Source organism: Semicossyphus pulcher, unplaced genomic scaffold (genome assembly GCF_022749685.1).
Source record: "Semicossyphus pulcher isolate SPU_LCO1_2020_fin unplaced genomic scaffold, fSemPul1.0.p SCAF_5, whole genome shotgun sequence".
Taxonomy (NCBI): domain Eukaryota; kingdom Metazoa; phylum Chordata; class Actinopteri; order Labriformes; family Labridae; genus Semicossyphus; species Semicossyphus pulcher.
Genome location: NW_027211726.1, coordinates 29,714,109 through 29,822,337, shown reverse-complemented (window position 1 = coordinate 29,822,337; position 108,229 = coordinate 29,714,109). Strand labels below are relative to the sequence as shown.

Here is a 108,229-nt window from a genome sequence, read left to right as displayed (position 1 = left end):
TATGGTTAATCAATTTAGAAATAAATACACAAATAAAACAATGATATGCTGTACTAATTATATTAACTACCAAGGTTTACACTATGTCCTCCTCATTTATACAGATATGACTTTGCTGGTTAATTGCCCACAATAATTGCACAGATAATGGAAATACACACAAGGTGTTACGCTTTGCTTCGATAAAATGATAAATTATTGATTATAACTAATTTTGTAAATCATTTTTTAAACTTATTTATTTATCTTTTATTCATATTACCGTTCGATATCTTTTTATCTCTTTTCACTAATGTGATGTCGTCTTTTTAGTTCTTGCCATTTGTTGAATTTTCTAAACTCCTCTCTGTTTGCTCTTTGGTCATTGGTCATTGTTGAATGTTCTTCTGTTTTGTATTCTGTAATCTTCCTGAGTTCCTGCCCTTGTTTTGTCTGTCAAAGCACTTTGTAAACATCTGTTTTTAAAGGTGCTATATAAATAAAGTTATTATTATTATTAAATTTATAATTTGTACTCAAAGTAGCCAACCTTGTCTTAACAATTAATTATTGTGTTGCTACATACAGATCTGTACAAAGTCAATGTACAATGTACAAATCTGTTTTATTTTTTATTTTTGTTTTTCCACAAAATAACTCATTATTTTACACCCTGACAGTTTTAACTCTTTTCATCTAACGTGTTATGCGTTTACGTTTAGGCAGAGATGTAAGTTCCGATTGCTTCTTTTGTTTTCCGCAGCTTGACAAATCAGACCGCCTCCGTGCGCGCTCCCACGCGAGTCCGCGCAAACTGTGTGCTCTCTGAGGCATTATGGCAGGCTTTGATGGTACTGTAGACTACAAAGGAAGTGGAAAAGAGAGGAATACAGTGGGGGCTTACAATATATCTTGTTTGAAAAGTGTGCAATAGAATTTCAGAAACAATTTCCAAGAAGTTATTGATACACAGTCCGGGTGCTCCAATGCACAGAGCCCCGTTACAGCAGTGGAGTTATTGATATCTGTGCTTTTGGGAACTGCTACTAAGCGCAAGGGCCGGATGCTGACTAATAAACCATTATTCAATTAATCTAAAACATTAAGGCTACTTCATGTAGTTGAAATGGTCAGTAGATTTAAGTCATATCAGATGAACTCCTTAACTTTTGATGTGCTACAAAAATAACCAAATAACGCCAACTTTTAAAAACTAAATAAAGCGACCCTTTCCTCCAAACTATGAATCTGCCTCATATTTCTCTTGCAAGATAATTTACTTAGATTATAGAGGCACTGTTGTCAGTGGTTCGTATTTATTAATTTATTTTCAAGTCAACGATGCGGAACCTTTGACTTACTCGATGTTTCTCTACGCCGAGAACAGTGGCGGACGTTAGCTCCTTAACATGCGCCATTGAAAACAAACGTAGCCGATACGGCGGGTACCGCTTCAGTTTTAAGCTAAGTTGTTAGAAGCCGTATCTTATCTTAAGTAAACGTACGTATTTCTGTAAACAATGGAGACTATTTTAGAGCAACAGCGTCGCTATCATGAAGAGAAAGAGCGGCTAATGGATGCTAAAACAAAAGAAATGCTACACAAGAAATCAACGGTAAGCTGTTCGTTTTATGCTATCATTAGCATTAAAGCTAACCAGAACTGCAAACAAGGTACATCGGCAAGTTTACTCATATTATTCTGGTTTTCTTTTTCTGACAGCTGCGGGAACAGATCAACTCTGACCATCGAACAAGAGCGATGTTAGACGTAAGCAAGAGTTTCGATTTGTTATACACAGCTTGCACCGGCTGGCTAACGTCAGTTTTGGCTATAAGTTAACGTCACATAGGTGAACATTACAAAGGTTACTCTTCCTTAAACAGTTTACTTGTTAACTCATTTTATATTTTCTTTTTCTTTTTTTACCTAAAGTTAATACTGAAAAGATCATGTATTTGCATAATTATGAAGTATTGTACAGAGGGAAGTGTCTCACAAAGAAATTCCACTTTAAATATAATAATTGTAGTTGTTATTATAGATGAATAATTCTCCCTGAATTAACTTTCCTTAAAGCGTTATGCATATTGTTTAAGTTTGAACATTTCATTCACTCCTTTTTGCACATCAGTTAACAGGATATCTCCACAAAACATGTATTATAATCAAACTGCAGGTAAACAAAACAGTAATGTACTGTAAGATGTTGCAGGTTAAGGAACAGTGGTCAGAAATGAGTAAAATATTTTTTCTGTACAAAACAGGAATGTAGATGTGCGATAAATGCATTAGTTATAGAGCCATCTCACATGGTCAAAATGGAAACAGGGTCTAACAGTCTGTTTATCTTTCAACAGAGGTATATGGAAGTGAGTGCAAACCTCAGAGACTCCTATGAAGACAAAGATGGGTAAGTAGCTATACACAACTTATCTCAAGTTTTTTTCTGTGCTCATTGTATTGCATGCATAAAAGTCACTTCACCTGTTGCTGTTTTTCTTAATGACAGAATGAGGAGGGATGAACTTGCTGCCATCTCAGGACCAAATGAGTTTGCAGAGTTTTACAACAGACTGAAACACATAAAGGAGTTTCACAGAAAGCACCCAAACGAGGTAGTTAAGCCCTATATATACAAATGGTTGCACTATGTAAACACTTTTAAACGGAATGATAACAAAATCAAACAAAAAATCTTGCGTTTCTTGCAGATTTCCATTCCCATGTCTGCAGAGTTTGAGGAGCTGATGAAGGCCAGAGACAACCCCAGCGAGGAGGCTCAGAGTAGGTCCTAATGCACTTCCAACATTTGACACAGTTCCATCTATAGACACATATAACCTCTGCCAATACAGACTCTTTTCAGCATTCCCAAATAAGCATATTATACTTTCAGTGATGCACAGCAGCAGAGGAAAGAGACAGGTTTCAGCCTAGGCTAGCCTTTTCTCAGTGTTTCTGAGACATTCTGGGTTTGACTCTGCAAAATGGCACCCAGAAACCAGCTGGAGAATTCAAGTCATAAGAAAAATATCATAGTCTGCAACTAACAGATAGATGAACTATCGTACAATTTAATATTATTTTTAAACTTGCAATAAGACAAGTTGTGTCCAGCTCTTTTTGGTCTCTACCAACACTCAAGGGGGATATCTTGGTTTGTGAGACGCAGATCTTTGATGGATAATTGAATGAAATCCGTTATATTCCACAGACCTGGTAGAGTTCACTGATGAGGAAGGATACGGCCGCTACCTTGACCTCCACGACTGCTACCTGAAGTACATCAACCTGAAGGGAGCTGAGGTAATAAAACTTTTAAAGTCTGCATAATTTCTGCTGCACCTCCTAAATGAAAATGATATATTTTTTAACCATTATTTCTACTCTTTACCCTCAGAAACTCGAGTACATCACTTACCTGTCTTCATTCGACCAGCTGTTTGACATCCCCAAAGATAGGAAGAATGCAGAATACAAAAAGTAGGTCCTTCAAGCTTATCATGACTGTGAAAGAACTTAAAGTAGAACATATATATAACGAAAAGGAAAATACCTTGTTTCAGCCAAGAAGTGTGATGGATGTTTTCAGTAATATATAGATGATGCCTATAAATGTGCAGGTTGTGCATGCACAGTGCTGTTGGACTAACGTGATGTGATGGCTGTGTGTGCAGGTATTTGGAGATGCTGCTGGAGTATCTGCAGGACTACACAGACCGGGTCAAACCTCTGCTTGACCAGAACGAGCTGTACGGCAAAGTGCTGTTGGAATTTGAGAAAAAATGGGAGATTGGGAATTTTCCTGGCTGGCCGGTAAGTTTTCCTGACAGATCCGTATATATGATGATATTTGGCATTTTGTTTGTTTTTTTTCTCATCTGACCTGTTTGTGTTTTTTCCTGTTTTAAACTGTAGAAAGAAACAAGCAGTGCTTTGACACATGCTGGAGCTCATCTGGATCTCTCTGCGTTTTCTTCTTGGGAGGTAAAACACTAAACATAGAGAATTATCATTTAATATTAATAAGATTATCCTTCATTCATTCATTCTGGTGTGTTTTTGTCTGATTCCTTTCCTCAGGAGTTGGCCTCTTTGGGTCTGGACAGGTTGAAGTCTGCCCTCATGGCGTTGGGACTGAAATGTGGAGGGTGAGTGTTTGTTTTTAAAAAGCTGAAAAAACATTAAAGACTTTTGCAGTGACCTGGGGGGGGCCTTTTGAGGTACTCTGTTACTTTATCTTGTTTCTATCACAGGAAGTCAGTTTTTAGTTTCATGTCAGCATTTCTTACCTGTCCAAAACAATGCAGACCCAGTGTCTGACATCACTTGTGTTATTCATTAAGTTATCTTTGCTTCTGAAGTAATCAGTAACTTCGGTGTTTAAATAACAGGATGTTTTGTTTCAAAATGTAGCCTGAGCTTATTTGGCCACATAGCTCTCCCATAGCTATCTTTACCGTTGTACAAAAAGACGTAAGCCAAGCTGTCTCTCTCTTCGTTCTTTTTGCCAGGTCAGGTCTTGGTCTTTGACTGTGTTGAGGATGTGTCAAGATATATGAGCATTTCTTTAAACTTTCTGTATATCAACATCTTTTTATTGTTCTTTTTACATTTCTTACGTCAAAAAAAGTACACCTTGTGTTACTATGACCACAGGCATATGTTAAAAAGTAAATGTAAAGATGCAGTTAATGTTCATCCCCTTTTTGACGCAGAGTAAGATGCTTTTTTAAACAGGTGAAACATCGCTGCCGTCAACACCAGCTGACTACGTTAACAAAATCAGTGATTTTAACCAATCACTGAACACAACAGTTGCTGGTCTGCAGCTGTCTTGATTGGTTAGTTTGTTTGCAGTTTGGACAACTCATTGACTGTGTGTGTGGTTGTGTGTGTTTATGCTGACAGCACTCTGGAGGAGAGAGCTCAGAGACTCTTCAGCACAAAAGGCAAATCCCTGGAATCACTGGACCCCTCTCTGTTTGCCAAGAATCCCAAAGCCAAAGGCCCTAAAAAGTAAGTGGGTGTTAAAAATTCAGACTAATGCTGACAGTGTCTTATGATAGGCTTCATTATATAATTCATAACTCTTTCACTCCATCACCTCTGCAGAGACACTGAGCGGAACAAGGAAATTGGCTTCCTGGAGGCGCAGGTCTATGAATATGTGGAGATCCTCGGGGTGAGTCAGTAAATCATCAGGTTTCTTCTGCTGCTGGATTCATAAAATGAAAGGTTAGCGTTTTGAAGAAAGCGTTACAGGTTTAATGACAGCTGTTGGTGCTGTCGGGTTACAGGAGCAGAGGCAGCTGACTCATGAGAACGTGCAGAGGAAACAGGCCCGGACAGGAGAGGAGCGCGAGGAAGAGGAGGAGGAGCAGCTCAGTGAGAGCGAGAGTGAAGACGAAGACAACGAGATCATCTACAACCCCAAGAACCTGCCGCTGGGCTGGGACGGCAAGGTGAGGAGACACTGCTGTATACAAAAACCCCACAGATAACATGTTGACTGTTAACTCTATGGAAAAGGACCTCCAGCAATAAATTACATGATCCTGTTTAAAATATTCCAAAATACAAACCATAACTGCATAACATTCATTGATTTTGTCAAAAGAAAGTTAAGGCTTCTTCCTTTCGCCTTATCGTGTTGCATGTTCATTGGGGCTGCATGAAATACCGCTTAACAATCCCAATTGTGACGTGCGCATGTGCAATAGTCACATCGCAGGATGAGCAAACACGGGAAGCTGCTACTTTATTGTTACTCGGTGCAAAACGAAAACACGCCAATTTCCCCTTTCCACGACTTCCCTGCAGGAAAAGTCCGTCTGATATCACATTAGTGCAGCTCTCCACCAGAGCAGAGTGAACTGACCGCTGTGCTGCAGAGTCTGTGTGTCACCTGCCTGCAAACTGTAAACAAACACCCGACGTGGCTGCTGTCACAGATCATGGCGGTTGGATGATCGAGGCAGACACTTACACGGAGGTGGCTTCTAAATGAGACTGTTCCTGTTATCAGCCGCACCTCGCCCTGGTGCTCGTTAATGCTGTGGCCACATTAACGGAGCGGCCGTGCTGCGTGTTTACTTTTAGCGGCTGCACCTGCAGCGGACACACGGTGTTAGGTTGTGTGTGCCGACAGGAAGTAGATGTGAGCTTCCGTTTCAGTAAGTTGCTGTCACCGGGCTGGTAAAGGGCACAGGGCTGATTAAACATATGTTAGAAATGGTAGAAGACAGAGTAAGTAAGGCAACTGCAGCCCACAAGTCTGTTTGTATGCATTTCATAAAGAAACGTGTCGCTCCACCAGAACTGTCTCTACTTTTTCATGTGGGCGTCAGAGTCTCTGCACCAAGCGTGGTAAAAGTAGGAGAGGGTTTGTTTGGTTAGAAGAAAATAGACTTAAAAGTCCCAAACACAATGTTACAATTTCATTTAGCAGACGCTTTTGTCCAAAGCGACGCACATCTGAGAGTTAATGATCCGTGCATTCACGGCTGGTTCAGTGTCTTGCCCAAGGACACTTAGACATGTGACTGTAGCAGTTGGGAATCAAACCCCCAACCTTCCAATTGAGGGACAACGACTCTACCACTGACCCACAGTGTTAGTTAGTAAACCGTTTATCTGGTACAATTCCCTGTATTTTTTTTTTTATATCACAATACATATCACAGAACAAAACAATATCGCCATGTGAGTTTTTTCCCAATATTGTGCAGCCCTAATGTTTGTTAATGACGTCATAATGTTGTGTGCAGTTTACAACTTGCTGTTGTAAGTGATGGGCAAATGGTTTGGCTGCAAACTCGGCACTGAGATCGTTTGTATAATCGGTTTTAATTGACCTCGATTTAAACATTAGAACCTTTAGGTTGTAAAGATTTTAGGAATATGATGATTTGAAAATACTTAATAATTATAACAAATGATATCACGATAAAGTGAGATGTAGACACTGTATTTCTAGTGCAGATGAAACACCTTTGTGCTCTGCTCTGAAAACACAATTGACACAATTTAAGTACTTTCTTCATTTATTATGTTTTGATAAGTAACATAACCCTTTAGTGTAGGTCGTAGCGATTCAATAGATATAAAGAATTGGAAAATAATCTAAACATTACATCACAATAAGCAAAAACATGGCACTGCAAAGAAACTGAGGGAACAGTCATGCATATTGAAGAACTGCCCAGTTTAGTGGCAGATGGTTGGCAGTGCTCTGATGATGATCAAGTGTTAAAACTCAGCACGTTTGACTCACAGAAACCAAAGCACAGGTGTTACTAATAACTTTAATTATGGCTTTCTGTTTAAGTGTCCCAGTGAGTCTGCATTAATAATAATAATACCAGGGCTGTGGACGGATAGGCCCTTTTTGCTTTGGAAGGTTTCAGCTGAGTGAAATGACCTGAAAGTATTTAAGTGGCAGAAAAGATGATGTCTACTCTAAAATCTCTTAATGCTAATGAAACAGCTTCAGTGCTTCCTTTATTATCTCCTTTAGTGAAGGAAACACTGGACTGTCCTTTACGACTATATTTCAGCCATGTTGCCTTTATTGGAAAGAAAAGCTGCAGAGAGTAGGGAATGACATGCAGCGGGGAATGACAGCAAAATACGAGTGCAGAGGAGAGTGAAAGTGTGCAACTATTGGGAAGTTTAGTTTTATATTTGGTAAACTGTATTCCTTTTATTGTTCTAAATTCAGCCTACACTGTTCTGTTCACATGCTGATATTTTTGTATTAGCTTGTCTGAAATGGGTTTTGTCTTTGCCAACATGTGATTTCTTTCCTGCAGCCGATTCCATACTGGCTCTATAAACTCCACGGGCTGAACATCAACTACAACTGTGAGATCTGTGGAAACTACACCTACAGGGGACCCAAAGCCTTCCAGAGACACTTTGCGGTATGTTGTTTTACCAAGGACTTGCCATTACCCTCAAATTCCACAGGAGCCGTCTCCGGCGCGTTCCATGTGCGCCGCGACCTCCGGAGTCGATAGCGCCCATTCAAGTCAATGCTCGCGCATTATAGAGGCCCTGTCTTTGCTTTCAGTTGACATTTTCCTTTGTCATCTTATCAAAAACAAATGACGTTATGGTTGTATTCCTGCAGCTGACATGTATTTTGTGTTGTTGTTTTGCAGGAGTGGAGGCACGCTCACGGTATGCGCTGCCTGGGAATCCCAAACACGGCTCATTTCGCCAACGTCACACAGATCGAGGACGCTGTCTCTTGTAAGAGTCTTTGTCAAAAGCTTAAACAAATGAATTTTGAAAAACTTAAGTTGCTATTTATAAGCTTTTTTTGCTTGTTTGTTTGTTCCTCCAGTGTGGGCCAAGCTGAAGTCCCAGAAGGCGTTGGAGCGGTGGCAGCCGGACACAGAGGTGAGTCCACATGGAGGGAATCAGGACAAACATGGGCACAATATTAGGGCTTTGAAGTAGGAATGTCATAACTGCAAAAATGAAGTATGGCAAGCCAACCACAGGCAATTTAAAGTAACCACAACAGCAGCGCAGTATTATTAGGGCTGTCACGCTCTGAGTTTCCAGTGATCATGACGACAATTCTACCTTTTGTATGACCAAAAACAATTAAAATGTCTGCAGATACAGTCTGTAAATAATATTTTTGTTATTATCAATATAATCTGGTCAGGATAATCAATGGGTCCGGGGCTGTCTGAGGCATATTTATATAACTGGATGAGCTGCTTTTGTGTGCTCGTAAAATGAAGCTGCGTTACAGACAGTTTACAGTAGACTAGTAAACACAGAATCTGGACTTTACAATAAACCGTTAAAAGAGCGGCCCCCTCCTCTCCCAGCTCATCATCGATCTGTGGATGGAGTTGAGATCCATTGGAGCTAGTGAAGGCATGAGAGCGCAGAAGAGAGCGGAGGTGCAGTGTGAATTGCCCCCTCAGAGTGATATCTTCCCTGCAGACTGTCCGTCGAGTATCAGCCGTTGTTTTTTAAAAAGAAACAATAATATATATATAGATATAGATATAGATATAGATATAGATATAGATATATAGATATATAGATATATAGATATAGATATAGATATAGATATATAGATATAGATATATAGATATATAAAAAAATAAAAAAATCAGGTTGGTTGCCGCTAATGGTCCATGTCGCCCGCTGTGAAGCTCTCCGGCAGTGTCCCGAGTCCACCTGGCTACCAGTGGCTGGAGCAGCACTCCCCCCCCCCCCCCCCTCTTTATTTTCTTTAATTATTTTTATCTATTTGTTTGATTATTTATTCATTTTATTTAATATGTAATCTCTGCCAGAGAGGTCCCTACCAAACTAGAAGTAAGACTGCCTTATAGCTGCTGTTACAACAAACAATGTACTGTAGCTTATTTGCATAGCACTGAAATAAGAATTAAGTAATTTGCAAAAAAAAAGACATTTCACGATCAAAGCAGGGGAAAGACCTTCATGGCGACAGCCCTTCTTCCTAATTATGATGTTATAAATGCTCATTGTATGTCTCGTTTGTTTTTCAGGAAGAGTATGAGGACTCGAGTGGAAATGTGGTCAACAAGAAGACCTACGAGGATCTGAAGAGACAGGGCCTGCTGTAGAGCGAGGAGACTCAGGCCGAGTCACGCAGAGGAAACAGAAATCGTCTAACGAGCGTCCTTTAAGATTTACTTTTTATCACCGTGTTTCTTTTTATTTGTATGTAGTGATGTTTTACATGTCCCGCTCCTCCATTCCTCCCTTTGATAACTTTGTAATGTGGCAACCATTGATCATATAATAAACTGAGTACTTTTATTTACTGTTTCATTTGACTCATGAGCATATATGAACTCTATTTATGGAGACTAGTTTACTGCTGTGATTTTAAACACACAGATTAAAACATGGATCGTTCAGCTGTATTGATTAGAAAACACACTGTTCCTCAACTGAATTCAAACTAAATGCAGAGCAAACATACATCTGGTCTGTACAAGTGGTGAAAGACAATGACAGAAATATTTCTTAGCCTCCATGAATACAACAGAAAACTGGAATCACTTGATAGCATTGTTTGCAGAGTTGACACCAAACATGAAGGTGCAGTGACCTTTTATCACAGCAGAACGGGTCTTAAATATTTATCAGGTTGCCTTTAAAACACAGCTAATGAATATTTCATGTTGCTTTTTAAACAAGATGTGTGAGGTGGACATAAAGGGGGGTGAGACCAGTCAGCTGTTGTCACTACTGGGTACAATTTCTCAGGAGCTCAGTGCTGACAGGAAAAACATTTAAGTATCATTTTTCTACACAATCCAGACTGTCGAGTTTTTCTTCCTTTTCTTTGGTCTTGACATGAAACACGTATATGACACATTTGCCATGAAAAAGATGGAAAGGGACACGATTTGTCAAAATAAATAAGTAATTTATTAGAATTGTAAATTTGTAATCTCGAAGATTTCCTTTTTGTTCTCTTTGGCAGCACTCATGACGATTAAAGGTAATTGCGGGAGCACACTTCTCAGATATCCAGACAGTGTGTGACGTCCACGGTTGGCTCCGGTTGTAACTCTTGATTTTCCTCGCTGACGGTCGCTTTCCTCTTTAGACTGTTTGCCTTCATCTGAGTGTCGAGTTTGTTTCTTTTTCTTTGGATTTTCACTTCTTGTTGAAGTTGTATCTGTAGTCATCCATCTTTTCTTTGTTTGTTCAGCCATAGTAGATTACTGTTTACTCACAACACTTGCAGAGACCGGAAAAGCAGCCGCTTAGCTCCGCCTACCCTCTCTGGCAGACCAACCACTGCTGGCTGATGGAAAACGCGTCACTAACTGGGCGCTGCTTGGGATTTTTTTACACAAGTCGCCACCCAGTCCATAATACTGCAAATGCAAAGGCTTTCATCAGTGGGCCATAGGCTCAGTCACCATTGTGTTACCTCATTCAGCGATAGTGACTTAAATGAAAATCTTCGAGATTATCACTTTAAAGTTAATAAACTTTAAACATAACGGTTATTGTGCGATGTGTGAAGTCAGTATCATCAGTAGTGTGCATGTGGGTGTGTGAGTATAGTGAGGTGAACTAACACAAAAGGCTAAGTCAAACTAAACGGGAGCAGACTTCTGGGCAGGAAGGGAGCGAGGAGTCCAGCAGGAAGCTGGGCTTTTATATCCTGTGGAGCAATGGGACCAGGTCCCAGATCTGGCACCTCAAAGAAAACATGCACATTAGTACCTATTTCTAAACCAAGCATACTGTTCTGGTGCACGATGCAGTAAATTGGTTAATCACATGGGCAGATTACAGTATTTTTATGTAAGAATACTTCATTTGAATACTTCTTTTTAAACCAGGACCCTTATTTTAACATATTTGGTGGTTTAACTGACTAATAGCTACAAAAAGTTTGGGTAATTGCTCCCATGGATAGATTCATCCTGCAGCTGTGAAACAGGCTGTAGTGACCAAAATATAATCGTTCAGGGTAAAACGTGCCCGAACAAAGCACCTCCATTAAAAGTGTTTTTGGTGCTATGAATGTTTTTCTAAGTGTTTGACAACATAACGGAAAAGATCCCTACAGAAAGAGACATTTTTGGTAAAGACGAAGGATGTTTTTCACCTCGAAACCACCTTTTCTCAGCTTTCACCAAAGCCGGTCCCAAACAAACTGTTAGAAACACCAAAGTCACACGATACAGCAGTACCAACATGCTACACACACAAAGGCCCCAAATACACAACAGAACTCTTTGGACATGCATTATTGGTGATGTGTCAGAGTGAGGGGGCTGCACATGGACATGCGCCCCAAGCAGTGGGGGATTTGGGGCCTTGCTCAAGGACACATCGACGGAGTCCAGGAAAGGAGCTGGCACCTCTCCAGCAACCGGCCCCCGCTGCCGTGCTCGGTCCATACTGGGACTTGAACCGGCCATCCGCTGGTTCCCAAGCCAAGTCCCTTCCATGTTCCCAAATTGAGTAGAAATACTTTGATTTGGACCTTAGGAGAAAGTTGTAGCCATTCCAGCCCATTTCAAGGCTGCTGTCTGAAACAAAATCCTGGAGCAATTACACTTTTTTTTGTACCTTTTTAATCATTTAGACCCAACAAAATATGTAAAAATTGAGCCAAGGTTTAGAAATCCTGGAATTCTCTTTTAATTTTCAAAAATATGCTTGAATGCGCACGATGATACTCTCAAAACAGGAACTATGAAGTTGAGGCTTGAGGTTTTTTAATAAGATAACGTGGCTGATAAATATTACAAGACATTTCAGAAATATCATCTAGAATTAATATTTATTTTTGGACAAAACATTGCAGACAGTTTCATATTTCATGGACTCTTCATCTCTGTTAATCACAGTCCTGTGAGCTCTCAGATGAAGCTCATTACCTGCTCTCACGGCTCCTCAGCTGCTCTGGTTCATTTTTAATTCATTTGCACATAAAAAAAAACAAAGCAATTGAAGCAAAATCTAAGAGACACCTTGATTGTCTGAGTTTCAGATTAGTCTGGAGTAGCATGACTGATTGGTTTCATTTCTAATTTTGATGCAGGAAAAAATGAGCTTCTTATCCTTGGAGGAGGATTGATTTCTTTATTCAACAATAATGACTGTTATACTTGTTAGCAGTCGGTGCAAACAATCATTAACATGATATGATTCTCCTGTTACAGAAGCACTGATGTGCGGTATTATTGATGTATTATTACTAGGTACCTCTGTAACATGATTTATACAGTAAATATAGTTTATGCACAGGATGATATTATGAGCAGGATCACGTCTATTTTTCATCAAGGCAGCCATGCTACTGGCTCTGTGCTGCTCCACTTAGGCTGAGCAGCTTAGTAAGCTAAATGCTAACATCTTTGTGCTAACATAAAGTTTCTGACCTCATGATGGAGCTAGAGGAAAAGTCAGAGGATCCACAAAGAAGAGAGCAGAACATGCATGTTTGCCCCACAATGCTGTAGCAATTTATGATGATGATTGAAGGCTGCAAAATCCAGCCGTGTCCGGCGATTTGAGTATTTATAGAACACAATTCAAAGAGCACTTATTCAGCAGAACCAAATACAAATTCAATCTGCACATGTTTGTTCAGATTCACAGTCCAAACCTCATTTAAACATGCTGCTAAAACATGATCATATCCAGGAGAGGTTATTTTTACATGCAGAATGACCCATTTAAAATAAATAGATATTACATCATTGGATTATTATTATTGATTCATTTATTTGCTGTCACTTTTATGTTGCAGCTTGTAAAGGTGGAGATTAAGTTGACAGTGCTGTAAAGCTTCGTGTGTATGCAAAAAGCTGTATTCGGGACTCTAATGAAGAAAAGATATACTGACCTCCTTTTCACCCAGCATGCATCTGTTTATTTCGGACAGGCTTTAAGGATTTGCAGTGTTTACAAGTCCCCTGTTTCTGTTTAAACTCCACCAGATGGGGCTCTTGTATCCAGGAGTGTTTGACTCTGCAGACTCATATTCTGTCTTCAGTGTGAAAAGGAAGGTCTTGTTAAAGAAATTAACCGCGTTATAGTAGCAAAGCTAATATGATATAAAACTGAGCATTTATACGCTTCTTAAAAGTAGAATAAAAAAAATGATAATATGGCTAGTCAGTAACGTGTGTTTGTGTGGATTTAAAAATTGCAATGTAGTTTTATAAAGCAAATGACCATTTAGATTTCAAACAGTTTCATGCTGACTGTTTGTTAAACGTATTTAGACTCATTTGTACTTAAACAACTGCAAAGGACGCACATAAGAGACTCCTATCTACTGGAAGTTAAGATTACTAGCTGATTTTTTTGATTTGTTTACACTACCATTGCACAACTCTTCACCACTCTCAGAAATAACCTCATAAGAGATGCTTTGCTTTGCTGTGTTGTGTTGTTGTATCATTGACCTTTCATACTTGTAGTACCCACTCTGGTAATCCTGGTTATGTAAGTGTAACAGGCTCTGGGCAAAGTGGTTGGGTGACCTTGAACATAAATGTGGATGTGGTCATTTCTCAGGCACATTATTTGTGTCATCACAGCCTCATAACTGCTCCTCAATACAAAATAATAAGCGCCCTATTTAATTAATATATAGAGCATGTCCTAAAGTACATTAAACACAGTCTGATTCCACTTTCACTGATTAAGCGGTGCATAATCTGACAGGACGATGGGGGCAAAGTGTATTTATTGTATCTTACTCGTGTGTTCAACAATAATTTCCTGTTTAAATACTACTTTTGCTATAACCTACTAAATTTTCACTAACCTGCAGAAGCTGCACATTTTTTAGAAGAAACAAGCTGTGTGTGTTTGATGTTTAGTAGCAGCATCATGCTGTGCTGTGTACTGTGAGGTTATGAGAAATAATTACAGACTGAAAGAAAAAAAGACACAATGCCCTGATCTCATCTGCCCGCTGGATTCTAACTGTGCTGCTGGGTTTCAGATTCATTTTGTAATGAGCCTCCTTTTTCATACAAACACCTCTACTTTTACAACTGTGTCCAGTCATAATGTCTGCTGTGAAAAGGGGGAAACACACAGGGTTTGGTCTCCATGTTAATGTACTCTAGAACATCTTGTTTGAATAGGATCTGAATTTATTATCTAAAGCTGTCTTTAAAATAATTTTACTTACAATAACAGTAGCAACCGGCATAAAATAAAACAAATCAGAGGAAGATTTTTTTGGTGAGAAAATAATATAAAATATTTCCAGAATAAAGTTGAAACACCATTTCAAAACTAAGCTCTTTTTAGGAATAAAATGCCATAAAAAGACAAAAAATACGTGCCCTCTGTTTTTTAGTTTATCGCCTCGCCTACCTGGCACGACATTTCGACTCGCCAAAACGCCAAATAAAAAAACGTCTCGTCTCTTTTTTAATTCCTTTACTAATCGTCCGTTTAATTAAAATCATGCGACTAAAGTTTCTCAAATTTGGATTTAAAAAAACATTTACTGCTAAATCAATAGCACTGCTTTTACAACTTCAGAAGTAAAGTAAAAACAGAATATTGGCCAAGAAAAATTTAAATGTAGTAGTCATAGTTTAAATATGATCTCTTATCCCTGACATTATTATTTTTTTAATTTTACTACTTATAAATATTTGTATTCAGTATACACGCAAATAATTTTCATGAGTAATTATATATCCGGTCATGTGTCCTTAACGTTACCATCGGTTTCCGTAGTGTAGTGGTTATCACGTTCGCCTCACACGCGAAAGGTCCCCGGTTCGAAACCGGGCGGAAACATTATTTATTGTTTAATTTTCAAACACTTTTAATCTGAAATGTAATTTTCACTCGTAATTTCACGCTTAGAGCTGCGGCAGGCAGCAATAATGTCACTACGCAGTGGATCACCGCCTCCCGTTATATTACTGTTTGTATCTATGCCTCGTCTACAGTGTATTTCTGAGCTCAGTGAGTTTCACTGTATCTCATTTCATCATCTCCATATTTATTGATAAATACTGAACTATACAGAACAAATAGATTTAGAAAATAGCACTTTTAATTGTTTAGATAAAATGATTTATTTGGTAACACTTTGTAGTAAAGTTTCATGAATAATCTTGTATCATACATAACCTCTTTCCCATCTATTTAAGAATTATGTATTTGAGAAAACTGCAAATACTGCAAAGTATATATAATAGCAATTTTGGACTCCTTTTTAATTATCAATTGTTTAATTAGTAGTAGAAAAATTTTAGGTTTCATGTGAGCATATACAACAAATTGTACATGTAATTTTACACCACCACCATTAACCATATGTTATTAATCAGTGTAAAACAACTTCAATTGAAGGGCCACCAACATAATCATTGTTCTTGCATTAAGTTATATATGAGACAGCCATTGTTAAATTTGAAATAAGTACAAATTGTACTTAAAAAAGTGTTATTATTTATTTAAAAAGCAGACATACATTTTTATGATAGTAATAGCAGGGCTGTGTACATTTGTGTACAAATAAACATACACACAAGCCTGGACTATAAAGCTGCCTGTTTCTAGGAGGATCGTGGGATCCTCTGATTAATGATCCGTCATGTAGCAGATGTTTAATTGGTGTTGGAGCGTCCTTACCTGCTGTCTGATAAAAAAGTGCATGTGTGACAGTTTTGTGGTACTCTTTTTCTCATATGCAAAGACCATTGTCAGACTTTATTGCCACTGTGTTTATATTGTGAATACAGCGTAGTGGTAGTGTAGTTTAGGGTATAGTAATATTATTTAGGTGTGTGGAGACCAAAAGCAAAGGAAATGTTTTGCACTATTGCTTAAAATTTGTTTATTTTGGGTTTATATTGCAATATATAATGTGTAATATAGCAATAAGCTAGATTGCAGTAGCTGCGTCGATTACAGTGAAGCTACCACTCACCAGAGGCAGGTGGACAGGCGCTCCACAGCTGAAACAGAAAGCCTGTAGTTGATTTCCATCCAAGAAATCCCCAGACTGAGCCAAACCGAACCTGGCCTAGCTAGCAGGTCATCAAACTGGGCACTGGTCTGCCTCAAGTCACTGGAAGCAGCAGTAAAGTTAATCCAAACAAAGTTCCAGAAGTAGGCAGTAAAACTAACTGAGATGTGTACAATGTGGGGAATGTTACAAACCCAGACATTACGGCGTTTGGTTTGCCTACATATCTGGGGTTTTGTTTAACCAACACAGATAAACACATATAACCATACTGACACACTTGTTTGAGTGGGCAAGGAGAAAACTTTCTTTGCTTTTTGCCTCAACACAGAATTAGGAATCATCCTCTGGGAAACATGAATGTCTGGACCAGTTTTCATTCATTTCAATGAGGCATTTTAGTCTCCTGCAAGGGCCAACAATATTTCAGGGGCTCTTTTAAGGAATATTTGCTGAGAGACGCACTTTTCAAATCCCAAACTGTAGATTAGCAATTATTAGCGAGCCAGCAGCTTGGTACCGACATGTCACTTTCATGGGTAAAGGCTTTGTGTGGGCAGAGCCAATAAAACAGGACATTAGAGCTGAGGGATCAGCTTTGCTCCAGTGATTTCTCATTCACATTAAGGCTGAATCCACACTGGTTTGCCCATGAGAATGCTTTTGGAGTTTAGAGACGACATCTACAACCAGATAGTAATCTGATGACGGCGGATTTTTACTAGATCAGCAACTAAGACGACAATGTAAAGCAAAATCCGGGTCATATTTCAAGTGAAAATATATTTTATAACTTATTAGCTACCAACAGCTGAGTCACAATTGCCAACTTTAGCATTAAACCATTTCCTAGCTAACAATGTTGTAGCTGCTGCAATACTGTTAGCTAGTTAGCAAGGAATTTACACCTTTCCTATTGTATCATATAACACTATAACACAGTACAAAAAGTGGTTGGAGGCTAACGCTAGCTGTTGTAGCTATAGGTGATGAAATGTGTTGAATAAACTTTAAATATGGCGTACTGTTACTCCAGATTTTCACTATCTATTATCTTCAAGAAACTTGAAGGACAATGTAGCCATGACAGGATAAAGATTTGTCAGATCCCCACAGTTTTTAGGATTTGTAAACCTGGAAGACTTTAGTACAACATTATAACAGCACTTTAGTCCGACAACTCACATCTGTCATAGTTTGAAATTTTCATTACAGCAGCAGAACATAGCTTGTGTTTGCCGTCTAGGCTCTGACCTCATCGCTCCTCGCAGATTTATTTTACATGCAGAAATTTGAGGAGTGATGAGACAATATCTTAAACCCTCCGAGCCAGAGCCTGCAGGTGGATGCTGGGGCTGAAAGTATGAGAGCAGGGCTGGTGCAGGGCAGCGATGGCAAGGCCAGAGCAGAGAGAGAGACCGGAAATCTTGCAGCTTAAATAGACCACCAAATTGGGAGGAAGTGTTTGTCAGAGTCTCTGCTTCAAGTGAAGGAGTTTAAGTATCTCGGGGTCTTGTTCACTAGTGAGGGTAAAATGGATCAGTGCAGCATCAGCAGTAATGCAGGCGTTGTACCGGACTGTCGTTTTGAAGAGGGAGCTGAGCCTGAAGGCAAAACCTTCGATTTACCAGTCGATCTACGTTCCAACCCTCACCTACGCTCATGAGCTTTGGGTAGTGACCAAAAGATACAAGCGGATACAAGCGGCCGAAAGGAGTTTCCTCCGAAGATTATCTGGGCTCAGCCTTAAGCCGCTTTCCCACTGGTCAAAAATCCCGCTAACACCCGGCTTTTTTGCTTAATGGGACAGGTTACAAATGGCATTCAGGCCCGGGTCAAATGACTCCACTTGCAATGGGAAACGAGACAATCGGCATTTATAAGCGGGTCTTCCTGGGTCTCAGCAGAGCTAATAGAGATAGGGTCATGAGCTCGGACATCCGGAGGGAACTCGGAGTAGAGCCGCTACTCCTTCGCATCGAAAGTGAGCCAGTTAAGGTGTTTCTGGCATCTGATTGGGATGCCTCCTTGGCGCCTCCCTTTAGAGGTTTTCTGTGCACCCCAGAGCAGACCCAGAGCACACTGGAGGGGATTATACATCCCGTCTGGCCAGGGAACGCCTCGGAATCCCCCAGGAGGAGATGGAAAACGTTGCTGGGGAGAGGGACGCCCGGGTCACCTTGTTGAGCCTGCTGCCACCGTGACCCGACCCCGGATAAGCAGAAGATGATGGATGGATGGATGGTGTTTGTCAGGTGATTGTGGAGAGTGACGCATGTCAAGTGAGAAATCAGTGCAGCTCGCGTTGCCTGCCTGAACACCATCGCTCCATTTATTATTGTGAAATCAGAGGAATTTGCCACCTTGTGAATATGGTCAATGTTGGCCAAACTATGTAAAAAAGGCCCAAGTTGCAATGACCCAGATGATCTCCTCTGATTGTGTATTTAGATTCCAAACTCTGTTCAATAAAGAACTTGAGTCTGTGTGACTTTGAATGGATCTGACTGGGTTCTAACTGTGCACTACAATGAACCCAATACAAAATGAAACAAAGGAACCTAACTCGCTGCGATTCAGAACTTCAATGCATCCATAATTTAGATGAGCTGTAGCAGCTTCTACTTCAGACTTATCTTTTATTTTCCCACTCACTATTTCACCATCTCCAAACAAATACAGCCTCGAGTCTACACTCTGAAGTACCACGTTTCTTTAACCCAAGGCTCTTTGCAGACTTCTTTGATCATTACTAACATTTCTTGGAAGTTTCTTTTGCAGTGACTCAATGAATTCACCAACATTTAACAGACACAAGTTTTAATTCGTCTTCAAAGAAATACAGGAAAGAACAGTCTTTCATCATAAGAAAGTAAGAAAAAAAACCCTCAGAGCAGAGTCACTGTACAAAGCTGCACTTTCTAAAGCTGTTATCAGGAAATGAGGATTAGATGTCCATCAGTGTGACCTCGCAGCTTCAACACATCAGAGTCATTATCAACCTGTACAAAAGAATGTTAGTGATTAAAAACAGGAAGGGGAGAGCGAACATTTAAAGAACATTTTATCACAAGAGATCAGAGTTGGAGAAAAACACCGAGGTGGATGAACATCAAGTCTTTTAAAGGTCGACTACCATGGAAGTAAAGCCATTTTCACATCAGCCACTTGTCCTTCTCTTTGTTAAAGTTCTCGGCCCATTGGCGCGTAAGCTCTAAGTAGTGGTCTGGTTGGTTGGGAAGGTAGTCCAGGTACAAACGGGTCACTGTTTTCTTGGGTACAGCCTTCTCTATCTGTGTGCCTTCGTGCCATTGGTTAAAGGAAGTGATGGTGACGATCTCTGGTCTGACAGACAGAGCTGCCTGCAGGGACGTCTCGTAGTACCGTCCGTTGACCCGATTCCTGGTGTTGTGGTTGTTCCATGGCCGAACAGCCGTGTCCACGTACCCCGGACCCACACTGGGAATGAAAAGCAGATTGTTTGAATCGCAGAAGGCCTTGATGGCTTTCCAGTTCTGGTGCGAAGAGCCAAAGGAGAAGCCGTTGGAGGCGAAGTAGGTGTAGATGCCATCGAAGCCGCTAGCTTGGATGTCATGTTTGTGGCGCTCCTCGACGATGAGGGCGACGAAAACACCGTCGTAGGGCGTGCCTCTGATGCTATGGGAACCTTTAGTCGTCAGGAGCTCCGCCCAGGACTCTGGAGGCGTCAGGTAGGAGTCATACACGTAAAACAGAGGCAAGACCCGCCCTGTGCTGGACCTGAATCTGTAGAAGGCGCCGTGCTTTCCATACCTGAGAGGAAGAAAGGAGAGGGGAAAGGAGGGAGAAATTCAAGCTCTTGCACTATGTGCGAAAAACATTTTTAAAGCCACTTTATATTGATTTTTGGTTCAGCCTGCATCAAATCCCTGGCACAGCAAGATTAAATGACAGAGATAAATGGTGGCTCGCTTTGCTTGGTGTGTTCTGCTACAGGTTCTTTTTACTCTTACGACCACCAGGAGCTGCCAAAGTCAGAATTCATTATACTTTCTCCTAACGGGATGAGATGGACCTAATAAATATGAAAACGAAGCATTATCTTTCAAAAGGAAGTCGTTTTTGAGGACCAGAAGATCTCATATGGGGATAATTGAATCATTTTACTGTAAAACACCATAAAATCACCAGTGTGTAACAAATTAAAAACTGATATTGCAATGCCTGAACTTCATCTATCCATTAACCATACTGCTTATCCTGTTCAGGGTCGCAGGGGTGCTGGAGCCTGTCCCAGCTGGCAAGAGGCGCAGTCACACCCTGGACTGATCAAGACAGACAACCTTTCACGCTCACACTCACGGGCAATTTAGAGCCACCAATGAACCTAACAAGCATGTCTTTGGACTGTGGGAGGAAGCCGGAGAACCCGGAGGGAACCCACGCATGCACAGGGAGAACATGCAGACTCCATACAGAAAGGCCCACTACATCTGAACCGGGGTGTGAACAGGGAACCTTCTAGCTGTGAGGCGACAAATGTATTACATAAGAATAAAAAATATTGTATTTAATTATGTGCAAAAATGTTTATTATCTGTTTTACTGCTGGTTCACACCAAATATTATGTAGCTCTGTTTAGTCATGTTTACACTTCATTTGCACAAGGAGATAATAAAGTCCTGATGTTCTCACAGGTTCTTCCTAATTAGCCACATTGTAGCTTGTTATTGATAAGATGAGTCAAATGTGTATGTCATATCAAACTACCCATCGAGTAAATAAAATAAGTTAAAGTAAATAAAATTAGAGGAGGTGTGGTGCCTTGTCCACTTTTTACTTGGGCTTGACTGTTGAACGACTTGGCAGAGATGGCTAGCATCTTGTTTTTACACTGATAGAGGTTTTGTGTTTTGCTACCATAGGGAGGCAGGGTCCTGTGAGGCTTTTAGTCAGTGTTTTTTTCATTTAAAGTTGTAATTTCTTTTTCGTTCACCTATGGCGATAAACACGCACAAGCACACCAGACAGTGCTGCATGTGTGACGTCCACGGTTGGCTCCGGTTGTAACTCTTGATTTTCCTGGCTGACGGTCGCTTTCCTTTTCAGACTGTTTGCTTCATCTGAGCGTCGAGTTTGTTTCTTCTTCTTTGGATTTTCACTTATTTTTGAAGTTGTATCTGTAGTCATCCATCTTTTCTTTGTTTGTTCAGCCATAGTAGATTACTGTTTACTCGCAACACTTGCAGAGAGTGGAAAAGCAGCCGCTTAGCTCCGCCTACCCTCTCTGGCAGACCAACCACTGCTGGATGATGGAAAACGCGTCACTAACTGGGCCACGCTTGGGATTTTTTCTGCGAAGGTCACCACAGACACCCAGTCTGTAATACTGACAATGCAAAGGCTTTCATCAGTGGGCCATAGGCTCAGTCAGCATTGTGTTACCTCATTTGACAGATAGAGACTTAACAGACATTTTTTTACATGAAAATCTTTAACTATAGTTTCAAAATGAATGGTGCTAAAATGCCACATATAGCACCTTTAATACAACTCGAGTTTTTGTCATTCAGAAAATATGTGTGCTTTGCTGAACTCTCTCCAATGACTGTTTCATTTCATACAGACGGTGAGCACAGTGTGTTCTGAAAATACTGGCAGCGGTATAAAATCCAGAAATGAGATTCACCTCTGTCTGCGCTTTGATTTCACTCGAGTCTTGTATCAGTATAAACACAGCATCACTGAGGCTCTTTCTTCTTGTTCCCGGTCACAGCGAGAGATCACGGGCGGCTTCTTTCCATTGAATATCGTATTAGATGAAACACTATCTGATTAGCCTCACAGCCTCTCACAGTCTCTCTCTTAGAGCTGATATATTTTATATGTTTTGCTTGAGCTGAACATCATCAGACGTTACAGGGTAGACGGAGAGTGAGGCTGTCTTTCACACATTCAGACCAAAAGCTACCTGCTGATCTCTTACAGCCGGATCACAGGGAGACATCTATATTTAACAACCACCATCCTCGTCTTCCCGTATCAGACTTCATGTTTCACCAGATCTCTGGGCTTCTCGCGTCAGCGCCACTGATACGCAGAGCAGAGCGTGACCTTTGAAAACAAACCCAGCAGAGGAAAGTGTAGCAGAAAAACAGCTTACTTGTCAATAATGTATTTGATGTTGTCATGCATGCTCTGGTCCGTCCGTCCTTTGTATGGCTGGATGTGAAAGGCCACCTGTGCAGAACACATTGAACACGGACGTTAAGAAAATGATTCTCACAGCATCAAATGCACAAAACCCTGAAAAACAAGCTGTTATGCAGTGAATTTCAAACTCAGCGTGTTCATTATTCAGTGTGTTATTTGTGTTGATGGACAGGCAGCATGAAGGGAGGATTTAATTAGTAGTCTGTGGACCTCGCTAATTATTCAGCCTCCCTGTCTGTGAAGCACAGAGCTTATTGGAAGTCAGTGTGTGCTCACTCTGGAGGTCCTTGTTTCACAGTGGTGTCATGTTTTTCATGTGAATGTTCAGATATGAAACTGCTCGATATCCTGAAACGATTGGGTTCATTTTATGGCTAAATGCAAGCACATCTAATGACAGTCACAGGAAAATATTAGGGAGCAGTTCTCCCCTGGAAAAAGCTCCTGTCAGTCAAAGCTGGTGTTCTCTGTAATCGATAGAAGCAATAATATGTGAAATTGGCGCCATAGCTGTGGAGAAAGTCGTAGAAACAGCTCGTGGTTTCGCCCATTCTACATTCCTACAACACCCAGCATGCATTGCGCTCCTCCCTCTGAAAGACGCTGGAATGTAATACTACCTTTTTCCAGTCAAGGACATTGATCGCTGCAGGGCTCAGAGCGGTACAGAATCAGACATACGACGAGAATATACCGGTGGATCGTCTAAAAAATCTTCAGGTCTGCAGTCTACATTTCAAACTTGACGATTTTGAACGAGACATGACATCGGAGGCGGGCGTCCTAGATTAAGGAAGTGTAGTTTAGCTCCCTGGCCAGATGACGTGTGTCATGTAGTCGGGCGAAGGTTATCTAGGGCCCATTGGAGAACCGGATAGCGTCCTCCAAAGGCACAGAGCCAAATTTCATTTTTTTCCTACCATAATGGCATTAGCCCCCCATGATAGCATGGTAGGACTGAGGTTGAAAATAGGCAAACTGGCCCTTTAAAGCCTCTACAAAAATAAAAATACATTGATATCAAGTCTCGTTTATCATCCACAAAATAAACATTCATACATAAAAACTCCAGTTCAACGTACAGTGTTGTGCTGTCCTAAACAGAGTTTGAGTCCCTACGTCTGGACAGTATTCATTTCAAATGATCACTGAATGGTGAGTTACAAAGTGTTGTTATCTATATGATAATGGATAGCAACGCTGGATGTCAACAGTAACATAGCTACCATATGAGTTCATCCTGTGATAGGTTTTTATGAATAATTCTGTAATATCTGTAAAAAATATCCAAGCCTCACCAGGCCCAGTTCAAAGCCAACATCAGAAGAGCTTAGAGAAACTTAAATAAGAATATTTCAGTTTTGGATTGAAACTAATTTCTTACTTACTTTTTAGAAGCTTACCCTCATGTACATGAACCCTAAATAACATAAGAAGAAGGTGATCGTGTAATTGGATTTTCAGTGGCTTTAAAGTTCAAGATTTCATGAAGCTTCTGCCAAAAATTAAAGCTCCTGTGAGGAACTTTTGGTTCGTGTTGATTTTGGCGCCCCCTGTGGACAAAGCTGTACCTCTCATCTCTTTGCTGATTTTGTCCTGTACATGCTTAAATGGTGGTTTTTAAAAAAAACAAAGGCAGCGTGCAGTTAACCGCTTTATCTGACACCTCCCCCCCACCAGCAGGTTCAGGCATTAAAAAAACCCATATAGAAATAATCAATCTCATTGCTGATGGTCTGGTTTGCCTTTGTAGGTCATATAGAGTAAGCTGAATTAATTTCAGTCTGTTTCATAACCAGCGAAAAACTCCTCACAGGAGCTTTAACTATTTAAAACCAAGAAAACAGCTCATTTTTCTATTTAGACCATTTGTTGAAATAATTTTGGAAAGCTTGTGTTTATCTAATGTGTGAGAAATCATATAATCCTGTGTGGAAACACAAGTATACACTATATTCTAGTAACATTGTGTGTTTTAAATCATAAAGTTCTGGATGATTTTTAAAAACAAATTCTAAATGAGATGTAAAACTAACTGTGCAGGGATATCACCCAAAAACTCCAGAGCAGCTGCCAAACACCTGCAGCTGACACGATCAGTTATGAGGCTGCAATAGATGAGATTTAATAAAAAGGAGGTGTAACTAACGTATAATCTGCCCAGAGACAGGAAGGCTTTGCAGATTATAAAAATACCAACTCTAAACTTTGCAGTCAGTTGCATCCAGGCGTAACTTAGAGCTTACTGTTGTAGTAAGAATAGAAGAGAGAGATACTTTTATTTATCCCCGAGGGGAAATTCAATGTTTTCACTCCGATTTAACGAACATGCTGCACACACAAAGGTCCGAAATACACACATGCACAAACAGGACCCTATGCATGCACTAATGAGAGATGTCAGAGTGAGGGGGCTGCACATGGACGTGCGCCTCGAGCAGTGGGGGGATTCGATGCCTTGCTCAAGAACTCGACAGTGCCCTGCAAGGAATGGCATCTTTTGAGCTACCAGCCCCAATTTCACACTTGGTCCGTATCGACTTGAACTGTTCCCAAGCCACGTCCCGACAGACTGAGTTACCGTCTTTTCTATACACAGTAAACTGTCTTACATCAGAATCTGCCAGTATCCAGTGACTTCCTGCAAGATTTTATCTTTTCTTGAGAGCATTGTTGATTAGTTCTAATAGTGTTTTTAATGGTTGCTGGAAAGGGGTCCAGCCCTCTTTCTGGTCTTTAGGGTCAGGACCCTTCTGTCACGACATGTGGAGGCGTGGCAGTCATGCTTGATTGACATCTCCCTTACTCAGCTTCATGCAAAGCAATGGCAGAATGGATTTAAGTGCAGCTTTAAGTGTCTGAGTCAGAATCAGAGGAGGGGGCAGAAGAAGAGCCATCTAAACATTTTTCATTTGAACTGGTCGATAAGTGGCGAGTTTAAAAATTGTGTTGATATCCATATCACAGTTAACAGTTAGCTTACACATGCAACATCATTTGTCTTCAAAGCTATGAACGCATTAGTCACTTGTGGCTCTGTAGCACTGGTTCGTGCTGCATCACTACGAATTTAAACTCCACTCAACAGTCACAGCAAAATATAAATCCTCAAGGGCTGCACTGAGCTCCTGCAGCGGAAAATAAACATCAGTAAACACTGGGCGGCTGTGGCTCAGAGATAGAGTGGGTCGCCCTCATATCGGTGGGTTGGTGGTTTGATCCCCTTCATGTCAAAGTATCCTTGTTATATGGGCATGCATGTCCCATGTCCATTGTGTGTAGCCCTACATGCTGAATGATCTGTAGTCAGTAAAAAGTAAAGTAATAAAAATAAACTTTTATTTAGATATTTGCATGCAAAAAAGGTCAGCGGACAAAAATATCCACCGACGGCAACACTTCAAAAGTAGCCCAATTCCACGGGAAAACCACAGACTTGGCAACACTGCCATGAGATTCTTATTAACAGTTAGAGGGCTGTTGCGGATTTGGGTTTCCAGAGGCTTTAACGACCGATGATCTTTCCAGTGTTTTTATCTGTATCTGCTCTACATACAGTAAGCCATAAATGATGTGTATTTATATCATGTCTGTGGTCAGGTTGTTGAGCCGCTCTCTTTGGGCTTAACTCCAGTTTCCCTGGATCACAAATGTTGCTCACTATTAATAGAATTTTAATTTATCAAAGATCCTCTCCTTCCAGACAGGAGTCTTCACAGTGACGATGCTTTTACACTCTTATTTCATCACTGCAGCTCAGAGTAACATGAGGCAGCAGTGTGATAATTACAAACAAAAACTAAATCCTGTTTTGTTGTTGAAATAATCCACACAGTGTTAATGAGCTCCTGTGATTATAAACGCAACATTCAGTTTGAAAAGAGCTCATCCAGAATGAACTACTTTTCCTCTCTGATTTAACAGCATGAGCAGTCTCACATTTCATCTCTTTATCTGCATTACAGAAAACTATTCAGAATAGTTTGACACATTATGACACCACAAAGACAGAAGTGCTCTCATTAACTGATCATTCACAAATTATTTATCTTAGCTTTACTTTTAACGCTTGGCAATCATCTCCTGTGTTTCTACAGCTTCCTTTTCTTTTTCTACTTTTGTGACTATTCCTCACATTTCACTACAATCAGTGTTTCCTTTCTGATTACGCTAGAACTGGATTTTCCTGCAGACAAATGACCGCTTGTTGTCATTTCACATTAAGTGCTTTTGTCACTTGTCATTTAAAACCTTTCACACAGGTCTGTCTAGACTAGATTTTTCATCTGGAAGACCAAAAGTAAATGTAAACTTACTGTACTTACTTCTTGCCAAGTATTGTAATCATGTTTGTCATTCATTGTTATCTACTTGTGCACTTTACCACGATTTATGGTGGCGCGTCCATCCAAGATGGTGGCACGTCCCAACTCATGCAACGTAAGCTATGCTCTTTAAACTTCTTTGTGTAGTAACACTTGCTGCTAATGACTTTATTGTTGCATCAATGGCGAGTTGCACGTTCAATTCTGTTGTACTTTTCCCCAAACCTAGCCAATAGGATTAAACCTAAACTGCATTCTTTTTAACATCACTAACAACGTGTTAGAGAGGCTTTTTTCAGCCATATGCACAACCGACACGTAATGAGGTGAAATGAGGTCCTAGTCATTCTATGCATTTCTAGAACTGATGACCACCACATGTAAAGGTTGTTTAATTTAATGCTTACCAGTTGGCTGCTTTTGTCGCTGGAGCTCAGGATGGATTTATTTCTTTAATATAAATTTGAACGAATATGTGTGCTTTGGTTTGTGGTCTCTGTTTCTTGGTGTCTTGTAAGCCTGTTTTGGGCTGGACATATTATATATACGTGACACAGTAATTAAAAAAAATCAATCGATCAATCAACCAAAACTTTCCAACACCTGAAAACACTGTTAGAGCCATAGAGAAAATTGGGTTCATATTAACAGATCGTGCCTCATTTCAATATAGTTATATTAGAACTGTGGTATTTACTGTTAGTTTGTATATTTCTATAATGTTTCATCTTGTGTATATCATAGCAGATTTTATAAAGACATTTGTGCATGTAAAATTTTCTAATCCTGCTATCGTAAATTGTTGCTGGTGTCGTAAAGCACGGCCAAGTATACGATAACATCTTGTAGTCTTGTTTTTGTTTATAGGTTGAAAGTCAAGAGAAAAGTTAGTTTTATGTTTGTAGCTGTCGACTTTTGATTATTAAAGCATCTAATTGTTATATTCTACATCTGTCTCTTTCATCCTTTGGATCACGTGGAAGTTTGCCTTTTGGAGAGCACCTGTCAGAAACCTCACGTCCTGCAAGACTGGCAAAGGTTTTTATTTAAAGTCGCCACAACAAACACACTTTGATGTGTAAAATTGCTGTAAAATGTCCCATTAAAAAAAGACATCAAACCCATTTACTATCTTCTGTAACTTTTAGATATAAGTGCAGCTTTATTCTACCTTATTAACCTTATTAACCTCCACGGTTATTTAAACCTCTTTGATTGCATGTGTCCTCATGTAGAGCTGTTAGAACATGAGATGCAAACAATAATGGACCCACTGACTCCTCTGTAACACCAATGATAATCAAAAGCTTCACAGGTTCCCTTTTGGTTCGCTAAAAGTCAGAACATGTTCCAATAGAGGCATTTATCTAACCCTTTCATTCTGATGCAGCCGTACTGAATGTTCCTACATTCTTGCATGGACACTCGTGTTTCCCTGACAAAAATAATTCTCCATTGGACAGACACCTGACGAGAGAGAGAACGTGCAGGGAGACAGTGGCCGTGTCGTCGGGTTTAAAGATAGAAGCAGACAGAGCCTAAGTTTAGCCCGCAGGATGCTCAGGACTTCTTGGAAACGGAGGTGAGAAGGGGGAGGAGGAGGTGAAGCAGATGCTCTCTTTCCACAAAGGATTGACATTTTATCTGTCTGCAAACTCAGGTAACACAGGATGACATCTATTCCACTGACCTGACCTGTCTCAGAGTCTTTTTGTCTTTTTAATTAGACATTTAACTTCTTTGTAATAAATAAAACTTTAACAAACATCTGCACTCTCCCTCTTTGGATTCATTCGATCCACAGGGAATTTTCCTTCATATGCAGCAGAAACAATTTAAGATGAACCACTTAACACATGAAAAACACAGGTTATGATCATGACATCACAGACAGCCGTGTGTTATTTTCTCTGTCAGGAGCTGAGGGCAGAGTGATGGATGCCCTCTGTCCAGGACAAACTGTGGCACGCTTGTTTGCCTCAGTCACAAAGGGAAGAAAGGTCTACTGCAGCTAAACCGCACACAGTAAAGCATTGACGGAGCTGTCGAGCCACAAACACCGAGCGCTCGACGCCCACTCCATCTTTCAAAAGAGGCTGCAAGGTCTTCCTAAACAGTTTCCATGGTAACACGGCGGTGTTTGGCGCGGGCTCGAGCTTGTCAGCCGTCTCGACTGGTTGGAAATCATGAAAGGCCAGCGAGGTAAGACGCGGCTCAATCTGGTCCTGTTGGGCTGAATAAAGCGTGATGGATGCAGAGGGCTTTGTTGAATCAGGTCCCCTCCTGCGGCGCAGACAGACTCTCATATTTACACTGCGGCTCTCTGGTGTCACGTCGCTGCTGCAACAAACAGGCCTCCTGAACACTTCTCACCAATGTTTGGCTTCTATTCAGATGATGACAAACTCTAACCTGGAGCGGTGTTACATCACCATGTCGGTGCACGCTACATTAAGTCAGCTTATTATGTAAACTGAGATGATGAATTCAAAAGTGCAGATGTAACATTCTTCTGCGAGAGGCTACATCGCTTCCTGAGCAGGAATAATTAGACATCCTGCGACATGGCCTGATTAAAAGGGTCATTCTGGTCCTTTTAAACCACATTCTATCATATGGTCTTAATGACTAAAAGGTACAAAATATATTAAATTGATTCAGTAGATTACTTCAGCCTGCAGCCCCAACAAGCTCTTTAATGGCTACGTAATTTCAACAAAGTACGGCCACTATAAGTTCATGTTTTTACCTCCGAGATGTACCTTTTAATTATATAGCAACAGCAGAAACAAAGCCACCAGAAGCACTTTACTTTAACTCTCAAAACATGGGAGTTGCTGGTATGCTGCTACCTGAAATGGTTAGTTGTTGCCCGATTGCACTCATCCCGCGAAAGCCAAATGCTTTGAGAGACTACAAACGTATCATCCCTGCCACCTTAGACCAGCACCACTTTGCTTATCAGGCATGTAGATTAAGAGGCAATCTGCGCTGCCCTTCACACTGCCCTTGATCACCTAGTCGGGATGCTTTTCTTGGACTTTAGTTCAGCCGTTAATACTTTCAATCCCAAAAGCCGAGTGTCCAAACTTCACACACTGGGCCTGAATACAACTATCTGCAACTGGACTGGACTGACCAACTGCCCTCAGACTGTCAGGATGGGGGAACAAACATCTTCCACCCTCATCCTGAACACTGGTGTTCCCCAGGGGTGTGTGCTGAGGCCTGTTCTGTCTGTCCTCTTCACCCATGACTGCCCACATGTCCATGCAACAAACACCATCATAAATTTAGTTACAGATGAGTCAGCAAACATAGATGAGGAACCTCCTAACAACCATTCTTAATAACAAGAAGACAAAGGAGATTGAACAAACCCCAGCCCCATTTGGATGCACAAGGACGTCTCTATTCTCTGAGAAAGCTGAGGAGAGCCAGTCTGCTGCAGAAGCTGCTGTTTAACTTCTACAGGTGCACTGTGGAGAGAATCGTCACATACTGCATCACAGCGTGGTTTGCCAGATGCACCAAGAAGGGCCGGAGAGCACTGCAGAGGACCATCAGGGCAGCCTTGAATATCACTGAGACCCAGCTGCTGGCAACTGAGGACATCTATCAGGCCTGCTGTCAGGACAGAGCCTCAGGAGGCTTTCACATTACGGACCCAGGCCCGTATCTGTGTACACTTGACCCCAAAGTCCAGGTCGTTTGATTAGTGTGAACACTGTGTACCACACCCGGGCACGGTTCGTCGATCCGTGCCCAGGTCCACTTGAAAAGTTGTTCTCGAGTACAGTTCATGCGTAGTCGGATACGGTTCTCATCAGGTGTGATCAGATCCATCCTCTGAACTGCATGGCCATGGCTGATACCGTGGGAATGTAAGTGAGAGGGTCCCTCTTGAGATTTTCTCCAAAACATGAATAATAGTCGGCATAGTGCGAAGGTCGGCTCCATTGTATGGGCTTGGGTGAGATAAAGAGAATTATGGGGGTTACTTTGGGAAACATTGCGCCTTAACACTAAACTGATAAAGGAAGCGAAGAACAGTCTGATAAACTAGCAACTCGATAACAAGAAAGCCTTGTTGTTAGCTTTTTAAAGATTCTTTTCTGCTCTACTTAAGTTGACTTTTCTCCTGTTTTAGGACTCGTATCCTGACATCAACATTTCAGTGTGCAAACAGGGTCAATCTATTCTTAATTAATCACATGGAGCACTACAGCTGACTATAGATCTGCCTGCCTGATCTGGTTTGCATGAGATTTGGAACGGACCTCATTTTGCTCTTAAATATCGGCTCCTGCTGCGTTAAAAGCACTATATTAAATGACACACACGACATTTCCTGAGCGAAGCCACACACACACACACACACACACACACTCGAGTGCTCACGAACACAGACTCCCGCCTGTGCCTTGTCAGCAGCGGCAGCTCTGGTGCACTAGAACAGCGGCGTGTTAGCCCTGGGGTCAGCTGTGCGATACACACTGTTGTGTAAGTCTGACTGAGACACACACACACACAGAGACCCAGTTCTCTGTGTAAGACTTCCATATAAGGAGCATGAAAGTAGACTGAGGCAAAGCTCTTCTGCCCTCTGAGTGCTGAATCTACAGTCTGCGCTCAGCTTGTTTTGCCGTTGCTGTCACAAGCACCTTCAGCATCTTTGGGCTTTACGGTGTCAGACCCCCTCTGTGACTTTGTTAGATAGAGTGGTGCATTGAAATAGAAAATCTACCCTAAAGCGCTTCCAGTCTTTAAAAATAGCTGAAAAAGCGAATGAAAGCAGAACATTTTCATCCCTCTGCAGCGTCCGTATTACTGTAAATGTCAGGATTCGAGGTCAGAGCATCGGAATTGAAGATGGCAGTGAGACCCACCGGTAACAATTCCTTCACTGTCAGGAGCCTCACTGGACCAGAATGCAATGCAGCTGCAAGACATGCTGCATTTGAAATAAAGGGCATGACACACTTCTTCTCACTGGGATAACTGCAGTCTTAAGGACCCGACTCATCAATATTTAAAGGCAACATTTCCATCAAAGTGAATCCGTACAAATCTTTTTCTTATATCCAATTTTTTGTCATTGCTAACGCTACACAGAGTCATAGTTTATTATCTGTGTGCCACCATTCACATTGATATAACCTACTTAAAAAACAGAAATTTAGCAGCCAATGAAAGGAGCCTAAATACTTCATCAGGTTTTAATATTGTATGTTAAAAATAACTTTTCACACATGGAAAAAGATTTTTCAGGTGTGTCACAATGATACTCCTGTTAGACTAAATGTGACAACATTTGTTTGAGTTACAAAAAGGAGCTCGCAGCTAACAATCAATCTTGATCCTGAATGATGTTGTTTTAATTGACTGTGAGAGCTTTAGCAAATGAGCAAGTTGCTTAAATTAAACTGGCAGTGACTTGCTCATAATAACTGTAAGCTAGCTAGCTAGGAAAGATATCTGCTGTGTCCTAATCCAGGGGCTGCATCGTTCGACATATTTGAAGGCTGATTGTGTCACAACGGCGTGTCGAAGGATGTCCTATTTCGAAGGCTCTTTCAGATGCGTCAGACAAATGCTTCCTCCTTTTCCCGGGCCCTGAAGGATCCATCAGGTGCATCCATCACGGCCCAACATATCCTGAGATTCATTGCGTGCCAATCCGAACAAGATGGCGGACTCTCAAGTGGCCGAGGAATACACTTTAAATGTAAAAGTTTTAGGTTTTAACTCAATTTAAAAGCTAGAGACACAAATGTAAAAAAAAACAAAAGGGCCCTTGAAACAAATTATCTTTGAAATGTTAGGTGACGTTAGTTATGACAGCTAGTTAGCCTGCTAGCTACCCGTTGCTAGGTGACAGGAGCTGCGTCTTGTGACGCAAGGTTAAGGGCGGGAACAGCTGGTGACGCAAACAGGAAATCCTCCGTAGACCTGACTGGCTCATTTCAGTTCAGCTTTAGTGTCTACACAGGCTACGAATGACTCTTCAGTAGACCGGGCCCTTCGAAGGATGCAGCCCCAAAATTGAGACACAGCTACTGAATAGCATGAGCGTGGCTTTTTAGCTTGGCACCTACAGTAGATTACCAACTAGCCCTGAGAAAAGGGTCTGTGTAATCAAGCTAGTACTACTCATTGTATAAGGACATACAGGTAAACACATGCTATTGCTATCTTTACCTACATACAGATATCAATGCAACACTTAGCATACCAATAAAGACTAAAACAAGAAGATGTTTACATTTCAAAAAAAAGATGAGTCATGATCATTTCCATGAGAGGGTTGAGTTGGAGAGGAGCAGCTAATGCTACCACTAGCTTAATTAGGAAGGTGCATCTGTAATCCAGAGTAACTGTGATATTAATTTCTAATGCTAGTGCTAATTTTGGTAGAAGCATATATATTAAACTGTGTTATATGTAGCTGATACCAAAATGATTTAATCATTTAAAAAGTCCTTTAACACAGAAATGAAATCGGATAACATTTCAGATTCAGTATGAATGCACAGCTCTTCATACAAGGATAAAAGACATACAGTTAGCTGTTCTCAGCTTCAACATTTAACTGTCATTCATTCAGTAAATCATCAGAAAGGAAAAACATACCGGTTGTCTCACCAGTTACCTTGATGCTGTGCCTGTGGGCGGCGTCCATGACAGCAGGAACCAGGTCCTCGGTGGGCTCCCCGTGGTCGTCTGCCAACCCGGGAGGATACCAGGACAACACCAGCACCCCTACAACACCACAGCCGGGGGACAGAGTCTGATCTGAGTGCAGTTTGAAAGTGATGAATGATGCTGCTTTGCCCTCTGTTGTTTTTTATTTGATAGTGATCATTGAAATAACAGCATACAGTTTGATTTGTGCTCCTTGTAACTTTGCTGCTGGCTCGACTGCGCCTGCGACCAGACTTCCATCACAACACTTGAAAATATGTACAACTCAAAGTTGTGTTATGTTATTAGCTCATGATCTTTTGTTAAACCTAAACAAGTAGTGTTGGTGCATGCTAAACATTTAACCAAAGATGACCACTTCATTTTGTGAAAGTGCCACAGCTTGGTTACATTTAGGCATCAAAACCTTGATTAGGTTGAGGAAAAGATCATGATTAGAGCTTCAATCATATTTCAGTTATATTTTTGTTTCACGGGGGATATAACGACCTCCTGACTTGAAGAAAAAAGGGCTTTGGGGGACTTGGCTCTGTAGGAGTGCCACCGTACAATAACAAGGGAAACATGTAGATCCATTGTTACCTGCTGCAGCCGCTTCTATCTGGGACATGTGTGACTCCAGCACCTTTGGGTCCCTGGAGCTGTAGGGTCCCTGCTCGGGGTAAAAACTTGATGCAATATCTTCTGGGGGTGTGTGCCTTCCTTGGGCATGACTGGCTGCGATCTTTGGGTCCCAGTGTGGCACCAGCACGTGATCCCAGTGAATGTACTTGTTGTCCATGCTGGGGGAGCCGTACCACAGGTAGTAGAAGATGTGAACATCGTAGAATATGCTGTAATCTCGGTCTGATTTGGTGAAAACCACCTTCGTGTCGCTGCTGCCCATGTGGAACTGACCCGGCGACACCACCACGTCTTTCACATCCAGCCGCCTCCTGTCGGACCTCTCCCCGATGAAGTCCATGCCGGGGGCCAGGTCCGAGAAGCCGTCGCTGGGCTTCAACGTCCTGAGCCCCATCATGGCCCCGAAAATAAAGAGCGTGAAGAGGAAAAGTGCCACGAGAGCTTTCCTGCGGAGCCGAGTCATTGTCGCTGTCCGTGGTGCTGATGCAGGGAAACGGCCAGACGAGAAACCAGCAGGGGGGGAACACGGGTCCTCTTAATGCCGACAGCAGCCCGTGAATGCAGGCATCGTCTCTCAGCAGGAATCGGCGTCGAGCAGGTAAAAAAAAAAGCGCGTTCAGTCACTGCAGCGGCTGTTAAATCACCACAACAATCTCATCTCACTTCCATCACCGCGACCTGAGGGAATCACGCACTGTAATGCTCCAGCATACCGCCTCCTGCACAGCCATGATGGTTTTATTCTTCCTCCATCCTTTCATTGGAGAGAAAAGTGAAACATCGATTTGAACACTCCACAGTTCCCTCATGTCTCGACAGAAAACAGAAGGCAGTCTGCTCTCAGCTATAAAGCTCCGATGAAGCAGCTCTGGTTACCTTTGTTTTTCATCCATTGGTTGTCCTCACTGTTCGTCTGCGCCTCATTTCTCCATCGAACTGTTGCAGCTGCTCTTCCTGTCATCCCATATTTAAAACTAGGGATCACACCGGGTTCTTGGAAAGCTGCTTGTGCGCTGCCCTACATTACATAAACACTGTTTTTAATGAATGCTCGTGCGAGATGAGAGAATGGCACATTTGTTTCTGTGCTGCGAGCAGGACGGAGGTGGGATTATCTCCAACCGGAAAGAGGGTATGAGGAGTGATTAATGCCACATGTGAAGCAGGAGGAGGAGCTTGAGTGTATCTGTTGGGATTCATTTTATGCATTAGAGACATCTACGTGTAGCCTAAAATACCGTAGTATACTTGTATACTGAAACCATACTGTCCTTCCTGTCAAAGCTTCATTTTACAGGTTTATGAATTTCTAATAGTTTCTCTGGAATTTTAACTTTCTCTTGAAATTTAATGGAAAGAATAATATCATCTGAAACCATAGATTGTAGAGAAGTGAAATTAGCTGCTGTGACATCATCCACCGGGTTGTGGAGTCTGGCCATTTGGCGCCCAAGGTGAGATTAGAATCTTGTGCCCCCCACTGCAAATGGTCAAATTGGTTCTGCAACAAAAAATGTAAGCAAGCAAGTAAAGCTTTTTTTTATAGAGCACTTTTTAAGTGCTTCACAAACACAGGAATAAAAACAAATAAACAAAAGGCAAAATCACTAAACCAAATGAGGAAAAAAACAAACAAACAAACAAATAAGCAAAACAAGAACAAATTTATCAGGCAAACAATCAAATTTGTTTACCTGATGAAGGTCTAGTACCGAAATATTGCAAATAAATATAATTTCTGCAAGTTAGTTCGTGAGTTTACACTTTTTTTGTTGTATGACCCGTTCCTCTCCTACACACGAATGTGTGAAGCGAAGAGACCTGATTGTTCGATTAGTTATTGTAATAAAGATTGATCAAGCTCACTACAGTGTGTTAGGATATGAGGACATTGTGGGGCCTTAGACCCCTGTATGGGGGTCTGGAGGATTCTCTCCCAGGATTTTATTTTATAAAAAGTTCTATTTTGATGTTATGCACTCTTTATTTACATTCAAAGTAATCACTGAAAATTGTGAACCTGAACTGTTATCATTTAACATTTATTGAATAGACTTGGAAAAATGTGAAATTCACAAGTTACCATTAGTTTACTGGGATATTATAAGCGACTTTCTTCATTCATAGACACTCACAATAAACACAATAAAAAGACAGTTTCTTTGTCTCTTCCTCTCTCTCTCTTTCCATCACATGCTGCTCTCTCTCCTCCCCTCCCTTTCTATGTTGTCTGTCTGTCTTTTTGTGCGTCCGTCTGTATCACATGTGTGATTAGACGAGTGGGGCGAGCTACAGAAATAAATTATATTTATATGTACGACAAAACAACACTTCTTACCCTCCCCTCTATGAAAAGATCGAGTTTGAGTTTTTCCAACTGGACCTGAATGCATCTCTCCTCTCCTGTAACTTGTGTCAGTAAGTGCACACTGAGCGAGTGGTCGAGAAAGTTGGGAGTGAAGGTGACAATCTTGGCTTGAATTTGAATGCAAGGCATGGCGTTATTTAATTTTAGATTGTACACTGGCTTTATGATCGAAGGTCAAGCTTTCAAAAATGTTCCCTGGGATAAGTCCTACTTGTGACAGATGCAAGCAGCCTCCTTTATCACACATTTTGCTCATGTACAAGCCTAACATCATTCTGCTCTTCGATATTTGAAGTGTACTCAGAGATCGCAGGTCGAACAATTCAACCATGCCCTTTGCTTGGTCTGTTTGTACCATCAGGAGGTCTTACTCTGACAATTAAGCAGCATGGCGTACTCCAGACTTCTTCTGGCAAGGCGTCTCATTCTTTTGAATTGGACATTGAATTGGGCATTTTCTAGAAACTGTGGGGATCCACTGGGAAATTTGATGTTTGTGGCAGCCTTTTATTTCTTTTATGGAACATCCAAGTGCTGTTCTTTTGTTTGCTTGTTTGTTATTGTTTATCTGTTTGTTTTTGTCTTTTGTTAGTTGCTTTTTCTTCTTCTTCTTATTTAATTTTTTCTCCATTCATTATGTCTGTCAGTCCTGCTGTGTCTGTATTCTATATGTAAGAAAAATTCAATAAAAACACAGTGATGAAAAAATAATAAAATGTCTGAGGCTGAAGCCAGTTTTTCATGATCCTGTGACCTAACATTATATTGCAGAGTAGCCTCCATAAATATGAAAGTATAAAGACATTGAACAACATTTCGCTCCCTGTTATTTGTATTTGCAAAGTGTTTTTGGCCAACTTACTAAAAAACATACTTAATAAAGTATTTCAAGTCAGAGACGGTCTACCTGCTGCAGTTCTTTGTTACACATTGGGCCAGTTTCACAGACAAGGCTTTGGTTAAGCTACCAGTAGGCCTTGACGTGTACGAGTTAAACCAGGAAATTTAAGTGGCTTTCATGGACGTGGCCTAAGTTTAGCTTAGTTAGTCGGTGACTATGGAGTCCTGGAGTCAGGTAAGTAAGCCTAATAGAGAGCACCAGGGTTAAGCCTCATTGGGTTAAGTATGAGCACACGCCGTTGGTCCAATGGTGCTCATAAAGTCCCAGAATGGAATCGAAAAACACCGTGACTGGTGTGAATCTGGAGATAAAACAACGGCAGAGGCAAAGAGAAAATACTTTAGTGAGTCTGAAAAAACTAAAGCAAAACTGTGTCCAACAATCCAGTAATGGAAATAAAAGCCGGACAGCTTTCACTGAGCAAGAGAAGAAGACTGGCTGGGCTGCAGTTTGCAGTAAATTCAACACAAATGAAAATATGACAAGAAAAGTTAAACTTGTTGTGAGATATCTTTATGGTTTTCCGTGTTTCACTTCTCTCATATTTCTATTTTTGTGACATAAAGTTTAGAATGATGTCTGCCTTTATAGACTCTGTGAGGAACCTTAAACTGGTGTAAACAAACAGAGAATGCAGACATCAGAAGAGAGCGATTTAATACTGCTGAACTGTACACCAGATGATGACTGTTCGGACAGTTCAGATGAAGACCTGAGCACAAATGATAATATTCCACACAAAGTAAATTGGTCAGTGTTTTTGGTAAATATTGTCCACTGTCTGCGTCGGTCTTTATTCTTCTTTCATACTAAGGACCAAATGATTTTATTGCTTCAAATGGAGGATTTAAATCACCACAAACTACATCTTAAGACGGCCTCCATTTCCTCACTCATGTAACAATTTTTAAAAAGCCAAAAAAGCCATAATGAAGACATTCCATATATAAATCTCATCTGGTTGTGCTTCAATGTGAAAGCATCCCTGTATGCAAGTCTTTGTTGGTTACGCTGGCCTCAGCCATCGGCACATCTGCCTGATCCTGATCGTTCATTGGAGGATCAATGCTGCTTCAGGTAGTTGTGCAGCACTCTGATTACACTTGTCCACAAGTACTCGTCTAACCTCTGTAGTGCATGTCTGTCTTCATTTAGATATTCCAAACAGTCTCAGGCCACATGTTGAAGTGTCCTTGGGCAAGACACTGAACCCCAAATTGAATGTGAGACAGTGAGATTGGCAGTTGGGCTCTTTAGGTAGCAGCCTCTGCCATCTGTGAATATGATATGTAGCCTAAAAGCAGCTTTCAGTGTTCGCAAAGACTAGAAAAGCGCTTTATAAGTACAGTCTATGACTAAGATAAGATAAGATAAGAAAGTCTGTGCTAGACGCTTTAATTTAAGACAGCTCAAACAGGCATTTTAGTCTGGGACTAGGCTTCAGCCTCCTCTGTGAAACTGGCCTGTTGTGTCCCAGTGTCTTTAATAGAAGAAATGTAAAAAAAAAAAGAAAAAGCTTTTCATTCTGACTATTGAGAATCTCCGGCAGTAAAAACCTGTGAGTTAGTTTCTATTGCATCTTTGCTTCTTAACTGAACGTTCACCTTCCCTGTGGCACTAATCGCCCCTCATACGGGCTTGCTTGTTGAAAAGGTTATGGCTTCAGTGTTATGGATGCTCCTGTGAGTTAACTACAACAAACTACAGCAGCTGAAGGACTTCAAAGCCCATTCATGTTTCACTGAAAGTGTGAATCAATTATGAGGACTGCTTACGACACAAGACCACATATGAAGCACTTTTCTTCCATGTAACAGAGAAAAACATGTATTTAAATAATGATATACGCTCAATATTACAGCTAACTGGAGCCCAGTCTCTAGTGAGGACAAACTTCCCTTTTATTCTGTTTTTATCAGAGCAATTAACACTGTTAGTGCAGTCAGTTAATGGTTAAAGGATTCAGCAGAACAGAATCTTGAAAAACACAATTATAGAACTGCCTCACTCAAATAAAAACATGGATGCAAACAAACTTCCTCCAACTCAACTGTGAAAAATCTGACATACCAATCATCGGCCCCAAATCCCTCACTAAACCACCCAGGACTTCTGCCTAACCACTGACACTTCCACTCTGTCCCCATCACTGCGCATCCGCCCCCTTGGAGTCATTTTCGACAGCAACCTGAGCTTTAAACAACATGCCAATCAAATCACCAGGACTGCCTTTTTCCACCTCAAAAACATCGCTCATCTCCGTTCATCACTCTCTTTCTCTGCTGTCGAAACTCTGATCCATGCTTTCATCACATCCAGAGTCGACTAATGCAACACCATCCTTTATTGTTCATCCTCCAAAGTCCTCAATAAACTCCAACACATCCAGTACTCTGCTGCCCGCCTCCCCTGAACACATCACCCCTGTCCTCCAGAACCTCCACCAGCTCCCTGTTCTAAACGCGTCCAGTTCAAAGTCCTCCTTCTCACCCTCAAAGCCCTCCATAACCAGGCCCCGTCATACCTCACAGACCTGCTCCACCGCCACACTCCTTCCTGCAGCCTCGCCTCTGATGCACACCTCCTCTCTCCGCCACTCAGAACCAAGGGCCGAACCTGGGGCGACAGAGCTTTCTCCACGGCTGCCCCCTCCCTCTGGAACTCTCTACCCCAACACATCCGAGACTGACCTGACCTCCTTCAAATCACTGATCACGACCCAACTTTGTAGAACGGCTTTTAACCTCTGAAGTAATTACCTAATGGAACTCACAGAAGTAGAGAAGCCCATAAAGACATACTTTTAGCAAAAATGTGAAATGAGAGTTGAATCCGTCGTGTGTCAGAAATAATTAATAGTTACTTGTTTTTTTTGTGAGTTAATCTAAGCATAAATCAGAATATGACATCATTGTGGTCTCGGGTTGTCTCAGAGAAAACAAGCTTCAGGTGACATCTAGTGGGAAAGATGAAATAGTGCATTTATTATCTGCAGTCATGTGGATGAAGCTGTCAGTGCACTGAGGCTGGACGTTATCTCCCAGCACTCAGAGCAGATTATTATCCCTGGATCAGCTGCAGGTCCGTGTGTCACCCATAGATGGTGACTCTGCATTTGGAATAGAATATATTAAACCGGGGAGACTGACCGAACGTTGCTTTGATATGGATGATTTTGTATAAAGAATCATTGTTTGGCATTTTTTAAAATACTATTAGTAAAGAACATTGCATGGCATTGTAACCATTAGTAAATATTACCTGTTGTTGTTGTTGTTGTAACAAGAACCTGCAACCACTTCTATCCCACTTCTCGTCCCATCCAGTCTCTGCAGATGTTCCACATGAGTCTGGTTCTGCCCGAGGTTGTTAAAGGAAGTTTTCCTGCCATTGTGCCGAATGTTGCTAAGTGCTACTCATGGTGATTCATGTTGGGCCTCTATTTAAATAACATGACAAAGAGTCGGTCTAGACCTGCTCTTTCTGTAAAGTGTCCAGAGATAACTTTGGTTATGATTGGGCGCTTTACAAATAAAATGTGATTCATTGATTGAAAAACAACAACAAAAGTTATTTATACACCTTTTAGATATTTTAGGTCTAAATAACTAAAACATACAACATGTTTGGAATTGCTCCTGTGCTTTTTTCTGCCTCTGACAGGCTCTTCTGTGTCTGACAAAATTACAGAAAGCTCCCCGACAAAGATAGACCTTATTTTTAAAAGAGAAAGATTTGCCTTGTCAAACCAAAAACAGTGAGTAAGTGGTCTGCCGTGCGTCATTAATTCATCATGCTGTTGTTTAAAGACGTGACATTAGAACAGAGGTTTAAAAATACCAGAATTCTCCTTTTAAAGACCAGATATAGATGAATCTATTCCTAGGTAGAACCACTGGTATGTTCATTTACAGATAAGATTTTGTTTTTTGGCATGTTCACCTCTGATAACATAATTCTACACTGTAACAAAAAGCTTTACTTACTTCTTATATACCAGCAGTATCTGCAGTTTCCTTTGCATTAGAGGTTTGCGTTGCCAACTGGTCATGGATCAATAACTAACAACTAAAATTATTATGATTCATTATTAGTATTTAAACTGTAATTACTTCATCTTTAAGACTGAAGTTGCTGAAATGTCACAAAAGGAAGCCCTTGCTGTGTGAGTGGAGCTGTCCCTGGTGCTGAAAAAGTCCTCCATCGTCAAGGCTTTTTGAACAGAGCGTTGTCTCCTGTTTGCCTCTTCCTTTGAACAACTTTTTACACACCTTTACTTAACTGTGTCTGTGCTTATTAGGCAGCAAACTATAACAGCAGTGAGAATCTAATATCAAACTTTCAACATATCATTTATGCATGCTCCTGTCGCCATATGCTTTTATCAACCACATCAACTGTCAGGGATTGATTTTTGGCTTTTAGTTTTTTTTATACCATGCCTATAAACAGTACTCATCCCCAGTCGAGATCACTTTAAATCGACTTTAAGTCAGTGATTTAAAATGATAAAACATGAGGGGAGAATCCTTCTTTGGCATTGCATCATGTCTGATTAGACTATCTAACTAGACGAGGGTCATCTTTTTGTTATTGTCACCAAAAGCCCACAAAACACCTAAAACAGCATTGATTTGTGTGCGAAGAGACTGATGTATCTTCTCCCTCTGTGCCATAGAGCTCCGGTGTTGTCCATTAAAAACACATCAGTGAGCCACACTGTTGCACAAGCATAAATACACACTGTAGTTATTTAGTCACATCACACATACATTCTCCTGCAGCCCAAAATACTCACTAGAGCTGCAAAGGAGGATTAATCCGCTGGTGAAAATAGTCCCAAACACACTCACTGCTCCCGTTTGAGTAACATTTTCTTAAACAGCAGCACGTTGTTGGTTTGAGACTTTTCATGGAATTTGTTCAAAAGTTTATTACCTCATTTTCCTAATGAGTTTATGGTCTCAATGCTGTTTTAAGTCTTCTTCAGTACAGCATGATGCTTACTTTGTATTTTGTAACTGATGATTATTAAGGAAGTCCTGAGCAGACATGCTTCCACACATTTTATTTACTCCATTTTCCAGTAATAACCAGTAATTTCCGGTTGTTTTCTTGAGATCTCGATTTATTTATCTCATTATCTTGAGATAACAAAGCTGCTCCACCGTAACGTCAGATGATCATCACTCGTATCCCCAGAGCTGCAAAAGCACAAAACAAACATTCAATTCAAACCTTTATTTAAGCCTCGAAAATCATTGAGGTTTCCCTCATTTGCAATGATGTCGAGATACATAAAACGACACAATTAAAACAATCAAAACACAGGAATTAATAAAAACATTCACAAGCTGATGTGAAGTGGTTTGAAATCAACGCCTTCATTTGTCCGAGAGAAAAAATTTGAGTGTCAATCCTGAGAGTGTGTTGTAAGTGATTCCACAAGTTTGGAACACAAAAACTGAAGGCAGATTTTCCAAGTTCAGAGTAAACGTGAGGCACTTGAAGCATGAGACAGTCAGTAGAGCGAGTTTTGTAGGTTCCAGTATTCCAGTTCAGCATGGATAATATGTAGGGCGGTGAATGTCCAATAAGGGATTTACAGATAAAAAGATACTGTGCTTATCACGCCTCTGTTTTAGAGAAGACCAGCCAACTTTGTTTTACAGAATACAATGATGGATGTTGTAGGGATCTCCAGTAATGAATCTAAGTGCAGAGGTATAAGCTGAGTCCAGGGGTTTGAGTGGAAGCAGCAGCATGTCTGTAGAGTATATCACCATAATCTAGGACTGGCAGAAAGACTGATTCGATTATACATTTTCTACAGTTGATAGGGAAGTTAGATCTGTTTCTGTACAGAAAAACAAGTTAGTCGCAGTTTGCTAATAAGGTTTACAATCTGGTGTTTAAATGTGAATGATTCATCCAGCCAAATACCAAGGAAAATAAACCCTATCTTAAGGAGAAAGGGAAAAAAACATTTGTTGTATTGGTGTTTTAATGGGTCCAAGACTTTTATCCAATCCAGGAAGTACATTTGAATCTTGTCAGTTATTAACCGTTAAGAGCGTTGGTTAACCGGTCAAAAAACCAATTGTAATTGCACATAGTATGGATGCATGTTCGCTTAGGGCTTCCACAGTTGAGTACAGGACATACTTTGGGGTGTGGCTACCTTGTGAAAGGTGCTACTTGAAAACTGTCTCCATCTGTGTTTGGTTACACTAACAGACACCCTGAGGAGTCGATAATTCATTTATTCAGTATAAACATTTTTTAAAGCCTGTTTTTTTGCTAGCCAAAATTAGCATCCCAATCAAATCTATGGTAGGACTGTAATTAGTCCAGCAAGTTAAATGATTGGATGGCTATCCTTTCCGCCACACTCCCAACCCCCTCGCTAACCCCTCACTTCTCTCCAGCTCCCCCCTCACATCCAAATATGGTCACTTCTTCCTGATGTTAACATTTAAGTTATCCGGTGGTAGCGTCAAATAAGGCTGTGTGGTTAGGCGAAGCAAAAAGAATAGTATAACTTTATGTCATTAAAAGAGAGACTGAATCTAACATACATGTGGCTACCAAAATGGTTTCCTGTTTAACACGAGAGCAGCCAAAGTAACACTCCCTTTAAACCTTGTCATGTTCCTTTAACTGACAGCTCCCTGTGATAAACAAGGCTTCACCCTGTCATTGTTGCCTGCTCGGCCCTGCGGTGGTCCGCAGCAGCCTTCGCTACCTAGAGGCTTGTTGTGGGAGGATATCTGTCACAACATGGCAGCGCATTATAGATTTGTTATTGATCAGGTGTATTGATTGATTTCCCTCTGGAGGGGAGGTGAAAGGTGAGCTGACAGGCTTCCCATGGGGCCGCTGCTTATTGTCCCCCCTTCTGCAACACACATGAGTGCAGGCAGTGATTCTGAGTGTGTTAGTAACCATACATCACTACACACAGCACATAAACACTGTAGAGTCGTAATGGTGCTCTAATATGTGCATTTTAGACGCACATTCTGAAAAAGTGAAGTAACAGATTGTGTGTGTGTGTGTGTGTGTGTGTGTGTGTGTGTGTGTTGGTTGAACAATGGCCGCTGAATGAGCGCGTGCCGAGGCTTTGTTCCCACAAGCCCTTCTGGTTGACCCGGGTCACCTCAGGGTGGCCTGAGCTGTTGTGCAGCAGCTGGTGGGCTTTTCCATTTCAATGGCGGCTTTCAGAGGGCTTGTGCCTGCACCATTAAACGCATGAATGAAGGGAGTCATTTGTTTTTTTATTAGGCAACACCTCACACACACACACACACGCACACACACACACACACACACACACACACATGCAAAAATAAACACAAACACACGTGCAAAATATGGAGACATGAAGCAGCACAGGAAGTCAGAAGAAATGGTTTCAGCTCCTTCTCTGTGCACATTTGTAGCTGGATGCATGTGTGTGTGTGTGTGTGTGTGTGTGTGTGTGTGTGTGTGTGTGTGTGTGAGTGTGTGTGCGTGTGGCATTACAGGAAGCTGCATGACTCAGCAGTGATGAGAGCACGTTTGTGGTCCTTTACAGCAGCTTGAAAGCGGCTGATTGCCTATTAATGAATGTGAGTGAATGACTCAAACAGGCCACCGTATGTTTGTTGAATGACTGTAACAGGTGGACGTGAATCACCTGAGCAGAGACAAAGCAAGAAGCTTCATTTAATCTGCAGTGAACATGATTCACCCTCAAAGAATAAGGAAGAAGGAGAGACCATCTGGTGTCTCAATGTCACTTACTAGTTTGTCTAATTAACATGGACACAATAAATACAGCAGCAATCACAACTCATGAACACACCTTTTACAGAGAACGATCAGGTGCAGCGTTTCCTCTCAGACGGCAGCGTGGCGACCAAAGGTATGTCTCATTGTTTTATACACTGTGTTGTGGTTTGTTAGGTATCAGTTGGAATTTGCCACAAACAAGAATCCTTTAAAATACACTAAATCTCATTCATCTTAAATTTAGTGGTGACATTGAAGGTGTCATTTGGTCGCACAGGTTCCCAAAAAGCCTTAACTAAAACCCTTAAGAATTACCTTTAAAAGCTCTTAAAATGTAACAGACTTTAAGTGCTACTTGACTTTACCTGTAAGTAGTCATATAAAATGTATTATTTTTGTCAGTTTAAGGTGTTTATTACGGGAGCCCTAAGTGGACATGCATCAATCATTTAACAATACCAATAACTTTATTGATCCCCAAAGGGAAGTTCACTTGTCCTGCCATTTACTAAAGAATTAAAAAGTCTGATGGCCGCGGGTACAGAAGATCTTCTATATCTCTCAGTCCTGCAGTGACGAGAGAGGAGCCGTCCACCACTGTTGTTTCTTTGGTCCATCCAGGTGTTATGAAGTGGATGATCCGTGTTGTTTAGAATGGCCTCGACCTTCTTCAGTGTGTGTCTCTCCATCACATCGCCCAGTGAGTCCAACCAGGCTCCAATCACAGAGCCAGCGTTTTTCACCAGTTTGTCCAGTTGCCCTGGATCCTTGTGTCTTATACTGCCTCAGCAGACTGCAGCATGAAACAGCACACTTGCCACCACAGACTGATTCAATTTATTACTATTTATTTATTGTTTTTCAACTTATTTATCTTATTATTTCGGGACAACAAAGCTGGTTTTCTCGTGATAACGGGATCATTTTCAGTCGATCTAGAGAACAGAACAACAGGCTGCTCACTGTGATGTTACAGAGCAGCACATGCCATGCTGCCATCGCCCACACTAATGAGGGAAGTTAAACCTGTTTCCATGTTTGTTTTATGCTTCTGCAGCTCTGAGAAGATATCATCATCTGACGATGTGGTGGTGCAGCTTCGTTATCTTGAGATAACGAGATAAAGAAATCAAGATCTCATGAAAACAAGCGGAAATTACTGTTTATCACTGGAAAATTCTGTGAATAAAATGTGTGGAAGGATGTGCGCTCAGGGCTTCCATAATAAACATCAAAGTATAAAGTAAGCATCATGCTGAACTGAAGAAGACTTAAAACAAGTTATGATCATGTGACGTTACGGTGGTGCAGCGCTGTTATCTCCAAATAAGGAGAGAAAACTAACCGGACATGACTCATTATCACAGGAAAACTGAGTAAACAAAATGTATTGATGTATGTCCGCTCAGGGCTTCCGTAGTTAATAAATCATTAATTAGATATATGAAACAAGAATTCATATAATTTCGGATGCACATGATATTTTAAGTATCACTGCTGGAGCGAGTGAATGGATTGTAATATTATTTTTTATGGGGTTAAAATAACTTCAAATGAACATTACATAAAACATACACACATCTCTAATGTGTCCCTTCAACCTCACAGTTACAACTAAGGTCCAGATTTAGGGGTTCAACACAAACGATACATTAAGTGATTATTACATATGAAGGAGTTTTAAATGTCAGATCTGCATTGTTTAAGTGGGTTTCAATCATTCAAGCACTGTTCAGTTCAACAAATAAGGCACATTTTCACCTTACAGGTATCTTAGATATCTTACAGGCCCCATTAAATGCTCCCATTATTTCACACTTTTTAAAATCTTTCAAACATTTCTTCTCTCCCCACAATTCTACATTTCTTAAGTTTCAGTTCACGACAATGTGCAGATTTCACTGCAAGATATGTTAAAAGCAAATTCAGTGGATGATAAGTGTGTTGGTTATTCACAGTGCCTTTATTAACTCATACATCCTTGAGATGACTTCACATGGAATGGAAAGAGTTGTCTTTATTCGAGGTATAACTGCAAAATTCTTTAGAAATAGGTTTTCATTGCGTGTGTGTGTGTGTGTGTGTGTGTGTGTGTGTGTGTAGTGGGCGGGGTGATATCCTCTTTGGCCCTTGGGTGCTGCTGCTTTATCGTCCGAAGCCCTGATTGGTCATCTTCTCCGTTGTTTTGGCTCCCTATCTGATTGGACATGTGTGATTTATCTGCGATTGGACATCACGTGACCTTGACCGAAAAGGTGCTGGTGTGTGTGTGTGTGTGTGTGTGTGTGCGTGTGTGTGTGTGTGTGTGTGTGTAGTGGTGACGGTCAGTGTGTTTGTGGTGGGGGGTTAGCAGAGGTAGGAGGGTCACTGAGGTTCTGCACAGTGTCCAAGAAGAGAGCAGGAAGCTGGGAGGACGCCGTCTTTCTCCTGCAGGATTTAACTCTGTCTCACAGGGAGGGCTCGCGCACGGATGTCCAGCATGAGATCAACTTATTTCATCTGATATTTTGAAAGTTCTGCAGGAGGCTGAGGACACCTCCCGCCATGGCAGAAGGTATGAAGGCTTCTCTGCAGAGGCTCTGAGAGAGGAGGATGTGTAAAGAGAGTGACAGAGGGAGGACCTCCTTCATCTTCTTGTTCATTCTGTTTCTCTCCTCTCTGACGGAGCTGCGTGTTTGTGCTGGTGTCTGGGAGAAGTTGTGTTTTTGTTGATGCGGAGGGAGGATGGAGGTGTGAGGGACACTTTAAAAACGGAGAGCAGCAGCAGAGAGTTTCACAGGTAGACCTCACACAGGTGTTTAATACAGGTTTGTTTGGGGTAACAGATTTTTAAGGCCGTCCGATCGATTTTAATGTTGACTGATGGAAGAGACATTTTATTTTGAAGGCCTGCTGCTGGCAGCGGATGTGAAAAAACAAACAAAAAAACACTCGTGCACGTAAAAGTAATTTTAAGTAATTTGTTCTGTCATTGTAGAAAAGTGTGAATGTTTAAAGCTACACTATTATAACATTTATATACATGAGTTACATATTTACTTTATTTACATATCAATAATATTTCTTCTCCTTGGTAGTGAACAGAATGCTGAAATGATGCTTTTACATGATTATTTTTTCATGCTTTATTGACATGAATTAACCTCATTAGTTATGCAGGGGTAATTAAACACCGTTTATTCGTGTAAAACAAACATCTTATCGTAAAGATAACATTTATATTTTGTGCTATAAAGTAAAAAAAGACAGGAAGTAGATTAAGGTTAAGCTATTTATTAAATTATCAATACCAAAATTATATTAGTTGAAACTTCTTTAACGATTTGCTTCTTTAAAAGGAATATAGTAAATTTAATCTCGTAAAATATAAATATCGTGCAGACTAAACCATTCATTAGCAATCGATAAAATATTGTATGTAACAGCTAGCACTCGGCAGAGCTGAGGTGCTTCTGTGCTGCTCTGACCATCATCTCCGTGTCTCCGTGTGTTGCAGGAGGCTGGGCGCGGAGTGAGGAGGAGCAGGAGGAGGAGGAGGGTCTGCCCCGGGGCAGCGGGGTCTGCAAGTGGTTCAACGTGAGGATGGGCTTCGGCTTCCTCTCCATGAGCAGCAGGGACGGAGCTCCGCTGCAGGAGCCGCTCGACGTGTTCGTGCACCAGGTGAGACGCTGCACCTGCTGCTCTTCGCATGCTGAAGCGGAGGTTTGAACCACTGAAATGTTACCAAGGCCTTGTACGCTATGATGTTGCTGTGTTGTACTCCTGCACATTATAGGCCTTTATGAGGCGAAACAATGAGGGGCTTTATTGTGAACGTACTTAATCCTGACTGGGTGAATAACTCTTCTTCTGTCCAATAATCAAAAATACATAAAACCCAAAGCAGTAGCTGCAGAAAAAAATCCATAAAAAAGCATGCAGAAGTTGAAATGTTTAAAAGACATTTCAGTCTCAAATCCGAATCTAAAATCTGATGTTTTTTTAAATTTGTTTTTTTTTTTTTCAATTTCCTCCGCCAAAGTAAAAGGCTCCACATATTCAACCCGTGTGAGCCCACATGAGTCTGTGAGGTTTTGTGTTTGTTCCCAGCATGTAAAGCGGGAATTGTTCATTGGTCCATTATTATAATACACTGAGAGAAAATTAAAAGCATCTTTCTTTAAGTCTATTTGCAGTCAAAACTGACAAACATCTCTCTGATTGGAACCTCTACAATATGAAGACGTGCTTTTTCAGTTTATAGTCAAGTGGCCATTAGCCCTTAAAAGCATCTTTTAAGACGAAAAGTTGGTCCTGCTGCTCCCCTCCTCTCCTCAAAAAATTATATTTTCCATGGGACCTCAAAAGAGTAGGGTTAGAGGCTCAAACTGAAAAAACAAGACATTCGTTCCTCTCCCCATCCCAGACCTGCTTCCTGTTATAAAGTCATTAAAGCTTCAGGGAGCCCACCCAACCCTCTCTCCCACCTCCCATGTGGAGCCTTTTGGCAGGGAGACGTGTCAGGTTACCTGCTGCTGTGATGCTGTAAATCACCTGAGGAAAGAGAGGAGGTGAAAGGCACTGAACATGTTGGTTTCAATGAATCTGATGGGAGATTACAGTCTGTGTTGCGGTCATGATACTGACATTCAGCAGGATTGAAGGTCCTGGTAACAGGTGACACAAAAGGCAAAGACTTTTCCATACCTTAAGGCCTTCAAACAAACTATGTCAAACTTTTGTACGAATATGTCGAAAGGAAAAGCACCCAAAAACCTGCCGTCATAGTCTCCTCCAAGCTGCTGCAGCTTCAATCTTCTGCACTGACCTCTCTCCAAGAAGTCTGTGTTATTACCTGTCAGTGTCGTCTCAACCTGATGACTCACTCTTCATTCATGCACTCATGGTTTTGCATTCAGTTGCGTACGTGGTTGACATGAGTCGTTGTGCAAAGAATTACAAAGGAGAGAAAGAGAAGTTCGAATCCTTCCCACTTTCACACCAAACCTGATCAATCACTTCATTTAAACATGTTTTAGCCTCCCAGCATCTTTCAAATATGTAAATAAGACTGAAGGAGCAGCAGCTGCAGGAGGCACGGCTTCATAGCTTCATAATGTGTGTCCATGCAGAGGGCAGCTATAGCCAACTGTCCAGCTATAAGCAGCTACTGTCTGTGCTGGAGAAACAGGGAGTCTGATGGACAATAGAAGCACAGGCATGGTGCTTTGGTAGAGTCACAGTGTGGGGACCTGCATGTCACTGAACAAAACTGACCTCCGGCAGGGGTACCGGAGCTCTAGGGTATCACATCATCAACATTCATTCGAAAAGGGCCAGAGGTTTTGGTATCACCTGTATCAACCATAAGACCTAGCCAATGTGATGTCACCCACTGGTTTGAGGTCAACAGTTTCAAACCCGAGAGTTTTGCATTGTGGAGGTAGCCATCTTGGAATTTACCCTCTCATGTTGAACTGGAGCGAAGCCAAGGGTTACCAAATGTGTAGTTATTTAACTTGTACAGTCTGTCTGTAACACTCATTCATTCATTAGGTGGCTAATGAGGAATTTACAACAGTGTCTCTCACAGAATTAGAGCCCACTTGTGTTGTTTGATGACCAGAGGTGTTTATTTTGTAGACTTAAAAAGCAAAGACAGCTTGTAGAACGTAGTGAACACGTTGCTCGCTCAATCACGACAGAAATGGAAGAGTGAGTGGAGGGTGAACCAAACCATGTCTGTTCCCTACGGCCCGCTGTCTTCTCCACAGGGAAAAGCCAACAGCAATCCTGACTCCCATGAACGGGCGCTACAAATAAATCAATATATAACAAACACTGAACAGAGCTCGAAGCTGTGCTGACACCGAGGAAACAGCTGGCAGCACCTAACTGTCACTCAGGGTGACCACGCCCCTAATTATGCATACCTTTTTTAAAGTTCAAGTTTTATATAAATATGTTCATATAGTTATCAGGAATGTGAAAATGAGCTGTAGAGACCAAAGCTGTTGTTTGTCCTTCATGTTTAACGCCACTCATGTTGCAGCCAGTGTTACAAAAACAGGACACAGTTTGTTTGAAAGTAACAAGCAGGGATTTCTCTTTCAGCTGAACACGATGAGCATCAAAGTGTTCTGTGGTCGATAGTAACAGAAACACAAACATGTTGGTGGGAATGTTAGATTGTCAAGCTCAAGTGCAGTTTCACAGCTGTGGTCAGACTGGTCACTTCTACATGTCCTCCAGCTCCACCAGCAGCAGCTTTAATGTGTGTCAACCAACAAATGATCACTTAAAACTTGTTACCGATCGGCATGCTGCCAACCTACTTTCACCGTGTGTGAAATGTCATTGAACTTTCTCCAACCAACACTCTGTTTCCTTTAGCTGCAGTGTTTTCATCTGCAACCATCCACATGTCGAATGTTGATTTATGTTTGATTTATGGGAAGTGCACGCAGTTACACCTCAGCAGTGAGTGCCAAAGACATGGTGGAGGTAAAATGTGATATCATTTGAAAGCTAGGTGAAGATAGGTTACTTCGTTTTCACTGTTGCAAACGATTTGAGTGACGGCGAGATCGAAAAGTGGCCGACAACATGCCACGACATGTGCCACTGTGTGTGCGGGAAGTTCAGTAAGCATGTGCCATTGGCTGTCTCTACCGACATGCCGCTCCTGTTCTTGATTTTACAGTAGAACTATATCAGGTGGAATCAATACATGCAGCCCAACGTTTATAGAAGTCAGGATTATAAAAAACGTAATGATGAAATGTGGGATCGTGTTCTTTCTGCTATCGATTACTCTGGCTGGCTAAGGTGGCTAGGCTAACAATAACCTTGTTAGCTGAGATAAGCTTTGCTACGAGCTTACTGGTTACATCGCCATGGATATGGCTATGAAATTACTTTTCTGACGAGAGACACGTATACACTCCTTTATTTACATGTTGCACGTTGTTAATAAAGACAAAATATGTTTATATCAACGACTGTAAATGTGTTAAAGCAAGACCACTGGTAAACATTTACATATGCATCATGGGGCTGGAACATGGGCGGTGGGCGTACTGGTGTGACAGTCTGATAGAGGCCTTCCACTTTGGACCATCACCTGACTTTGGGAGACCAGCGGCAGATCATCTTTAATATGTTTGGGAGTTTTAAGTCTTGTCTCTTGTAGATCATTAAGTTCAATTACATGAATTTTGTCAATAGCCAATAGGAGCGCTCTCTCCAGCACCAAACAGGAAGCAGCAAATAGAGCAAGATAGTAAAGATGGAGGGGACCCTGGGGAGAGCGGCCGTGACCGTGCCCTCACTGAATGTGATGTTATCGTTGGACGCCCGCTTGCTGTTCTGACACCATGTTAGCACATCGATGGTTAGCTGTGATGGACCTTTGACAGGTTAAAGTAAGAAGGATGGAAATGTCTCACTAGCAGCCTGATAGCATATAATGCTAACCCAGCTAGCAATAGATATCCAATCACTGCAGATAAACAAACCACTGCACACAAAAGGACAGCTGTGGGGGCGAAAGCTGCCTCTGTTTCTGTTCCATTTATTGTTCTTCTTGTAAATTGACACCAGGAGCATGATGGGAAATGATCTAAACAGGAATCTAGTTGTAGTCTTGTAAAAAGTGACCTCGTGTTTGCTCGGCTTTAGTCTTTTCAGTTGAGAACATAGAGCTCAATATGTGTTATACTTCATTATTCATCATTATTGTGAGTTTAAAAATGTGAAGTATTTAAAGAAAAATATGGTAATACAACTGTTTCCCCTAAAGTGTAGCTGCTGTTTGCTTTGTTGATCCTTCTTATTATTTAGCACGACCATTGGAAAGCCAATTAGCTGAAGATCAATAGTGCAGTGCACCGTTTGGTGATTGACTCCTGTAAAGATCCATATATTCCTTCCCTCACGTGGCTATCCCAGGAATGCTGTCCTTCCTCGTATCATTTCCCAGCATCCTTCAGTGCAGTGGTTATCAGATGGACATTCATTTTGGAGTTTGTTGGCTGCAGGTAGACGGTGCTGAGGACGCAGAGGGGGTTTGAAGAATGCATCGGAGGTTTGGTTGGAGACACGTGGGGGGGCTGTTCGAGAGCATTGATGTTTTAACAGGGCCGTCAACAGGATTGGATTTTAACGAGAGAGCTGAGGACTCCCTGACCGAGTGGCTAAATGCTTCTGTAAATGCAACATTCATGTCGATTGTATGAAGTGTGCGGTTATTTTCTTAGTAACCTGAAGGTTTATTTGTAAGGTCAAGACTTAGACTTGGCTGATTTAAAGCTTAAATGTCTCTCAACTTTATCCGCTAAACAGGTGGGGTTTTACAAAAGTGATAACCTCAAAGATTTTAATTTAAATAAATGTCTGTTAAGTCTCTATCTATCGTGGAATGAGGTAACACAATGGTGATTGAGCCTATGGCCCACTGATGAAAGCATTTGCGACATTCGCGGACAAAATCACAAGCGGTGCCCAGTTAGTGACGCGTTTTCCATCAGCCAGCAGTGGTTGGTCTGCCAGAGAGGGTAGGCGGAGCTAAGCGGCTACTCTTCCGGTCTCTACAACTGTTGCGAGTAAACAGTAATCTACTATGGCTGAACAAACAAAGAAAAGATGGATGACTACAGATACAACTTCAACAATAAGTGAAAATCCAAGAAATGTGAATCCACGCTCAGATGAAGGCAAACAGTCTAAAAAGGAAAGCGACCGTCAGCCAGGAAAATTGTTAGAGTTACAACCGGAGACAACCTTGTGTATGAAATCTTCGAGATTTGCACTTGAATCTTAATTTGTTGGATGTGAACTCAACATTGTTTTTCAACACAGCCTCACCCAAGTTTGTGAAATAGTCACAAAATAAATAAAATAAAAGATCGAGTCCTTAACTTCGTTGGACGAACAGACCATGTCTTGGCTGCCTCTCTTTTCGATATTTAATGGAACAAACACGTTCTTCGAGTGTTAATAGAATCATGCTCCATTTTCTACAACACATAGTTTTTGCATAGTTGTTTATGAGGTTCAGGATATTTCAATAGATTGACAGTTGACGTGTTTTTAGGGTAAATTCTTAAAAGAAAAAAATTAAGCATTGAGATGTAATAGGAAGAAATAAGAAAATATAATTTCAATCAATGAAGTAACAGATCAGGGCGCTGGCTTAGCTCAGTCAGTAGAGCAGGCGCCCCATATACACAGAGGCCCTACTCCTGACCTCAGCCCGTTGCTGCATCTCAACCCCCACTCTCTACTCCCAATATTTCTCCTTCAGCTGTCCTATGAATAAAGGCAAAAATGCCCAAAAAACTGTAAACTGCAAACTGCTGAATTATTCTTCTTCTTGAATACTGATAAAGAGTGCTCAACTGGAGGGGTTGGTAACCTTAACTTACCTATTTAGGCCTTTTGGCCTTTTCTGCCTTTACTGAGAGAACGAGGACAGTGGATAGTGTCAGACACAGGGGAGGGGAGAGTGGGGATGACACGCGGCAGGGGGGCGAGGATGGGAGTCAAGCCCGGGACTGATGACTGAGGACTGTAGCCTCTCTACAAGGGACGCACAATTTAACCCTTGAGCTTAATGGACACCACATTTTCTCTCTAATTTTATGACAGGTAATACGCAAAATACATTCAGTAAAACATGTCATTTTTTAGATTTTATTTCTTATTTGGACTCTTACAAAGAATGCAAAGCTTTGTCTATAAACAAATATAGCAGTTCAGTCGTTACAACATTTTCTCAAGCACCTTTCCTTTCATTGGCCCTCACTCTCTCTCTCTCTCTCTCTGTCATAAACAGAGCAAACTGCACATGGAGGGCTTCCGCAGCCTCAGAGAGGGTGAGGCCGTCGAGTTCACCTTCAAGAAATCGTCCAAAGGCCTGGAGTCTGTGCGGGTCACCGGGCCCAACGGAGCTCCGTGCCTGGGCAGCGAGAGGAGACCGAAGAGTGCCCAGAAACGACGCTCAAAGGCGGACAGGTAAGTCCAGTCTGAGGACAACCACATGCTGAATTTAAGAGTTTATAAAACAGCTAAGACTCTTTCCAGTTACTGATGGTTTTGGTCTCATATTTTTGTATATTTTGTATATATATCATATTTTTTGGCAGCTGTAATAGTCATCAATTTGTTTATCGTCATGATTTATTCTAGTTTAGTTTTGTATTCAATCTATTTGGGCCAGTTTGTCTTGGTCAACCTTCGTCTATCCCTGTGAAACTTCACGAAACCTTAGTCCTAGTTTCCTCGTGGCTCTCCGTGTGTTCACCTGTTGCTGTTATATTTTTCATTTGGATTATTTGTTTCCCGGATTTTACAGTAAGGCCTTTTGTATTTTCCATTTTGTGTTTCAGTAAATCTAGTCTGCATCGGGGTCCTCTCCCCCAAATGTGACAGTACGAACTGGCCCAGAGACAGGGCAAAATAAAATACACTAGGGATGTGAGGGTTATCAAGCACAGGTGAGACAATAAAGGAACAAGTGAAAACAATAGCTGTGTCCCAATTCAGGGGCTGCATCCTTCAGAGGACGTATCTGAAGGCCGATTACGTCCCATTTCGAAGGCTCCATCAGATGCAGGATCCATCGGGTGCATCCTTTGTGGCCCAACGTATCCCGAGATACAATTCAAACGAGATAGAGGACTCATACATGGCTGAGGAATACACTTTAAATGTAAATGTTTTCGGTTTCAACTCAATCGAAAAGCTAGAGATACTAATGTTAAAAAACAAATGGTCCCTGAAACAAATTCTCTTTAGAATAATGTTTAATAACACGTGATGATAGTTATGTTAGCTAGTTACCCCGCTAGCTATTTTGTTATGCAAGGATAAGAGCGGGAACAGCTGGTGACGCAAACAGGAAATCCTCTGTAGACCAGACCGTCTCATTGCAGTTCGACCTTAGCAGTCTTCGTCAAAGGATGCAGCCGCTGAATTGAGAGACAGCTAGTAAGCGCAGGAACATAACCAGACCAACGGAAAACACACAAAGGCAGGAAGTAGAACATCACAAGGCTAGAAAATGACAAAATAAAACAGGAAATGATTTGTGAACAACAAAATAGATTGAATACAAAACTAATCAAGAATAATTCATGACAGTTTATTGCAAAAAAACTCAATTCTTTCCTAAAATCTTAAAGCAAAATACTTCAACAACATAAAATGTCAACGTGTTTCAAGAACCTTGAACAAATACATATTTGTAACTTGAAACAAGAAAGAGAAGGCAGAAAAACAACCTTAAAGATATAATAAGTAGGATTTTTCTTTGCATTTTGTCAACAACACTTTCAAACTGGGCCCCTCCTCCTGGGCTCTGCGTCACCAGAAGCTCACTCTCACTCTCTCGTGTGAGAACACGCCCACGCCGCCCAACCAACACCGACAGCATCACGGTTACCTTTGTGCTAGCATGCTAACCGCCGGTTAGCTTGTCCTACCCAGTTTGAGGAACATACCTGTCTAACAGAAGAACTCTGCATCGCTCTTTCCCCATGTTCGCCGGTCTGAATGGGGCCCAGTTGCAAATTTGAACCACTCCCACACTCACCTGTACGCTGTGATTGGCTCAGAGATACACAACAGCGCCCCTCCTGAAAACGTCCCGTGCAAAGGAAACAACAGAAGAGATGCAGAGGGAAGGGCCTCACAAGGGTCTGCACACACACTCACCAGCACACATGTATAGAGGCCCATAAGTGATGATTAATATTATATTTATAGAAGTCTATATTTAATTTTACCTTTAATCTAAAATAAAAAAGTTGACTTACAGACAAAGATTTTTTCCGTGTTACAGTGATCTTCAAATCAGTAAATGTTCATGATGAAGCTTTGTTAAACTGAACTCAAACAGAAAGTGTTCATCTGACTGACTGTTGTCTCTTTGTGCAGCAGCTGGTTGAGCTGATCAATAGACTGTGTGATCTCTTGAGGTTTCTTTAACCCCCCGATGCTCCATGTTTTTGGTCTTCTGTGACGGACACAGTGCACACATAGCTCTATCAGTTTGAGTTTATCTCTTTATTGGGAAACATATTTAACAGAATGTGAATAGAAGAAACAGATGTATTTGCAGTGTACTGTTTGCCTTTGAAGCTTGTTCTGGCGATTAGGCTCCAGTGAGGCTTTTCTTTTGATAAGATCTCGGAGATCTGAGCGTATAAATCATGGCTGGAAGTGATTCAATAAATCCCACATCCTCCTGTCTTTACATACCTGCTGCATTTGATTTCATTTGTTTGGGCTTTCTTTGTCTCACTGCAGGAACGTTGCAGTTATCAGAAAAAGAGTTTGATGTGAATAATGTTGGGCCAAGCCTATTAATGTGACAGCACCTCATTAAGTTGAACGTCATTAATTATGGTGATAAAAATAATCCCACAGCTTCCCGTCCTTAAGTGCCCGCTGCAGGTTTGATTGCATTCACATGTTCTCCGAACATAAACGTAGTATTCAGAGGGAAAAAAGGATCCTGCCCGTTTAATAGATAACAGATGTAGGTGCCCGAGAGAGGTCAGAGGTCACCATCGCCATAGCAACAATGGGACATGGTGTGCAAATGAGGCAGAGGGGATGGTGGGAGGTTGGGCAGTGAGGGAGCAGGGGTCAAGGTTCAGAGGTCGCAGTGGTATTGAAACAAAGGAGCTCCCTCTCCCAACGTCGCTGATCAATACTGAGGCCTGATGGGGGGCAGGGAGGAGGAAGAGGAGGAGGAGAGGAAGGAAGTGGTGGTTAGATGTGAGGTGAGACAGGACTTGTTTTTCTGATTATTTCTGATCATCATCATCGTAAGAGTCCTCCTAATGAAAGTTTCTACATGTCAGAGTAAGAGATAGGTTCTTCCTCTGTGCCGACCAGCTCCACCAGCACACTGAGGAGGCTGTTCTCTTTCACTGTTTATACTTATACCAATGAAAAGTAATGCACTATAATTCAAATATAATATAATGTAAATATTTATATAATCTCTATTTTAGGCATGTGACCGGATTTCAGTACGGGAAGTGTTCTGGTTTCCGTTTGTAGTCCGAGTAGTATTGACCAATCACGAATCAGCAGGCTGCGGTGTATGCAGGAAAAACAGACTGTGTGGAGAACAAAAGCAGGCATGATGACACCCCTGCTTCTCCTCTTCAGGACAGACCTGACAAAGCTTCATGTTGACTTGTTTCTAATCTGCATCATTCAGCAAACTGAAGAGCTGTTAATTAAAGTCGATCACAAGAAAATCTGTTTCTGTTTCGGCTTCATCCCGCTGAAGTAAGCCAGAGTGCAGCCTCTGTGTAACTTACTGTTGACTCAGCACAAACAGATGAACGGGCGCTCCTCCGGGGGATGTGATGAACCAAGACAGCGTTTATTTTGTCGACACATCTGGAGGGGAGAATTTCACCTCACTTTGATCTGAACACACGGTCGCTTCTCAAGCTTGGCTGGATGTTCTTAGCGCTTAACGCTGGCTAAACTGTTGCTCCAATATTGATATATCTATATATATATATATCTACTGTATATCTATAATCTATTATGAAATAAAGCACTTCAGGGTACCTTAAACCAGAAACTAAAGGGTAAATTAGAACAGACACTTAAGGGTACCATGAATCAGACTTCAGGAGCAACTCTCCCCTGGAAAAAGCCCCTGTCAGTCAAAGCTGGTGTTCTCTGTAATCGATAGAAGCAATAATATTTGAAATTGGCGCCATAGCTGTGGAGAAAGTTGTACAAACAGCTTATGGTTTCGCCCATTCTACATTCCTACAACACCCAGCGTGCATTGCGCCCCTCCCTCTGAAAGGAACGGCCCAGTGAGAGATGCTGGAGTTAAATACTACCGTTTCGCTGCAGGCAACGGCTCAGAGCGGGACAGAATCTGAAATATGGCGAGAATACACCGGTGGATTGTCTAAAAAATCTTCAGTCTGCAGTCTACATTTCAAACCTGATGATTTTGAATGAGACATGACATCAGAGGCGGGCATCCTAGACTGGGTAAGTGTAGTTTAGCGAGCTCCCCGGCCCCCGCCAGATGACGCATTTTATGTAGTCTGGTGGAGGTTTACCAGAGCCCGTTGGAGAAGCAGATAGTGTCCTCCAAAGGCACAGAATTGCATTTTTTTCCTACCATAATGCCATTAGCTCCCCATAATATCATGATAGGACTGAGGTTGAAAATTGGTGAACTGGCCCTTTAAGTGTCAGCCTGTTGCAGAGTTTAAGGAAAGACCTGAGAGGCAAGCAAGAAAAATAATCCATCAATAATTTTGAAAAGTCTGATTGAAAGTGTTTTCATTTCTGTGATTATGACAACATGTGAAAACAAATATTCTGTCAGGTTTGTCTTTCAAAGTTCCTTTGTTTTTTTTCAGCTCTGAATTAGGTGGAGAAAATCATTTCCAGGTTAAGAAAGGGCGACTTTTTGTTTGTTGTTGTGTCATTTTGACCACATGAGACTTACATGCACAGTTCAAAATAAGACTCAAAGTTAAGAAATATAGAAAATGATCGTTGGAAAAACTCCTGTTTGTCTTGTTTACGTCATTATCACAGGAGACCAGGATGAGCTCTGTTTATTTACTGGTTCGCCTGCTGATGGAGAGTAAAGGGAAAAGCCAGGGCCCATATAGGACCAGATTGTCTGTATACAGAAAATCAATGTTTTTTAACGGCCTGTTTAAGTGGCCACTGTCTCTTTGTGTCACACTGCACACACTCGCCTTATTTATCCCGCCCTAATGAATTCACCAACAGGATTTCACTTAGCTGCTGATCATTAGCTTTCTCAGCATAGATTTACTGGACACAATACACATCCAGCTTTAGGATGATCAAAGAAGCAGGAGTGTTGTTGTTCATCATAGCGGCTTGATAAGCAAAATAAGAAAGCCCATTAAAGGTTTTAATCACAGTACTTTTCTTTTTTTTTAAAGCTAAATGAAGCCAGTGCAGTACCTTAAGCAGCGGGGAACTGTGATCAATCTTCTTTGTTTGAGTCAAGATCTGTCGCAGCACGCTGAACGAGCTTCAGTTTTCATTTAGACCTTCATTTAGCAAACCAGGAAAAAGGGAAAGTAAAAATTGACGTAGGGCATATTTCCGCATCAAGGCAAGTTAAAAAATGTCCAACTTCAATCACTTAAAATTGTGTGACGAAAAAGAGAAACTTTGCTCAGATGGAAGGAAACTTTCCACCTGCATGTCCAGATCAAGAACAAAACAGAACTTCAAAGCCTCGATCCACCGTTTTATTTAAAGAACAACAAACCAGTTTAAAGTGTGGCTGTCAAAGAATCCCTCAAACAATCCCTTGAGGAGCACGGATCAATTTGGCCTAATCCCCTAACAGCTGCCCGTCACTGGTACTACAGCTAACGTGCTGACAGACATGTGAAGAGACATCAGGATAAAGCTGGAGTGGGCTGCCCTCTGGTGGTAGAATGTAATCATGTCACCTGACCACAGATGGGATTTTGTATTGTATAATATTCACAGAGTTACACAATATTTATTGAACAGGACAATTTGTTTTACTGAAAACATGAACATAACATCCAATCATCTCATAGGGTTTTCTGTATATAAAAAGGAAGACTAGGATTGATTTTCTTTTCAATTACGATTCAATAAAGTTATCTGAAGAGGAGTTTCTTGCTGGTCAAATCAGCCTATAATGGCCGTTTCTGGATCATGAGGGAGACCTTTTGGATTAACATCATAAGTGGAATTGATAATGGATGCATTAAACTGAATTAACTGATGTCTTGAGTGTATTAAGCAGGCATGTTATATTACATGTATCTAAATAACTCAAATGATAAAAATGTGTTTATTTACTTTTCATTTAATCATAGAGGACCACAAAAATGTCACGCTTTCACGAAGAAGAAGAAGAAGAACAAGAGATACTTTATTTATCCTCGAGGGAAAATTCAATTTTTTCACTCAATTTTTACAAGCATGCTGCACACACAAAGTCCTGAAAACACACATGCACAAATAGGACTCTATGGACGTGTAGTAATGAAGAGACGTCAGAGTGAGGGGCCTGCACATGGACATGTGCCCCGAGCAGCTGGGGGATTCGGTGCCTTGCTCAAGGACACCTTGACAGTGCTAGGAAATGACACGGTATCTCTCCAGCTACCTGCCCTAATTTCCATTCTTGGTCCGTACCGTAGCAACCCTCTGTTTAAAGAACTGTTCAACTAAACCTGAGGATCCATCTGTTATTGTGCCGTTATCAAAGCAAGATGAAACATTTATAAACTTGTCACTAGGGCACCTTGAAACTTACACTAATGGATACCTTATAACACATCTTTAAGGGTACCTTAAATTGTGCATACCTTTCAGAAAGAACAAAGTTATCATCTTGATCGCATGTGTTTAAAAGTAATTTGGACAATAGAAAAGCAGCGTTTTACACCACCAAGAAGAAGTGACTGCATCAGAATGATGTGTGGATTTGAGAATTGCACCTTCTGTTTCTTTGAAGGACAATGTTTTTTATTAAGCATTTGTCCCAAAGTAACTAATAAAACACTAACAGTCCCTCTGAAGTAACTTCCCCTCTTCTGATCATTTTAGATGCTACAACTGTGGAGGACCCGGCCATCATGCCAAAGAGTGTCAGCTGCCCCCTCAGCCCAAGAAGTGCCATTGTTGTCAGAGCATCTCCCACATGGTGGCAAACTGTCCGGTCAAAGCACAGCAGCAGCAGCAGCTGCATTTGTCTCCAGGCTCTCAGGGAACAGCTACCTCCCCGAGGGGCGAGGAGGAGGAGCAAAGCCAGGCCGCCTTCTCTGAAAACTGAGAGTGAAGGTTTCACTGGAACACTGCTCACAGAAGGAGCTACCTCAGGTTGTATTTATTGAGCCACAAAATAGGAGACATCACTGTGATGCTGATGTGATGGGTGCTGATGGACACTTTGAAACTTTAATTATCTTTCTCTGTTGTTTTCCTGCATTAGATACGTGTCTTAACTCTGGAAAGAAACAATCAGACTGACTTGACTCAGCCGTGAATTAGCCAAAGATATCACGTCCCTGTCTGGACGGATCTGACAGGTCCTGTGCCTCTTTTAACCTTTTTACAAACGTCAGATTCACTCACTAAATCTTTCTCTAAATATTACAGCTTTTTCTCCCAAACAAAGTGGACCTATATGATTGTAAATTCATGCTCATTAGCATTGTTTCATTTTATGTAAGCAAACCTAAAATATGAGGTAAACAATCCAACATTTGAATGTAAGAAAAAAACATATCCTGAGTTTTTCCCTTTATCGGAAACAATCTTCAGGTTTTAAAGTTAAATGTGTCGTGACAACATAAGTGCCATAACCTCCACTCTTCAATGAAGTTGGTAAAAGCTGCTTGTAGCTGCCACATTACACTTAAAACATCAACATTTCACCACACATGTACAATGTGAACAATACTTGTTTCCATTAGTGGTGAAGTCTTAATAACCAAGTTGCCATTTCAGTTTTTGAACTTGTATGCAAGACCAGTATTGATTGTATCGCAGACTTTGTCTGCAGAACATTATTAGACAGAACGAATGTTCACACGTGTACTGTATATCAGGGATGTTGGAACACATAAGAGTCACTCAGTTACTGTACTTTAAAGCTGTAGGTGAAGCAGAAGGAAGGTGCCACATGTATATAGATATTATCTTTTTATTATTCTTATTTTATTATTCACAGTTTTGACAGTTTCAATCGTTTCCTTTGATCCTGAGCTGCAATTCAGAAAGACTTTTGTACCTATTCAGCAGCAAATGAACTCACATGCTGTGAAGTATTTTTCTCCCTGCATAGATAACAGCCTGAACACACAGTTACACCACAGTATTTTATCTGTGTATGTAAAATGACTTTCTCAGTGACCTTTATGTTTACTTAGTGACCGCTTTTTAAACTCAGGGAGAACTTTTTTGACCCAACTGCCAAAAGAGCCATGCACTATCTTCATGTCCTTTTCTGCCACACGAAACAGATCAGCGGGTACTGACAACCTTATACGACATGACATTGGTTTTTAACGTTGTGTATCTTTTGGCATGATGTCTGTTGCATTTCTTATTAGCGTTTGTTCTCTGCAATTGTATTTGACATGTGAATTATTAATCAAACAATTTGATGTTAGATATTTAGCTACAACATGTCACAGCAGAAACTTTTATTTCCCAACATGAAACACAAACTGTAGAGGACAGCAGCAGGTTTTCTGTTAGCTGAAATATTTAAAACGGTTGAAGTTGTTTTTTTTGTAGCCTAAACATGTAGTCAACTTGCCTACTCACATATACCTTAATGGCTTTAGCTAGATGAGCTAGTAAGCTAGCTAACTAGGCTACATCATTGTTTAGCTTTCCAGGCTTTGGAGTCTGTATAAAATATTTAAACATTGAATATTTTTAACACTTTGGGAAATAATTCTGGTGGCTGAATTGTTTCAAAAGGTTTAAGTTTCTTTATGTAGGCTACACATGTAGTCACCTGACCTACCCCATGAAATCCAAACGGCTTTAGCCGGTGAGCTAGCTCACTAGAACAGCCAGTAAGCAAGCTAATTAAGCTACAAAACTGGACACGTTTAGCTTGTTAGCTAGCTAACTAGGCTACAGCATTCTTTAGCTTTCTGGCTTTGGAGTCTGAAAGTCTTCATTCTACACTCATCTACACTCTTCATTTACAACACTGAAGATGTTTTAGATTTTGGGAAATATTTCTGGTGGTTGAATTTTTTAAAAAGTTTCTATTGTGTAGCATAAACATAGAGTCACTTTGCCTACCCCATGAACCCCAAATGGTGTATTTAGCCAGTGAGCATGCTCACTAGCAGACAGTTAGCAAGCTAAGTAAGCTACGGAATTGTTCAGTATTTGGGCTTTGAAGTCTGTATTCAGGACGTACCTGCTCCCCATTTACTGTTTTGTAGATGTTTACCATTTCAGACACTAATTCTGGTTGCTGAATTATTTAAAAAGGTATAAGTTGGTCTTATGTCACCTAAACGTCTAGTCCCCTGGGCTACACCATGACATCCAAATAGCTTTAGCAACTGAGCTAACTGTATTCAGGAACAGTCTTTACATGCACTCCCCATTTACAGCCACACGACTTAGTATAAATCTTGGCTATGCTGGCTCTGTCCAAAGTTTAAAAAATCACAAGCGGCGCCCAGTTAGTGACGCGTTTTCCATCAGCCAGCAGTGGTTGGTCTGCCAGAAAGGGTAGCCGGAGCTAAGCGGCTGCTTTTCCGCTCTCTGCAAGTGTTATGAGTAACCAGTAATCTACTATGGCTGAATAAACAAAGAAAGATTGATGACTACAGATACAACTTCAAAAAAAATCAGTGAAAAAGAAACAAATTCGAAGCGTAGGATGAAGGCAAACAGTGTAAAAAGGAAAGCAACTGTCAGCCAGGAAAATCAAGAGTTACCGGAGCCAACCGTCACACATGCAGCACTGTATGGATATCTGGGAAGTGCGCTCCCGCAATTACCGTTTATCTCCATAGGTGCCGCCAAAGAGAACGAAACTGAGATCTTCAAGATTACAACTTTAATTAACACAACAGAAATGTAAAAATGTAATAAAAAACGTAAATGGAGTACCAGCCAGCGTATGCAACTTCCAGGAGTCACTGGGACAGCTTATGTTAGCCAAGAAATTAAAGACCAGGTGTTTTTCCCATAGCCAGCTGTGTCCCCTCGAAGCAGCTGGCCTGGTCATGTGGCTCCTGGAAAAAAGGGAGCAAATTTGCATATTTCCAAAAAATGTTGAACATTTCTTTGAAGTCATTTCCTCTGCTTGTCTTGCTGCAGAAAGAAATGAGCAGAAACGTAAGAAATCACTTGAAAAGATAGAAAAGTCGACATTAAAACAGACTCTGACTTTCATTTAGTCAATGCAGGCGTGGCACTAGGTTTTAAAAGTCAACATGAAGCTGTTTGATTGTACATATGCAGTGTATTTTTCATATGTGTAGTTGATATAATGTTCATGTGTCTGCATGAAAATAGAGTAGAATAGTAGACTAGCTCTGTCCTGCTAAAGGTGACTGGAGCCTGAGCCAAATTATTGCACAGCCCAAAGGATGTTTGAAAGCATTGGCACTGATCATCATTAAGGATCATTACGCCTTTATTATGTGCTTGAGTTCACCATAATGCTCACAGTGCTACAGTACAATGGGGTCTAATGTAGCATGTGTAATACTTTGATCTCGCCCAGTCCCAGTGTTTTGTCTCGTCTCGTGTACTTTGTATTTCCTCTTATGTGCGAACAAGACAGAACTCGTCTTGTCAGAAATCTATACAAGTCTACCTCAGGAGTGATTTTGGGCAGCATGTCCAAAAGCTGTGTTGTATGTATTGTACATTTTCTGTTTATTATCTAATCTGTTCAAGTATTTATAACTTTATTTTTACATCTCCTTTTTACTGTGATGTTTGCTACCTCACAGAACTTATTCTCTGTTATCTTTATGCCTGTTATTGCTGCCGATGTGTGTGAGAGATCCTGAACTTGATACCAAAGAGATGCTTTTTAATAAAGTCTTGGCCTTCATTCCAGGAAATAGAGACACAGACAGAACATGAGAAATAAACTAATAAGAAGTCCCCTTGAATTCTTCAAACAAACAGTCATATCTTTACTTAGCAGAGCAGACACACCCAGACGCACGTCTGTCTGTTCCACCTCATGATAACTGCATACAAGGAATGTCTGGATTAAATGTGTTCATGGTGATATCAGTCTTTAGTCAGTACTCTGGGTTGTGCTCGACAAGCTTTAACCTTATTGAATAGAATGATTGAATCTGTTCTCATGGATATGGGTCATCTCTACACCTTGATTGAATGTCCATCAAGTGATAATTTGTGCAGCAAAACAATGGTAAATTAAAGAGAAGATTTGTCTTTCATTGGCCTGTTTCTTGTATTTACACTGAATGCAGATGACTTTAAAATGTTTCCTTTACATCAGGGGTTCCCAAACTGTTTGGGGCCAAGTACCCCCTCATAATTGTAACACCGATTAAGCATATGCTTACAACCATTTTAGGGCTGCACCTAACGATTATTTTTTTCGATTAGACTAATTTAGCAATTATTCTCAAGATTATTTTTTTTAGTCTCCAATTTCTACGTTACTGTGTGATGATATTAATACTGAGAAAATGTATAATAATAAACAAAAAAAGTAATAATACTAACAGACTGTCAGATGCCTGATCAGAAAAATACTGGGCAGGATTGCTATGACACAGATTAATCTAATCACTGCAGGTCAAAGCATCCCTTTCCCTGAACTGGAGAATCAATATGTTTACTTAAGTACTTATTTGAGACGACATTTATTATTATTATTTATTAATTAAACAACAGAACGTACTGGGCTACTTCTAAACATAAATCAACAATTATTGAGAAGGTAGGCTACTTCAGAGGTCTACTTCTTACCCTCCCCTCTATTATAAGAAGGAGTTTGATTTTTCCCAACTGGACTTGAACGCATCTCTCCTCTCCTCGCCTCTCGTTCTAACTTGTGTCGTGCAGTCTGCGTTGGTCAAGCAGGTACTTTAATTTAACAGTTTTTGATGATACAGCACAATTTTATAATTTTTTATAAATTTATAATAATTATTTTGCGCGACCCGGGGTCACTTTGAGAACCAGTGCTTTACATGGATACCATCTATCCATCCATCATCTATACCGCTTATTCTGTTCAGGGTCACGTGGGGACTGGAGCCTATCCCAGCTGTCACTGGGAGCGAGAGCGGGGTACCATTGCCTGGACTGATCACCAGTCAATCACAGGGCTGACACATAGACAGACAACCACTCAGGCTCACACTCAGACCTACGGGCAATTTCGTCACCATTGAAACTAACAAGCATGTCTTTGGACTGTGGGAGAAAGCTGGAATACCTGGAGGGAACCTATGCATGCACGAGGAGAACACACAGAAAGGCCCACTTCTTGTAAAACCTACTTCGTCCAAACAGAGATTCGAACCAGGAACCTTCAAGCTGTGCAGCGACAACGCTAACCACTACACCACGGTGAAGCCCTGCATGGATACCAAGTTTACATTTTAATCATATTTTTTGCAGTGCAGTATTATGCATTGAAGTATTTATGCACATTCCAAGTTTTCCAACCACACAAAGCTCTTCACACTTTGCTGAGTGAATGTGTCCACCCAAGACAGTCTCATTTGTGATGTCCTGCCTCAGTCTCATAAGGCAGGATGTCCTGTAAAGAGTACAAAGCAGTGTCGTCATTTGGTCATACTCAACCGTGTCCCTTGCCGTTCCTTTTGCCACAACTGGTGAACAATTTTGTCGTCGGCCCTCACAGCCAGAAGCTCCTGAATCTCTTCATCTCTCCAGTCTGCAGACATCTTTGCTGTTGTTGTTTTGTAAACGATCCTTCTTCTTCAACCTCAGATGTTTTTAATCATCCTGTTATCTGACGCTCTTCTGGTTTCGCTTCGGTCGCATGATATAAATGTCATCAGCCCGCCCACTCGCTTGCAGAGAATGTTCCTCACTGTTACCTGTTGCGTTCACACATCGACTCATCCCGACTTCTTGTGGACATTTTATGAGAAGGCTGGTAGGAAAAAGTCTGCATAAAGTTTGGGAGAAGGATCCGGGAGTATGTCTGGACATTTTCAGGAATGCAAGCACGTGTGTGAAAGGTGGTTTTTACATGTTGATTGGAGGAGCTGGGAACCAAATTGCCAGTCCTCTGATTTTTGGATAACCCGCTCTTCCTTCTGAACCACAGCTTTCCCAGGTCAAGTTCTTCTTCCAGTTAGTGATGTAAAACTAGTGTAGTTAATTTCAACTCAAAGTGCACTCCCATTCCATCACACAAAATGGAGGAATGTTAAAAAGAAAAGCAAGGACATTGGCATAAATTTGTCCAAATGCATTTTGTATTTGCAACAGAAGGCTAAAAGAGAAATGCTTGTGTTACTGCTGTTTCTCACCCTCCAAAGGACCTGAATCTTCTCTTTTGCATGTTTCATACCGGGAATAGTTTCCCTGATGCATGAGGCAATTGGGTCACAATTCCTCTGGTTGGTATTGCCTCTTGCTCAGGGAAGAGCAACCATCATCCAGCACAGCAACTTCCCCCCCCAGGGAACGCTGAAATCTCTTGTGAGAAGAGAATCCCACCTCCTCCACCACCATCAGCACACGACACCTTAGTCCTGCTGCCTCAACTGGATGTCAGCAGAAAAAGCGGGATTCCATGGAAGACACACCCAGTCCATTAACAAAGCAAAGTCAGAGAAGAAGAAGAAGAGAAATTCAATTTCACTCTGTTTTTACAAACATGCACCAACAGGACTCTATGGACGTGCGAGAGATGTCAGAGTGAGGGGGTTGCACATGGACATGCGCCCTGAGTGGTGGGGGATTCGGTGCCTTGCCCAAGGACACCTTGACGGAGCCCAGGAAAGGAGCTGGCACCTCTTCAGCTACCAGCCCAATTCCACGCTTGGTCTTTACCAGGACTTGAACAAGCCACCGTCCGGTTCCCAAGCCAAGTCCATACAGACTGAGCTACCGTCTACCCAAAGAAGAAGAGATAATATGTGGAAAAAATGGGGGACAGATGGAATAAATGGCTGACAAGAAGCACACATTACGTTTGAAGATATTTTTGTTGGAACCTTCTCATTGGAATGTCTCTGGTGCTTTTTCAGCTAGTATTCATCATAAAGGCTTTTAGGCACTATTGTTTTTAATGTGACTTATTAGTAGTCTATGGTCCAACAGCTGATTGATAGGTGAGGAGATGTCACCTGCCAGTATACCTCTCCTTTCTTCGACAGTGACCTAAGCAGCAAGAGGGGCATGGTCGATATTGTCCCTGCATGCCTCCTGCACAGCTTCTCAATGTCCACAATGTGCAATGTGCAGCACAGCAGGTAATAATGGCAGGGACGTCGGGGTTCGACCTCCCTGGCCTTGAAAAAAGACGCTGCGCCATCTTATTTTCTTCATTCCAAAGGATTTGGCATGATGGTTATTGTAGCACTCCTGGATTCAGGACTTTAGGAGTTCTAAGGGGATATGAAGATGGAGGTAGGTCAGTGGAGTCATAGGGGATGACTGTATACAGGGCACAGTTGATTTTTGAATAGAGTAGTCATGTACTGGTCCTAGTTGTGTGTCCTCAACTTGCCTCTAGTGTCATTAAACAGCTTAGAACAGGATTGCATGTGATAACCGTCTGTTTACTTGGACCTGCAGATTATCTAGGTCTACTGAGTGACCTAGATCACTTTGAAAAGCTCTTTGTTAGCATTGAACCGGATACCAAGTCAGGTAAAGCAAAATTGTAGTGGCTTTAGGGAATGGACTAATACATGCAAATACTGGAATCAGATATCAACGTGGTGTTTAAAGCACATCTTCTTGAGAGCGTTAAGAAGTTAAGCCAATGTGAAATTGTTGTCAACCTGTATTCTTTCTAACAGCAAGCAGGAGGCAACTCCTGTCAAAAAGAAGTTTGATTTCATCCAAATCTACCATAAAAAAATCTATTCTCACTTAATTTATTAACTCAAAAACATTTTTCAACACAGGTCATGGACTGATAAACTGGCATTCTGTCCAAAATGTATTCCCAGTGTGATCCTATTGTTCCCAATTGCTAGTTTCACATCTTCTTTAATACAGCGTCATGTTTGTTTTAGATTCAATTTAGAGCAAAACACACAAGCTGGGTATTAGAGTGTACCTGTCTACCAGGACAAAGGTGCAGCAATTCGTATCCAACGGCTTGTCCAAATGAGGTCACTTCTGGCTCCAATAATCAAGAGGACTACTCCACAAAACTAGGCTACATGTGCTTCTTATACACAGTCTATTATATTACTAAAAACAATTATGTTTAATACATAATTATTTGTCTACGTATATAGTTTTTGAAAAAAGAAAACAAGGCTTTGGTCATACCTTAATAAATCTTGTAAAGAAAATCTTTTAATGGCAGTAATATTATTCATTTAACATTGGAAAGGCTTGGTTGAGTCTTGCATGTTATATCCTTGTATAAGGATATGACATCATACAGATATATTTCATATTTCCAGATGGGTGATATCGGCACATTCTGAAAAAAACAAAACAAAACAAAAAAATGCAAATGTGTGTCTTTAAATTCTCTCCCAATTTTCAGACTCTTTAACTGTTATAATTCCTTGTATAAATGTAACATTTACAAATCAGCATTTTGACTAAAAATTCAGCTGTGCAATACTGTGGCATTAATACTGATATTTCTTATTCATACTTTTCATATATCCCATTACTCTGCCGTTACACTGTGTTATATGGCATATTTTTTACATATTTATATTCTTTTCTATTACTTTTCTCATACATATTGCTCTTTTGTATAGCCTAATTCGACTATAATACCTACCTTTAACAGTACTTCACATTTTTTACGGTCTGAAAATTTCTCTATACTTATAGTTTCTATTCTACAATTGGAGTAATTTTACTATGACCCAATTTTCCCTCGGGATCAATAAAGTTTTACTGCTTTAGATATTTATTCGGATTCTTATCAAACGGGAGTTTACTTTGAAACGCGAAGCCGGAAGTTGTCTCGTTGTGGCCACCTCTGCGCTGCACTGCACAGCAGCTGCACGCTCTCACGTCCAGTGTTTGACAAAACCTCCTTGGTTTGACTGTGCGAGCAGAACGTGTGCGGCGGTAATGGCTGCCAGGGAGAGTGAGGAAGACAACAAATGAACCCCTGAGAGACGATTCGAAGGTGAGACTGAGAACATGACAACTTACAGCGTGGCGTTTGCAGCCTTGTCTACATTTAGACCATTGTCTCGTCTGCTGTAGCTACTTGTCTACTTGTCTCGCAGGTGTGTGTGTGTTGTGGGGAATCTGGCTATTTGGATGACACACACACATACATACACACACACACACACACACACACACACATACGCGCACGCACGCACACATACACACAGGACAATAAACTGTCAATACCCTGTGCTTATCATGCACGCCTCCTCGTGCCCCCGGCGTTAGTTCGGTTTAAGATCACTTGTTTTAGGTTTGCATTATATAAGCGAGACGCAGACATGCTTGTCGGTTGTGCTGGGGAGAGCTGGACTCTTTGTTAGCTGGTGTTAACGTGATTAGCTAACGTTAGCTAACCAAGGCCACATAGCTGTTAGCCTGTTAGCCAATCAGGCAAGTGGCTGTCTAATTAGCCTGTTAGCATGCTGGCTATCATTCTTTCTGTTAAGGAGACAGATTTTATCCTCCGACTGTTTGGAGATCAATTATTTATCACATCCACTGGCTTTATTCCTGACCTTCTTTATTAACATTAGAAGGAAGTTTTATATTTTGTCCACTCAGTTGTCATTTACAGGCAGGTGTTTGAGTGAGTTTTTCAACTGTCAGTGACCAGTAACTTCAGTTATGTTTCTGCTAACTTCACGTTTATGATGTTTGATTGTTTATAAAATGACTGAACTTATTTTGTGTGGTTACTATTTTAGTTTTGATATTGATCAATAATGTGACTCTACAGGCTCTGTGAATAAATTAGGACCCACTCATCTTTACTCGGGCATTAATTCAATGTAACTGGCAGATAGATCAAATATGCCGCATATAATAATTTATAATTTGAATTGGTCAAAACAATACTTGGACATGTATGTTTTTACAATGATGAAAGAAGAAAATTAATTTATGATGATAGAGACATTTATCAAGAATAAATCCGACCTACTGGTACATAAACGTCCTCAGTTTCCTGCTTGTCAGAAATGGACGTTTGTGGCCGTTCTCTGTTTTATATAATCAGAAACTTAAAATCTTTGGATTTTGGACTTTTTGACAAAACAAGCCATTTATGACGCACCAACTGATTAATTGATTAATTATTAAAATAATCAACTGTGAAAACAATTATGCAGTCTGCATTTTGAAAAGCCTGGCCTTAATTCCTTTCAAGTACTTACTTGTCTTAGTCTGATGAATAATTATTAGAAAATCGTTAGCCTAATTATGAAAGCGTCTAACGATAACAGTCTAGTTGCAGCCCTGGTGTTGTTTTCTGGTCAGGCAGGTATATCAGGATTATGTCGGTACTTAACAAGGATGTGTGAGACTATTATTTGACCTCTTCTGGCCGAGGTTGTGCCTTTTACACACTTCCCGTTTTCAGTGTAACTGCTTTGTTGTGCATACTGTCAGTGGTGGAGCAATATCTGGAAAGCATCACATGTTGTTGTGACATGTGCATACAGGAGTCATAAACACCTCACATAGGTAACATAATAAACCTGTTACTGATACTGAAAACTTCAACTTAAAACTGTGGTCATTTTTGTGGCTCTGTATCAAATAACGTGTCAATTTTTTTAATCTGAAGATCACACGCCTCTTAACCTCAGCATTCCAATGAAATGGGCATTGCTGTGATCTGTGTGGTCCAGTTACAGCCATAAAAAACGTCTGGATCTGGATTTATTGCGGAGTTTGATAACGGGCCAGGGGAATTTTAAGGGATCGTGTGTTTCTCAGACAAAAATGTAATTGACTTTGTGGTTGGGGAGGATTTTACCATGATGGGAGCAAAGGGAAAATAATGTTGGCTTTGTAGTGTAATCTCCGGTCAGGGCTCCAGACCGGGAACAAATGGGACAATTTTTTGAGAGCGTGCAAAGCAGAATTTGACGTGGGTGCATTCAGTCCAATCGAAATGATCCTATTGCATTATGAGATTATAGTTCAGACACTTTCTGATGCTAATTTGTGGGAGAACAAATTAGATTTGAGGGAAAATGTTGACAAGGTAAAGCCCATAAATAAGATCCCGCCTATGTGAAGCATTTAGGAGGGAATCCCCCCCCCCCCGGCCCTGGTGCACTGGGGCACCAAGTTATCGCTCAAAGGAGGAGAATGACATGGTCATCAAGTTCAATTATCCTTATGACATAGCAGAGGAGGAATTCCTATTCACATCCCAAATCCCAGATGATGAAGAAGAAGAAAGGCGCATGTGCCCGGATTTGTATCACACAACCATGGGAAAAGACTGATGGCAAAGCGGCCTCTACAATGTCAATAAGAAAACAATTAATTACTATATAAGATAATTGATACCATGAAAAGATTTAACACATTCACAGGTACATATAACTGAGAAATTTGGTAGCACCAGTGCCACCAGTTAAAAAGCCCTGCCAGTATATCTGTATTGGGGATCGTAGACCCGAGAGATATGCCAGATAACACGTGAGGCTGCTTGCTAGAACATGATGCCCAACTGCAGCACAGTTTAAACCTATCCTTTTGATTTGTTTTATCTTAAAGGATAGCTTCAGATTGTTTTCAAGGCTTCTCTGGATTGGGATAGTGGGATAAATCCAAAGTAATTTTTAAGTTTCTGTGAAATCTATTGGAGGCCTTTGGGGTCCAAATTATGTGAATTAAGTGGGTATCTTTGTCCTTGTGGTCACTTGTAACTGTTGTTTTTCCTTAGCATGCAGGAAATGCTGTCTGTGGAAACAAAGTGGGAATTTTGAAAATTCCCACTTTGCAGGAGACACACTTATTAGGCTAGCTTATTGTTAATGCTTTTATCTACGTCACTCACTTACCTCATCCTGACGAACTTTTGTTCAGTTTCTGTTTGTCTGGGCTATAACTCTTCTCCGAGCTGCATTGAAGTTATTGTTTAATGATGTTGTTTACACTAAACAAAAAATGTAATAAATAGAAAACTAACCACTTGTTCTTTGTCCACAGTGAGGACTAGGATGGTAAGCAGCCAGCCGAAGTACGAGCTGATCCAGGAGGTGGGGCGCGGCAGTTACGGCGTGGTCTATGAGGCAGTGGTGAAGCGCACAGGGGCCCGGGTGGCGGTGAAGAAGATCCGCTGCCACTCTCCAGAGAATGTGGAGCTGGCCCTGCGGGAGTTCTGGGCCCTCAGCAGCATCCAAAGCCAGCACCCGAACGTCATCCACCTGGAGGAGTGCATCCTGCAGCGGGACCAGCTGGCCCAGAGGATGAACCACGGCTCCAGCTCCCCGCTCTACCTGGAGGTGAGACACAGAGTTCACCGTAACAGGGTCAGGTGCAGCGTGCTGTAGTTAAACAGTATATCTGCATTGATGCCGAGTTCATGTGAAATGCTAAATACGGTAAAAACAGGCTTTAAAACACTGCTGTGATGAGGGAGGACACGTACTTGGTTTGCTTGCTTCAGTTTGAGTGGTACGTAACAGGAAACTTTATGCAAAGCTAATGTGCTGCTGGCATACTCAACACTTCCTGCTGGTGCTTCAAAATAAAAGTCTTCAAGGAGCGATAATTGAAAATGACTGTATCTGCTAATTCAGTGGAAGAAAGTTGACTTGGGGTAGCTTAGCCTCGGTTAGATGTGCTTTTAACCGAGGGTAGAATCTAGTCAAAGTCAATATTTTGACATTTTCTGCATTTTTTGTTAGCAAATCAGTGTTAAGTTGTGTGTAGGGGTTACGTGTACTTGTTGGGTGAAGGCTTGGTTGAAGCCCAATAAAGATACCTTTAATTCATACCATGGCTGTGGTGTTATTGCTCGGGCTGTCGCGGTGGAGGAATTTCCCCTGCTGTGATTTATGATTGCTCAACCGTGCAGTGCGTGGTTACCGTCATGTATTTTTTGATTTTTTTGCAAATTACCTAATTTATGGTCTAACTACTCCACTGAGAGAAAGAGGAAGAGTGCTGGACATGTAGGTCTGTAAAGCTGTCTAAACATATCAGTATATGCTTTGTTTGTTGTTTAATGCATACAGTACACCGTACAAATGTCGCTTGAGAGACGCAGAAAAAGCGTTGGTTATCATCGTTTTTTAAAACTTAATTAGCGTCTATAAAGCAGCACGAGCAGCAAAGTCCTTCCCGTCCCTCCTGTCACTCACTGTGGTGTACATTTCTTTATCCTTCATCCTCATCAACTGACGTTCGGAGACTCTGAGCTGCTGATCATTTACCTTCTTCCTCCCGCAGCTACGCGTACCGGCGTTTATACCGTCTGTCTCAGGCAATAAAGAAATAATGGGGTCCTCCCCGCGTTTGGCGTCACATCACCGCAGTGTTGCGGTCATGAGGTCATTGTGACAGCCCGAGTTGTCGCTGCTTTTTTGTATACAGCTTTACATTACCTGTGAGTTAATGCTAAATGGATCAGATTCCCTTTAAATTGACTCTAATAAGAAAGAAAGTAAATTTAAAAAGGAACAACTTGATTGACAAGAGAAAAACATGGAACCACATTTTTTTAAGTGCTAACTACCAGCAGATTGTTTCCCATTTTCCACCTGCATTATAGTCCATTTTATGTGCCCGCCTATATCTTGAACGTGATTATGGTGTACTGTGTCTTTGTTGATATCAGGACGTCAGGAATGGCACAAAGGAAAGATCTTTCTTTCTGTACATTTTGTTCAAACACCGTCAATAAAAAGGGAGTGTCGCTAGAGTCACACAACGTAGGTCTGCCTTCAGACATTACTGAGACAACTGACACCCATCATCTACAGTTCATTTGTTTCATTATTTTACACCTGATGACCCAGAGCTCTTATGGCGCAGTTATTTAATAGTCAAGGAGGAACAAAGGCCTGTGAAACACTGAAAACTACCAGCGAGCACTTACGTCAGGATTGTTGTCAGATAAACGTGTCACAATATTCAAAATGAAACCGAAACAAAAACAAAACGTTCTATCTGCGGATGTCCAGGCTGCCAGTATGTGTCTGCTGGAAACAATGAATGTACTGGGCAGTAATAACGCCAATATCACTGTGGTAGTGTCCGGCCAAACAATGTGCTAATCCAAGATACAATAACTGAGGCTATCGGAGGTTTAAAACTACAAGAACTACAAATTTGACTGTTAACATTGTTTATGGCAGTAAGTGAAGACAGATTCCTTTCCATAGCTTGGCTTGTTGATCGACTATAACCATACCTATAACCTTTTTTGCCAATGATATGACACTGATTTTACTGGTGTACTGGCCCTTTAACACCTGGATTGTGCGATTACGTTCTACTTCAATGTCTATGCAACAGCACCCAGAAAACGGCTGTCTTGAACAAATAACTTTCATAAAGACTATTGTACATCCTAAGCGATTCTAGTGCAGACCACCATCTGCTGAGCATCAGTGCTCAGTTACATGTGCTGAGTAAACCAAACCACCAAACCACCGTTTCTGATGTACCCCAAGCATCGTTTCTGCAATATATGTTGTGTAAAAAAGTTTTCATGTTGGCACATATTACAAAATAAATACACAAATACAATATACCAGTGACAACCCACATCAGCTGATAATATGGGCTGAATTATATATATTTAGTACCACTCCCTGTAGATCCCGTACTGACTGCATAGTTTACAGTCCATACAGCACCGTCTGTAGAACATGTGGCGGAGCTTCACAGCTGAGCAGACGGTGATCCCCACGTTTTATTATATTAAATATTCTGTAGTAGGGCTGCACGATTGTGGAAAAAACTATGGGATAACTTTTTGTTCTGTGATATGTATTGTGATTTTTAAAAAATTACAGGGAATGATACCAGATAAACACAGTGTGTTTTTATGTCCATATAAACAATTAACAATCATACTTTTAAAAACTCGAAGTCTATTTTCTTCTAACAGAACAAACCCCTCTCCTACCTGTACCACATTTGGTTCAGAGACACCTGCGTGAGAAAGTAGAGAGAGTTCAGGAGGAGCGACACGTTTCTTTATTTAATAAATACAAACAGGCTTACTTAAACGGTATGTCATCTACTGTTTCTCTCTGTGTTTTATATGTTTAAGTGGCGTGACGAGCTCGCTGATGTTTACCTTTTAAAATAAAAGCTCACAGTATTCTACTTCTCATCTGCACACCTCACGCTGTGTGTGCGCTGCAGGTGAAGCCACTTAAAGCAAACACTCTGCGGGTTGTCCACTCCATTAATGGTCCGTTCATGTGGCCACAGCATTAACGAGCACCGGGACGAGGTATTGCTGATAACAGGAATACTCTCACTTATAAGCCACGAGCGTCTGCCTCGATCGTCCCGCTGGCATGATCTGTGACTGCAGCAGCGTTGTGTGCTTGTTTACAGTTTGCAGGCAGGTGACACACAGACTCTGCAGCTCAGCGGTCCGTTCACTCTGCTCTGGTGACGAGCTGCACTAATGTGATGTCAGACAGACTGTTCCTGCAGGGAAGTCGTGGAAAACGAGAAACTGGCGCGTTTTCGTTTTGCGCCAAGTTACAATAAAGTAGCAGTTTGACCTGCGATGTGACTATTGCACATGTGCATGTCACAATTGCGATTGTTAAGCGATATATCGTAGAGCACATTCTTTGTTTAAGCAAGCAGCCTTCTGAGTACCTCAGCAAAGTCATAGCGGTGAAAAATCAGTGGACAATCCACATTTTCATTCCAGCTCCTCTTTAAAATCCATGTCAGTATTGCTTAAGAGTCTCACAGCAGTCGGACTCTGCTTCACATCCTGCCAAAGCAGATCCTGTTATTATCTGCTGATTGAATCTTTGTTGGCAAGATTTAGTGCCAAACATTCCTGTCCCCAAGTCACAGAGCGGAGGGCAGATGTGAGAGGAAGCGGTCAAAAGCCAGGAGAGGAATCCAGCTCCACATTCAAGCCTGTGTTTAAAACACTTGTTGTTGGCCACATGTTGCTGTTTCTGAAAATAGGCGAACTCTTAATTTGTATACTGAATATCCTGTGACATATCCTGGATTATAGGAGGAATGTTTACTCTTCCATCTGCTACTCACTGCTGTTGTGACATCGCCTGTGTGACAACGTGCAGCTAATAGGCTGAATATAAAGGTCAGTGATTTTTCTAGCACCACAAAGTGAATCACCAGCAGCAAGCTAGCTGTTTGTTGTGTAATTATCGTTGTGTAAGACGATGAAAGAAAGACGATAATAAATAAGCAGTTGGTTTAAATTCCTCCGTGCGTGCTGCTAATGTGCATTAGCAGAGGAGCTGGATGTTTCTGGTTGGATCCCACATTCACAAGAACGTGTTGTCAGGTTGAGGTGGGGGGGCCTCCTGTCCCCTCCCCTCCCCAGTCAACCTGTCTGCAGCCTGTCATGTCGCAGTACCTCCCCGCTGTCTGACGGCGGGCACACAGGCTCTCTGCCGGTGCCTGATTATAGTCTCTCAGCAGCACGCTGGGCCATTGTCACACGTTCATTCAGTTTTCTGCAGCGCTAGCATTGGACACTTTCCCAGAATCCCTTTTATTCCAGCTCTTTTTTTATTGCTCTGTAATGTTCCAGTACGTGCTTTCAGAAGAACACATGATAATAGGGCAGAATTATCTGACCGCACCAACTGTGGGATAATTTGCATCCATTCTTTTTGGGCAGTGGATTCTTTGGCTGCCGGCATGTCAAACAATTTGCAGGCATTTGTTTACAGCAGGGCTTCCACCAGGAATTGCCAACACCACATATTCAGAGCATCCGTGTTGCCTGTTAAGCAGTTTACATCAATAGCTTTAATGAGCGGTTTAGGCAGCTCCGAATGACATTTATCTTCACGTTCTCAGATGAATATTTAACTGCTTTTGCCGGGTTTATGAGAGCTAACACTTAAGATATTAACAATGCATACACTTCAACTCTCTCTGTGCTTCGTCTTTAAGTGACTATTAGTGTGGAGTTATTCATCAAGTGTGTAATTATTGAAAAGTATTTCAGTTTTTATTTTGAAATCGCCTTGAGAAAATGAGCGTTTTATCGTTGACATTATTCTTTAATAAAGTCGTTGCTTTTCATATTTAATAAAAAATACACCATCTATCAAGTTCCAGAGCTACATCCCATTTAATCTTAATTCAACGTGAGATGGATGAAACCTCACTGGTCTGTGGTCGGCTGTCAGAGGGAGAGATGAAATGAAGTCCCTTCCTGCAGCAGCATTAAAGATGAGAGCCCCCTCACGCTGCTCTCATTTAAGAAATGGCCCACAAAGGAAGATGGGAGGCGACACCACATGAAAGCCAGAGAAACCTTGCGTGTTTAGTTATGAGCGACATTTTCTTCTCCTCACACTGCAGAGCTGTGCATTAATAATCATGTAAACTAGCCGATGCCTAAGTGATATAATTGTTTGTCTGTAGAGGTTTGAGGTCGTGCATTTATCTGTTTTTATTTCTTTTAAAGACAGATGTCAGTCACCTCGTTCCTTTTGCCTGTGATTGTTTCTGAAGTGTTAACAGAAGCCGTTCAGCCGATAGAAGCCTAATTTATGTTTTTTTTAAGTCAACCTCCCAGAGCATGAACGGCACACATTTTACGCGACTCTTAAGGGCAAACACGCTGCAGATCAAGTTCTTCCAAAGGGCTCATTTCCTGTCTGATAAAGTGACAGAGTATGGGTCAAAGGCAGCTACCTAAGGCCCCGTGTCCACACAGCACCTTTGGGGAGCGCTGGGATGAAGCGCTTGTGTGGTGGAAGAATAAACTCTGCGCGCGGTGAGAGAAAAAAACGCTGCACACGTGCTTTGTTCCTATGACAACAATAAGTTTAACTTACAACACCACTAACAACAAGCTTACAATGCGTAGCGCGATAAAAGCACAACACTTACATCAACATTAAGTGTCTGCCACAGATCTGTTTTTCGGTCTCTGTCAAGCTCCGGGTAGACAGAAACGGCCAAAACAAGTTGCTCCTCCATGTTTGGTGGTAACCAGGGTGACGAGTGGCGCCCCATCTGGTTGGTTGCCTGAAAAAAGCAGCGGTGACGACACCAGCGCCTTTCTGAAAAGTTCTGAGATTTTTTCAGCTTGAAACACTCGGAGCGGCCGCATTGAAAAAACGCGCCTAGTGCAGCGTTTTTTCTCTCGGCGGCCGCGTACGCTCTGTCTTTATTTTTAAACAACTGTAAAAAGATGCTGACGCTAAGAAAAAGACGCCAAGTGGATGCGGGTTCTAAATAGCCTATATTTCAGTTATATATAACAGTAGTAACAGTGTCTGTATATCATTAGTACATCACATGTGCAGCCTGCAGGTGCTCACTCCGCCCTTACCAGATGAGATAAGATAAGCTTTATTGGTCACCCACTGGGGAAATGTACTCGTTACAGCAGCTCAAATAAAGTACTCAAGTAATAAAAACAGACCAAAAGTGCAGGTGGCATAAAAGGATTAAAAATATGATGATATAAATAATAACAGTAAGAAAAATAACTATTCACATTTTTCCTGTGGTTAACTTTCTTCTTCTTCTGTGTCTCTACTGCAGCTGGTGGAGACGTCTCTGAAAGGTGAGATCACGTTCGACCCGTGCTGTGCCTACTACTTGTGGTTTGTCACCGACTTCTGTGATGGAGGCGACATGAACGCCTACCTGCTCTCCCGCAAGCCCAGCCGCAAGACCAACACCAGCTTCATGCTGCAGCTGGGCAGCGCTCTGGCTTTCCTGCACCGCAACCAGATCATACACCGCGACCTCAAACCGGACAACATCCTCATCTCCCAGGCGTGCACGCCGGCCGGCTCCTGTGAACCCACCCTCAAAGTGGCCGACTTCGGTCTGAGCAAGGTGTGCTCCACCTCGGGGCTCAACCCTGAGGAGCCCGCCAGCGTCAACAAATGCTTCCTGTCCACAGCCTGCGGAACAGACTTCTACATGGCCCCGGAGGTCTGGGAGGGCCACTACACGGCCAAAGCGGATATCTTCGCCCTGGGGGTGATTATCTGGGCCATGGTGGAGCGCATCACCTTCGTGGACGTGGAGACTCAGAAGGAGCTGCTGGGGAGCTACGTGCAGCAGGGCTCAGAGATTGTACCCTTAGGGGAGGCCTTGTTAGAGAACCCAAAGATGGAGCTGCTGATCCCCGCCCGGAAAAAGAGCATGAACAGCCACATGAAGCAGCTGATCAGGGAGATGCTGTCGGCCAACCCTCAGGAGCGGCCTGACGCCTTCGAGCTGGAGCTCAGACTGGTCCGTATCGCCTGCAGAGAGCTGGACTGGGACACGTGATGGACGAACATACGGCACCACAGACTGAGCCGATCAAGCACATGTACACATCTCAACGGCTACTGTTAATCTGGGAGGTCACATAACGGGGTATTATGTTTTTGTAACTGGGGAACAATATTTAGAATAGACAATGTTTGTATTTGGCTTGAAGGGGAATTGGGGTGTTTGTAAACCTGGGCCCTATTTTGTTTTAAACTGATTTTGGGGTCTGAATAACCAAAAGGTACAAAAAGTTATTGATTGCTCTTTCAGCAGAAGCAGCCGTTGTCGCTCTCGTATTCAAGTCACCTGACTTCTTGGACAAAAACAGTAATTTAACCTCCCAGAACACCAGAGGTGCTGGTCTTCTGCTTTCTCAACTTAGGTGCTTTTTTTGGATTATTGTTTTTAAGAGGATCGCTTTCATCCCACACAATCAAAATAGCAGAACAAACTAACCAATCGAGACAGCTGTAGACCAGAAACTTCCTCGTTCTGCAAGGTGAAATACCCTTTTTTTTCAATGGAGTCTGGTGGATTTAAAAAGAGAGATTTCTCGACTTGTCAGTAAGAAAACAAAAACTTTTAGTGGACGTACTTTGATTGTGTGCATTTGCAGACAAGGTTTATGTTGCAGACATTACAGTTGCCTACTGAACAAATCTTCTGGGGCAATGCCAAAATGTTTTGTACCAATTAGCCATTCAGACCCTAAAGTATGTAGAAACATGGGGCCCAGATGTAAGAACACAGGAATTCACCTTTAAACTGCATCCACTGTTCAAGCACATTCAGTCCTCTTCTAGCTGTGACTTTCTACCGAAGCAGAGAGGAGGTGCGACACTCACTGCTGCTGCTGCTCCAAACCGCAGCTTAGTCTCAGGCTAATCACATCACAGCTTCCACTTCCTCCTTACAGAATCACTCGAGCGTGATGGAAGAGCAAAGCGACCCCGTAAAGTCCTGGATTCAATTAAAAGTGAAAGTCAAAACAGTTTGTCTACAAATACCACTGTGGACTTGGTGCTAATTATCGTAACGAAATGCAATATGAGACATTATCCTGTGATCATTACAGCGTACGTTCATCCAAAGGGCCCATATTAACACACAGTCACCTCCAAAGTGTGGAAGCTGTTTAAGGCTTTAACAGAACCTGACTTGCAAACTGCAGCCTGGTAAATGAGCACCAGCATCAACATCCAAATTCGATTCTGTTTTTGCATCAAATGCAGACATGCCCAGAACACTCAGGTAGTAAAAAACATACAGCATGACCGGTATTTGTAGACAAACTCTCCACTATCAAGGTCACTTTTGCTCTGTTCTCTTAGCGGGGAAACACATCTCCAAACTTTGGTGCTTGAAGATAACATTGTGGATTTTTTTTATCTGAAGGCTGCTTCGTTGGTTGTTTGGGCGGGGGACGTTTTATCAGTGAGAGTCTGGCTAGCAGGTGCTCCTGGCCGGTGTTTCCTTCTGTCTGCTCTGTGCAAAACTACAAGATAAGTTGATTAGTGTCGGACACACCTATGACCAGTGTACCAGAATGTAAAACGATTAAGACAGGTCATCTTAGTTTATATAGAGCCTTAAACTCAAAACAGTTCAGCGCTTCACACAGTCGAGTCTACAGGATAATTCTGGTTTATTGCACTGCAACCAAGTTCAACTGACTGTTTGCAACCGCACCTATGCCTCTCAAGCTTTCCTGAATAGCATGACTCGCACACAGCGTGAAGTTGTGAAGATTTACCACTGAAAACTTCAAAAAAAAATTAAATAAACAAAATAAAAAACTGAAGGAAAATAAAGCAGAACACCAACACAACACCAAATGTTTGAATGAACGTTCGTCACGGCCCTAAAACGTACAAAATGCTGATCAGAGCAAAATGATACATTTAAATAAATGTAATACTTTTCAATTTGACGAACTAAATGTGCACAAAACTACCGTTAACATAACCTCAAACTCTGATACAACTGCATGTAAGCATGGATGCCCCAAAAAGAGAGGACTCTTTAACATTTATTGGTGAAATCTAACTCAATTCTGGCTGTTTGTTAGACATATTTGCAGTTTTACCAGCCAGGCCTTCCCCTTTAAAGAAGGTGGCCTTGTGGGTAATGTATGCATGTGACCAAGTGTTGCCAGTTTGATATGGAAAAAGAGCCTAGCTGCTAAATTGTTTTTTAAAAGCTTATTATTACAGTATTGACTTTCTCTGAATGTTATAAGTAACATTGTCAAAACTGTGCAGCATGACAAACAATTTTCTAATGCACCAAAATATATATAATATAATGATTATTACAATAAATTAGCATGCAACAATTAGTCAACTAAAGGCTCTAATATTTAGGGAATATAATGAGTATATAAAAGGCGTTCCCACTAAGTAGTTTACCTCCCAATTAAGTGGTTTCGTTAAATGTCATGTTTACCATGCGTCTGCTTTAACACTAGAACCTCCCGGGGTCTACCTTAAACCACCAACAGGTAAAATTTACCCGCTATTGGAATGTATTTAGTTTATTTATCATTTTCCAACACAAAGTTGTATAATGAAATTCTAGATGTGGTGTCTTTATGCAGCTTACAAAATGACAACATGACAATGAAATATATATCCATGTTGGATTGGAGTTTATGACTGGATGAGCAGCTTGATGACACACAGTCGTAGAAAAAAAGGCGTTGCCATAGCAACATACAATGTATCAATCTAGACGCGCGAAATGAATAGTGCGAAAATGTCTGCGTTCTATATATGGGTAAATCAGACGTGCTGGTGGTTATAGGTATAAATGGCCATATTTAAAATCAGGCTTTATGTTGACATTTTTTAACAATAGGGGGCGCTACCGAGCACACTTTAAGGAAAAGTCAAAGACTGGGGGGCGTGAGTATTTCCTGGAAAAAAAGTTACAGTCAAAAGACAGCTGTTGGTACATTTTACCCGCTGGCAGTTCTAGTGTTAAATTCTTGGCCCGTGAGATTAAATGTGTTTTTAGATCACAGCAATTATTTTGGTGAGTGCAGTGTTATAGCGGAGGCAGGACAACAGTTATCCAAAGCTTTAACCATTATTTATATTCTAAAAGGTTTATGACAAACTAAGAACGTTTTTACAGACGGCTGAAAATAAACCGGAAGTTTAAATAAACCAGAATTATCCTTGGCACTAGGAAACCCAAGAACAAAGCACACTACAGTAAAGCAGGTTAGTCTACATTCAGACATGTTGGAGTGACTCCTCCACACCTACTGTTGAGACTAATCCCCATGTTGCCTAAACCTTGATTCAATTATCTGAAGGGTGAGGTGTGACATGAATATTCACAGCTGAGTCCGTTTAACAGACCTGAGACCTGACGGAGTAAAAGAGGGTGAAGGATTCAGCGACTCTCCCTGAAAGCACTTTGATTTCTTGTTTGTATTTATTCCTGATAACTACCTGCTGCTTCGTATCGAGCAGCTCTGCGAGGCTGGATTCAGTGTGATAACCGCATTGGTATTTGTTTGGCGAACACAATGTCAGCCAACAGTCTACTTATGCATGCAGTGCCTCTCACCTTCAGGGAAGAAGCGCGAGACGACACCAGCACACACGACACAATCCTCCATGAGCCAGAGGATCTCTGCTTTTCTTTTTTTCTTTTTTTGACACATAATACTGTTGTGTTTAACTTGATCTCCTCTCACTGTGTCACTGCTGCTCGTTTCCTTTGGCTCTGGATCTTACAGTAATCCCTTTCTTCATGCTTCCGACAGGCTAATTCTAAGCCTATTAAGTTGTTGCAGCACTTGGCGGAGGATCATGTGTGCGGGACCCCTTTTGCCTTTCAGGTCACACGTACATAATTTGTGCTGTTTTACAGGCACCTATGAAACCAAACAACCCTGGTTATTTCATTGCCTTCAAACGGTGGTAGAAATAAAATTTCCTCTTGAATTGTTGCAAATATTTATCTGCTAGATGGCCTTTAATTCCCACCTTTTAGCTGTTTTGTTTCCACTAATGATACGATTGATATTTGCCTTATTTCTCAAATTCCCTGCTACCTTTCTGACACTAGAGTGGCCTCCGTGATTTTGCACCCAGACACATAATTGGCAGATGCTGTACTTGAGATGCACCACGTTTCACCCTCTCCTTGGTATGAATCTAAATACCATAAATCAGTATTTAAAACGTCCTGTCCTGCAGGACATCTTCGCTGCTTTGGACAATGTTGCTTTGCTTCAAGAATGTGGTATTTGTGGTTTACGAGCATCAAAGTTTGGACTAAAAGTAGGTCACCCATATCCTCGGAGCTCAAGCAGAGCAGAGGATGATGGGTAGAGTCGCATCAAGCCAGATTTCTTCCTTCAACCCTCGAGACGAGGGAGGAGGGAGAAAGAGACGTGGCTTCCTGTGAGGTTTTAGACGTTTGCCAAACAAATGCTAGGTGTGGGGTTTTACAGAGATTTCACCCTGTGATTGGTTGTGTTAAATTCCTTTGCACATGTGTAAATACTGTACAGGATCAACGTGATGGACAAGGTTGATGTACATTTGACTGGATGTGCTCTGTTTTTAAGAGCCTGACTTGTTTGACTGTAAATTGCTGTGATGGATTCAGTTTTTTTTCTTCTAATTCAGCTTCAGTTTTCTTCAGTCATGGAAACGATAAAGTGGTATATTTACAGGTCAATACCTTTGGTGTGATAGTGATACTCGTATGTTTTTCATTGGCCTATTGTTTGTGATTTTGTGTAAAGAAAATCTGGTAGACAACGTGGGTCAGAGGTCCTTTCTGACTGGTACCGGGACGAAGTGGAAAAGTCTTCTTTGGATCTCTGGGACATCGATCAAACTTCACCACATCACAAGCCCTGATCCAGGACCACCACACGACGTACCCCTGATTAAGCTTAGCTGTCTGCCTGGACTCGGACATTTCAGTGGCCGAGCGGCTCGTTGAATTTATTACAGAGAAAGTTTAAAAGTAAGAATCCAGATTACTGATAAAGCAGTGATTTAGTACCTTTGAGCTGTAATGAAAATAGAGCTTTTCCATGTGTGCTCCCAGGTTTGACTATATAAAGACACTCAGAAGGCTGCTTTTTTAACAAATGATGTAAAAGAATGTGTAACAGAGCCAAACCAAAATGTCAGTCAGCTGATGTGGCTCTGTGCCTTTAGAGGACGCTATCTGCTTCTCCAGTGGGCCCTGGAAAACCTCTACTACGTAAAATGTCATCCGGGGGAGGCCAGGGAGTCGCTAAACTACACTTCCTCAATCTAGGACGCCCGCCTCCGATGTCATGTCTCGTTCAAAATCAGGTTTGAAATGTAGACTGCAGACCTGAAGATTTTTTAGACGATCCACCGGTATGTTCTTGTCGTATTTCGGATTCTGTACCGCTCTGAGCCGTTGCCTGCAGTGAAACGGTCGTATTTCACTCCAGCGTCTCTCGCTGGGCCGTTCCTTTCAGAGGGAGGGGCGCAATGCACATTGGGTGTTGTAGGAATGTAGAATGGGCGAAACCACGAGCTGTTTGTGCAACTTCCTCCACAGCTATGGCACCAATTTCAAATATTATTGTTTCTATCGATTACAGAGAAAACCAGCTTTGACTGACGGTTGAATTGCTCCTTTAATACAGATCTAATAATGCAGAAAACCATGCTTTGGGTCATTTAGGAATGATGTCATCATATAGGTTTTCCAGCAGAGCCTGCTGCGACTCCAGAGCACCACAGCTGCGCAGACAGTGGTCCGCACTAGAAATGGTCTGAAGATAATTAACTTTCATTTCATAAAGCAGCTTTCTGAGTATGTTTGCATAGTTTAATCAGTGCACAATCCAAACTATATTGGCTGCAGTATTGGTAATGTGTGTATTTTTCCCCTCTAAAGTCACCATATCAGTCTGGCTCCACTCGCTTAGTCTCCACAAGCATTATTTTCTATTGCTTGTTCTTTAAAAAGCAAAACTCTTATAGCCTTATGATGAAGCATGCGCAGATGTGGGATATATAATACATCCGTGATGTGAGCAAATTGACGGTACAATATATCGGTCAGTAACAGAGAGCATAGCACTTGTGGCAAAATATCCCAATGCAGGACTGTGCTACATCATATGGTGGCCCTGGATCGGGGCGATACTTCACAGACGTCCTGTTTCAGATAAAGAACTCACACAAAAGACTCACAGCCAGGCAAACTTCTGCTCTCACTTTGTATGAACAATTTTTCTCGCTTGTCATTGTAAAATATTTTGAAGAGATTAAATGAAGTTTATCAGAAGTGGTGTGAACACCTGTCAATCACTGTTGGAATCATGGATTTTGAATAAAAGGAAGTGAAATGATGATAATTGCATTGCTTTTAAAGAACTGAATCATGCTGAGGCCTTTCCTCCTGACCACCTCGTCCTTATTGTTCCTGAACTGCAGCTCAGGTAATTGCTGTAATTAGATACACCTGATGGCTGACAGCCACACCTGATAGCTTCACTCTCACAGAACTGCCAGCCTGACTCTTGTTTATGTTCTGCTTCTCATCATCGCAAGCCTTAAAGTTTGACCTAATCTTTGCATCTGTGTGTGTGATGGTTACATTTGGAGATATTTCACCATGTGGAATCAAGGTGAGTTAAAGTATACCTCAATCAGTCAAACAAAATAGACTCCTTTTTCTGTCTTTACATGGTTTGCATCTGATGCTTTCACACAGCCTGCAGTCCGTCCTCTGCTGGGACGAGCCACAAAGCAGTGATATCAAAGGTGCGTCTTTCTTCTGTCAATAATGAAAACACTTTGTAAGGGTACAAAGATAATGGATTCTTTCACCGCGATGTCTCCACAGAGGGCTTCTCTTCAGATTTTACCCTGCACAGTGTCTCAGCTGCTGTCGGCCTCTCTAGTCGGCAGTGATAGCTTTGTGATCTGCGACTGGGAACTCAACCAGGTACGATTGATTATTTAACAAAGATTGCAGGATGTACAGAGGGATTTATTCAACACAGGCTTTGGTTACTTGAGTCCCATAACTTATCTTCCAGTCACAAATCTAGTAATTATAGATACAAAATAAGAAAAGGCGCGTCTTTGACTGCCTTTCTCTTTTACATCAATGACTTGTATTAGCCTTTTGACTTGAAAGGACTTTGTATCCTCCAAAGACTGCAGATTGACAAGAGTATACAACGGAACGCAAGCACGACTTTGAGCTACATACTTACATGAGGGTTTGTAGTTGCACCGTCCATCCTTACTTTAGCATGTTAGCATGCTAACACTGTGACACTTCCTGCCCTTGAGGCTGATTTGACTTTCCTTTACTGGCATTCAGTCATAAACTAAAATGTTGGACAGGTTCAAGAGTTGACCTGTTGGTGAGGCTTGATCAAAGGTATTTTTATCTACCATATCTGAAGTAAATTACATAGCAATCCATCACTACTCTGTCAGGATGTTTCACTCAAAAGCAACAGTGTTAACCTCATGGTGGTATTTACTAAACTTTAAGAGGAACTTCAAGCACTGTGGATTCACAATCCCATAAAATGTAGGACAATATTTAAGCTATTGTTCTAATTGGATAATATGAAAATCCAATAAATGTATAGTTAAATGTATAATTGACAAAGTGGCTTAATCCATCAGATTGTCATCACTTATCTGCTGTTAGTAAGATGGTTGTGACATTAAATAGTGGCTTGTTTCTGGAGTTGAGGCGCGTTTATCACGACTGTTTGTTGTCATGAAACTAATTTGGCGCTTTCGTGATCTAGTTGTGGTCTTGTAAACAGTGACCCAGACGTTGTAAAAAAAATGATGTGTCTGTGTCTAACATGTCTAATGATGTCTTTGGTCTGTCTTTTAGTTTTTGTCAGGCCTTTGACTTGCATGACAATGACTATTTCCCACTTCTGTCATTGGTTACCTTTTGCAAGGCCCTACATTTTTACAAAGTGAATATGTGCCCAGATTATTTAAATTTTAATATGTGAAAGAAATCTATATTAAAAAACTTAAAAGACTCTCAAAAGTAAGAATTTGGGGGAAGAAATTGATAGTGTAAATTACGTCCTGTCTTTCTGGAATGTCATTGACAAACCCAGCTTTTTAATACAACCTTGTTCACCTGCAGGGACACATGCAAAGTCTAACCTGTAAGTTTACTTATTCTTTAATGGAGTTTGCTCTGAGGATACCTTCCTGTGCGTCCTCTCGCTGCAGGTGTCTGTGGTGGGCATCGTCAGAGGATTTGCTCCCTTCGTGACGAACGTCCAGTACTCGTTGGATGACATGACCGGCCCACTCTTAAATGTGAAGCAGTGGGTCAACTCAGAGGCCAGTAGCATCCAAAGACTACATTCAGAACTACAACTGGAAAAAAATGTGCACAGCAAACTAGTGAAAAATAACTTACAATTCTGTTTGTGACAGGACTGTGCTCTGATGACATTGGCTCCCGTTGGAACATATGTGAAGGTTATTGGAAGTCTGCGCAATTTCAGAGTAAGTGATAAAAACACAGGGTTTACAGATGATGGGCTCGACTGAGGCTAAAACCAAACTCTCACTGGACCTGTGAACTGAGCCCTCGTGGATTTCAGTCTTGTGTAAAGTGGCATTTTCATCGCCATCACTACATTTTACTAATTTATAAGAAGTTATTTCCTTTTTTTCATCTGCAGTTGTAAAAACTACAAAGTCTTGTTTGCACTGTAATGCATTGTGGGTAAATCAGGGAAGTCTGCATCCCAAGCATACTCTGGTATTCTGCAGAGTCTTCTTGAGGCCCGTTGTAGACCGGCTTAAATGTGGCTTTGGACTCAGCACTCACACTTTTGAGACTCCACAAGTCTGCAAGAACAAAGATGTCTGAACATTTGAATTCAGCTAATATAAGACGCACTCCTTTTGTTTTTGTTGCATCAGGGTCAGAGGTCATTGCTGGCAATGGATGTCCGTTGTATCAAGGACCTGAATGAGATCACGTCCCACATGCTGGAGGTGGTAGAAGCTCATATGCAGCTCTTTGGAAAGGTACAGGAGCACATGGAAGGTTTTCATGATCAGCAGAAACGCAAACTTTTAAAATGTTTCTACCATAGAGATGGAAATAATCTGTTCTAACTTTGGATTTCTTTATTGATTAGAAAACAAAACGGTGAAATAGCAAATCACAGTGATACAGAATTTTACATTTTCATCTGCCACATGCGTCAGAGCTAAAAAAAGTTGCTTATAAAAATTGGAAACACTCATTGTTTTGATGTTTATCAAGGCGTTTGATGTGAATATGAACATCACTGCTGCCTCAGCGTCTGGAGGAGTCCTCGGCCACAGTGATTGTGGTGGACATCTTGAAGGCATCACACCAAATGGTCTGTCCACCCTCCAGGCTCAGGTGAGTGCCTTTAGTGGTATTAAGCCCAACAGATCACTGATTATATTTACGAAGATTTTGAGCTATTCACATAGTTACACACAGAGTTACCATGACAAAAAAGTGCAGTTCTTGTTAAAACACAAAATTCAGGTTCATTTGCACCTGATTTGTTTCCTATAAAAGTGTTCCTTGTGAGTCTTTGGACTTGTCAGGGCGGTTTTCTGAGTAAACGTGTTTCTCTGTTGATTTGGAAAAGCAACCATCTGTAACAGCAAATTTTGCTAACTGTATGGTGGCAACACAACCAAAAATAAAACACTACCAAAAGAACCACAAGACTTCTCCGTGAGCGAGACTTGGTTACAGACAACAACAGAGACCATAAGGTAAAGTAGCATGGCTGCCACAGTGTTGTCAGACACTTATTATAATGATCTGAGCCTGTCAGTAGCAAAAACAAGCGCTTTTAGTGGCTGTATATTGGCGTATGCCCGGTGCCCCATTTCGTTACATAGTATCTCATTTGGCGGCTGCCGGCCGGTGCTCCCTCCCTGAATCACTTGCACACAAACACATGGGAAAATAGAGTCTAGGTTGAAAAATCCCGAAGTTATCCTTTAGTTTACTTGACGTTAGTTATGTTAGCTAGTTAGCCAGCTAGCTACCTGTTGCTAGGCGACAGCTGTTCATGTAAACAGGAAATCCTCTGTAGACTAGACTGTCTCATTTCAGTTCGACTTTAGCATCTACACAGGCCACTAACGACCTTGATAGACCGCGTCCTTTGAAGCATGCGGCCCCCTAACTGAGACGCAGCTTTTGTCTCTAGGCACGTTGCCTTAGACAAAAAAGAAACTTGTTCACTGAGTGAACCACCATCACAGCACTATAAGGTTTTAAAGTGATTCCTTGATTACTCTGTAAGGTGTTGCACGTCATCAGGAAGTTTTCTGTCATTCATGAGGGCATCTGCTTCAACGACCTGAAGAGACAGCTGGAGCACCTCAGCATGAGAGACATCAGGTACCTCTTGACCTCATCGTACCTCTTGTGTTCTGTGTGCGTGTATGCAAACCTTGGATGTAGGCAGTATAGGCTTCTTCTGATCACTTCACATACTTTTATTATTTTCTTTTTGCTGAACAGAAATTCTTTGACTTTTCTGCTGAATGAAGGTCATGTCTTCACAACGATTGATGAGCAGCATTTCAAATCATCAGAGCGTTAGCGGTGAAGCACCTCATACTCCTGGATTACAGCTCCCCATTTACTCACGACTTATATTTTTAGGTCAACAGAAATATTATTTGTCTTTTTATTTAGTTATTTATGACTTTCTGACGGCTTAGTCTGTATTTGCTGAAAGATATTCAACTCTTCAGGCGGGTAAGGCCTGTAAAGATTCGTTAAGGTGTTTTATATTTTTGGTTTGTTTTATTAGTTTGCTGAATGAGTGGGTACCCAGCAAATGTCATGATTTCTGTTTGTAAAAAATAAAGTTTAAATGTATCTTGTGCTCTCTACAATAACTGCTACATTTAACTGCATTGTTTAAGGTATTATTTTTAATGCAGAGCAAACTAAACATTATTTTGGTTCTCCTCTGATTTTGTCCAGTAATGAAAGTGTTACCTTGACAGGACACGCAGACTCTCAGTGGTTTCATGAGTTTGGAACAGTTTGTAATTTTCCACATAATTGCTGATTATATTTTCGGATGAGCTGTTTATGTAACTCACACGAGTGTCTCCAGAGACCCCAGCTGAGAGAACTGATCTTATATAGGTCATGAAATCGAGCTATAAACAGAGTTAGACACATAAACGTCTCATAACAATCTGCAGCTTCCTATGTTGCTTATGGCAGCCAGGTTTACCACTAAAACTTAAAGGTTATTGCAGGTTTATTTTGTATGCTAACGTGAGTCTTCAGTCTATAAATGTCTCAGATGGCATCATAGACATGCTAATCCTCCCTAATAATGATCTCATCTTACTTTATTGGCAGCTTCGGATTCTCCATTAAATATCCATCACAGATGACAGAGGGTTACGATCATGGTGTAAAAAATTGTGATCAAAGTCTGATTTTAAACAGTTTTTTAATCTATGAAAGGATTTAGCAATAAACTGCCAGGATGATCTTTCTAAGTGCACAAAAGATCTTCATAGATCTTTTTATTTTTCTTTGTTAATCTAAGTTCCTTTTTTATGTATGAAAACGGAGCTTAAAAAATAAATTCAGAAGTTTCTTTAAAGTGTTTGTTTTTGTAAATATAGTTTGTCCACAAGAGGTTGGACTGCAGTTCCCAAAAACATTGTTTTGTACTTTTAATTAAGTTTGAGTTTCTTCATGTGCTCTAAACACAAGGCAGCTTCATACTGAATAAGGAGTGTTATAGTTATAGTACATCGCTGTCATTGCTGCAAAAAGTATGAGTTTAGGACGATATGAAGAAATGACACATGTCCGCACAGCTGCTGCCGCTGAATGCAGGAAGGACAAACCGCAGGAAACTCAGGCTGTGTAAATGCGCAAATGTAATAATATCACTGCTCCATCATGAGAGCATGACATTTATTATAACTTGTGTGTTACATTAGATTAATACTGTTACTGTACTGATGTATTTTTGTTGCGTTAATGACAGATTTAGACTTATTCTCTCAGCTGTATCAAACTATGGAGCAAATAAAAGCAGAATGCTTACTTTAATATCATACAAGTACAAAAGAACTTCAATAATAATAATAATAATAACTTCATTTATATATAGCACCTTTTAAAAACAAGAGTTTACAAAGTGTTTTGACAGCCAAGCAAGCAAAGTAAAGCAGAAAACCAGCAACTCGCACAGAACCAGCAAATCACAGAGCAAAACCCAAAACCCAATAGGCAACAGGAGAAGCCACACAACCAAGACCAAGGGGACGAAGCAGGAAGATCAGAAGGACATCAGTAAAGCACGATGAATATCTTTCATGAATATATTTTATAAAATGTTCTGGTAAGTGTTTTACTGGGCACTCTCTCTCCCTCCTCCCTCTCCTGATCTGCTCTCAGAGCTCCTGAATCAAGAGACCTGATTGGTCAGTGAGTGGTATTTAGTTCAGGTTGATCACTTATCTCGAACATCACCTGCTCCGGAGCAGGTTAGGTGTTCAGCATAAGTTATCATGGTGATCTTCCCGGTAAGAAGTGAAACACCTTCATAGTAGTGAAAACTTCAGTTGCCTTAATAACCGCAAATCGTGCTTCGTAGTAAACCCCTCAGGTATTGGTGCAATTCAGCCTCTGTGGCCAAAATGAGGATTACAAAAACAAACTCACAAAGGGCCTTTTTTTTTTCACCAAAACTTGTCACCTGTTGTCAGGCAAAAAGAAGAACGAACCAAGGATCATGGAGTTTGTTTTCATCTTTACCGCTTTCAAAACCAGTAACTTTGTCATACTTTGTTAAACACTCAAACAGGTTCTGGAGAATTGACAGTGTGTTGCAGGCAGCAGGTCTGGCAGGAGTTCAGAGTCTCTGGGTAACACCGTGTGTTGAAGACTTAAGATGGTATTAAAAAGTGACTCATAATTAATTTGGATGACAGGTTTATGTTTATCTTTATTAACTCAAATGTGGGAAGCAAAGCTGCTTCATGGCCCGAGGACACCTAACCCCACACCAAGCACTGGCAGCAGTGTGTACATAGGTGTGGCTCGGTGTGTGTGCGTGTGTGTGTGTGTGTGAGGATTGATATTATGCAATTGAAACTGACTATTAAATATAATCGCAGTGATGCCTGGCTGCCTCTGCTGAACTAGTCCGGGCAGTTCACAGGAGCAGTGCGATAGTGAAGAGAAGGAATGAGGAATCAAACCTGAAATAAGTAACCAGAGTTTCGGTTAGACAGGAAGTGATGTTGTGCTTTCACATGAAAGGTCGAGTGATGTTATATAAAACCACCCCAGCCAATTTATAACAATCAATATCAGTGTAAGTGTGTACCCCTTTTCAAAGTTGCCATCTGGATTGTTGGCAGATAGAATATATTTTCCATCCGATCAGGTTGTAAACTTTTTTGGCATTATAATGGCAACAGTGTACGTACTTTGAAGTCCTTTTGGATATTCAAACAGCACCTGAAACCCTCCCTCTGAACTTTGGAAGCATGGCGTGAGATATTATTGGCTCTTTTGTTATGGCTCTGCCTTTTCCTCACGGTAAAACCTCCATATTCTAATGCAACCAGGGATGTTGGAACTATATTCTGGGAGGGGGTGTTAAATGCATCAATCTGGTGCTCTTTGAGAGCAAAGTTAAGAGCCTATATGTATGAAGAATTTTGTGCTCTTGTAAATAACTGAAATCATCTGACAAATAGCCTAAACTGTACACACTTTCGCTGCGCGATCACCTGTATGCACACCTAATCAGGTCGTGTCAAAGGTTTGCACATGCATTAAAAATCCAGCTACAAGCGCCATAGCAACGGCCCTGACAACGACACATTGATTGATTCACACACATACAGACAATTGATGTTTTTTCCAATTTATCTTTGGAAAACTGAAGAACGTTTCCAAGACACCGACATGCATCCAGAATATCAGCTGAGTGCTGAGAATGAAGAGGACATGAACATCGAGGCAAAAGCTCAGCGGTCCCAATGTGAGCGTCAGGCACCCCGTGACAATTCATGCTCAGGACAATCATATACAGGTACAACAATGTTCTTGCACAGCAGGGAAAGTCAATATATTGTTTTATTTTAAGCTAATGTTTAGTTATCACTTCTTATAGCTTTCATTATCTAATATGTTTTAGCCCACTGCTAGCAAAACTCAGTGATCCCTCTTTTTCATTTTGTGTCAAGCGCTTCAGGATATCACTCGCATATCGTGGGCTTGATCCACACGCTGGATCTGGATTGACTTATAATTAATATTTACCGTCTTTGTTTGCTAACATGTTAACCTAGCCAAGTTAGACAGCGCCTACCTTGGAGCAAACAAAAGGAGTTTTTGTTGATCTTCAATGGATTGAGCTGCAAGTGTGGTTTTCCACAATGTGTAATCCATGTCTGACATCTCTCCTCTTGAGTTTTTGGCTTCAGAAATATGACGCCCCCCTCTAAACTTTGAGGATATCTGCTGTCGGGCAGATTCCATATGCACACCGTTTTGGTATTTCTCCTTGTTCTGAAAGCTTGACAGGCCTAGCTACAGTTGCTAACGTAGGATTGGACAGTGGTCGTTCAAGGGAGGGGCTTAGCGAAGGGTCAGTTCCCTCATTTGATCAGCTCTGTTAAATGTTAAATGTTTCTAGAAACTTTCCTTTAAGTTTCCTTTTTTATTGGTTGCTGTATGCTTTTTGGGTTCGTATATTTATTCATTATCTTATAGGTGTATATATTTTTATTTGCGTTTTTCCCACTTGTAGATTTTTAGTGCTTTGTATTTGTCTACTCTTGTTTGATGGTAAAGAACTCTGCAACCTGTCTTTAAAGAGGTGCTATTATTACTTACCTATCCAGTCAAAATAAAGACAAATATTAAAACCAATCGACGTCCCTGCTGTTTCTTTGTTCAACACATGGGGCTCTTCTTGCGCCTTTAACCACCAAAGGCCAAGCTGACTTGATTGGACTCCATCCTCCAAAGGGGTCCACACTCTTTGAGAAAACCCCAGACCCAAGACAGCGCCGCACCAGGGGGCATCAATGCACGGCCGGATAAAGAGCTGAAAGGCCTGCTGGGATTGCCTGAAGATAGACGTGCACAGATTCAATCTTTGTTTGCTGCTGTTGGCTCCCAGCAGGGTGTTAAAATACTCTGGATTCAAAGGGAAATCCTTCTTTTCTTTGTTAAAACCCCTGAATGTGAGCAGCGCCAAACTCCAGACACATTTGCAAAAGAAAACTGCATTTCTTGGGATCTGACAAAGCTGAAGATTGACAGCTGTAGCGGGATTAAAAATTTAAGGCTTGTGCTGGTTTTCAGTTAACAAAAGACAAAAGAAGAAAGAGCACCAGAAGAGCGAAAACAAAAGACCAAATGTTGAGGTTTTTCAAATTCAGATGTGATTTTTAGGACAGACTTAATATTTTATTATTATCAATTTTATTTTACATGTCTAAGATTGTCTAACTCCTGCTGATCTGTGTTCAGAACCTGACAAAGGAGGACGAGATGATGACTATATTGACCTTGTTGATGTTGCTGATGATGAGCGTTGCTTGTGTTGTACTAACTCTAACGTACGTCGCTTTGGACAAGAGCGTCTGCCAAATGAAACTGTAACACTGTAACATTGTTGTAACATTGTAACAATACATCGTGAAAACTTTGAAGGAATTTAGTAACTGGTGTTAAGGTGGAATTTTGGAAGAATCAGAAGTTTCTAGTTCAGTTCTGGTTTTGTCTTGTATTTCGGTGTTAAGTTATTTCTTGTTTCGCCTTGTCACTTTGTGTATTGTCATGCGTTCGTATTGTTTAGTTTTGTATTTAGATAATTGTGTTCCTGTCTTGGTTTAGTCTAGTTTAGTTGTGCATTTCATTTAGAGAATTTCCTGTTTTACTTTGTAGCTCCGTCATTCCTGAGTTTGGTTTCGAGTGTTTCCTGTTTTATTTTGTAGTTCTTGCCCCTTGTATGTCATGTCTTGTTTACTTCCTTCCTTTGTTCTGTTTCCCGCCTCTCAGATTGTGTGCCCTGCCCTCATTGTGTTCACCTGTGTTAATAAGTCTCACCTGTCCCCGGTTACCCTGTGTGTATTTAGTCTCTGTGTTCCTACCCTTCTGTGCCAGTTCACTGAGTCTTTGTCCGTGACCTTACTTCTGTGAATTTGTTCCTCGTGTGTCTACTCTGGATGATCTTTGTGCCTCCCCTGATTTCCTCGTGTTCCCTTGGATTATCTGTTTCCTGGTTTTGTTTTTAAGTTTTTTTGCTCTGCCTTTTGATTTTCCTTTTTGTCTTTTGTTGGATTTTACATTTTGTTTTTGCATTTTTGCCTTTTGTTTAATTAAAACAACTCTGCAACTGGGTCCTCACCTTTTTGGTTAGTTATCATTACATTGACATGTGAGATTGCACTGAATAATTTCCATGCTTCTTTATTCCAGAGTTCTGCAATATCAGCCAAACCATATCCTGTATAAAAAGATGGCTGACATGACAGCTCCCTAAAAGTGAAGCCAAACCCTCTCTATCGGCCCCTGCTGACTGGCTGCAGTATAGCTCATAAAACCTGCCTCCTCCATGTTAACAGATGGGACATGAGTCAAACTATAAAATCAAAATACAAACCAAATACATTTTTCTCACACATGGTTTCTGTCATTATAGTTAGTTCTTATCATGCTGATTTATGTCCAAGTATTTATTTTTATTGCAAGTTTAGTTTTCATTTTCGCAGGTCACAAATTGTGCTCCTGCAGCGTTCCGTTCCAGTGTAGCCGAGTAGAGGAGGATCACAGAGAGGAAACGTAACAAAAACAATCACTACAGCCATTTAAATTTCCATATCTGTGAACGTTAACCTCAGACCAACACAAAGAAGCTGTTCTGCTGTTAAATACACTGACGTGCTGGATCTTTGCTGTTTTTTTTCAGTGACTTCAGTGTGTGTTTTGGTTAGTGGAAGTTTTTCTGCATACGCTGAAGCCTCCTGATACGTGATTAGTTAATACTACTTGGACTACAACGGAGACCAGGACACTTCCTGTACTAAAATCTGGTCGCTCTCCAAGATTAGTCCCATTCTAATGAACAATAGTATCTCACAAATGCCTGGAGGAAACATCTCAAACTGAAAAGGTCAAAGGTCACTGTGAACTCATATCCTTCCCATTCTATTTTCATTTTTTATCTATCTGAGAGAACGACTAATCCATGATAGAGTAGTGGTCAATCTCCCCTCTCTACCTCTCACGTACCTGCTCGCTCTGCTGTTGTGAGAAGGTTCGTCTGACAGTTACAGGCTTTGTAGAAACACACACACACACACACACACACACACACACACACACACACACACACACACACACACACAGTATGTCCCTTTTATAGGGAATCAATATACATCCTCTGTCTTTCCCACAGTTACACTTTCATTCTGTGTTAAACACTGATCGTAACCTGCTACTTTACTGTCTGGTAGAGGTGTGCGCCCACAAGGAGGTACTTTTTGTCAAGACTTATTTAACCTGATAGTTCAGAATCAAACTGATATCTTACTGGATTTTCAGAAGTGCATAATGGACCAGCTATTAAAGTCAGCTTGAACCGTTGTTGCAGGAATCGTCAAACTTGTCCTGCTTCCTTTCTCTTGACCACCTTCTGAGGAATTCTTCTTTGTGTGAATTATATTTGGTCAGCAGCTGATTTACTTGTAAAAATAGGTAGAAAATGTCACCAGCCAGGAGAGGAACAGTAGCGGTACTTGTAATAGACTGTGACAAGGCTGTGAACTGCAGGTGAGGATTGACTTCAAAGGAACTCGATAAAGAAGCGGGTATCTGTGACAGTAAAATCAATGTTATTTTTTCTCTCTCCGGCTATTTTTACACCTGAATGTGGCTTTTCTGAGAAGGCGCCCGTTGTCAGACATTTGTGAAACTCTTGAGTGAGAGGGCTTTAATTGATTTGACTGTTATTAGAATCCATCAGCGCTTGATATTTGTATAATAAACTATAATCCATACCTCTCACTTGGCTGTGTGTGAAATGATGTGGAGGAGGATTAGCGGGTCCCTGGAGAAATCTCCCACTGAGCTTACTTTACTTTCATGTATTCACTTTTGTCTGCATGCTGATAATGGCCCCATCTATGGTGAAAAAAAAACCCTTGAGAGTGCTAATTAAGTGATTTTTTTTTTAACAGCAAACTGATTTTGATAGCATGTCTCCAGCGCATGCTAAATGTGTCATTTTCTGCCCATGCTGATGAAAATACTCTCTGAAGATTTTGAGCACCTATCTGTTCTTTCTGTTTGAATCGCGTCCTGATTGGTGACAGGTTCTGCTTTTGAAATGGCTCCTCTCTTATTCCATCGCAGTGTGTGTTTTTTTTTTAATGCTTCATATTTCTGCGTAACTGCTGTACTGTGCTCTCTTTACAGCCATTATTAATTGTCCCCAGCACATAATGAAGTGTCTGAAAGCCTGACAATATGCTGCCTGCTGCTATACAAGGCTCCTGACACCCTTCAGCAGCAAAGCATGCAGGCTTTAAATGATGTTGTTTTTCCACCAGAGGGCAACATGTGTACTGTAATCCACAAACACCCCCTGCGTCTCCTTCACTGCACACTGAGCTACATGTAAATCACATTCTTATTCACTGTATCCATGGCTATACCTTACGCCTTTGGCAGTCTCTTACAGATATAGAGCTGCCATTACTTGAACAAAGAGGAGAGATAGCATTAGTCCATTCACTGCTCTGCTCCGGCTTCCTGTTACTGATTCTAAAGCCACTGGAAACCCAAAACAAAAAGAGCCTTCTGACTCATTTAGGGACTTGTGAACACTACAGTAATCATCTTAAAGTATTTAAATTATTCTCAGAAATATTGTAAGTGTCTGAAGCCTTTCTGATTAGGTTTGTATTTGATAAACTCTGATATTAACCTGAAAATCCCAAGAATAGTCCCAGGCAGATCTTGAGCTGTTTTTGGACTTAGCTTTCTTATAGACACTTAATTCATGTTCACTCAGATTTTTGTGGATGCTTAATGAGACTCTTACCTTTGATATCATTTTGATTTTTTACTATTTAAAGCTAAATTTCCAGAGGCTTTAGGGTCCTCCCCCTTGTGTACAAAGCCTTTAATGGGCTAGGCTAAAGCTACGTTGCCTACAAGAACACGGCGATCATCTGCTGCTGGTTTATTGAAGGTTTCCCATGTGCGCAGTCATCCAGCTCATTGTAATTCAAAGCTTAATCCAAAAGGGCAACTGGACTTGGTTGAAGTTCTTGAAGACGTTTCGCCTCTCATCCGAAAAGGCTTCTTTAAACTGACTGGTGGGCGGAGATAGAAATATAAGCCTGAGCAACATCCCAGCTACAAATGTTTTGTTCTAAGAACGTTACATGCGATGTTCTGGTCATGTTTTGAGCGGGAGGTTTTTATTTGGTTCCCAGCATGTTCCTTTTAATAGCAGGAGAACGTTCTCTGAAAACATGTTCAGAAAGGTGCAGTGAGAATGTTCAGATCACATTTCATGATCGTTTTATAAATCATGCTCTGATAGTTCAGGCCGTACTAACATCCTGGAAAGATCCTCAGCATGTTGCAGTGAGCATGTTCCACCTTTGTTTTTATGTCACATTGAGCAAAAGGCGTTCTGACATCCCAGCCCTCAATGACATCCTGAAAAGATCTTCAGAACGTTAAAACGTTTTGTCTTAGTTTAAGTTTTAACGTTACAAGAACTTTATTTGAAATGATAAACATCCTTAAAACGTTCTTTGAATATTAGATTAAAAGATTTTCTTTCAAACGTAATTAGAACTTGTAGGTAATGTTAGCCGATGTTACAGGAACGTTCCCTGCTAGCTGGGATGTCTGTGAAGGTTCTCAGTCCACCAGTCAAGTTAGAAGCGAGGAAGCCTTTCGGATGAGAGGTGAGACGTCTTCAAGAACTTCAACCAAGTCCAGTTGCCTTTTTGGATTAAGCTTTGAATTGCCATGACCTGGATGACTGAGCATTTGTTAATACCAAATAAAACACACTGCATGTAGACAGCAGAGAAGGCAGCTCGCTGAATACTTAAAAAAGGAGCTAAATTGTACATCATCTCCTCTTTAGCCACTTTAGCTAGCAATAGACTTTTTTGAGCTTTGCAATGCTAGCAGCTCTTCTTTTCAAATGGTGTATTTTGAATTTACTCATTTTTTTTACCTAAAACTTCACAAGTTAAGTAAATTTATGTCTAATAATATAATAGTATTTCATTAACCTTGTGTTTTGCATTCTATTTAATTGTGATCCTGTTTTCACCTACTAGATTTCATCTTTATTTCCTAACATTTTTACTGTTATAATTTGTTGGGTTTTATTTTACATCTTATTATAACGGTCCTTGTTTTAATGTCGCTTCTGGCTGTTTTTTGTTGTATAAAGGCTCTATATTAATTAATTAATTATTACTATTTTTTATTGTGATGGAAAACCCTCTAAGAATTCTGCCTTTTCAGAGTGTGTGTAACGGTGAGGGAAAATTCTCCCTTATATGTTAAAGACTGTCACATAAACTGCTTCCATCCTCAGTAAAAGCTAAGATCTGTACTTTGCCTGCATTAAGATGTAACATAAGAGTACAGTGAGGCTGTGAATTAAGCATACATTACATCGCTTCCACCTTTAGGGGTCTCTACAGCACTGTGCAGGCCCTGCCGTCGAGCCAGTACAGATAAATGGCACCTCGTTAATCAAATCTGCATGAGTGCGCTCAGGTTGCCATGGCAATAATTATCAGAGCTGCCTAATTAACTTTCTCAATTGCTTAATGATATACGACCCTCTGAACTCCCTCATTTTTTTCTCTCTAATCCAAGTTGTTGTGTTTTTATTCCTCCGTTTTCGCTCCCCGGTGTTAACCCGTGACCGCCAAGATAATAGAAATTATGGAGGAATTAAATTCAGCACCACATCATTTCCTGTCGGCGCACGGCAGCCTGTTCCCGAGGCTGAAACTTCACATGCAGCACAGGCGCACACTGCTGAGTGCCGACGCATGTAGCCGAAGTGTGTCTGGCCTGTACAGTGTGTGACTCGCATACTTTGTCTTCAGCGGTGACCTCGTGTGACAGCTGACTGAAGGTTGGGAGCAGCGGTCCTGTCGTCCCTGATCAGCCAGGCGAGACTCTTGAGATACAGCGAGACAGGGGGAAACGTACCTGGTGACACCCACCCTGCCATCCCCTGTCACATCCGGCCTCCTGTACTGTCTACTGCCTCTCTTTACAGCCCCCTGTCAGCCCGCGGCCCCTTCACTGACTGCTATCCACACCAATCCCCGTTTGTTCTCGGTTAGTTTTCATATGTGTAGTCAGAAGTTCAGGAGTTGTGCAGAGCCGCTCTGAGCCGATACCCTAAAGTTGAGTACTCTCTGACTGTCCAAGTTTTCTATGGTGTTTTGTACTTTCAGAGGCTTTAGCAATAAAAATGAAACTACATTTTGCAGTTTCTTCGCCTAAAAAAGCTCAAGGTCACGAGTGTTGGGCAGAAATATTTGGTCTTTCTTCTACACCCTTCATTTTAGGATCAACACTTTCATCGCAGTCTGCCATAGCTTTTAGTCTGCTAATACTTAGAGTCAACTTTCTTTTTACGTAGCCACAATCATTCCCAGAGCGTAAGGTTATAATGTTGAAGATCTTCAGTTTAATAAATGTCTGAAAAGTCTTCTATGGATCTTTTTTCTGACTGAGTTGACACAATGACATCTTAGCCTATGGCTCCCTGATGAAGGCTCTTGCATCTGCAGTATTCTTTGGTTATTTCAAACTTGTCTCTGAAAAAACCCCAATATGTGTCCGGCCAGAGAGAGTAGGCGTGCTATTACCTCCGATGTCAGCTCAGCTTCTCTGCAGGTAAAAGCCAGCAACAATACTGACTCCTATGCACGGATCAAATATGTATGACAAACTTCATTTTGGCAGCTATTTAAGATTTAGGGCCCTATTTACACGGCAGAAACGCACAGTCTAAAGCGCATGGCGCTAAATCATTCAGGGTGTGTCGTCAGAGTATTTATTTTCAACTATCTATTTTTAGTCTCGTCCTCGTCATAAAAAAGAAACATTGATGAACATTTTTCGTCTGAACAAAATTAACATTGATGACAAACACTGAACATGCTAACCAGAACCCATACCTTCTAATCAGTGCTAAGTTATAATAGCACTACAATTCACTCACTTCTTAGACGCTCTGTTGTTACAATAAACTGCACAGCAAGACAGATTATTCGTCTGATATTTGACTGAAAAGTTATCCTGAAAGGAACCGACACCAAGAGGTTTCTGTTCAGCCAACTGAGTTTACACTGAACAGACATGTCACTCACAGGGACCCCGCCCTAAGCATTTATATCATTTAAACGGTTGAGTTAAATAAAAATTCGCCCTTTGTACAGTTGTGATTAATGTGGAATTAAACTACAGACCAAAACCGTAGCCGTTTTTATAGCCAGCTATAAACATGTTTATTGAGGCTGTTGAGTTCGTCATCATGGGGGTCTTTGGAGATTGACTCGTTCTGGAGCCAGTCTCAAGAGGCCATTTACGGAACTGCACTTTGGGCTCTTACGCATTGGTCTTTTTTTAGGCTCCAGAGGTTTCCGCTTGGTCAACAGTGAATTTTAAACCTCATCCTAATGTGCTGTTCAGCTCTGTTTGAGTTGCTCCTCTCTGTGAACCCTTGGCTGTGTTGGTCGTGCGGAGGCCGTGCTGTGCTCAAAACGTCCATCCAGCATCCAGACCCGTGCTGGAGTCCTGGGATCAGTTCTGGGTTAGCAGACCGCAAGGCCTGGAAGAGCTCATGTGATTAACTTCCTCCAAACCACCATCAGGAGGCTTTATAGGACTGGGTCAAATCAAGCAACAGCTTGGTTAGCACCAATGTCTGCCATATGTCTGGCACCGCCCGCTGACACAGTGTGATACCATTCCCCTTTTTATTTCCCACATAACCTAATTTCAGAAAAACCTTCCTCCTTCGCCTGTACTTGTTTCCCTCAGAAGACCTAAATGTGCTTTAATTGTACCTGCTTGCTTTTGTTGCTTTAAAGCCAGCGGGGAAAAGTGGCAGGGGAAAGATTATCTTTGTAACACCTCTGCACTGCATCACTGTATTTTTTCCTCTTGTGAGTGGATTTCATGGTTGAGAGTGCAATTTGAAATAGGATTAACAGTAGGTGTCGGGTAGTGTTAGCTAAACCTCTTTATGTCAGGTACGGCAGAGAGAAGTCTGTCACTGTCTGCCTGAACCCTTTCACCATTCAACATTGCTTGAGGGGGATTCTTTAAATATTACTAAAACTCTATTTGTATTCATCAAAGGCCTGTGAGGCAGGCGGGCGCAGCACAACGTCGTGGTTTCTACTTATAAAAAGGAGAAGAAAGAAGACACACGAGCAGTATTAGACAGCCTCAGCATGTACTGCCAGTATGGGAGCAAAATGCTGCCTTTTGTTTTCTGGTTTAAAAAAAAAAAAAGTAAAGAAGTGCTCGCTTCTCTTTTCTTGTATCGTTCCTCGGTGACATTGGGAGGCCACATGGTTGGCTCCAGCCCAGACCCACAGAGGGGATGCATTCCTGGGATGGCCATTGGCAGAGTGGAAGGCTGAGATGCCCAACCCTCCGCTCCCACAGTTTCCGCACACAGCAGCGAGTCCCGCTGGAAAACAACAGCTTCGGCAGTCTTATGTAACTGGGGTTGGTTGTAAAGAGAAAGGGAGGGCTGGAGGGAGGGATTATGGACGGATGGAGAGAAAATGAAAAAAAGAGGGGAGGTTGTTTGAGGCTGAACATTGAATCAAAGTTGAGTACAGTAACTGACTTGCCAAAAGCTTGTGTAAAGCTTAAACCATGGTTCCCCAACTAGGTGCCACAGAACTTTGCAGGTTTTCATTCTAGAAAGGAGCACAGAAGCTGATATCAGTCCTTTTTCTTTGGTTTAACATGCTGATCAGTGACTTCAGCTGCTGTGAGTCTTTGAAAGTAAAAAAGCAACCTATTCTTGCTGTAATAGCCTTTGTCATGGCTCAGTAGCATTTGTAATACAAACTTATCCTTAATTGTTATAGTCTGGTTGTATTCACGCTGAATAAATGTCTGTAAAGTAACTGTCTCTTGCTGAATGAGTCATGAATATGGTGATTGAGGCCCAGTGATAAAAATCGTAGCATTTATTGTATTCTTTGGCCTTACAAACTGTGACATGGCAAGCAGCGGTTGGTCGGTCAGAAGGAGAAGGTGGAAGCACAGTACACAGTTACTGGTTTGGTTCAGTTTTGTGTCCTCAGCAGAAGACAGTTGTCAGGAAACACGCTGTACAAGTGAAGCAATGGTTGCAGGAAGTAGAGCGGGTTGGCCAATCCCAGGTTGTCCTTGGGCAAGATAAGGAACCCAAATAGTCCCTGAAGACAACGCCATCTTAGTGTGAATGAGTTAGTTATGTTTTATGTCTATTACAGTTTATCAGCCTCTGATCAGTTTATCAGAGTATTCAGAAGACCAGAAAGGCCCAGGAGTTCAGTTTATTTACCAGAAAATTTCAGTGTTGTGGGTTTTTTGAAATAGTTTTGGTCCATAATCAACTGTGATAACAAAGTTATTTACCGAAGTCATTGTTAAGATTTAATAACCGTGCTGCAGAGAAATCAGATTGGTCATGAAACAATCGGGAAGAAAATCCGACACGTGTTCACAAGCCAACAGTTTGACCTAAAGAACAGAAGTCAGTCTGTAAAGTGGGATAGATATTAATGGAGGACAGTTTTTATCTGGCCCTGCAGAAAAGAAAAAGGACTCATGACAGGTGTTGACTTTGTCTCGTTACACTGAAGTTGCCTGTATGTTGCTAAACTTCTGTGTTACCAAGCACCAAGAGAAAATAATGCAAATGGAAAGTCAATGCTTTTCTTTGGTGGTGGACACGCGAATCCTTCAAAAAGTCTTGTGACCTCGGATAAAGAGCGATGAGGTCTGCTGCTAATGGGTCAAACAAACATTATGTCTCATGGGAAGCCAAATCTCAGCGCTGACATGTACTTCCCTTTCCTTCCTTTCGTTTTTTAAGTCTGGCCGACACTAAAAGATTTTTAAAATCTTAACAGATGTGTAAAATGTGAGAGAGCCCACACAAGTCCGACTCTCACTGGTGGAAATCTCACTAAATCTCTCGGGGTCAAACGAGACTTTAAACAAACATGGCGGACGACGGGCAGGAAGAATCGGTGACGATAGTTTTGGGACTTTTTCCTGAAAATGCAGGAAGAAAAAAGAACAAACTGTGAATGAAGTGGTGGAGACAGCGTCAACACGGGCTGTACATGTTACTTTATGCTTCACGTTTGCTGTTGTCGCCATGGCTGCGGTCGTTGTGCTTCCTGCTTCAGTCAGCTCGCTTCACAATTGGCCATCGTTTGGTTCCACGTGATGATCCACAGAGTGCGTCCTCGGCTGTCATCGGGGCTCCCCCCGCAATACAGGTTATCACATCGTTAATATTGAACAGTTTAATAATTAAAATCACTCTTAACATCCCTCACACCACAGGAACATCTGGAGAGATCAGAACCATCAAAACATCTGGACTTTGTTGTTGAAGGGGAGAATCAGAACCAAAATCAGCTTAGTTATCTTGTAGTGTGTACCCCGCCTAACATCACTTACATAATGTAATATACATAACTATAGTGGTGTAATTACTTATTTAACTTTTTCTCAACCCAACGAAGTTACTCTGAGCCATAACCTCACCAAACTCCCAGCGTTAACCACATGTCAAGCTTTCTTCTTCTTCTCCTTTGTGCACTTTGAATTTGCATTTTTTCTGTGGCTGGGACATTTTTATAGCTTCTGTGAGATCAGGTTGTTTTTTGTACTTCTCCTTCGTGTTCTCAAGCTTTGTCCAATTTGTATGTTCTTTCTAAACCTCTGTTGTTGCTGATTCAAAACGATCTACCTAAAAGTTTGAAATAAAGCATATAAAGTTATACCGTTTTAAGTGATCTGTTTCAGGCACTGTGAAGAAGCCGCACGCTCTCGACAGATTGAAGACATCCATGGGCCATGGTTGAGACACATCTTTATGATAAAATGAAGTGAAACAGGTGAGTCAAAAACTCATGGAGTCACCATCTCCCTCCCTCTGTTCGGCCTCATTACGAGCACATCCCAACTTTTCTGATTGGAGGCGTCGGTGGCAGCAGTCACTGTTACTCAACGGTTGAAAGCCTCAGGGTTTCCCAAGGCAGGGAGTGGCATCCCCCTCCGTCAGTAAACACATCAATAATCCTGCAGGTTGAGTGACTGGCTCACTGGAGAAGGCATGAAAATGAGGGAGGAAGACCCGCAGAGAAGAGGCAATTAGTGTTCACTGTGAGGTGTGCGGGGCCTCGGATAGTTAGTGATGTAGTGTTTAAAAGGCGGGTAAGCCGTGAGTCCCTGTTGGTGATCGGCCTAATGCAAACAACTGCCAAGAAGCAAGAAAATCTATTCGTTTCACCAACTTTTAAAATCTTTCATGAATTGGGCGATACTTAAATTTCAAGTAGCAGTCAGACATTTCAGAAAATACTCGTCTTTGCCGTCTTAAAGCTCAATATGAACTCCATCCCT

At 41.3% G+C, this 108,229-nt stretch overlaps 5 protein-coding genes and 1 non-coding gene across 6 annotated transcripts; 5 read left to right on the top strand and 1 right to left on the bottom strand.

Moving 5' to 3' along the window:
- Positions 1-1,403: 1,403 nt before the first annotated feature.
- Positions 1,404-9,802, top strand: sf3a3 (splicing factor 3a, subunit 3). Its single transcript, XM_069681200.1, has 17 exons — positions 1,404-1,595; positions 1,703-1,750; positions 2,341-2,393; positions 2,493-2,598; positions 2,695-2,767; positions 3,198-3,289; positions 3,384-3,466; positions 3,661-3,799; positions 3,902-3,970; positions 4,067-4,134; positions 4,895-5,002; positions 5,099-5,168; positions 5,284-5,448; positions 7,798-7,908; positions 8,149-8,239; positions 8,334-8,389; positions 9,529-9,802. The coding sequence occupies exons 1-17, from the start codon at positions 1,500-1,502 to the stop codon at positions 9,604-9,606; spliced, it is 1,506 nt and encodes a 501-aa protein (XP_069537301.1). The 5' UTR covers positions 1,404-1,499; the 3' UTR covers positions 9,607-9,802.
- Positions 9,803-15,219: 5,417 nt separating this feature from the next.
- On the top strand, positions 15,220-15,292 carry trnav-cac (transfer RNA valine (anticodon CAC)). Its single transcript has one exon. It is a non-coding gene; the product is annotated as a tRNA-Val (tRNA).
- Positions 15,293-19,275: 3,983 nt separating this feature from the next.
- Positions 19,276-35,358, bottom strand: maneal (mannosidase endo-alpha like). The gene is made up of 4 exons (XM_069681541.1): positions 34,278-35,358; positions 33,643-33,752; positions 22,616-22,692; positions 19,276-20,264 (listed from the first exon to the last, which is right to left on the bottom strand). Exons 1-4 carry the CDS (start codon positions 34,780-34,782, stop codon positions 19,628-19,630), a joined length of 1,329 nt encoding a protein of 442 aa, XP_069537642.1. The 5' UTR covers positions 34,783-35,358; the 3' UTR covers positions 19,276-19,627.
- Positions 35,359-47,905: 12,547 nt separating this feature from the next.
- Positions 47,906-62,198, top strand: LOC138609453 (protein lin-28 homolog A-like). The gene is made up of 4 exons (XM_069682090.1): positions 47,906-47,915; positions 48,858-49,021; positions 55,176-55,354; positions 61,973-62,198. Exons 1-4 carry the CDS (start codon positions 47,906-47,908, stop codon positions 62,196-62,198), a joined length of 579 nt encoding a protein of 192 aa, XP_069538191.1.
- An 8,925-nt stretch (positions 62,199-71,123) lies between these two features.
- On the top strand, positions 71,124-86,422 carry pdik1l (PDLIM1 interacting kinase 1 like). The gene is made up of 3 exons (XM_069681538.1): positions 71,124-71,213; positions 74,228-74,523; positions 80,765-86,422. The coding sequence occupies exons 2-3, from the start codon at positions 74,239-74,241 to the stop codon at positions 81,503-81,505; spliced, it is 1,026 nt and encodes a 341-aa protein (XP_069537639.1). The 5' UTR covers positions 71,124-71,213; positions 74,228-74,238; the 3' UTR covers positions 81,506-86,422.
- A 1,698-nt stretch (positions 86,423-88,120) lies between these two features.
- LOC138609452 (replication protein A 32 kDa subunit-like) lies at positions 88,121-92,114 on the top strand. Its single transcript, XM_069682089.1, has 9 exons — positions 88,121-88,133; positions 88,220-88,269; positions 88,352-88,453; positions 89,728-89,841; positions 89,938-90,009; positions 90,433-90,540; positions 90,782-90,904; positions 91,812-91,909; positions 92,033-92,114. Exons 1-9 carry the CDS (start codon positions 88,121-88,123, stop codon positions 92,112-92,114), a joined length of 762 nt encoding a protein of 253 aa, XP_069538190.1.
- The last annotated feature ends 16,115 nt before the right edge of the window (positions 92,115-108,229 follow it).

Excerpts from the sequence above, each read along its gene's own strand:
- sf3a3 (XM_069681200.1), top strand. The coding sequence starts at position 1,500 with ATGGAGACTATTTTAGAGCAACAGCGTCGCTATCATGAAGAGAAAGAG. Across the intron at positions 3,467-3,660 it reads AAGAATGCAGAATACAAAAA|GTATTTGGAGATGCTGCTGG; the intron begins GTAGGTCCTTCA and ends CTGTGTGTGCAG. Across the intron at positions 5,003-5,098 it reads AAAGCCAAAGGCCCTAAAAA|AGACACTGAGCGGAACAAGG; the intron begins GTAAGTGGGTGT and ends TCACCTCTGCAG.
- maneal (XM_069681541.1), bottom strand. The coding sequence starts at position 34,782 with ATGACTCGGCTCCGCAGGAAAGCTCTCGTGGCACTTTTCCTCTTCACG. Across the intron at positions 22,693-33,642 it reads CCCACAGGCACAGCATCAAG|GTGGCCTTTCACATCCAGCC; the intron begins GTAACTGGTGAG and ends TGTTCTGCACAG. Across the intron at positions 20,265-22,615 it reads ATCAAATACATTATTGACAA|GTATGGAAAGCACGGCGCCT; the intron begins GTAAGCTGTTTT and ends TCTTCCTCTCAG.
- LOC138609453 (XM_069682090.1), top strand. Across the intron at positions 49,022-55,175 it reads TCGACGTGTTCGTGCACCAG|AGCAAACTGCACATGGAGGG; the intron begins GTGAGACGCTGC and ends TGTCATAAACAG. Across the intron at positions 55,355-61,972 it reads CGACGCTCAAAGGCGGACAG|ATGCTACAACTGTGGAGGAC; the intron begins GTAAGTCCAGTC and ends TGATCATTTTAG.
- pdik1l (XM_069681538.1), top strand. The coding sequence starts at position 74,239 with ATGGTAAGCAGCCAGCCGAAGTACGAGCTGATCCAGGAGGTGGGGCGC. Across the intron at positions 74,524-80,764 it reads GCTCCCCGCTCTACCTGGAG|CTGGTGGAGACGTCTCTGAA; the intron begins GTGAGACACAGA and ends TCTCTACTGCAG.
- LOC138609452 (XM_069682089.1), top strand. Across the intron at positions 88,270-88,351 it reads ACAAAGCAGTGATATCAAAG|AGGGCTTCTCTTCAGATTTT; the intron begins GTGCGTCTTTCT and ends ATGTCTCCACAG. Across the intron at positions 91,910-92,032 it reads CTCAGCATGAGAGACATCAG|AAATTCTTTGACTTTTCTGC; the intron begins GTACCTCTTGAC and ends TTTGCTGAACAG.